The sequence below is a fragment of the Mus musculus genome, chromosome 14 (assembly GCF_000001635.26).
Source record: "Mus musculus strain C57BL/6J chromosome 14, GRCm38.p6 C57BL/6J".
In the NCBI taxonomy this organism is placed as follows: domain Eukaryota; kingdom Metazoa; phylum Chordata; class Mammalia; order Rodentia; family Muridae; genus Mus; species Mus musculus.
Genome location: NC_000080.6, coordinates 54,538,586 through 54,675,712, shown reverse-complemented (window position 1 = coordinate 54,675,712; position 137,127 = coordinate 54,538,586). Strand labels below are relative to the sequence as shown.

General features: G+C 48.3%; 7 protein-coding genes, 1 long non-coding RNA gene, 2 other non-coding genes and 1 pseudogene across 44 annotated transcripts in view; 8 read left to right on the top strand and 3 right to left on the bottom strand.

Moving 5' to 3' along the window:
• Acin1 (apoptotic chromatin condensation inducer 1) overlaps positions 1–33,552 on the top strand; it is a 44,805-nt gene extending 11,253 nt beyond the window's left edge. For 2 of the 26 annotated variants that reach the window (XR_003950875.1, XR_003950873.1), the window contains 16 exons: positions 8,552–8,640; positions 10,079–11,341; positions 11,908–12,126; positions 13,430–13,545; positions 23,855–23,996; positions 24,826–26,191; positions 27,583–27,625; positions 28,877–29,010; positions 29,110–29,262; positions 29,970–30,108; positions 30,357–30,502; positions 30,922–31,029; positions 31,158–31,265; positions 31,448–31,772; positions 31,889–31,989; positions 32,665–32,739. Coding sequence is in view for 16 of the 26 variants with exons in the window: in NM_001374770.1 (NP_001361699.1) it covers positions 8,552–8,640; positions 10,079–11,341; positions 11,908–12,126; positions 13,430–13,545; positions 23,855–23,996; positions 27,583–27,625; positions 28,877–29,010; positions 29,110–29,262; positions 29,970–30,108; positions 30,357–30,502; positions 30,922–31,029; positions 31,158–31,265; positions 31,448–31,772; positions 31,889–31,989; positions 32,665–32,985 (3,407 nt within the window). In the remaining 10 variants the exon portion in view is untranslated. Of the gene's footprint in view, positions 1–8,551; positions 8,641–10,078; positions 11,342–11,907; positions 12,127–13,429; positions 13,546–21,946; positions 22,179–22,395; positions 22,500–23,854; positions 26,192–27,582; positions 27,626–28,876; positions 29,011–29,109; positions 29,263–29,969; positions 30,109–30,356; positions 30,503–30,921; positions 31,030–31,157; positions 31,266–31,447; positions 31,773–31,888; positions 31,990–32,664 lie in introns of those variants that run through there. The other 24 variants (XR_003950876.1, XR_003950874.1, NM_001374770.1 and 21 more) reach the window with 20 other exon arrangements.
• 4930579G18Rik (RIKEN cDNA 4930579G18 gene) lies at positions 20,613–25,202 on the bottom strand. Its single transcript, NR_038053.1, has 6 exons — positions 25,165–25,202; positions 24,445–24,648; positions 23,899–23,973; positions 22,260–22,339; positions 21,767–21,882; positions 20,613–21,560 (listed from the first exon to the last, which is right to left on the bottom strand). It is a non-coding gene; the product is annotated as an RIKEN cDNA 4930579G18 gene (long non-coding RNA).
• Mir6948 (microRNA 6948) lies at positions 32,603–32,664 on the top strand. The gene has a single exon (NR_105913.1). It is a non-coding gene; the product is annotated as a microRNA 6948 (primary transcript).
• Positions 33,553–33,645: 93 nt separating the features above from the next.
• Positions 33,646–44,482, top strand: Cdh24 (cadherin-like 24). Of its 4 annotated transcripts, XM_030247793.1 has the most exons (13): positions 33,646–34,492; positions 36,052–36,369; positions 36,548–36,842; positions 37,026–37,145; positions 37,219–37,386; positions 37,522–37,709; positions 38,139–38,392; positions 39,244–39,380; positions 41,942–42,063; positions 42,143–42,254; positions 42,418–42,666; positions 43,101–44,089; positions 44,180–44,482. In XM_030247793.1, exons 2-12 carry the CDS (start codon positions 36,169–36,171, stop codon positions 43,598–43,600), a joined length of 2,346 nt encoding a protein of 781 aa, XP_030103653.1. In that variant the 5' UTR covers positions 33,646–34,492; positions 36,052–36,168; the 3' UTR covers positions 43,601–44,089; positions 44,180–44,482. The 4 variants fall into 4 exon arrangements, with proteins under 4 accessions (XP_030103653.1, XP_030103654.1, XP_006519038.1 ...); NM_199470.2 differs by lacking the exon at positions 44,180–44,482 and having other exon boundaries at positions 34,349–34,492; positions 43,101–43,721; XM_030247794.1 differs by lacking the exons at positions 43,101–44,089; positions 44,180–44,482 and having other exon boundaries at positions 39,244–39,818; positions 42,418–42,607.
• Positions 44,483–46,156: 1,674 nt separating this feature from the next.
• Psmb11 (proteasome (prosome, macropain) subunit, beta type, 11) lies at positions 46,157–50,403 on the bottom strand. Its single transcript, NM_175204.4, has one exon. The coding sequence runs from the start codon at positions 50,384–50,386 to the stop codon at positions 49,478–49,480; it is 909 nt and encodes a 302-aa protein (NP_780413.1). The 5' UTR covers positions 50,387–50,403; the 3' UTR covers positions 46,157–49,477.
• A 7,314-nt stretch (positions 50,404–57,717) lies between these two features.
• Positions 57,718–61,593, top strand: Psmb5 (proteasome (prosome, macropain) subunit, beta type 5). The gene is made up of 3 exons (NM_011186.1): positions 57,718–57,919; positions 58,892–59,198; positions 61,232–61,593. The coding sequence occupies exons 1-3, from the start codon at positions 57,722–57,724 to the stop codon at positions 61,519–61,521; spliced, it is 795 nt and encodes a 264-aa protein (NP_035316.1). The 5' UTR covers positions 57,718–57,721; the 3' UTR covers positions 61,522–61,593.
• On the top strand, positions 58,928–59,036 carry Mir686 (microRNA 686). The gene has a single exon (NR_030457.1). It is a non-coding gene; the product is annotated as a microRNA 686 (primary transcript).
• Positions 61,594–69,613: 8,020 nt separating the features above from the next.
• On the top strand, positions 69,614–92,051 carry 4931414P19Rik (RIKEN cDNA 4931414P19 gene). 5 transcript variants are annotated; one of them, XM_006519619.4, is made up of 7 exons: positions 69,614–69,637; positions 79,762–80,599; positions 84,274–84,591; positions 89,716–89,777; positions 89,958–90,061; positions 90,622–90,734; positions 91,007–92,051. In XM_006519619.4, exons 2-7 carry the CDS (start codon positions 79,997–79,999, stop codon positions 91,430–91,432), a joined length of 1,626 nt encoding a protein of 541 aa, XP_006519682.1. In that variant the 5' UTR covers positions 69,614–69,637; positions 79,762–79,996; the 3' UTR covers positions 91,433–92,051. The 5 variants fall into 5 exon arrangements, with proteins under 5 accessions (XP_006519682.1, XP_006519681.1, NP_083166.1 ...); XM_006519618.4 differs by lacking the exon at positions 69,614–69,637 and adding an exon at positions 69,780–69,863; NM_028890.2 differs by lacking the exon at positions 69,614–69,637 and adding an exon at positions 69,805–69,910 and having other exon boundaries at positions 91,007–92,050.
• On the bottom strand, positions 94,332–94,637 carry Rnu6-ps1 (U6 small nuclear RNA, pseudogene 1; annotated as a pseudogene).
• Positions 98,052–108,244, top strand: Ajuba (ajuba LIM protein). The gene is made up of 8 exons (NM_010590.5): positions 98,052–99,481; positions 102,220–102,321; positions 103,880–103,947; positions 104,050–104,112; positions 105,206–105,336; positions 105,417–105,468; positions 106,169–106,237; positions 106,657–108,244. The coding sequence occupies exons 1-8, from the start codon at positions 98,449–98,451 to the stop codon at positions 106,780–106,782; spliced, it is 1,644 nt and encodes a 547-aa protein (NP_034720.2). The 5' UTR covers positions 98,052–98,448; the 3' UTR covers positions 106,783–108,244.
• Positions 108,245–120,723: 12,479 nt separating this feature from the next.
• On the top strand, positions 120,724–133,928 carry Haus4 (HAUS augmin-like complex, subunit 4). Of its 3 annotated transcripts, XM_030247756.1 has the most exons (11): positions 120,724–121,538; positions 123,503–123,576; positions 124,959–125,071; positions 125,677–125,819; positions 125,913–126,044; positions 126,713–126,847; positions 129,891–129,987; positions 131,363–131,508; positions 131,804–131,934; positions 133,262–133,330; positions 133,456–133,928. In XM_030247756.1, the coding sequence occupies exons 6-11, from the start codon at positions 126,833–126,835 to the stop codon at positions 133,637–133,639; spliced, it is 642 nt and encodes a 213-aa protein (XP_030103616.1). In that variant the 5' UTR covers positions 120,724–121,538; positions 123,503–123,576; positions 124,959–125,071; positions 125,677–125,819; positions 125,913–126,044; positions 126,713–126,832; the 3' UTR covers positions 133,640–133,928. The 3 variants fall into 3 exon arrangements, with proteins under 3 accessions (XP_030103616.1, NP_663437.2, XP_006518908.1); NM_145462.2 differs by lacking the exon at positions 124,959–125,071 and having other exon boundaries at positions 121,352–121,538; XM_006518845.4 differs by lacking the exons at positions 120,724–121,538; positions 124,959–125,071 and adding an exon at positions 121,574–121,843.
• Positions 133,929–137,127: the final 3,199 nt, after the last annotated feature.

The window sequence follows — 137,127 nt, the reverse complement described above, 5'->3', positions numbered from 1 at the left end:
CATGGGATTATTTTTTTTTTCATTGCATTTGTTTAGTGTGTGTGTGTGTGTGTGTGTGTGTGTGTGTGTGTGTGTGTGTGTGTGTGTGTGTGTGTACCAATGCCAAGACCCATATATGGAGATCAGACAGCAACTTAAGTTTGCTCTCATATCAGCTGGGTCCCAGGGATTGAATTCAGCTTGACAAGTTGGTGTCTTTACCCACTGAGCAATATTGTCTGCCCTTTGTGGTTTTCTGCGACAGGTTCTCTCTGTTTTCCTAGAACTTGCTGTGTACCAGATTGGCTTCAGACTCACAAAGAGCCATCTGCCTCTGCCTTCTGAGTGCTAAGATGAAAGGCATTCACCACCATGCCAGGCTGCTTTGCTATTTAGCCCAGGTTAACCTCAGTCTTGAGGTCTGTCTTTTTTGCTTCCCAAGTGCTAGTGTTTTAGTTATACACTACTATATCATCAGAGTGAGAAACCTGGACTGCTCTTCCAGGGAATCTGGCTTTATTCCCAACATTCACAAGACAACTAACAGCCATTTGTATCTCTAGTTCCAAAGCATCTGATACCCTCTTCAGGCCTCCATAGGCATCAGGCACAGAAATAGTACATAGACATATATGCAGGCAAAAATATTTATGTACATAGTTAATTTTTTTAAAAAGTGAGCTATCTCACAACTGTAGTCATTAGAGAAAGCTTCATGGCAGAGGTATAGATTCAAGATGATCATAAGAGATCAGTAGAAGCCAGAAGCAGGAGTCATTCTGAAGGTATGCCAGCCTCCCAGCGTGCATGCTGCGAGCCAAACTCGGGTCCTCTGGAAAAGCAGCAAGTACTCTCAACAGCTGAGCTGTGTCTCCAGCCCCTGGACTATTTTTAAAGGAGGCACAGACTTAGACTAATATCACCAGAGTAGTTATTAATTTTCATACACAACAATTTAAAAGTTAGATTGAAGTAATATTAGAGAAAGCTTCAAGTGCCAAACTAGTAAATATGAATTTTAAACATTTTGTAGGTAAGTAGGGAACCCTTGAAGGTTCTCATAGGGTAAAGACTTGTGGTTTTTGAGGAAGTTTTTCTGGGGACTAGGAGGCAGCAGTCGGTCAATAAAGTGCTTTTGAGAACCCGAGTGTGGGCCCCAGAACTCATGCCAAAAAAAAAAAAAGCTGAATGTAGTGGTGTACTTGTGATCCCAGCACTGTGGTCTGGTATCCCTGAGGCCTGCTGGCCAACCAGACAAGCCTGCTTAGCAAGCTCCTGGCTAGTTTTCTTGAAACTCAAGGTGGATGGCAAGCAAACACTCAAAAGTTTGTCCTCTGGTGCATAGATGCATGCACACAAACACATGGCTTCTCCATTCTAAATGTAATTTGAAATGAAAATGAGCAGTGTGTCCTTAAATAGAATAAGGTTCAGAAGCAAAAGTTTTGAAACACTAGCCAGTCTGGTGTTTTAGCTCCTAAGCAGGATTTTACCTGTGATTGTGACTGATAGAAGAAGAGGTAGGAGGTGATTCGTAGAGTGCAACACATGTCCAACCCCAGCTACTCAGGAGAGTGAGGCAGGGGGATTCTGAGTTATGGACAGCTTGGCATTAAAAAAAAAAAAAAAAGAGAGTGTGATGGTTCACACCTTTAATCCCAGTACTTAGGAGGCAGAGAGGGGGTGGTTTAAGGCCAGCATGATCTATATTTTGAGTTCCAGAACATCCAGGACCTGTAGAGAAACCATGTCTCGATGATGAGGTGAGGGGTAGGTGGGCTCAGTGGGTAAAGATGGATGTTGCCAGACTTGAAGGAAAGAACTTTCAAAGGTTGTCCTCTGATCTCCACACATGTAGTGGCATGTGCATGCCCACATACTTAAAACAAACATACACACGATAAATAAAACATGATTTCTAGCTGACCTGGAACTTAGTCTCTAGATCAGGCTGGCCATAAAAAGCTAATTTTAATAATTAAAAAAAAAAAAAGATGGGGGCTGGAGAGATGATGGCTCAGTGGTTAAGAGCACTGACTGCTTTTCCAAAGGTCCTGAGTTCAAATCCCAGCAACCACATGGTGGCTAACAACCATCTGTAACGAAATCTGACACTCTCTTCTGAAGTGTCTGAAGACAGCTACAGTGTACTTACATATAATAAATAAATGTTAAAAAAGAAAAGATGAAGAGGTGGTACAGGGCTGGTGATGTAGCTCAGTGCAGAGCACTTGCCTAATATCATGAGGTCCTGGGTTTAGTCACAAATACTGTTTAAAAAAAAATAAAATAAAGGTGTGAGAGTGAGGGGGAGAGACATAAGATAAGCTCAGTGAGGAAGAACACTTGCTGCCAAGCCTGACAACTTCAGGTGGTGGAAGGAGAGTCAACTACAAGATGTCCTCTGACCTCTATACACTGGCAGTATAGACATGCTCACCTATACACAATTAAATGCTTGTGAGTAAGTGAATAAGAAGCCAACATATGGTGAAGCTGTGTGCACCCAGGCTAGGAAGGCTGGCAGAGGGAAGCCACAAGCCCCAGGCCAGCCTGCACTGTTCAGTAGCAGGACAGCAAGGTCTGCTTGGCAAGACTCGGAAAACGAAAAGGAAAACCCCAAGCAGTAAGCTGTCATTGTCCCAGTTTACTGGCCTGTGACAGATGCCCTTCTCCATCCCTGTAGCAGAGTGATCAGGGCTGATGGAGCTCAACCCTGCTAGAACTCCACACCACCCCTCCATTTAGGTGTCAGAAGAATGCCACATTGCCTTTTACGTCTGCTTTAGTCTTTAGTAGTAAGGTTCTGGTTGAAGTAACTTTTCTAGTAACATATTTGCTAATCACTAATGACACCTAAGGTGTTTTTGTTTTTGTAGAATGCTTAACCATGAGTTCCTGGGTCCTCTGTGAATCTTGGGGGTGTGAGTCCTGAGATTCCACATTTTATTCTGCCAGCTAGTTTTCTCAAATAATTTGATGTATGAATGACTAACTACAGAACAGTTTTTCATGGTTGTTTTTTTGTTTTGTTTTTTGTTTTTTTTTTTTTTCGAGACAGGGTTTCTCTGTGTAGCCCTGGCTGTCCTGGAACTCACTCTGTAGACCAGGCTGGCCTAGAACTCAGAAATCTGCCTGCCTCTGCCTCCCGAGTGCTGGGATTAAAGGCGTGTGCCATCACTGCCCGGCTCATGGTTATATTTTATTAGGATATTTTTGCTTACCTCATAGCAAAACTCCTACAAGAAGATAGTTGTTTTTTTTAAGATTTTATGAGGGTGTTTTTGACTGCATGTATGTATTTATTTGTACATGGGTTTGGTGCCTGCAGAACTGGAGTTATGGCTAGTTGTGAGGCACCATGTGGAAGCAGGGAACTGAACCTAGCTAGGTCCTCTGCAAGAATGAAGTTTTCTTCACCAATAAGCCAGCCATCTCTCCGGCCCAGTAGGTGCTTGTTTTTAAGAACTCAATCTAGGAAAAACAGACAAACATTTTGAAAAGTGTATGCTGAGGGTATTGGATTTTTCCCTTCTCTTCCCATCATACATCTGAAGAGCCCATGGTGGCCTTACTCAGTTCTAATCCTCTGTGTGTGTGTGTGTGTGTGTGTGTTCTCTCTCACACACACACATATACACAGTTAGGTTGCTGAGAATCTAAGGAAGTAAGAGTAACAGACTCACTCATTCCTTAGAAGGCTGAGTAGTTATGGTTGGCATCATTCATTCCTAGGTCTATTTATTTTTGCTGCTTGTGTATATATAAGGGTACCTTGTTAGTAGTCTTTGTTGTGATTCATATTTGCCTAATTTAGGTCCTATAAATCCTGTCCACAAATTTGTCTTCTGAGATAAACAAACTACTTTGCAGCTGATAGTGGTGGCACATTCCCATAACCCCAGCACTCAGCGACTAAAATGAGAGTATGGAGAGTTTGGAGTTAGCCTGAACTATATGGCCATTCCCTGTCTCTGACAGCAATCCTAAACCACTCTCAAATGCCCTTCACATTCTCCATGTTAATGTGCCCTTCACTCTCCAGCAGCCACCTTTCCTTTCTCCTCTGGCTTTGGGCTTTTTAGAAATAAAGCTTGACCAGATTTATCTTGTTTATTATTAGCCCATTGCTAGCATTGGGTTCACCGTAGGTGAGGTGGTCAATGTTCAAACATTCATGTGGTCGTGTGCTATCCCAAGCCTGGCTCCCATGATATCACCTAGTGAAAAAGCTAGCCTACACCTCATGTTTTGTATTGTTAGTGATTCTGTGCTTCGTTCTGAGAATCCCATCCCGTTTTTCATAGCTTTTACAAAACAGTGATGGTCAAAATCTGAACAGCTCACCTGTTTTCCCAGATCTTTTTGATGATCTTTTACTTAGTGCTTCCAAAGAAATAATCAGAAACCTACTGAGGTTTTATGGTATGATATCCAAAATAATGTACAGTAGACCAACCTACAGTTTGAATCTGTTAAACTTGGGTATATGTAATTTTTAAATCACAAGTTAATGAAACTTGCCTTTGGCCTAATATTTATCTCTGGCCAACTTCATATACAATTTTTTTATTGCTGTATTTTTTGTTATTTTTTTGTTAGTGTTTTGCTTTGCTCTGTTTTGTATTTTGACAGTGGTAGGGGTTGAACCATTTTTTGTGAGTGCTGTGTTGGTGTTTTTTGAGGCATTCACTAGGAAGGCCAGAGTGGCCTTGAATTCTTTTTTTTTTTTTTTTTTTTTTTTTGGTTTTTCGAGTCAGGGTTTCTCTGTGTAGTTCCTGGCTGTCCTGGAACTCACTTTGTAGACCAGGCTGGCCTCGAACTCAGATATCCGCCTGCCTCTGCCATCACGCCCACCCCTCCGATCCCCCGGCTGAATTCTTTATCCTATTTTTCACAGACTGGGCTAATAAGCCTGTGCTACCATACCTGGCTTTGGTTTTGCGTGTTTGTTTGTTTGTTTGCTAGCTATGAGGCAGGGTCTCTTTATTAAGTGACTCTGGCTGTCCTGGAACTCATTACATAGACTGGCCTCAAATTCACAGAAATGTGCCTGTCACTGCCTTGTTGCTGGGATTGAAGGCATGGCTGTCACACCCAGCCAGTGCTCTGCTTTTGTATTTATGGAGAATAGCATCTCTGCATTTAGCTTTAAGCTTTATTTACTTCGTAATTTAACCTAATTCAGGTCAGTGAATTATGACATTGATGAGATTGTGTCATTTAGCCCATAGTATTGTTTAGGGCTGGGGGCACGGCGGGGGTGGGGGCAGTGTTTTTGTTTTTTAAGATAGGGTTTCCTGGATCCTAGAACTCAATTAGTAGTCCATGCTGGCCTCGAACTCACATCCTCCTGCCTCTGCCTTCTGAGTGCTGGATTAAAGGTGTGTGCCACTGCCATCCATCCAGCTAGTAGTGTCTTAGGATGCCTCCTATGTTGGTGAAAGTGTGGATTGTCACTGTATATCACATAGATCCTGTATAAACAATCTTAATGCAAGTGATATAAATATTTATTTACTCAGATATGAAATTATATCATTTAAGAGATTTCGTTAACCAAGTGGTCATGGAATTAAACATTTATAAAACATTTGTAATCTTGCTAGTTGGTTTTATTAGTTTTAGTTTGGTTGTGTCTGTTACAAAAGCAAAGCCTAGTTCACTTTAAATTGCTGGTATATGGAAAACAACAGCAGATCCTGGGTCAGCTTAAACAACCAGGATTGTTCACACTGGCTTAAATACTGTTCATACATGTCATGATTTGTGTATGCTTTACACTTTCTTGGTGGTGCTCAGGACTGAAGCGAGGGCCTTGTGCCTGCTAAACATCTGAGCTCTAGCTCTAGCCTGAATTGACGCTTTCTGAGCTGTATTAAAGTTAAACCCATCTTAGCTAATTAAGCATTTGAAATAGAATTACTTTTCTTTCTCTCCTCCCCCTTGGACAGTGAACCCAAGCTTCATGCATTATTAGACAAGCCTTTTCCTCAGAAGACACCTACTCTTCTAATGAGTACCTCCTGTCCTTATGCCAGTTTTGAACTTTTATTTTGTTTGTATGGGTGTTCTCTCTACATATTTGTCTTCATACCACACTGCAGTGCCTGTGGAGGCCAGAAGAGGGCATCAGATCCCCTGGAACTGGAGGTACAGCCAGTTGTGAGCTATTATTTGATAGCTGGAAGTGGAGCCCAGGTCCTCGGGAAGAGTAGCCAGTGCTCTAAGCGCCTGAGCCATCAATCGATCTCTCCATCCCGTGCTGTTTACTAAACTAATCCTTATCCATGTATTGCCATTCTGTATCCCTTCTGCCCACATTGGAGGTTAAACCTCCCCATGCAGTGCCACATGTGTGTGAATAAGTTGTGCTCAGATCTTCTATATAGTATTGTAATGTTCTAGTGGAACTTCTAGACTTGAATGGTCTAGGCTGATACTTTTCAAGCTTTCTTTCCCTTGAAGGGAAGAAAAAAAACTTTCCATCTTGAATACCAATGTATAAAACATAAGAGGACGCAGTTCTAAAGCCCTGTTCGTTTAGCATGAATTAATTTGTCTGTGTCCTTTTTTGGTTTGGTTTGGTTTGGTTTGGTTGGTTTTGTTTTGTTTTGTTTGGTTTTGAGACAAGATTTCTCTACATATCCCTGGCTGTCCTGGAACTCAATCTGTAGTCTAGGATGGCCTCCAACAGAAATCTGCCTGCCTCTGCCTCCCAAGTGCTTGATTAAAGGCGTGCGCCACCGCCACCACCACCCAACCTTTTCCTTCTTTTATCCCTGGGAGTTTTGGCCTAGTCTTTGCCACTTTAAGTGTACACTGCATACTATTGAGCTGTATTCCTAACTTCATTTTAAAAACAGGGCTGGTGAGATGGCTCAGTGAGTAAGAGCACCCGACTGCTCTTCCAAAGGTCAGGAGTTCAAATCCCAGCAACCACATGGTGGCTCACAACCATCCGTAACGAGATCTGACTCCCTCTTCTGGAGTGTCTGAGGACAGCTACAGTGTACTTACATATAATTAATAAATAAATAAATAAATAAATAAATAAATAAATAAATAAATAAATCAAGGCCCCAAGCCAGGTCCAGTGTCTTTCTCTTTTTAAAAAACAAAAACAAAAACAAAAACAAAAACAAAAAAACCTTTTTTACTCATTTCTTGAGTTTATGATTGTACAGATTGACTGGTATATTTAATCATATTTTGGTCAGACCTAACCAGTAGAGCCAGCATGGCTCACACATATAAATTCTAGTGCTCGGGAATCAAAGGCAGGAGGATCCGGTACAGCAATTCCTCATCTCAAGCTAAGACAAAAGAGTGAGGGTATACTTTAATGGTAGGGTGGTTTTTGTTTAATTTTTTTTTTAATGTATGAATATTTTCCTACCTGTGTGCCTATGCACCTTGTACATGCCTGTACCCAGGAAGGCCAGAAGAAGATGTCAGACCTCCGGAAAGTGGAGTTACAGATGATTGTGAGCTACCATGTATGTGCAGGAAATCAAACCCAGGTCCTCTGAAAGAGCAGCCAATGCTCCTAACTGCTAAACCATCTCTCCAGCTCCCTAGAGTGCTTGTTGAGCATGCATAAGGCCCTGAGTTTTAATTTCCAGTATTGGGGTAAGAGGGACTAACAAATCATACTACTAGACACATTGTTCAGACGTGATACAGGACTAGAGAGGTGCCTTTACAATTGGGAGCACTGTCTGCTTTTCCAGAGGACCTGAGTTTGATTCCTAACACCCACATGGTGGGTTACAACTGTCTGTAACTCCAACTCCAGGGGATCTGATACCCTCTTACCTCCTCGGAAGGCACAAGGTAAAAATCATGCATACAGGCAAAAAACACCCATACTCATAAAGTAACTTTGGCAAGTGGGTACAAAGCAGTGACAGGCTCATATTGTAGTCCAGGCTGGCTTGGAACTCAACATAGAGCAACTCAGGCTGGCCTTGAATTCACGACAGTGCTCCTGCCTCAACCTCTGGAGGGCTGACATTGTCCGTGTGAGTGACCAACCATTCCTGCCTTCAGAATGGTGAAATGTGAAATTCTGCTTCAGAATATAAAAAGACATTATAGAACTAGGGATGCTTTGTATTTCTGTACCCTGCTGGGCGGTCTGGAGGTTACTTTACTTTTGAGTTGAGGTATTAAAATATTCTTCAGAATGCATAGCAAGAGGTTTCTTGGTTTTTGGTTTTTTGTTTTTTTTAATTTATTTTATGTATGTGGATATGCTGTAGCTGTCCTCAGACACCAGAAGAGGGCATCAGATCACATCACAGATGGTTGTGAGCCACCATGCAGTTGCTGTGAATTAAACTCAGGACCTCTAGGATAGTAGTCAGTGCCCTTAACTGCTGAGCCATCTCTTCAGCCTCATAGCAAGAGTTATTTAAAAAGAACCTTTGTGTAGCCTCAAGCATATATGTGAAAAAATGTAGAACTCTTTTACTCAACACCTCGTAGGCAATGATTGGTTGGATTTTAGAAAGTCGTGAATCAAGGCTTTCGTGTCACAAATATGACTTGATTTTCTTTCATTTGATAGGAAAGAGCTCCTCTTTTTCTGAAGAAAAAGGAGAATCTGATGATGAGAAGCCGAGGAAAGGGGAAAGACGATCATCCAGAGTTAGACAGGTAACCCACTCCCACTCCCACCCCCACCCCCACCCCCACCCCCAGCGTGCCTGCTGCTCTCTGCATCTTGGGCTGTGGCAGAGTCGGTGTCTCGGCCTGTGCGGCCATCCTCTAGTCTCAGCCACTGCTTTTGTTTTGTAGGTTAGATCTGCTCTGGCCTTCAGGCTTCTGATCAAATAATAGATTTTTAACTTACTTTCTTTCTTCTTCTTTTTTTGGGGGGGGGACAGTCTCACTGGATCCTGTTGTCTGGTTTCCTGTGTGCTGGAGTTACAGATCTGTGACGCCATAACCGTATACGTGGGTTTTAGAACCTAACTGAGGGCTGAATGACTAAAGGCACTTGATGGCCTGATTTCATCTCTGAGACCCTCACAGCAGAAGGGGAGCAATAGCTCCATCAAGCTGTCCTCTTGAGTCACACACACACACACACACACACACACACACACACACGCACACACACCCCGAATCTTTTAAATATGAAAGTCAGTAGGCTGAACTATATTAGCTGAATAATAAGACAAGATGTGACTTGATTATTCAATTAAGACTATCTGAGCCAGTGTTAAGGAAGAACAATGTAGACGTTTAGCCTCAGGATAATTGACCGCAAAGTTGTGACAGCACTGGGTAAGAGCACTTGATTCTCAGCACCTGGGAACAGAGACATTAGCTCACTGCATTTGAGGCCACCCTGGCCTACATGAGACCCTGTTTCAAAGAGAGAGAAGGAGAAGGAAGATGAGAAACAGGGTGTGGTATTGCATCTCAAAGAGAAAAGGGGAAAAAAGCCAAAGTGATAAAGAAATGCTAAGTAACAATAGGTTAGATCTCTCTTCTACTTTGTAGATATTCTGTTAAAAGTTTAAAATTAAGTCAGGGTCTGTAGAGAAGTGGCTCAGTGGTGAAGATCTCTTCTGACCTCAGGTACTTCCTAGGCACATTCATGATACACCTGTATACATGTGAGCAAAATATTCATCTACATGAAATAAACCTTAAAAACATTTATAACCAGGGCTGGAGAAATGGCTTAGCAGGTCCCAACACTGGCTGCTCTTTCAGAAGAGTCAAGTTGTAGCCCCAGCACCCACATGGCACGCAGCTCACAGCCATCCATAACTTCAGTTCCCAGGAATCAGGTGCCCTCTTCTGCCTCTGATGGCACTTGTGCTCACAAGGATAACACATGTACATAAATAAATAATAAAATACATCTTTTTAAGAACATAGGAGATTGGAAGCTAAAGCACAAATGAGAAGCAGCTTCCTTACCGTGCTCCTGGTTCCTCAGCTTTGATTTGTTGAGGAGCCCGGCTCAGCAGAGGTTACTCTCTCACCCACTGCCGAGTTGCTGAAGTTCTCCTTCCCAAGAGTGCCTTGAGAGATACTTTTCCTCTGTTCACTTCAAACAGATGTATATCTTTTCTTTCAGGCAAAATCTAAACTCCCTGAGTACAGTCAGACTGCTGAGGAGGAAGAGGATCAAGAGACACCATCTAGAAACCTGAGGGTCAGAGCAGATCGAAATTTAAAAATAGAGGAGGAGGAAGAAGAAGAGGAAGAAGAAGAAGATGACGATGATGAAGAGGAAGAGGAGGTAGATGAGGCACAGAAATCTAGAGAGGCTGAGGCACCAACCCTGAAGCAGTTTGAGGATGAAGAAGGGGAAGAGAGGACCAGAGCAAAACCAGAAAAGGTGGTGGATGAGAAACCCCTAAACATCAGATCCCAGGAAAAGGGTGAGTTAGAGAAAGGAGGGCGAGTTACTAGATCCCAAGAAGAAGCTAGAAGAAGTCATCTGGCCAGACAGCAACAAGAGAAAGAGACACAAATTGTTTCTCTCCCTCAAGAAGAAAATGAGGTAAAGTCTTCACAAAGTTTGGAGGAAAAATCCCAGTCTCCCTCCCCACCTCCGCTTCCTGAAGACCTAGAGAAGGCCCCTGTTGTGCTGCAGCCAGAACAGATAGTCAGTGAAGAGGAAACACCCCCACCTTTACTTACCAAGGAAGCGTCATCTCCACCAACTCATATACAACTCCAGGAAGAGATGGAGCCAGTGGAAGGCCCAGCACCCCCTGTCCTCATTCAGTTGTCTCCTCCTAACACAGATGCTGGAGCCAGGGAGCCACTAGCGTCTCCTCACCCTGCGCAGCTGCTAAGAAGCCTGTCTCCTTTGTCAGGTACTACAGACACCAAAGCAGAGTCTCCAGCAGGGAGAGTGTCAGATGAGAGTGTCCTGCCTCTGGCTCAGAAAAGCTCACTGCCTGAATGCTCCACCCAGAAGGGTGTTGAAAGTGAGCGTGAAAAGTCTGCTCCCCTCCCTCTAACAGTGGAGGAGTTCGCACCTGCCAAAGGCATCACTGAGGAACCTATGAAGAAACAGTCTTTGGAACAGAAGGAGGGCAGAAGAGCCTCCCATGCTCTCTTCCCAGAGCACAGTGGGAAGCAGTCAGCCGACTCATCCTCTAGCAGGTCCTCCTCCCCTTCATCCTCCAGCTCTCCATCCAGATCTCCATCTCCTGACAGTGTGGCTTCCCGCCCACAGTCGTCTCCAGGATCTAAGCAGAGAGATGGAGCCCAAGCACGAGTTCATGCCAACCCTCACGAGAGACCCAAGATGGGCTCCAGGTCAACTTCAGAGTCCAGGTCACGTTCCCGATCTCGTTCCCGTTCCGCGTCAAGCAGCAGCAGAAAAGTGAGTATGGAGAATCCTGTCTCTGGTCATTTTGAAACTCAGAATAACCTGTAATGATTTCTAACAGGAATAGAAGAGTCCTGCAGACTCCACTGTTACTTTTCCTTCATTACAGAGTCAGGGCAGTGGTCACTGGGGTCCCTGCCCGTTCTGAACCCCTTTGATTGCAAAGCATACTGAATACATCTTTCATCAGTACAAGCTTCTTGAGAGTGTAAGCCTCTGGATGAAACTTAGTAAAGTTGTTGAATATGTAGTTGGAGATTATTCACTTAAATGGCAGTACACACACGAGACAAAGAGATCTAGAGGAAGACCAGCTATTCCTAATCAGCTTGTACTTGCAGCGTTTGGGAGGTAGAGGCTATAGATCAAGTCCAATACCTGTTTGTGCTACTTAAATCTCTTTATCAAGAAGATAAAAAAAGACCCAGACTGGACTGGGTCACCAAAACTGGAAAAAATCTAGTGGTCTCCTGTATATACAGGATCTACTCATACTAATCTTTCCGAAATATTTGGAGTATAAAATAATTTCCCTTTTGTGTTTCCTTTTGTGTTTTTAGTCTCTGAGCCCTGGAGTCTCCAGAGATAGCAACACCAGCTACACTGAAACCAAAGATCCCTCTTGTGGTCAGGAGGCTGCAGCTCCATCTGGGCCACAGCTGCAGGTCCTTGAACCAAAGGAGAAGGCTCCCACGTTCTCAGCATCTGTCCGGGGGAGGCATCTGAGCCATCCTGAGCCAGAGCAACAGCACGTGATCCAGAGGTTGCAGCCGGAGCAGGTAGGCCGGAGTTTCCCATTGTTCAGTGTTTTTGAGACAGCATCTTACAGGCCAGCGTCAGACTAATGGTTCTGCCTTCGCCTCGCACTTGCTAGGATTACAGGTGTGTGAGTGTCTTCACCATCAAATTCAGAGATCTGTCTGGACGACAGTCAAGAAATGCAGACGGTTGAGAATACTTAATTGTTTGTTTGTTGGAGGATTGGCGAGTGTACATGAGGTCAGAGGCCAAGTCTTGGTTCTTCCGCCATGTAGTTGTCAGGGCTAGAACTCAGGTCATCAGCTACTGAATTCCAAGCTGGATGTGGTGGCATATACCTTTAATCCCAGCACTGAGAAGCAGGCAGATTTCTGAGATTCAAGGACAGTCTGGTCTACAATAGTGAGTTCCAGGACAGCCAGGGCTGTATAATAGAGAGACTCTGTTTCTTGTGGCTTTATTTAGTTTGGTTTGGTTGTTTTGAGAAAGGGTTTCTCTTTGTAGCTCTGGCTATCCTGGAACTGAAGACCAGGCTGACCGCAAACTCAGAGATCTGTCTGCTCTGCCTCCCTAGTGCTGGGATTTAAGGCATGTACCACCTTACTCCCCAAATTCAAGAGCCAGGCACAATAGCACAGGCTTATATCTTAGTATTAAGGAGGATTACTTTGTGTTCAGGGCCAGTCTGGCCTACATAGCAAGACCCTGTCTCAAAAAAGGTTATGGGAGCTGGTAGTGATGGCTCACACCTTCAGTCTTATCACTTGGGAGGCAGAGGCAGGCAGGTCTCTGAGTTCAAGGCCAGCTTGATCTACAGAGTGATTTTCTGGATGGCCAAGAGCCACTGAGAGAATCCTTATCTTGAGAAAAACAAAAACAAAACCAGGGTCTTGTTCATCCCTTGCCCGTCCTCACGGCGTAGCCTCCAGAGTGCTGAGATTATAGGCCTCAGCCTAGCGAGTCTCAAGTAGCTACCTTTAGCCAGGCATTATGGCTTACAGCTTCAATCCCAGCATGTAGGAGGCAGAAGTATTTGGGTGAGTATCAGTAAGTTGCAAGGCTATCCTGATCTGCATAGTGAGTTCCAAGCCAGCCAGAAGTACAAAATGAGAACCTGAAAGGAAAAAAAAAAAACAGAACTAATTTATATAGGAACAATCTTAAGCCACATTCCATTCCACATTCTAAAATAACAAAGACAGCCTTATGTGAAACTGCTACTATGTATGTCGTGTACTGTCTTTTACTAGCTTCAAGTTAAAGAAAATTAATCAAACAGGGTTAAATCCTTTGTTTTGTTTGGTTTTTGCTCTCTATTAACAGGGGAGCCCAAAGAAGTGTGAAGCTGAAGAGGCAGAGCCACCAGCTGCCACACAGCCTCAAACCTCAGAGACTCAGATCTCTCATCTGCTAGAATCAGAAAGGACTCATCACACTGTGTAAGTAAGGAGATAACAAGGAGCGGCAAGTGTGGGACCAGGCTTTGCTCCATAGGGTTTCTTTTACTCAGCAGTCCTGACTTCCTTTTAAAACATGAAGGAAGTGTTTCATGGATAGAGAGAGGCCAGACTTTAATGTCACTATGGTAGGCCTCAACTTCCAGAACTTTAAGGTGGTTTGGAAAGTAATGATCCGGGTAAGAAAAAAACATGTGGAATCTTTGAGCTGAAATAGGTAACCGCTTTAAACAGTAAGCACCTGAGTGTAACCCTGCTGCTTAAAACAGGATCCTAACTCAGTGTTCTAATCATATCTGAGTCCAAGAACTCGGTTTAATAAAGAGTGGTGGTCTACAAGCTAGACATTTGTGAGGGAGGTGCAAGAGGATTAAATGACAGCAGGCACACGGCAGATTGACAGCAGCTAGATGAAAACCTATTGCAAAATCAATCAATAGGCGAGTCACCTAAGAATGCTCAGGAAGACAAGACGAGACTAGAGAATTGCCACAGATTTGAAGTCAGCCCTGTTGGCGAGTTCCACACCAGTGCTGCATATCAAGTCCTTTAGGCTAGGCTTAATGGCATCTGCCTTTAATCTTAGCACTTGGGAGGCAGAGATAGGCAGATCACTTAGTTGGAGGCTAGTCTGTCTGTATAACAAATTATAGGACAACTAGGGCTACAGAGAAAGACACTGTCTCTTGGGGGGCGGGGGGCTGGGGCTGGAGAGATGGCTCAGTGGTTAAGAGCACTGACTGCTCTTCCAAAGGTCCTGAGTTCAAATCCCAGCAACCATATGGTAGCTTACAACCATCCATAATGAGATCTGATGCCCTCTTCTGGTGCATCTGTAGTCAGCTACAGTGTACTTATGTATAATAAATAAATAAATAAATCTTTTAAAAAGAGAGAGAGAGAGAGAGAGAGAGAGAGAGAACCTGACCGTGGTGGCACTGCATTGGAGCCTAGGGCAGGCAGAGTGTGAGTTTAGGGCCAGCCTGGACTACATAGCAATACCCTGACTCAGAACAAAACAAGCAAAAGCAAAGACTAATTGTAATGCCTAGAAGCTTGCCTTTCCCTGGTTGCTGGCTGTCGCCTCACTGAGCAGTTTGTACCAGTTGAGAGCAAGTAGTGTACGGCAGGTAGGGGGCCCTGGCATCAGAAGTGATTTCTTAAGACACCGCTCTTACGGTTAATGTGAGCTTTTTAGTACTTAATTTGTAAAAGGAATATTCATGTCTACTTAATTTTGTAGTTAGATACTCGTTATTTTGAGCTTTGTATTATAAACTAAGTTACTGGAATAATACAGGGTCATGCACACACCCAGAGGCCCAGTATTCTCCTCCAACCCCAGTATTATGGAGGCTGAGGCAGAACCATTGAAAGCTCAAGGCTAGCCTGGGATAGATATTACAGAGATGCACTCTGCCTCCCAAAAGAAAAGAAAAAGGGCATGGGGTGCACACTCGGTGGAGGCAGGAGGATTGAATGTCATCCTTGGATTCTGACCTGCTATGGTGAGAAACCCTGTCTGTAAACATTTATTTACTTACTCTGAATCCCAACTTCAAAGTCTGAAACTCACGAAAAATGAAAAAAAAATTAAGTATTGAAAGAGTGAGATTGCTTACCTTTTTAAAAGATCAGGAGCCGGGTGTGGTGGCACAGGCCTTTAATCCCAGCACTTGGGAGGCAGAGGCAGGCGGATTTCTGAGTTCGACAGGAATTGTGGCTTACTGTGGAAAGTGCTCTGTTGCTCTGTATTTACTTGTATGTTTTTAAATTCTGCTGCCAGTACTACCTCCTTCTGAGTAACAGTCTGGTCACTTACACTCTTACGAGAGGTTGGTCCCAGCTGTCTTTTAAGTCTAGTTTGGGTGTGGTGAGCAAATGGCATGGTCTCATTTTCTAGTTGTGGCTAGTTATGGTTTAGTGCTCTACTGTGGTAGTTCTAGTGGTCTTCTCATATTCTTGCCTCTGCTGTCATCTTGTGGCCATTATATTTTTTGATTCACAAACCAGAAGCTTGCTCACTTTGAAAAAGTTTATTTAGTTTTCTCCCATTGTAAGACAAGTTTGTTATCGTTTGAGGAAGGTATTTTTCTTCTAGGACCATGAGGTGAAACTTCAGGGACTCTTGAGAATCCCCAGCTCACACCATCCATGGTGAAGGGTGAAAGCTCCTTTGTATGGCATTCAAAATAATGTGTCCATCCCTGGTCCATGACGGTCCATGGCCTTGCACACTGGCAGTTTTAAAGTGGTTTTTCATGCCTGGTGTTGTGGGGCATACTTTTAATCCCAGCACTCTGGGCACAGAGAGAGGGGGATCTTTTGAGTTTGAGGACAGCCAGGGCTACAGAGAGAAACCCTGTCTCAGCAACCAGAAAAAGAAAGGAACAGAAATAAAGTTGTTGACACCTTTGGAGAACTGTTCCTGCCAGCCTTTCAGTGGTTGGTCTGTAAAACCATAGCAAGAGAGGGCCTTAGCTTGTTGTCTGAAAAGGCCTTTATTTCTGGATTTTTCCCATTCATTCTGGGATATATGAAGCTTAGGGTTATATACAGAGGGTTTCTTTATTTATTTATTTATTTTTTTACTGCTAAAGGTGATTTTGACCTTCACTTTATGGCTAAGATAATCCAGTCATATTGATTCTGACAAGGTAAAAGCTTGGGCAAATACTGAAATTGTCCATCGTCTTCCTTGATCTATGGTAGACAGTCTGTTCAGCAACCTAACAAAAAGATGTGTTCAAAGCCTAAGCCCATATATCTGTTCTCACAAAGAATTTAGTAAATAAGTCTTTGTGGTTTTCCTATATTTCAACTGATTGATTGACAGCGCTCCCAATCTTAGCAGCCTGGCAGCCCTCTAGAACTTTTAAAAAGTAAGCTCGTTTTAAAATACTAGATAAGCAGAACATTGGTGGCTTAAATCTTGTTTTCCCTACCTATCTCAATATCACATAGCTACAAAACACAGCAGTAAAATGGTAACAGGAAAAAGTTAGAATTTGCTTCAAGGATCACTTCCAAATCATTTTAAATAGGTTGGTTAAACCTGTTTTGATTCTGGTTGTATCTGAGGTGCTCTAAATGGTTAATAATAATAGATAGGCTGGTTATGGCTTACCCCTCGGGTCCCAGCACACAGGCAGAGGTGGTGGTAGCCGTGAGGGTTCTGTGAGTGTGAAGATGGCCTGGTCTACATAGAGAGTTCCAGGACAGGCAGGGCAGTATAATGAGGCTGTTTCCAAAAAAACAATAGTAGCAGTGAAAAGTTTGGGTGTTTTGTTTTGTTGTTTGTTTTAGTTTTTTGGGTTTTTTGGTTTTTTGAGACAGGGTTTCTCTGTGCAGCCCTGGCTGTCCTGGAACTCACTCTGTAGACCAGGCTGGCCTCAAACTCAGAAATCCACCTGCCTCTGCCTCCCAAGTGCTGACATGCGCCACAACGGCCTGGTTTGTTTTAGGTTTTTTTTTGTTTTTTGTTTTTTTGGGTTTTTTGTAGGTGCATTTGTTCATGGGCAGCAGTTTATTCTTACACCCAGCCTTTCCTAAGCACAGCCTTTTGTATGCACAGCCTAGTAGCCAATAGCAACGTGAGGCTCGCGATCCTGTGCTTAGCTGTCTCTGTGCCTTGAGAAGAGGAATGGGATACTTGTGTAAATCAGTACAGCAGGCTGCTGCTCCTCAGGAGACGAATGCCAGTATCCCAAATGGTACATTATTTTACACAAACAAACAAACAAAAGCCTAGTTTATTATCAGAGTTTGCTTACTCAGTAATTTGTATGTAAGGATAAAGTGATAAACTGCCCTTGTTTGTCTTGTGATTGAGCTCCTGGGTGTCAGTGCTTCTTACTGAGTTTCATGGGGGTCCTCAGCATCTTAGGCTTCCAGCACTAACTAGGGTTAAACTTATACGCCTATAGAAATTGCCTTCCCATTAGTGTCTCTCAAATCATTCATACTGTAATATAATGTTAATATCTAAGTAATTCTCTCCTTCCCTTCTAAGTGATGCTGCTCTGTGTTAGAAGGGGGCTTGTGTGGGGGTCCCTAGCTCTTGTTCCCAGAGAACAAGGGGGTCCCTAGCTCTGGTCTTGTCTTGTTGCAACTTGACAGGTCAGAGATACTTGTTCAAGAGCTCATGACATGGAGAAATGTGCCTTTGTCTAAAAAAGATGGGATAGTTTTAAGGATTCTTTATTGTCTTCTGAAAATAGCATCTTAGGAATTCTTGGGTCCTGTAAAATTCCATCAAAGGGAGAAGGGAGGGGCCAGAGAGACACTCAGAGGTTAGGAGTGCTGGCTGCTTGTGCAGAGGACCTGGGTCTAGTTCCCAGCATTCACATGGTGACTCCAGCTCCAGGGATGTTAGTGCCATCTTTTGACCTCTGGACGCCAGGCACACATTGTGCATATACATATAAAATAATGTATCTATTTTTCTTTTCTTTTTTTTTTTGAGATAATTACATCATTTTCCCCTTCCCTTTTCCCCCTGTGAAACCTCCCACATACCTTTCCTTGTTCTCTTTCAAATTCGTAGCCTCTCTTTTTCATAAATTGTCTTTATATGCATTGTGTATATGTGTGTGCGTGTATGTGTGTGTGTGTATGCACATGTATAGGAAAGTAGAAGGACAAATCTATGAAAAGGTTATGAAAGTCAAGGAGAAAATGGGATTGTTCATTTTATTTTCAGAGCCAGAGCTAGGTAGTTGTGGCACACACTGTTAATCCCAGCAGTAGGAAGAGGCAAGAAGGTCTCTATGAGCTCAAGGCCTACATTACCAGTTCCAGGACAACCAGGGATAAGCCCCTTTCTCAACAGAAAGAAAAAGGAAAATGCAAAAGCCTGACGGGAGGATCTTGGGTCATCTCAGCAGGAGGAAGGCTCTAACTTAGTGGCCCACGCTCCAAGTGATCGCAGCAGGCGTTCTTTACTTAGTGAGACTGGGGAAAGTCCATAGGAACAAAATTCCGTAACCAAAAAAGCTTCCTACAAATACTTGTAGAGGCCTTTTAACAGCAGGAAGTACTTTAGAACAGTAGATGTACATTCTGAGGGACGATGATGTGGGAAAGCTGTGCAGGGATCAGCTGAGGTGGTGCACACTTTTGATCCCAGTGCCTGGGAGGGAGGCTGAGACAGGCTCATCTCGGAGATCAAGGCAGTCTGCTCTACCCAGCAAGCTCCAGGACAGCTGGGGCTGCATAGTGAGACCATCTCAAAAAACAACAAAATACGTGGTGGCTCACGCCTTAATCCTAGCACTTGGGAGGCAGAGGCAGAGGCAGGCAGATTTCAGAGTTTGAGGCCAGCCTGGTCTACAGAATGAGTTCCAGGACAGCCGGGGCTATACAGAGAAACCCTGTCTCGAAAACCCCCAAAAAAAATGCTCTTCCAGAAACGGCTTCTTGGCTGAGAGGCTCTGTGGTTAAAGTGCTTGTCAACAAGTGTAAGGACTAGAGATGCCCAGAACCATGGGCACACACATGTGGTAGGCATGCTGCACCTGCACCATCCTCCCCAAGTCAGGGATTACCAGCTAGCCAGAAAAACTGGCAGAATCATCCAGTTCCAGATCTCAGAGAGACCCTGTTACTCATTTTCATTTTTCAAGATAGGGTTTTTCTGTATCCATGGCTGTCCTGGAACTAACTGATTGTGTAGACCTGGCTTGTAGGCTGGCTTCAAACTCACCAAGATCTGCCTGCCTCTGTTTCCCGGGTGCTGGGATTACAGTTTGTACCTTCATCTGTTTGAATCATGTGGGAAGAAGAGTGATTCCTAACCTTAGCTTCTTGCCTCCACAGTGTAGGCTCACACAGGTACGACATCCCATACATGCATGCGGTCCACTGCTCGTACATACATGAAGAAACAGAGAAAACAATCTTTTAGATGAACAAATGTTTAAGTATCCACTTGTTACCCACCATTATATCGTAATTAAGAAGTGCATACGTAGTTACTTGTCTTAAAGTCTGAGCTAGGGACCAAGGCACAAGTCTCTACCCCTGAGGAACATTGCAGAGTGGAGGTAGGTGGCAAGTAACCTAATGATTATTATTCAGAGTGATAAGGGCATTGTCAAAACCTGTCATCCCCATCACTGAATATTTTACCAGCAGAGAAAAAGTGTCTACCCATTGAATTAAAAAAAACTGCAGTGACTGCTGCCTGTGCCTGCGTTTCCTGCACACGCTGGTCTCTGTGTGCATCAGCATCCAGACTACACAGAGCTAGCACTGTCCCTGAGGTGGGTATTATTGTTAGCAACACTTACAGAGTATAGGAGAGGAGCCGAAATGTCGTCACTATCACACAGTTTGTAAAAGGTAGGACCAGTCTCATTCCTGGATTCACTTCTTTTTTAACCCCCATACCGGATCTTGCCTTACCTTTGAGCAGACATCACTATGTAAAAGGAAACTTTTAATGTATAAACACCACTGTAGCATACACTTTTTGGCATGTAAGTTTAGGATTTTAAGCAGCACAGAGAAAATTTGATTCTTGTCTAAAAGCTTTGATCAAAATGAGGTTGGGTAAATCCTGGCACTCTGAAGGCACAGGCAGGAGGATCTGAGTTCAAGGCTGGCCTAACCCACACCGACCTGTTCTCAAAAGTTCTTACAAGCTTTTTCACCTCCCCCTCCCCCTGTTCCCCCGCCCATGTGTCTCTGTGTCTGTCTTTCTCTGCCCCTCCCTCCCTCCCACCCCCACCCCCTAGGGAGGTTTTCTGACCTGTGTGTCAAACTGCCTGGTAGAAATGCTGAATTTTCAGGTACTAGTTCCTGACTTGGAGAGGCTTGGTTTCCCTTTTCCGTCACTTGTACCCCTGATCATCCTGACCTTTTTTTTTTTAAAGATTTATTTATTTTGCCGGGCGTGGTAGCGCATGCCTTTAATCCCAGCACTCGGGAGGCAGAGGCTGGCGGATTTTTTTAGTTCAAGGCCAGCTTGGTCTACAGAGTGAGTTCCAGGACAGCCAGAGCTACCCAGAGAAACCCTGTCTCCAAAAAAACAAAAATACAAAAAAAAATAAACAAAGATTTATTTTATTTATATGAGTACACTGTAACTGTCAGACATATCAGAAGAAGGCATCAGATCCCATTACAGATGGTTGCTGGGAACTGAACTCAGGACCTCTGGAGTCAGTGGTCTTAACCGTTGAGCCACCCCTCCAGCCCCCTGATTTTTTTTTTTAAATCTAGCATTTGGGGAGTGGGTGTCAGGATTAGAAGTTAGGGATGGCCAGGCGTGGTGGTGTACGCCTTTAATCCCAGCACTTGGGAGGCAGAGGCAGGCGGATTTCTGAGTTTGAGGACAGCCAGAGCTACACAGAGAAACCCTGTCTCGAAAAACCAAAAAAAAAAAAAAGAAGAAGAAGTTAGGGATAGTGGCAGAAAGGTAGGAAGATAGTTTATCTGATGGAGTCTCCGGATTTCTGTCTGAAGAGGGTTCGTTCTGCTGTTAGGAAAAGGAACTGAGGCCATTTCAGTCCGCAGATTAGCTTGTTGAGTCTTCAGCAGTTCTTTGTTGCTATTACTGGTGGTGGTGGTGGTTGTTGGAGGGGTTGGTTTGAGTTGTTGTTGTATTTTGTAACACAACATGCCCTAGTCTCTCGTGTACTAGGGTTGTAGTAGGACTGAATCTTTTGTTAAGGTCTGTTTCACACTCACATCTGCTTGTGTGGAAGATGGCCGAGATGCCTGGTCTTTGTTGTCTCCCAGCCTCACTGTTGGGCTTACCTCACCTACCCTGACCCCAAGGAACACCTTTCACCTGCAGCATCCTGTCGACCTGGATGCCTTCAGGCCTTAGCTGTGCATGTCCACTTGTCTTCTCCTCATTGGTGTAGGCAGGCACCCTGAGGCTGAGTGGGCTTGTTAACGACTGGGAACTCTGGCTCTCTTCAGAGACATCCACCTTTCCTCTGATTTGGAAAAGAAACTCTCCCAGACTTATCCACTTCCCTCCAACTTTTCTAGAAAACAGAGAGAGAGGTTCCACGTGATCATTGGCAGAGGTGAGCAGCGAGTTAGTTATCCTGGGTGGGACAGTGATGGGCACATAAGAAAATGCTGTCTTGATGTTCTGAGGGTAGATAGAAGCTTTGGTCATCTTTAAAAATGTTCCTGCTTTGGCTTTAATCGTTTCTCATTCCCAACTCTGCCATTTGCCATTACTTACTTTGGGTCCTCGGTCAGGCAGCTGTCTGTTCTCCCCACCTGGCCCCTTCTTTGCCCTTTGGAAGACTGGGAGCAAGCACCCTGGCCTGTACCAGTAGACCTCTTAGCTGCTGTAACCTGAGAAAAGAAGGGAAAGGCCTGGCCTCTGAAGCCACTTGACTCCCTGTGGCCTGCCAGAGGATAAGAACCTTGCTCACTCAGCGCCCTCCCTCTTTCCCCTCCCCTGCTGCATCAGGGCCCTCCCCCATCCGCACACACGGGCTGCTGGGTAAGTGGCAAGATGGCTCCCCTGCATGTCTCCGGCTGATCGCTGCCGCTTTACCAATACAATAGAGTCTGCTTACTACCAGCAACCTGGCCCTCTTCCTCCTCTTCCTCCAGAGAGACCAGTCCAGCCGAACTCGGGGTTTGCCGTGAGGACTTAAACGCTTATCTCTTAAACGCCCGATCTATTTTAGCCTCCCCGCTCCACCACCACCTCCCCTTCCATTTACCATTTTTTTTTTGGATTCCCCAGTTGCTGCATCTTGATTTTCTCTCTCTGGATCGGGTGGCTGGGAGGAGGTGGTGGGAGCTGCGGACAAGGAAGGGGGTTTGTCTGATTCGGGATTTTTGTTTTAATTTTTTTAGGATTTTTTTGTTTGGTTTTTGTTATTTCTTCCATTCCAGAAAGGGATAAACAGCACTTCCAGGGGGAGAAAAAAAATAATGATGTTCTCAGACAGCAGAGCAGGGTGAGAGGCTCGCATCCCCATGTGTCCTGCCCCCCCCTCCCCCCCGCCCCGCCGCCTCATCCTCCCCAGCTTCCTCATGCCTCGCACTGTCTTTCATTTTGATCTGTTTTCAGGCATTCCGCTTTCTCCCTTTGTCCTTTCTGCTCGGTTTCTAATTGGCCCCAGTTGCCCTCTCTGAGCAGTAGGTTGTTTGTTTTGGTTTGGGTTTTTGATAAGCCTTTCTTCAAGATTTAAGCAAAAAATCACGTGTTCTATGGGGTCCTGTTAGCTGGGGGCCCAGTCCTGGTTTCCCCCTCCCCCTCAGCTTTGCATCTCTCCCTGCCTACACTGGGGAGGCTTTTCTGACCTCTTGTGTGTCACACAGCCTGGTGAGAATGAGTGCTGTATTTTCTGGTACTAGTTCCTGGTCTGGAGAGGCTTGGTTTCCCTTTTCTGTCACTTGTACCCCTGATCATCCTGATTTTGATTATTTTTAATCTAGTTTTAGGGAGTGTCAGGGTTAGAAGTTAGGGATGGTGGCAGAAAGGTAGGAAGATAGTTTATTTGATGGAGTCTCTGGATTTCTTTGTCTGAAGTGAGTGCTAACTTGTGAGCGAGTGGGTTCCATGTTTTGGGGGAGTTGTCTGGTGTGGAGGAGGGTATTACTGACTTGGGAGGCCTGCTCTCTTTATCTCTTGGAAGTTGGAATGAGCAATGGGAGTGACTGGGTAAGAGTCAAATGTAAGAACAGTCTCTGCTCTGAGCAGGTGACAGCCATTCCTCAGGTTTTCCTAGGGTGAGAGAGAAGTGGGCACCCTTACCAGCCCCATCCTCACTCTTACTGGTCCTGGTGTCTGGAGGCCCTGTGGATCACCGGGCACTTACTAATTAACAGTTGATTGGACACAAGGTCGGGGTCATTGGCTACACCTATGCCCTTTCCAAAGTCTTGGGTTTTTTAGCTTTTTTGTTTTTTTATAAAGGAAGTGGGCTTCCTTTAGGTTCTTGGTAAATTAAAGATGCCTTAACTAGTGAGTAGAGAGGCTATAGCCTTCTAGACAAATTGAGGTCACTTTTGAAGGACTTTTCAGAGGAGACTGTTGGTTTCGTGCAAGAGAGCTGTGAAGTGAGTGTCTAAGAACTCTGAGTGCTGGGAACCCCACATAAAGGCCCCATCTGGTACTGAGTGGCCATGACCACTGTAATTTGTGCTTTTTCCCTAAAGAAAGCATTCCCACTTTCCCATGGGAAAGTTCTAGTCTGATCCCGCCCAAGTAAGGAGCCATTGGGATTTTATGTCCACAAAGCTAACATCTTGCTCTCTCTTCCCCTTCACTCTCTCCTACCCTTTCCTTCAATCTCTTCCATCCTGTCAGTGAAGAGAAGGAGGAAGTGACCATGGACACCAGTGAAAACAGACCTGAAAATGAGGTGCCTGAGCCTCCTCTGCCTGTTGCAGACCAAGTCAGCAATGATGAGCGCCCAGAGGGTGGTGCTGAAGAAGAGGAAAAGAAAGAGGTAACTAGCCAAGCCACCTGTTGGGGAGGGTGGGCCGAGCGTGGGCCTAGGGAGAATAGACCATCTCAGCCATCCCTCTTACACAGTGGGATGACCTAAAGGGGATAAGGCTATCCTTGGATCAGGATAGGGCAAGGGAGAATTCGCTGGTTTAGCAAGGGATGCCCCTTGTGATAACAGACAAGGTCTTTGATTTCCTTTCCCTACATGAAGCAGTGATATAGACCAGGCTCCTAATTTGGAAGTCTGTTAATGGCCCTTTTTTTTAGAGAGAGAGGGGGGAGAGGGAGGCGAGGGAGAGAGAGAGGAGAGAGAGAGAAAAACCAAAAAACCCAAGTGCAGCTTTCTTGCTGCTGAAGCTTCTGTGAAGCTAACTCCTTGAGCTTTCCCTCCTTTTTAAAAGCTTAATGGCACTTGTCGCCACCTAGTGGGGCTTTGGGTCTCTTACCGAGTCAGCCATGCTGAGGAATTTTTGTTGCTCTTCTGCCCCCCAGTGGTCTAATTACGGAAGTGTAGCTTCTTAGAAATCCAAGGGGTGAACCACAAGGCCCTCTTAGGTTTTGTTTTGTTTTGTTGGCACAAATATTACCACTTTTTCCTATACCCAGTTCAAGAGGCTTCCCCCATTGGAGCCAGCGAGGTCTTCTTGACCCTTAAAGAAATAGAATTAGCTGGGTTTGGGAGTGGTATTATTACAGGGTGGGAGGGGCTGTTGTGTGTGTAGCCTTTCTCTGGTGTGTGTTGCGGGGGTGGGGGCCGGTGAAAGTGATTTGATGTGCAGAATATTATTTATTACAAGGTCCTTCTTCCCCGTAAAACTTTGTCCAAGTACCTCATGTACGGTAATCCGCCCGTAAAATATAACCCTGCCCAACTGGCCAATCGCTGATGCCGCCTCTACCTCTGGACCCACCCGCTGCTACCGAGCCGCCCAATCAGAGCCGAGTGTGCTCCCGGTGTCTTGGCCAGAGGGGCGTGTCTGTGGGCGTCTGTGATGGGCCCCGCCTCCCTTCTTGCTTACATCGGGGCTGAGACGAGCACTGTTCTGGAGAGACTTGTACTGAGAACAAGAAGCATTTGGAAAGGGGTGGACTTGAATCATCGCCCTACTCGGGACACCCCAAGAAGAGTTGTGCCAGTGCTGGGGTGCCTGCCCACATGCCCTTACCTGTCAGAGACTGTGGGTTGCCTTGTTTGCTACAGACTGTTGGGATCCCCATCTAGGGACCAAGAAACCTAAGAGAGTCAGATGTTTATGACGACAGTGCCGAGCTGTAAACACTTGAGTGGGGCCGGTGGCCTAAGCTTTGTTGACTAGAAACCCTGCAGAGAAGTCTGGGGGTCTGTACCCAGGGGCTTAAAGCTGATGGCAGCCCAGCCCGCGTGTCACCACTTGCTCTTCAGATGGACTTTCCTTTGGTCCCTGCTGTCCATGGTGAAGGGCAGCATCGTGTCGGTCGCTTCAGCTTCTCCTCCATCCCTGGAGGCAGGGACTCACTCACCCACCCAACCGGAACCACTGTCTCAGCTGCAGTCCCTGAGGAGGTGCCAACGACAAACCGGAAGACATACTCTGAGCTTGCTGCTGAATGTGTACCAGGTCCTGGGGAAATTGACTACTGCCACCCCCGGGCTACCTTCATCAGAGGCTCCATGATCCTGCTCGGTGACAGGACCTCTCCCCAGTTACACTCAGAGGAGGAAGGGACTTTGGAGTTGTCACCTGGATCCCAAGTGTTGGCTAGTGGCACTGCTGCAGCTTGTCACTGGTGGACATAGGGTCCTGCCTGCCTCATGAAAGAAAGGCAAGGAGCATTCCTGCCGCTCACAGGCCGCTTGCTCATTCATCAGGGACTGCAAGATGATGCCCTACAGGGCCAGGACTGATGCTCTGCCCCCATTCCCCCCTCTGCCCCTCGCTGAGGCTGGCCATCGCCAGTGAACTGTTTTGACATCTTGGAAACTGGGCAGCGTCCCCCCACACGATTCCCTCCCGCCCCCCCTGCGCCCCTGGGAGGACTCTGGCAGTGCCACGCTGACTACCACGCCGTGCGCCCACCTTTTTTGCCAACCCAACCCCCCACCAATTGCACAGCGCCTAGCAGGGAGGGCTCATTCTGATTGGACGGCGGTTGACTAGATACAGTACACAGTGAGGTGCGATTGGCTGAACTGAAGATCCCAGGTGTGAGATGGTACCTGGAACATTTGTCATATTCCTAGTTTATTCTTTTATTTTCTACCTCTTCTTTAATCTTTTATTTTTATAATTTATTTTTTTATTTCTTTGTTGGGTTTATTTATTTGGTTCGTGTTTTTCTTGTTTTAATTAAGTTATTTTGTTTAATTGGTTTTTTGGGTTCTTTTATTTTCTTTCTTTTTTGTTTTTTTTTGTTTGTTTGTTTGTTTTTTTGGTTTTTATTTATTTCCTTTTCTCACTAACTTACCCATCGTGAGCAACCTAGCTAGGGGTCAGGCTGGCTCTTAACACAGACCAAGGAGACTTGGTTAGATGACACAGGTGGGGCTGGGGGTGGGAGGGGAAAGGAGATTAAGGGGGTCCTGCCCTACCCGTTAGAAGGGTGGTAGGGTGGTCTTAGTTTTTCCAGAAATAAGCACCTATAAAAGTGCCCCTGCTCTGTCTGTAGTGTCACTCCACTGTGTGTCTGGAAAGAGGCTTGCCCAAATCTGTCTTGTGGGATTTGTTTTGGTTTTGGTCCTTAGCCAGAGCCCCTGCATTTGAGCCCTGTTTGAAGGGGGAGCGTTAAGGCTCTGCTGGAGTAAGGGTGGTGGTTGGGGAGGCCGAGGCTTTCCCTGGAGCAGCTGGCCTTTACCAGAGCCTCCTTAGACAAGAGATCCTTGTAAATTCTCTCTGCTACCTGCCCTTCATCTGCAGTGAACCTTGTATAATTCTTTTCCTTGGTGTTGCTCTGAGTGGTCTTCAAGTGTCCCACCTCCTGTCAAGATGTCAGGCTGGGAGCTGAGTACAGGAAGCTTGTTGAAGTTGCCATCTCAAGAGTGGGTTTTTCTCGTATCTTTCAAATTGGCAAGGAAGGACTTAGGAGGACCCAGTTACCTGGGTCTGGGCATAGCTCGCTGGGTTTCGTGTCCTCATCCCTTAGATACAGTTGAGAGCATGATCAGCAACTTAAAAGGGCTGACGGAGCCGGACATGGTGGCTCATGTCTGTAATCCCAGTGCTTGGGAGGCTGAGGCAGGAGGATCACCAAAAGTTTGATGATGTAGCCTAAGCTACAAAGTGAGACCCTGTTTCAAAAAACCCAAAAACTACTTAAGTAGCTGGAGGTTATTAAGCCCCTCCCCATCTTATTTCTGGTAAAGCTAATACACTGGTGTGAGGTGACATAGATGACCTTCCCCGTGACGTTTGGTTTAATTTTCCTCTAACTTGCATTGATTCTGCTTCGTTTTTTGCCGTTTGCTGCTTCTGTTTTGGTCTCTATCTGTCAGTGTCTCTCTCTCTCTGTCTCTGTGTGTCTTTGGCATTTATGCTAAGATTGCCTGATTTAACCTCCTCCCCCTCTCTGTGGGGTGTCTCTCTCTCTTCCTTATCTTCTCCATACAGAGTTCGATGCCCAAGTCATTCAAGAGGAAAATCTCCGTTGTCTGTAAGTCTAGCCCCAAATCCCTGGTAGAAGTCATAAAAACTGCACAGATGATTAGCATTCATTTCCTCCCAGTATCAGTCTTAGGGTGCAGTTCTCCCTCCACCTAGTGAGACTCTGCTCTCCCTACACATGGAGAATCTGGGTGGTTTTCATTTTAACCAGTCCTGTTTCTCCAGCTCTGTGTGTGTGTGTGTGTGTGTGTGTGTGTGTGTGTGTGTGTGTGTGTGTGTGTGTGTGTGTGTGTGCGCGCGCGCACGCGCGTGTGCTTGCGCGCGTTACTGAGGATTGGACCTACAGCCTTGCACATGCTAGGCACACAATGCCACATCAGTTTCCCCAACTCCAAAGTACCTTTTAAGGAGAGCATTGTACCTCAGACCATTTTCAATCTATTCTCTTGTTATTACTTATTTTTGAGACAAGGTTTCTGCTGTGTAGACCAGGCTGACTAAAAACTGAATCCTGCTACATCCTCTCAAGTAGCTGGGATTACAGGCGTGTGCTACACGCCCAACTTAGAGGAATGCATCCTTTCTGGTATCTGACCTTGAATTTGAAGTTAGAGAGATGCCTGTGTGATGCTTTCCATTTTTAAGATTTATTTATTATATATACAGCGTTCTGCCTGCATGAATGCCTGCAGGCCAGAAGAGGGCACCAGATCACATTATAAATGGTTGTGAGCTACCATGTGGTTGTTAGGAATTGAACTCAGGACCTCTGGAAGAACATTCAGTGCTCTTAATCTGTAAGCCCTCCTGACAGTAAACATGCAATTGTTGCCCACTGAGGAACTTGGGCAGTGGTAGTTTGGTGGTAGATTTGTTTTCTGGCTGCTCTGAAATTTGTTGTGTAGGCCAGGCTGGTCTTGAATTCAGAGATTTCCCCCTCATTTTCAAGTGCTGGGATTAAAGGTGTGTACCACCATGTGCAGACACCCAGTAAGGAGCACATGGTCTTACAGTGTAGTCACGTGTTCGTCTGGCTCTCCTGCACTTAAGTCTGAAGTGCTCCTCCAACTGCTTACCCGCCTTCTCCTTTCTGTGCGCAAATAGTTCCCAGCCATAATAAAGATACAACATCAGTTTTGTTCACTCTTTAAGCCTTAGTTTCCCAATCTCCACTCCCCCAATCTTTTCTTACGTTAACCTTTTACTTAAACTGCAGCCAAAAGCAACATATGAGTGTTACGGTGTGAGCTAGTTAGGAACCTAGACCATCTAACTGTTGGGTCCTATTTTTTGGGGACAGCAGCTACCAAGGGGGTGCAAGCTGGAAACAGTGACACAGAGGGGGGCCAGCCTGGCCGAAAACGCCGTTGGGGAGCCAGCACTGCCGCGACACAGAAGAAACCGTCCATCAGTATCACCACTGAGTCACTCAAGGTGAGGTGGGCGGAGCCAGGGAAGGGAGGGTAAGAAATGTTCAGGTGGGAGTAGACATGGGCCCAGTGTAACGGGGTAGCGGGGGTGTCTGTGTCCCAGAGCCTCATCCCCGACATCAAACCCCTGGCGGGGCAGGAGGCTGTTGTGGATCTTCATGCCGATGACTCCCGAATCTCTGAGGATGAGACAGAGCGTAATGGCGACGATGGGACCCATGACAAGGGACTGAAGATATGCCGGACAGTCACTCAGGTAACCCCGTGTGCTGTGCCCAGCATCGGGTGAGGCAGTGGGCAACGGCGGACAGCGGAGGAGCTGAGGTAATGTTCTGGAAGGGAACTCTTATGCCAAGGGCCGGATTACGTCAAACACTGCTAGTTGCAAAAGAGGTTTTATTAGAACCAAGCTATAGCAATTTGTGTGCTCTTGTTTCAGCAGCTTGTACCACAGAACCAGAATTGAAAACTAAAGTTGATAAAGCCTCATATAACATCTTGCCTCATGCAGAAAAATAGTTCAGGCCAGCAAGATGGCTCCATGTGTAAAGGGCCCTGCTGCAGAGCATGCTGCCCATCCTCACGGCCCGTGTGAGGGAGAGAGCCAGCTCCCAAAGCTGCCCACACAGAGGTCACTGCATATGCTCATGGCGCATAAGAGCACACAAATAAGTAAATGCTTGGTTTGTTCTCAATTTAAAAAAATGTTTAGCCAGGCGTGGTAGCACATGCCTTTAATCCCAAGGAAGCACAGGCAAGAGGATCTCTGTGAGGTCAAGGCCAACCAGGACTACGTAGATGATGTCTCGAAAAACCATAAAACAAAAGGTGCAGGGTATGGAGAATAACCCCCACCAGTGGGGAGGTTAATGTGATCGCCGTCTCTCTGGGATCCAGTCAGAGGAGAAGAAGAAGGTGCCAGTGTGGGGAGAGAGCACCACCTCTGTCTTCTATGTCTTATAGGTAGTACCCGCAGAGGGCCAGGAGAATGGGCAGAGGGAAGAGGAAGAAGAGAAAGAGCCTGAAGCCGAGCTGCCGGCGCCACCCCAGGTGTCAGTGGAGGTTGCCTTGCCCCCACCTGTGGAGCACGAAGTAAAGAAAGGTGGGTGAGGTGCAGCAGCCGTCAGCATTCTCTGAGTGAGGCCCACGTTTGGACCCATTTCCAACCCCCCTGGGTTTGAATCTCACAAATGTCCGAGTCTCGCAGTGAGGTTCTACGCTTGCCCTTTACCACATTATGGATGCTTGGCATGTGTGGATAGAGGGGAGTGGCTGGCTGCTCGGCAGAGAGTAAAAGGAAGGGAGCCAGCAGTGCTGCGACTGAAAGCTGTTCTTCCGCTCTCTTTTTAGTAACATTAGGAGATACCTTAACCCGGAGGTCCATCAGCCAACAGAAGTCTGGAGTTTCCATTACAATTGATGACCCAGTCCGGACCGCCCAGGTGCCCTCCCCACCCAGGGGCAAGATCAGTAACATTGTCCACATCTCCAACCTGGTAAGTCATCATCCCTGTACCGCAAGCTCCTTTACTTGGGGGCTGGGGAGATGCCTCAGTGATGAGAGCCTCACTGCTGTTGAAGAGGACTTAAGTCAGTTCCCAGCATCCACTTAGTAGTGCTGGACTCAAGCCTGGATCCCCTGGAAAAATAAGCCAGGGTTGATAACCACTGAGCCCTCTCTCCAGCCCCACATGGAGATCATTCCCACCCCAGAACCCCACATGGGGTTTCTCAGTGTAGACCAGACTGGCTTCAAACTCAGGCTACCCACCTGCCACCCTCTCAAGTGCTGGGAATAAAGACATGCACCATCATCCCCCCACACACACACACCTCACACATAGGAGACTTCATGCTAGATGTATAGGTGTTCTTAACTTCTTTAAGACCTTGAAAAGTTGATTTTCGTTGGCAGGTTCGTCCCTTCACTTTAGGCCAGCTGAAGGAATTATTGGGGCGTACAGGAACTTTGGTGGAAGAGGCCTTCTGGATAGACAAGATCAAATCTCATTGCTTTGTGACGGTGAGGCGGGGGGGCTGACTCTGGTTTCAGGCACATACTTTGTCCTGTGAGCAGTGTGGGCAGATGGAGGGCATTGCAGCAGCAGGGAGACTAAAGGTGCACCATGCCTCTCTGCCTCTTCCTACCAGTACTCTACAGTAGAGGAAGCCGTTGCCACCCGCACAGCTCTGCACGGGGTCAAGTGGCCCCAGTCCAACCCCAAATTCCTTTGTGCTGACTATGCTGAGCAAGATGAGGTGAGACACCTCAGAAAAGGAGGGAATGGGCCGAGGCGGTCAATTCTGGGACGACCTTCACCAAACCTGCAGTTGCTAAGAGTTTGGGTTTTCCTCTCTCTACCGCTGGTACCTGGGCTCCCTTGTTGGGAATGATGTAATCTTAATCTCTAGTTTAACTGTCCTTGTCCCTCTGCCCACAGCTGGACTATCACCGGGGACTCTTGGTAGATCGGCCATCTGAAACTAAGGCAGAGGAACAGGGAGCACCAAGGCCCCTGCATCCCCCACCCCCACCCCCAGTCCAGCCACCGCCCCACCCCCGGGCTGAGCAGCGGGAGCAGGAAAGGGCTGTTCGAGAGCAATGGGCAGAACGGGAACGGGAAATGGAGCGCCGGGAGAGGACTCGGTCTGAGAGAGAATGGGATCGGGACAAAGTTCGAGAGGGACCCCGCTCCCGATCACGGTCCCGTGACCGCCGCCGGAAAGAGCGAGCAAAATCTAAAGAAAAGAAGAGTGAAAAGAAAGGTACTTAGCTGGGAGGAAGGCAGGATGTGCCTGTCTCTGGGCTGGAGGGTCAGGGACCCAGGTGGGTTGGGTCAGGATTTTATGTTTCAGATCTGGTTCTCTTCCTCCCGCCTCAGAAAAAGCCCAGGAGGAGCCACCTGCCAAGCTGCTGGATGACCTCTTCCGTAAGACTAAGGCAGCTCCCTGCATCTATTGGCTCCCTCTGACTGAGAGCCAAGTGAGTACTCTCCCATTGTCAGCAGCTGGAGCTGTCTTTGCACCCAGGAGATGAGCATGACCCACAGTGTAGGCCCTGGCATTGGCTTAGGAGAGGAAGAGAGGAGGGAGCTGTGGAGAGGGTGAAAGTGGCCGCCAGGCAGGAACTAGAGCTTGTGGGTTTGAGAAACTGTTAGCCAAGCTTCTTGGAGCTTGATTCGTTAGCCAAGCAATGCGTGTCTTATAAAGCTTTGTTATAAACGTCTTGTACGTTGGCATTTCTATGAGAATCTTGCGTGTGGTGTTGGTGTGTATGTTGGGGACAGGAAAGGATGCGCTTGCCATGTTGCTCATGTGGAGGTCAGGTCTGTGGGTGTGGTTCTGCTTCCACCTCTCCATGGACTCCAGGGCTGAACTAAGTTGTCTGGCTTTTGTGGCAAGGGCTTTCTGGGAGAAATTCAGGCTTAATGCTACTCAGCTTTGTGTGTGTGTAGCATGATGAAAGCTAGAGACATATCAGAGACTGGTGCCAGCAGCCCTACCATGCATTAAGGATGTTGGTGGTGCACCTCATCCTGCATGTCTGCCCTTTTCCTGTTAATAGAAACTGACAGTGACCCCAGAAGCACAGCCTGGGATCAGTTCAGACAGGACTGTGACACACTTCTCTGCCTCTGTCCTTCCTGTCTGACCACAGATTGTTCAGAAGGAGGCAGAGCAAGCTGAACGGGCCAAGGAGCGGGAGAAGCGGCGAAAAGAACGAGAAGAAGAAGAACAAAAGGAACGGGAGAAGGAAGCTGAGCGGGAACGGAACCGGCAGCTAGAACGGGAGAAGAGGAGGGAGCACAGCAGGGAGAGAGAGAGGGACAGGGAGAGAGAGCGGGACAGGGGTGACCGAGAGCGGGAGAGGGAGCGAGACCGAGACCGAGGCAGGGAGAGGGATCGCAGAGACACCAAGCGCCACAGCAGAAGCCGGAGTCGAAGCACACCTGTACGGGACCGGGGTGGGCGCCGCTAGCCAAGAAAACACTAGAGAGCTGCAGGTACCTGCCACTTGGTCCTGGGAGGTCAAAGGCCACAGAGGGATAGGTACAGTCACCACCACCCTGGAACCAAGGGTCTCACACCATTGCTCAGTGCTGAACTATAACTGCCACACGTCCCCTCATATCAAATGGAGCAGTGGCAATCTCCCTGTTCCCCAACCTAACTCTTGGAACTTGGCCCTCTCCTTTCTTCCTGTTAAGTCTGAGAGGGAAGAGCTAGGCTATGAAGGGAAGATGTGGCCGTACGTGGGAATAACCAGTGTCCCACGCTCATTTTCCCTCCATCCTGCGTTCCGCCTCCCTTGGTACTCAGCCTTTTGGGGACAGCTGGGGCCAGGACTGGGTCACCTATGAGCTGAATCAGCCTCTCCTGAGTCCCAGGCCCCTGCAGTCCCCTGTTCTCTGGCCTGCAGTCTCTTGCCCGCTGGTTCCACTTTATAGCCACCTTTTCCTTTTGTTCAATTTTTATTTTTATTTTTTTTATTATTAAATGATGTGGTCTATGGAAAAATAAAAATCTGACTTAGTTTTGACTAGCATTTGAGTGCCTTTCCTTGGGAAGAGTTTGGGTGAAAGGGGAAGGTGAATGGCTGTGACGGTGGGCATCTGCGTTCTTCTGGGGCAGCGGCCTTCCTCGGGAACCTTCATCCCCACTTTGTCTCTAATCAGTCCAAAGCTGTATGTCTTTTTACTCTGGGAAATAGGGTGGCCTGTTTCTTTTGCAGTACCCCAACAGCCGGCAGGGTCGGCCTCCCGGTCCCCCTGCACAATTAGGCATTTGGTCGCCCTTCAAGGTGCTTCCCACAACTGCCACCAGGGGGTGCACACACTCTTTAGATCTTGCAAAGAGCTTCCCCAAAAAAGGTTCTCACTGCCCACCGTTATCTTTCCCCTGTCCCTGGCGAGCTCCCTAGACTCCTGCTTCCCCTGCCATCCTGAAGTTCACCCTAGCTGACTGAACTCGCCGTCGTGACCCGCACAAGGTCCTGAGTCGGTAGCCTCGCAGCCGCACCCGAATCCAGAACGTGAAGCCGGGTCTCCCGCAGTGCTCTCCCAGCGCCCCGCCTCACGGTGTGCCTCCGCAGGTGCTGTGCTGGCCGATCGTGTTGAGTCTCCTCCGCCAGGCCCTGGGAATAATAGCCTAGCCGTGCTACCCCTGTACCTTGCCGTGCTGCGGGCTGGCCCGGGAGGGGCCCCGCATCTGTATGCGCCCAGCAGCCCGGGAGCCGCGGGGGCGGGGACTGGCTGGGGAGGGTCGGAGGCAGGGCTCTCCTCTCCCGCGCGAGCCGCCTCTCCTCGGCAGGCGGAGCCTCCTTCCCCCGCCCCCTCCGTCTCGCTCCCTTGTTCTCGCCGGGGCCGCTCAGACCTGCAGCGGAGCCGCGGCGCCGGCTTGGATCGGCTTGGGGCTGTGCCCCCGGGAGCCAGCGACGGAGGCGGGCGGGGCGCTGTTCGCGGTCCCGGGCCCCTCGGTAGTGCCAGGTAAGGGCGCCTGCCCGGGTCGGGAATCCTCGCGGGGGCAGCGGGGGGTCCGCAGCTTGCGGTGCGCTCTGGCTGAGAGCCGTGCCGGCTCGGTTCTCCCGCGCTCTGCTCTCTCCCATCTCACACACCTCTCTCCCTTTGCCTCCCGATTTTTCTTCACCCTTCCGCCTCTCTGCCCCTTCTCTCTCCCTCTTGCCCTGTCTCTTCCCACCTCTTCTGCCTTTTTCTTCCTTTACCTTTCTCCTCTTTTCCCGCTCTCCTTTCCTCTCTCTCATTACCTCCCTCTCCTTTCCTCTCCTCTCCTCGTTCCCTCCTGCTATCCTGTTTCCCCACTCCTCCGTTTCCTTCCTTCTCTCCTCTTCGTCCCGCCTACCTCTCTGGTCCCCTGCTGCCCTCTGGCTTCTTTTCTCTGGGGAGCAAACGGCCTGTCAGGTGTGTGTCTGCTCTGGGGAAGGAGGAGGGGCACAGCTACCTGACCATGGGCCCCTTCAGGAGGAGGGAGAGAAATGGGAAGGGTCCTCTCTCTCCACCTCCTTTCCCGCAGCCCCTCCCTACCTCTACTGCTCCTAGTAGCTTACTCTACCAGAATGAAGTTCCGAGGCCTGATCTCACACACACACACACATACACACACACACAGAGAGAGAGAGAGAGAGAGAGAGAGAGAGAGAGAGAGAGAGAGAGAGAGAGAGAGAGAGAGAGAGAGAGAGAGAGAGAGAGAGAGAGAGAAAGGTTCACCTGCCCCTACCAGTTCCCAAGCCTGGTACCCAGGACTCCTCTCTGCCTTTCAGACACTCAGGCTGCTTCCCTGATGTCTTTGCTTTTCTCTCTTGCTGCCCTTCTCTCTCCGTGGTCTGTCTGTTTCTCATCTGGTCTTCCCCATCTGCCAGACCCTCCCAGATTCTTGGCCCCAAGCCTTCAATCACGCTGTCTCTGGCCCCTGGGTCAGCCTCCACTTCACCTCTCTTGGTCCCCCTGCACTGCCTGCAGCCCTGTTCCCAATTCTTCCAGATGTAGCCCCACTCTGTTCCCTTAGACCAATTCCCCTTAAAGACCGAGACTGGCAGAATGGGCTGGAGACAGTCTGGAGACGTGGGGTTCCTCAGGGGCAGGGGAGGCTTTCCTGAGTCCAGCCCGACTCAAGCTGCACTCACTCCTTGTCTTTGAGCCTGACCCTCTGGATAAGGAAGGCTGTGTGTTGATGAATACCAACCTCTCAGTTTTAAGCCCTTTCTGTCGGTCCATCTACCTTTTCTAGTCCCCTAGCTGTGTGCCCAGGCTAGAAAAGGAACAAGATTTGAAATTCCAAGTCCCTTCAGCATTCTCCTCTCCTTTTCCCTGACAGCTTTCCAGAGTTGGCCGACCTGAGATTTATGGGCTTGGAGGGGCTGGAGGTGGATCCAGGCAGAGCCTGGGAGGAAGGCTCAGGCTGTCTGTCTTGGACTGGGTTCTGGGCAGTGGGGTGTCTGGTTTCTTAGAGAGCTGGGCTTCGGTATCTAATTCGGGAGAAGAGTACGATTCAGGCTTTCCTTGATCCTGAGCAGCTACCTGTCCTACAGGTGTGGATCCATGGGGTAGCCTCAACGCGTCTTCCCCAGCCAGCTCATGGGCCACCTGGCCCTGCCCAGCCTCGGCACCTGGGGCCAGTGAACAAGAGCCCTGGCTGGATTACAAACATGTGGGGCCTTGTGAGGCTCCTGCTGGCCTGGCTGGGTGGCTGGGGCTGCATGGGGCGCCTGGCAGCTCCAGTCCCAGCCTGGGCAGGGTCCAGGGGACACTCGGGTCCTACACTGCTGCGGACCCGAAGGAGCTGGGTCTGGAACCAGTTCTTTGTCATTGAGGAATATTCTGGTCCAGAGCCTGTCCTTATTGGCAAGGTAAGGATCAACCCTCTCCGTGACGAGTCTGTCAGACCCTTAGGCCCTGCCCCAGAAACTTCATCAGTCTGCAATGACCTTGGTCCCCTGGCATTCCTCACGTACCACCCAAACCTAGGCTCTAACCCCGTGTGCTCTGCACTTGGAGCTTTCTGCCGCTTTCTCTTGACTCTTGCAGCTGCACTCAGATGTTGACCGGGGTGAGGGCCGCACCAAGTACCTGCTGACCGGGGAGGGGGCAGGCACTGTGTTTGTGATTGATGAGGCCACAGGCAATATCCATGTGACCAAGAGCCTGGATCGGGAAGAGAAGGCACAATATGTGCTGCTGGCCCAAGCTGTGGACCGTGCCTCTAACCGGCCCCTGGAACCCCCATCGGAGTTCATCATCAAAGTGCAAGACATCAATGACAATCCGCCTGTGTTTCCCCTCGGGCCCTACCATGCCACCGTGCCTGAGATGTCCAATGTTGGTGAGCACCCCAGTTCTGGGTGCCCTAGCTTACCTGGGGTTCTTTTACTCCTCCATCTGCTTTGGTTGTCTACCCTGGAATTCATCTCCTTTAACTCAGCCTCCTTCACATGCGGGGTCCCTCAGTCTACTCTTCTTTTCCTGGCCTTGCTGCTGCTGAGTGGGTTATGGGGCTCTCCCGCAGGGACGTCTGTAATCCAAGTGACTGCTCACGATGCCGACGATCCCAGCTATGGAAACAGTGCCAAACTTGTGTACACGGTGCTGGATGGGCTGCCTTTCTTCTCTGTGGACCCCCAGACTGGTAAGAATGAACTTGAGAGTCTCACAGGGCAGCCATGAGAACAAGCACCCCTGACCCAGTGTCTCTCCCTTAGGAGTGGTTCGTACAGCCATCCCCAACATGGACCGGGAGACCCAAGAGGAGTTCTTGGTGGTGATTCAAGCCAAGGATATGGGTGGCCACATGGGGGGGCTGTCAGGCAGCACTACAGTGACAGTCACCCTCAGCGATGTCAACGACAACCCCCCCAAGTTCCCTCAGAGTAAGGGGGGCAGTTCTGTGCCCAAACAATCCTTTAATGTCCTACCTACAGACCCCGGGGAAAGGAAGTACTGGGGTAGGGAGGAGGACTGGAGACTTCTCTTAAGAACCCATCTTCCCTCCTCCTTCCCCTGAGGTCTATACCAGTTCTCAGTGGTGGAGACAGCTGGACCTGGAACCCTGGTGGGCCGGCTTAAGGCCCAGGACCCAGACCTAGGGGATAATGCTCTCGTGGCATACAGCATCCTGAATGGGGAAGGATCAGAGGTCTTCAGCATCAGCACAGACTCCCAGGGCCAGGACGGGCTCCTTACTGTCCGCAAGGTTAGCTTTCTGCCTGCTACCTGCAGATGCAGCTGTGGGTACGAAGCTCATTGGTAGGGAGCTTGCTTACTATGCACCAAGATTTCATTCCCAGCACCAGAAAAAAAAAAACAAAAACAGAGGACTCCCTCCCCCCTGCACTGCAGCTCGCTTAACCCCTGGCTCTGCCCCACCACTGCCAATGCTTTTAACTAATTTCCTACAACCACGCTTAGATCCCCTGTGTTGGAGCTGGGGGGAAATCATAACAATCTTACCTTTTAGAATTACCAGCTACGCCATGTGCCACTCACCATGACCACTGAGGCCATGCCTCTCCAGGGCCACCTCTCCTGAGCACGGGGTGCACATGCAAAGAGACTTTACTCCTGTGAGCTGGGCCCACCCCGGTTTCCCAGTACCTCAATTCTCTGTCTCCCCTCCTCACAGCCCCTGGACTTCGAGACTCGTCGCTCTTACACCTTCCGTGTAGAAGCCACCAACACACTCATCGACCCAGCCTATCTGCGGCGAGGTCCCTTCAAGGATGTGGCCTCGGTACGAGTGACTGTGCAGGATGCTCCAGAGCCGCCTGCCTTCACCCAGGCCACCTACCACCTGGCAGTACCTGAAAACAAGGCCCCTGGAACCCTGGTGGGCCAGATCTCAGCCAGTGACCTGGACTCCCCCGCCAGCCCCATCAGGTTAGCTGGGCTGTGAGCTGGGACAAGGCTTCCTTGTATACACGGTGTGCTGTCTACATGACAAGCCATATCACTTAGCAAAGTTCTCTCTTCTTATGCCAGCTTGCTGGTTGGCAGGCCTAAGTGCCGGAGGAACTCTGGAGGCCTAACTACAGTCCCTCTCTCCACCTATTTCTTTGGCTAGACGGGAGTGGCGCCTCCTAGTGGCAGGCCAAGCAAATGCATTCTCATCTGATAAATGGATCTCTATTGATCATGCCCTAAGTGCTTCACATTTTACCCACTCGATAACATTTAATTGTCATAATGTCCCTATGAAGTAGGTATCATCATTGCCAGTTGTTCTGCGTGCCAACCGTGAATGGCTAAGTTGTTTGCCCACTGTGGGGCAACAGAGCTGATGTTCAGATTTGGCGTGGTCCACCCTGTTAATCTCCACTCTTCCAACTTCCTGGCCAGCATCCCTGACACAGCTCTGTGAGGGGGTGCTGGTGTCCCTCCCATTTTGCAGTTGATTAAACAAGGTCAAAAGAGTTCTCCCAAGGTCACACAGGTAGTCTGAGGCAGAGCAGGGATGAAACAGGGTCCTTAGGTTCCCAGAACAGAGCCTGCGAGTCTGAAACACAGGGCGTGTCTCTTCCACTCCTGTGGAATCCGGTCCCCCTATGTCAACAGGGCTTCTCAGGGAGTCCAGCCTGACTGCAGGGACAGCTCTGAGTGGCTGGTAAGGCTCTCCTCAAAACATTTGGACACTCTAGCAAGATGAGCCTTGAGGCCCAGCAAGATGAACAGAGAGGAGAGTAGGGAAGGCAGGAGAGGGGGCGCCTCCCAGATCAGTCCATCTTCCCTAGATACTCCATCCTCCCCCACTCGGATCCAGAACGTTGCTTCTCCATTGAGCCCGAAGACGGCACTATCCGTACAGCAGTGCGCCTGGACCGCGAGGCTCGTGTCTGGCACAACCTCACCATTCTGGCCACAGAGTTGGGTGAGAAGCCCTGGGCCCTAAGGAGCACCATACAGAGAGCTATCCCTGGATGTGGGCGGGGAAGGGGTAGCAACAGCCACAACCTCATCTGTGTTGGGCTCCTGACCCTCAGCTCATGAAGCAGGCATCCTCGGGCTGGTGGGGGAGCCTGCGTGAGCAGGCACTTATGCCTCGTCTGCCTTGCTCAAACCCAGAGCCATACCTTCCGACCCAAGTGTTAACAAACTGCCAGGGCCAAAAAAGGACTTTGCAAGAGTGTGTCAGCAGCCCTCAAAAAAAGGAGCTCTTCTAGAAGCCTTGCAGGGACTTGTCCCCACACACTGAAGTAGGCAAGAGTGCCGGTTCCTTGTGTGGAGCCCATCTTGTGCCCCCACCACCATCAGCAGCACCCGGTTCAGTTCTCTGCCCTGGCGAGACAGGGAAGCCCCTCGCCCTTCTGTAAGTAGCACCTTATGCCCTGTTCATGTCCCTGCTGTTTTGTATACTGTACATTAGCATTATGGCTGTATATATATAGATATCAGTACACGTCAGCAAAGAGCTGTATGTATACATTCATATGGGCATGTACTCAGGAATGGTTATAGTTCATGTGTGACGTGTACAGCCGCATGGCACACACTATAATCTCAGCACTAGGGATACTAAGGCAGGAGAATCAGGAGTTCAAGGACAACTTGAGGTACATAAGAATCCTATATATAAAGAAAAAATATAATGTATATATACACACATATAGTTATGACTTAGATATGATACATGTTTGCATAGAATTATATTTGTGGTATTTGTGTGTGTACAGTGGTGTATACAAGTAGCTATAGGTGATACTTTGTGTGTGTGTTTGTGGACAGATGAGTTTTGGTTTGTTTTTTTTGTTGTTGGTTTTTTGGTTTTTTTGGGGGGTTTTTTTCTTTTTTTTTGGTTGTTTTGGTTTTGGTTTTGGTTTTTTTTTTCGAGACAGAGTTTCTCTGTGTAGCTCTGGCTGTCCTGGAACTCACTTTGTAGACCAGGCTGGCCTCGAACTCAGAGAGATCCACCTGCCTCTGCCTCCCAAGTGCTGGGATTAAAGGCGTGCGCCACCATGCCTGGCTGACAGATGAGTTATTGCTTATTGTGTATTAGGTATCGTTTTAAGTACCAAAAGTGGTTTGGCTCGTTCAGTCATCACAACCGTTTAGGGACATGTGATTAGTTCTCTGTTTTCCAGTGAGGAAACTCACAAGGAGAAGCTAAGTAACTCCTCAAAGTCACACAGAAAATAAATGGCAGAGGTGTCTGACCCAGTCAGTCAGTCAGCAGCATGAGCTGTTTTCTCTCTACCTTCCTTCTTCTGTTAAATGTGTGTGTGTCTGTCTGTCTGTGCAGCTATATCCTCTCTGGCAGTACTGTGTATTTGTAGATGCAAGCATATCTGTAGAGATGATTCTGCGTGTGGTGTATGTCACATGCATTGTTACCTTGGGTCTGGTTGCTGTTTGTTTGTTTGTTTGTTTGTTTGTTTGTTTGTTTGTTTTTCCAGAGGGTTTCTCTGTATAGCCCTGGATGTCCTGGAACTCACTCTGTAGACCAGGCTGGCCTCGAACTCAGAAATCTACCTGCCTCTGCCTCCCGAATGCTGGGATTAAAGGCGTGTGCCACCGCGCCCGGCTGGTTGCTTTTTATATGTGGCTCTGCGTACATGTGTGGCCCCTACTCGTGCTCTTGCCAAATCCTGTTCTTGTCCCCGCCCTGACTTTGGCGAGTGGCTCATGGCCCATGGCCCTTACTGCAGTGAAAGACTGGGTTCATGTTATTCTGTCTCTAGTTACCTTAGGGCCAAGCAGCCCACTCAGCCTGCCCTGCCCCGGGCTGTGAACTCAGCCCATGTCACTAGGGCCAGCTGGCTGGCCTAAACCCAGACAAAAGATGACCTGGCAATGAGAAATAAAGCAAGATCCTGGTAGGGAGCCACCTAGGGTGGGGCCTGGGCTCTGCACCCTGTAGACCATGAAGACGCTCTTCTCCCTACAAGGTCAACTCTCAGTGATACAAATTGTGGTTATTATGGCTTCCCAGACCTTTGATGGTACTCGAGTGTGTGTGTGTGTGTGTGTGTGTGTGTGTGTGTGTGTGCGCATGCAAAAATGTGTCTGTGGGCCAGGGTAGGATGGAGGATATGCCACACTCACTGTGCATACCTGCTTCATATATGTTTGATTTGTTTTCAACACCCACATGCTATGGTATGACTATGTGTTTCATGGTTTCTGTTCACACACCTTGTATGTCCCTTCTACCTACCCTTCATGTATGCATGTGCTGTGCTTATCTTGCATGAGTTGCTGTGTGTGTGAATCATTGGTTTTGTATTTGCATGTGTATTGTATAATATTCATATCTTCTCTGTGAACACATATGTTCTTGGTATATTTCCACCCATTTAAAACATGGTTTGCTGCTCGTGTATCACACATGCTATTTCATGTTGTTCTATGCACATGCCATGCAGCATCTATGCCTCTGACCAGGTATGGCGCATGTGCGTGTATGGTGTACATATGTTGTTATTTTGGCTTCAGATAGCTCTGCACAATCATCCCGCGTGCAAGTGGCCATCCAGACCCTGGATGAAAATGACAATGCTCCCCAGCTGGCTGAGCCCTATGACATCTTTGTATGTGACTCTGCAGCCCCTGGCCAGGTAAGCAGTGGAGACAGACAGGTTGGAATCTCAAGGCCACCAGCAGCCATTCCTCTGAAAGCTTCCATCTTCTTTCCAGTTGATTAAGGTCATCCGGGCTCTGGACAGAGATGAAGTTGGCAACAGTAGCCAAGTCTCCCTTCAAGGTCCTGTGGGCCCTGATGCCAACTTTACAGTCCGGGACAACCGAGGTGGGTAGCCTCTGCATCAACACCCATGCCTGTCTTCCCTCCTCTCCTTCCCACCCCTGACCCAGCCCCATTGCCCCTGCCCGACCTGAGGACCCATCAGAGGGGTAGGTGTATGGTTACACTTGTTTTTGTGTGCGATGTTCGTTCCTTCCTTTTTCCACAGATGGCTCTGCCAGCCTGCTGCTGCCTTCCCGTCCTGCTCCGCCGCGCCAGGCCCCCTACCTGATTCCTATCGAACTCTGGGATTGGGGGCAGCCAGCCCTGAGCAGCACTGCCACGGTGACTGTGAGTGTGTGTCGCTGCCGGCCTGATGGCTCCATGGCATCCTGCTGGCCTGAGGCTCAGCTATCGCCCACCGGTCTCAGCACTGGAGCCCTGCTTGCCATCGTCACATGTATGGGCACCCTTCTTGGTGAGTCGGGCTACAGTGGGGACGAGATGTGGTATCTGGGCCTGTTTTCTGGAGGGAAAGCAGTGTCTATTGGACATGAATGACCTACTAAGGTCCAAGAGAAAAACGTCTGTCCTCATAATTACTGGACCTGCAAATCCATGAAAGTAACTAGCCATAAAAATTGATTAAACCCTTATTCTGTGCCAAGTGTGGTGCTGGGCATGACACAGATGTTTCATTTTCATCTTTCAAACACCTAAAGAGATAAAAGTTTTTTTTTTTTCAACGTAAATTTCTCACACATAGCAAATAAAGGGCAAAGGCAGGATTCAAACAAAGGATTACCAAATGTCAGACCTAGAGCTTGCAAACTCTGGCCACACTGCCCTGGCTTTCTCATCTGGCCCTGCATGGGAACAAGCTGGCTCCTTGGCCTGTGTGCTCTTGTGCAGCCCTGGTGGTTCTCTTCGTGGCCCTGAGGCGGCAGAAGCAGGAAGCCTTGATGGTACTGGAGGAGGAGGACGTCCGCGAGAACATCATCACCTATGATGACGAGGGTGGCGGAGAGGAGGACACGGAGGCCTTCGACATCACAGCCTTGCAGAACCCGGATGGAGCCGCTCCTCCAGCAGCCGGCCCGCCGGTACGCCGCGACGTGCTGCCGCGGACCCGAGCGCCACGCCAGCCCAGGCCACCCGGCCCCGCCGATGTGGTGCAGTTGCTGGCGTTGCGGCTGCGCGAGGCGGACGAGGACCCCAGCGTGCCCCCGTATGACTCGGTGCAGGTGTACGGCTATGAAGGCCGGGGCTCCTCCTGCGGCTCGCTCAGCTCCCTGGGCTCGGGCAGTGAGGCTGGCGGTGTCCCCGGCCCCGCCGAGCCACTGGACGACTGGGGTCCACTCTTCCGCACTCTGGCAGAGCTGTATGGGGCCAAGGAGCCCCCGGCCCCCTGAGGCCGGCCCTGGCCCTGCCGCTGCGCTGCGGTGGGGTAGCGCACACGGGCCCTCTGAGTGAGCCCCACAGGGTCCAGGCAGGCGGCGGCAGCCCAGGGGCCCAATATGACCCTCCTTTCCCCCTCCCTCTTACCTCCCACTCCTTGGTCTGTGTGTTTCTCCAGGGATCCCTGTCTGTGACTCTCCGCTGTCGGGGGGGTTGGGTTTTATAACTGCCCCCGACCTCTGTTCTCACTGTGACTCTGTGGCTGTTTTTGTCTCGTAATTCCGATCGCTCAGATTCTGCCCCCCTTGCCCACACACAAGCTCTGTCTGTCTCCTGCCCACATGTCCCTCCCTTCTCTTTGAGTCCCTGTGACTGGCTTTTTGGGTTTGTCTGTTGTGGTTTGTTTGTTTGTTTGTTTGTTTGTTTCTGTTATCCATCCCAAAAGAAAGAGAATCTTCCGGCCACTGCTGCCCCACCCTACTGCAGGAGATGCTCTGCTCCAGGTCAGTGGCCAGGACTGACTACAGAGGAGTCTGGTGGACTGAAGCCACTCTCCCAATTCTGCTCCTAAACCAACTCTCTCTTCCTTACAGACCTGCCCGCATGGTTCCATCCATCACTCATGGCCTCATCCTGGCTTCATCGGCTTCTAGTAGAAGGAAGGAGGGAGCCAGCCCACCTCCTAGGGAAGAGCTTCAGCCCCACGGCCGTCTCTGCCCAGCTGTCAGCCTGCCCTGGGCATCCCAGCTCTGGGCATTGTCTTGTGTGCTTCTCAGGCCCCAGAAGGGAAAGGGATTGGGGGGGTGGGGGGGGGAGAAAGGGGAGGCAGCTGGGGAAGAGGAGGAAGGGGAGGGGCCTCCATCTCTAATTTCATAATAAACACTTTATTTTGTAAAGTTGGAGCCCGCTTCTGTATCTGCACTCAGGTTTCTGGACAGAGCTTCCTTTGTGCTGAGGGTAGAAAAAGGCCTAAGCCCCCCTTCCCGGCTCATTCCTTCTCCTTGGAGGTACCCACTTTAAGACTCTCTCAGAGGGAGGAGGGTGAGGACTGTTCCATTTGAGGAGGAGAAGGATAATGACTGTCGCCATGCCCACCACGGGCTCTTCAGTGCCACTTCCGTTTGTCTCAGACAGTCTGTGGGATTGGCAAGAGAGGCGTGAACAATGGGAATTCAGGGCAGGAGCCCCTGTGAAGGCATGAGACCAAGAAGAGGGAAAGAGGAGGCTCCACAGCAGCTGTAACGGCAGCAACACAAATGGGGTTGGTAGAGGGCTAAAGACAGCCAGCCGGGCCTGGGTGTGGAGCACTAATAAAGGGTGGCTGTGGTAGAATCAGTGCTATCAGCCAGGACCTGCCACTTCCTCTTTTATACACACACTCCCCGGCACACAGGGTGTCTTCATGGAGCACAGAAGAGTCAGGATGTCAAGGGTGAAGGGGTGGAATACATCAGGTACGGTGCCAGCTAGACGGGACTGCCAGCATCCCCAGTGCCTACTTCACAAGGCAAAGGAGACTTGTGCTTTGGGATTAGCACAAGCCTCGAGCCTCTTCTCCAGGAAGGTCTATGGCTACCCAACAGTAGGTGGGTCCTAGCCAGTCTTTGTGACCCTCCATACTCAGTGTGTGATGCTGGCAGTCGGAGAAAACTGCTTTGATGGGAGAGACAGGGTCTCACTGTGTAGCTCAGGCTGAACTGGACCTCACTGTAGAGCCCCCACTAGCCTTGAACTCACAATGGGCCTCCTGCCTGCATCTCCTGAGGGCTGAAATTGAAGGAACACAGCTGGAAGCAAACCCCATGCTGATTTAGAACAGACCGAGCAGGTGGTAGGAGATATAGTGGGGTGATCAGATGCTGCTTGTATTTAAACGCTAAATTCTGTACCCCAAGACCTGGTTGCTCTGAGGAGAGAGGATCCTCATCTATACCAGCTTTTGTTGTATAAACCTTGCCCTCCAAGTTATCCATGATTGGTTAATAAAGATGCCTACAGCCTGTAGCTGGGTAGAAGAAAGGTAGGTGGGGCTTTGGTTCTCAGGCTTGAAGGCTGAAGCAGGGACCACAGGATGAAAGAGGAAGAGAAGGAAAAAGCCACCATGGGATAGGCTGATCATGAGTACAGCCTTGAGGGCTAGTCTGGTAGAGTAGGCATGTCCCAGGCAGGACGTGGCAAGTGATATCTCCGGGATATTGACAGAAATGTAGACAATAGCTTAGAGGGTTGATATCTGCTCAGCTCTAGTGTTTTTAAGGCTTGTTATAAAGATTTATGTCTATAATTTGGGAAATAAATTCTCTAAAGTGGGGTAAGAGCCCCCCAGGTACTTACAGGGAGGCAGAGCCATGTCTCCATTGCTGGCTCTTTTCTCTGCTGAAGTTGCATTAAGAGTCCTGCATAAGAGCAGGTGTGTGTCCATCCCTCCAGGGTCTTAAGAAACTGAAGATGCAGCAGCCAAAGCAGGACACCAGAGAGATCAGGGTCCTGCGGTCAAGGCAAGGAGGCCCTTTGGTCTCACCCTGATACCTGCGTCAACCTTTAAAAATCATTGGAACAGAGCCGGGCGTGGTAACACACACCTTTAATCCCAGCACTCGGGAGGCAGAGGCAGGTGAATTTCTGAGATCGAGGCCAACCTGGTCTACAAAGTGAGTTCCAGGACAGCCAGGGCTATACAGAGAAACCCTGTCTCGAAAAACAAAACAAAACAAAACAAAAGTACAGCATAAATTAGAAATAGAAAAACTAAGAAGTTGTTATGTGGATAGAGGCTGATTGGCTATAAACTCACAACAAACAGCACCCACATGATGGCTCACAAGCATCTCTGACTCCAGGGGATTTGATATCCTCTTCTGACCTGCAGGCAGCAGGCAAGTATGTGGAACAATACATACATGGAGCAAAATACCCATCCATGCACATGAGTCTAAAAAAAGCATTAAAGCAAAAACACTGAGAGGAACCTGGGGCTGGAGAGGTGACTTAGCATTGACTCTTCCAGAAGGTCCTCCTGTTTGATTCCCTGCCCCCACGTGGTGGATCACAATCATCCAGAACTCTGCTTCCAGGAGACCTGATACCCTCTTCTAACCTCTGTGGGCACCAGGCATGCATGTGACATGCATACATACATACATGCATACATGCATACACTCATATTTAAAGTCAACAACAACAACAAGACAAACATTTCCTCAAACACTGTTTAAATGTTTTCCTGGTTCATGTATTTACACAGTGTATCTTTTTCCTATCCTTTTCCACATGTCAGTCCTGGGGACTAAACTCGTATGTCATCGGGTTTGGTGGCAAGTACCTTTACCTGCAGAGCCATCTCTCAGCCCCTCGAAATTCTTACAGGGTTTGGGGATACAAGCTCATCAGCAAAACCTGTAAGCTTACATATCTCATCACCTGCCAAGAAGAATGAAGATCAAGAATAAGAATAAGATCATGAATAAGACCAAGAATAAGATCATGGAAGGAAGAGAGAGGAGAGAGGAGGAGACGGATGTAGATGCAAGTTCTGCTCTTTCAGGGTTCTAGCCTCCTTGTCCAGTCTGAGAAGAGAGGCACAGAGCATCTCAGGGGATTGAGATGCACAGCAGCCTTTGGCTGGTCCCAGATGTTCATCCCAGGTCCCAGACCATCCCTCTGCCCCTGCCTCTGTTCACTGCCTGAAAGCCTCAGAGTAGACCAGGGTGAGGAGCAGCCATAGGCTCCTATACAGCCCCGCCCCAACCTCCTCTTTTTTGTGGCTCTCCACTGTGCATGATGGCTAGCGCTGGGCTACACAGGCTGCAGCGGCTGCTCTGAGTCAAGTGCTGCTCCTCTCTCTTCCACAGAACAACACCACATGCCTCGCCCACCACACTGAAGTGCAGATGCCTATCTTAACTCATTCCCCGACAGCTGGACATAAGACCCTCATCAATGGCCATGAATCTGAACCCACTTATGCCTGTGCAAAAGTTACCTCTCAGGCTGGAGAGGTGGCTCAGAGGTTAAGAGCACTGCCTGCTCTTCCAGAGGTCCTGAGTTCAAATCCCAGCAACCACACGGTGGCTCACAATCATCTGTAATGGGATCTGATGCCCTCTTCTGGTGTGTTTGAAAACAGGACATTAAAAGAAATAAATCTTAAAAAAAAAAAAAATGACCTCTCCTCATTTGCTTCTTCAGTATCCCTAACCTTTGGATGTCACTCCTGGAGGATCATATCTCTTCCCCAAGGCTAGGAAGTTTGCAGGGGATGAAGGATGCTTTGAAGGCCAATAGCCAGATTTCTACCCTGGCTTGCAAGCCAGACCCCATGTATTGGGAACCTTTCTGTAGCACTCTGGGTTTGGGAGTTTGTTTGTTTCTTGTTTTTTGTAGGGTTGTTTGTTTGTTTGTTTGTTTGTTTGTTTGGCTTGGTTTGGCTTGGCTTGGTTTGGTTTGGTTTGGTTTGGTTTGGTTTGGTTTGGTTTGGTTTGGTTTGGTTTGGTTTGGTTTGGTTTGGTTTTTCAAGACAGGGTTTCTCTGTGTAGCCCTGGCTGTCCTGGAACTCACTCTGTAGACCAGGCTGGCCTCCAACTCAGAAATCCGCCTGCTGCTGCCTACTGAGTGCTGGGATTAAAGTTGTGCATCACCACTGCCCATCCTCCATTTTCTCTGGGCTCCCCAGCTTGCCTTTTGACTCTCCAGAGTTTGGAGAGTCTGGGTAAGAATCTGTAAGTCTAAGTCTGATTTCAAAGAATTCTTAATTCGAAGTGCACACTGTCAAGGAAGGAGAAGCAGTTGTCAGTCTTAGGACTGGAGGCTTCAGGTGAGAGGAAAGTTCTTTGGGTTCCCTTTCTCTGGATGCCCAGCCCTGAGGAGGAGGCAGTGGTGTTCCTGAAGCTGAAATCCTGGACGTCCAGAGCAGGCCAGGAAGGCCAGATGTGCTAGCTGGCACCAGAGGCACAGCACCCTGCCTCTGGTCTTCATTCTCCAGCAGGAGCAACCAGGAGAGGCCGGAGCGAAGAAGCAGGGAGAGATCTGCAGGGTAGAGAGCAGGGATGTGTGTGCTACAGGGCATGGCTCAAACCCTGACCAACACAGCAAGATGAGACCGGGAATGGGCAGCTTCTCTGAGCTCTTCCCTCCAAGCCCATGAGTTCCTTGGAGTTCATTCATCTCCAGACAACAGGCAGGGGTTTGGCCCATTCCCCAGAAGCCTGCAATGCAGGCAGAAAAACAAGGCAAGACAGTGGAGGCTGGGAGGGAAAGATGCAGAGAGCTGGGGAAGGATTAAGAGTGTCTTAAGCCCCACAACATTGTCACCTACTGTAACCTGCGTAAGTCCTGTAACTCTCTAAACCTGACCCAGCTTCAATAAACAATCATGCTTGCAAAAGCTGTCATGGGAACTGCACTCAGTATAGGTGGAATCATTATAGCCATTACAGTCATGGTGGGGGTCAGGGTGTGGAGGGCCAGCAGAGACAAGCCCATCACTAAACTAGGCTCTCTCCTGGCCATTCAGCCTGACCAAGTTGAAAAGGTGACCAGCTGAAAGAGAAAACAAACCAGATAAGGACCAAAATGAGAATACCAACTGGGGTAGAATGACAAAAGAGGGCCCAGCACATAGCATGACAGTTGGCACAAAGTAGGCATGCAATGAGTGTTTGTTTAGTCACTTTAGAGGCAGAAGGAGGCAATACCATCCATCAGGTATCATCAGAACATGTTGGACAGAGACATCAGTAGCTCTGGGAAGCAGAGAGGATGGGAACTTAAACAAAGCAGGAAACCCAAAAGGGCCAGAGCCAGATGCCCGGGGCTGCTCCCAGAACTAACCCTGCCAAGGCAGCTTCATCCCCTAGTCCCTTGTCCTGGCAGTCCCCAAGTTCTGTCCTTTCTTACATTGTTTCAGTCTTCATTATTATCGCGCAGTCTTCTGGCGTCACCTCCTCTTGCTCCACAAAGAGTTCTTTACATTCTCGAGCACCTTGCGGCGTGGCAGGCTCAGGATAGATTCCACAAGCTTTTGCCTCCAGCTCCTGCTCCAAGCTCCGGGCTTTCTGCAGCTCCCTATACAGCACGCAAGCATCACTGCGGGATACATACTCCCATCCGCTCTCCCGAACGTGGAAGAGGTCCACTGAGCCCCCTGAATAAGCATCACGGTGGGTGGCATGGGCCACAGCACAGCGGGCCAGGGTGTAGGCTTCCTGGATGGTCATGTCATAGTGGTAGCCACGATCAAGCACACCATAGGCGTAGGGAGACCCAGAGCCTACTGAGAAGATATCTCCCTGCAGACAAGTGCCATCGCTGTAGACATAGAAGAGAGCAGGGCCAGAGTGGTCCCAGCCACAGAGGGCAGTGGCCACACACAGATCCAGACCGCGGTAGCAGGACATCATAGCTGCCAAGAGTTTGGCCGTGCCTGCCACACTGGGCAGCTGGCCTTCCCTCAGTTCCCGAAGCCGCAGCTCCCGCCGTAGCACCCGGTACCATGTGGCACAGTCAGCAGAGGTCCCAGAGGTGGTACCCAGGAGACGCTGGTGCACAGGAATGACCTTCCGTGAGGCTGGACATGCCACATAGCTGCCACAGGAGGACCGAGTATCAGCCGCAGCGATGACACCGTGACGAAAGCGAAAAGCCAGGGTAGTGGTGCCATGAGCCAGCCTGGGGCCATGGATCTGCAGGAAGGTTTGAGGGTCACAGCCCCGGGGTACAGCCCAGCCACCGGCCTGAGGCAAGTGAATGGATGGTCTGGGAGTGTCGGGAGTCTGCCACTTGCACACATCCTGAAGAGCCATCCCTGAGGCTGAGTGAGAATCGGAAGGAGCAGGGCTGCATTTGAGGCCTGGGTCAGCATGGGGAGGAGGAGGAGGACGCTGTGGAGAAGCTGGGCTGCAGCCAGAACCAGGGAGTGAGACATGTGAGCTAAGCTTCATTTCTCCTTGGTCTCAGATCAGGCTTTGGAATTGGCTGGTGAGGGATCTCCACCCACCTCAGAGAACTGCCAAGGGGAGACAGAGCAAGCCTGCTGCGGTTCCTACACTCTGAAGACGCCACCTGTCAGCGTGACCTTCCACTGTTGTGATGCGCGCAAGAGTCACCGATGGAGTCTCCTGTCTGTCATCCGGCATCTACCCAAAGGGGGGTAGAGGCAGGGGATCGAGGCGATCCCATAGAAGAATGATTGCAAGCAGAGGAGATCTGGGCCCTCCGTAGTTTGGCTGTGTGGGACGTTAGGCAGGCAAAGATTTCCAACATAACATGGACTGTGTTGGAACACAGAAAAGGACAAGCGAGTTTCTGTAAGAGGGAGAAGGAGAAAGACACTCAAACTCCTTCCAGAAAAGCAGGTTACTTAGGGGAAAGAGCGCCAGAACGCAGAGTCCCTCTTCTGCTTTGAGGACAAAGAGGTCTTTCTATCTGTACACAGATGGTAACCCTAGGCTGGGAAGGTCACTCAGTGGGTCAGAGCACTTGCTCCACATGCCTGGCAACCAGAGCTTGATCTCAGAACCCACATTGAAAGGCAGAGACAGTGACACACATCTGTAAGCAGCATTCCAGTGGGAGCCCAGGAGAGTCAGGTCCAAATCCACTCACCACGGCCTCTTCTCTTTCTCTGTCCCTAGCATGGTTTCCACTTCTATGCCTCCTATCCTCAGCATTTAAATCCTATCCCTCAATGTCTGGCTTAAGAATACCACATATTCTGAAATCCTTCCCCAGTATGGGCTTAAAAGGTAAGGTTGTGGCTTGGGACCATTATCTCCCTCCTTCTCCTCCTCACCATCCTCCTCACCGTCCTCCTCATCATCATTATTATTTCCGTGTTTTGTTTATTTGGTTGGTTTTTATTTTTGAGACAAGGTAATTCTGTGTAGCCCAGGCTAGCATGAAATACCACATATAGTTAGTTCAGGTTGACCTTGAACTCTCCTTCCAAGTCCTGAGACTACAGGTGTGTGCCATCACACCCAGTGCTTTTTGTTGTTATTGTTGTTTGGTTTTGGGGGGGGGCATTTTGTTTCTTTGGGTTTTTTAGATGTTTATTTATTGTTATACATAAGTACACTGTAGCTGTCTTCAGATACCAGAAGAAGGTGTCAGATCTCATTACGGGTGGTTGTGAGCCACCATGTGGTTGCTGGGATTTGAACTCAGGACCTTTGGAAGAGCAGTCAGTGCTTTTATCCACTGAGCCATCTCTCCAGCCCTGTTCCTTTGTTTTTGAGACAGTGTCTCACTATGTAGACCAGGCTGGCCTTGAACTCATAGAGATCTGCTTGCCTCTGCTTCAAGAGTCTTGGAACACTGCCTTGTTTTTTTTTTTTGAGGTAGGATCTTGTTTTGTAGCTTAAGCTGGCCTTCAACTCCCTCTGTAGCTTAGGTTTGGTCCAAAATCACTATCCTCCTGCTTCAGCTTCTTAAGTGCTGGTATTACAGGCATGTGTCATGCTGTGGAACTCTGTCTCTTGGGCAGGACAGAGCCATTGCCTTCTTGAAATCAGAGCAGATGTGATCATGCACACAGGGTCCGCCCCAGACCTCCCCACTAACGTCCCTTTAGGAAAGGGGAACACACCCATGAGGTGGCACACCCCAGGCCCCACCCCTGCCCAAGGATAGATAAGCACTTAAGGGTTGTGTGGGTTTTTAGTTAATTGATTCATTTTATTTTCTGTGTATTTGGCCTGCGTTAGTATGTACACCACGTGCATGCTTGGTATCCCTGAAAGACAGATGAAGGCATAGAATTTTCTGAAACCAGTGTTATAAACGGTTCTGAACCGTCATGGAGATGCTGAGAAATGAACTCAGGTCCTCTGAAAGAAGTCAGTGCTCTTACCTGCTGAGCCATGTCTCCACCCCACCCACCCCCAGTTGTAGGGCATGTGGCTGTACCACCAGATGGGCATGAAACTGGTGAGGTGGGGCACACTCAAACCCCAGGCATCTCAGAGAACTCAGTCGGCATAAATGAGGCTGTTCCCTCCCTGCCTCCATGTCTGCTCTGGAACCCTTCATCAGGACCCTCAAGGTGCCCACGGGTGGTCATGTAGCACCTGACACGACTCTCTGTGCAGAAGAGGCATCTCAATGGCCTTGGCCGTCAGCCAATGGCCTTCTCTTCCTGGATATTCTCACACTCCTTTCCAAAATTATATAATCCCTGGTTCGCCTGAATAAAGCGTAAGCATTCACATCCACCCCCAATAAAGAAATATGAACAAGCCAAGATCATCTCAGAGAGCTGCTTTATTAAAGCCATGGGGAAGGCTGTAACACTGAGACTCCCACAGAAGGCCTACTCTTTTCTCCCACTCCTCTGGCACTCGATCCAAACCAGACTAGATCCTGCTTATCCATAGCCTCACCATCCCCTTCCAGCCGGGTGTCCACAGGTGCTCGGACACCCCAGAGGGGAGAACTGAAGTCTCCCCATCCCAGACTCTGTCCTGCCCTCCCCAGCTGTGTGTCCGCGGTGCCCAGACACCGCCTGAGGAGAGGCAGAACACTGGACAACATCAGGAAAGAGACTACTTTTCAGTGGAATAGTTTCCATAAGCTGCCCAGGTCCCTTTAAGTAACCACTCAGTCATGCACCTGTAACTTACTTTTTTAAAAACAAAATCCCAAACATGTGATATACCAAATGAAGACTAGGGAGCCAGATGCTGCAGTGGAAGCCTGCTAGGTCAGAGAGGCAGAAAAAGCACCCAGCTGACCTTCCTCCTCCATCAACAACCCAGAAGGCAAAAACTACTCCTCCTTCTCCACATTGTCTTAAATACCCTTTAACTCAAAGGCCCTCCTTTCTCTTTCCTGGGTTTCTTTTCTCTCTTTCTTCCTTTCTTTCTTTCTTTCTTTCTTTCTCTCTTTCTCTCTTTCTCTCTTTCTCTCTTTCTTTCTTTCTTTCTTTCTTTCTTTCTTTCTTTCTTTCTTTCTTTCTTTCTTTCTTTCTTTCTTTTTTTTTCTTTTCGAAACAGGGTTTCTCTGTATAGCCCTGGCTGTCCTGGATTTCCTGGGTTTTCTTAAGCTCACTCCCTGTCAGCTGGTTGCTCGCTCCACCTCATGACCTAGGGTTGACTTTAGCTCCTGTTTACAGAGAGCTCTTGGGGTTAAGGATGTGTGCTCAGGCTGAGCTGCACCACAACTACTTGTTTACAGTAAATTTATAGAAAGTATTTAATCTCGCAGGGCGTTGGTGGCACACGCCTTTAATCCCAGCCCAGCTCAGGAGGCAGAGGCAGACGAATTTCTGGGTTCCAGGCCAGCCTGGTCTACAGAGTGAGTTCCAGGACAGCCAGGGCTACACAGAGAAACCCTGTCTCGAAAAACCAAAAAACTAAAAAATAAAAAAAAATAAAAAATAAAAAAAGAAAGTATTTAATCTCAATTGGGGGTTTCTACCCTGCCTTTAATCATTCAGTTCCCAGATAAAAGACACAAAACTTTTATATTTATTATATATATTTTTAACCTTAAAGCACTAGAGCTGGGCAGATATCTACCCTCTATGCTACTATGCCTACCTCCCTGCCAATACGCCTGAGATATGACTTTCCATGTCCCACCTGGGCTGCTCTTACTCTAAGTGGCCAGCCCTCATGGCCAGTTCTCACAGTCACTTACCCCATGGTGTCTTCTCCTCTCTTGACCTTTTCTCTCTTCTCCTCATCCTGTCCTGCCTCAGACCTCAAGGCCAGGAACTGAAACTCCACCTACCTCTCCTCTGTCCAGGTGCAAGCTGTAGGCATTTTTAATCAACCAGTAGTTTGAAATTAAGGAGCAAGGTTACATAGCATATGCACCTGGTATACATGAGACTCTCTTCATCCCTGGGGGCAACCGGACTTTGGGGGGCAGTACTTAGCATTATAATATATAGGAACAGGCCAAACCTCAACAGTAATCAGAAAGCTCTCCTCTTGGGTTAAAGGTATGTGCAAAGGCTGAGCCACACCACAAGAAACAGGTTTTTTTCCTGTTCACAATCTTAGGGTTCATAATGTGATAAAATATCCTGCAACAGTGGTAACCTCACATAAACTCACTGGGTCACCTGGGTGGAATAGTTCTTTGGCCTGTCCTTGGTGTCCCATCTCCAGGAAAAGTCAGGCAACCTGCAAACATACTCGTAAGGCTCTAGTTTTGAGGGGCAGTGCACCCCAGTGGACCCCAGATCTCTCTGATAAACCCACCGCTGACGACTTGTGTCAGCTGACCTATATCTATGCTGACCTCCACACCTCTGAACTGTATCACAGCTGGTGTAGGAAAACCAGTCTTATTGTCCAGCTGGTGATTTAGAGCGTGACAACCTTTGGGACCAGAAAACTAGCTTAGGAGAGCATTTCAGGATGGAGGGATAAGAAACAGAAGGACTGCCAAGATGGCTGAGCAGGTAGGGGCTCCTGACACCACACCTGAAGTGACACCACGCCTGAAGAGACACCATGTTTGATCCTCAGGACCCACATGGTAGATGACAGAAATGTTCCCTGCAAATTGTCTTCTGACCTCCAACCCCATTTTGGTATATAAACACAGACTTACACACACACACACACACACACACACACACACACACACACACACACACACACACACACACGGTGGGAGGGGAGAACATAATTGAAAAATTTGTTTGTTTTTCAGACTGGGTTTCACTTTGTAGTCCTAACTGGTCTTGAATTTGCTAAGTAGACAAGGCTGGCCTTGAACTCACAGAACTCCAAACTGTGGTGATCCAAAATGAAGTAAGATCAGGCACTCATACTCACCGTGCCATCTCCCAAGTCCTATCTTGCATTTTCCACACTATCAAAGTGTGAGACACAGATGAAAACTTCCTAACTCTGGTGGTTAGACTTGGAAAAGTTGCCAGATTTCAGCATGAAAAATACTGCACATAAAAAGTCTGCTATAGGAGGAGAGGGACTGAGCTGAGCATCCAGAGAAAGGAGAATTTAGAACTGAGAGGTGAATACAACAAGCTAGACACAGACCCCATAGACAGAGCAGGAAGCAACACTGTGTATGTATGCCTAGTTCCTGATTTGCCGTCCATCCTAAAGTGTTTCGAGGTAATGGTGGGGGAGGAAGAAGAGGCCATCAAGGACACCCACTCACAGTGAAGTGCCTAAGCCCGATAGGTGACAGCTAAGGTCTCTTCATAGATCTTTACGGAACCTCTCCTGCAGGTCCTCAGCTGTCAATTTCTACTGACTTAAATATGCAGGTGCTAAACCGGGGGTGGTGGCGCTCGCCTTTAATCCCAGCTCTTAGGAGGCAGAAGCAGGCAGATCTCTGACTTGGAGGCCAGACTGGTCAACAGAGAAAGTTCCAGGACAGTCAGGGCTACACAGCAAAACCCTGTCTTGAAAACAAATAAACTACAACAACAACAACAACAAAACAAAAACAAAAAAGCAGGTGCTGAACTGAAATTTTACTTTTTTTTTTTTTTTTTGACTTTTCCAGACAGGGTTTCTCTGTATAGCCCTGGCTGTCCTGGAACTCTCACTCTGTAGACCAGACTGGCCTCAAACTCAGAAATCTGCCTGCCTCTGTCTCCCAAGTGCTGGGATTAAAGGGAAAATCTACTTTTTCATTAACCAATTCTTTGTGGCTTTTTTCTTCTTTATTTTATTTGCCTTTCAGGCAATTTATTACTTAAAATTCTCACTAAAGGGTGGAAGAGAATCTTAAAAATTGGTTACTATTAGCAGGGTGTGGTATGTAGCCACATGCTTTTCCACCTAGAAATAACAACTCTGAGACAATACTTCTGAACAATTGCTTAGGCCAGTAGCTTTGGCCTGTCCCCTGACTCATAACTCAGTTATCCTTGTAAAGTAGTCTGAGTCCAGCCGTGCAGTTGCTTACCTCTCCTCAGGCTCATGCAACCATCTCTTCCAGAGCTCAGGGCGAATCTCCCATCTCTTGTGCCTGTATTTTCCACCCACCTTCTAATCCTGCCTCAGCTCACTGGCCATAGACTTTTTGTTGACAGGTGAATGCTTTTCTAAGAGATTATCTTTACAATGGTGAAGCACCTTTAATCCCAGTGCTCTGGAGCCAGAGGACGTGTGAGGGTCCCAGTTTGAGGCCAGCCTGGTCTACAAAGCAAATTCCAGCTCAAGGCATGACTATGTCTCAAAAAACAAACAAACAAGGAGGTTCGAGAGATGGCTCAGTGCTCTTCCAAAGATCCTGAGCTAAATTCCCAGCAACCGTAGCTTACAACCATCTATAAAGAGTTCTGATTTCCTCTTCTGGCATGCAGGAGTACATGTAGATAGAGCATTCATGTACAAACAATAAATAAATATCAAGAAGAAACAACAAAACAAAAACCTTTAAGGGGCAGTGAGCCTGGTGTGTGGCTCAGGCCTGCCTTTCATTAGTCTGAAACAAGGCAGGAAAACCTGGCCAGTTAAGAGGGGGTAGCCTGGCCTACCTACCTAGTAAATTTAAGAACAATCCGGATAGTAGAGCATGAAACAAAAACAAAAAAAACAAACTAAAAAACCAACAACAAACAAAAAACCCAAAAAGCCACAACAAAACCCTAGCTAGGGTATGTATATAAATGCTATCAAAAACAGGCGGTGGAGTTTTTGTTGTTGACAACCAACTATTGCGGCTGAATTAATACCATGGGAAAATGGTCTGAAAACAATTATTTGAACCAGGATTAGGATAGGTGGCCTTAAAGAAAATGGCCACTTCAGTCTCTCCTTAACGGGGTTTTGAAAAATAAAGAAACAGCTTGCAATCTGAACCTGGGCCTGGGCAGTGACCAAACACCCTAGTCCAGTTAGGAGTCTTAAGCAGTTACGCCCTTCTCAAAGATGGCCGAATTCGCTTCCCTCACTCGAGAAGAACATTCCAACCACTCTCTAGAAATTAGAAGTTAATCTTATCCGTACTACTTCGATGCCAAAATAAAAATGGCAATCTTAACCACTCAGCCATCCTTCCTAGGTGAACACAGACCGGCGCTGGTATTTAGAGGTGTGGTTGCCCGGAGTAAAAATGGCGCCGCCTCCGTCTAGACTTAGCTGGACGTGAAGTTGTGACGTCGCGGCGTTGCCAGTCGGAGGCAGTTCCTGTTGCCCTTGCTAAACATGGCGCTGGCTAGCGTGTTGCAGCGGCCGATGCCGGTGAATCAGCACGGGTTTTTTGGGCTCGGAGGTGGTGCAGATCTGCTGGACTTGGGTCCGGGGAGTCCTGGTGATGGGCTGAGCCTAGCCGCGCCGAGCTGGGGCGTCCCGGAGGAGCCGCGAATCGAAATGCTTCACGGAACCACCACCCTGGCCTTCAAGGTGCTCAGACAGCTCGCGCTTCTCCGGCATCCCAGCCGGAACCGGGTCGGGCGGAGGTTCGGTCCCCTCCTCCCGACCCTTGGCGGGTTCACTGTCTCGTAGCCTTAAGAAAGGAGAGGTGGGCGGAGATAGGGGGCGGTGAGGGAAGGAGACGGACAGCGTGGGTTGGCTCCTAGGCGACCCCAGTTTGCCCCTTTTCAGGAGCCCTACCTGGGAACAGCGGACCGTGGCGGAGGGTGCGGGGGGGAAGCCATTGTCGCCGTTCACCAAAGTTTGTATAAACTGAGCTTGATGAAGTCCAGGGGCTACTGAAGTGGGTACCGAACAGTTAGGGTCCCTGTTCCAGCCCTACAATAACTAGCTCTGGATCTTAGGCTAGTCTTTAAAGATTTATTCTTATTTTTTGTATATACACCACGTGTGTAGTGCTCGCAGGCGCCAAAAGAGGGCGTCGTGTTCCTTGGGACTGGAGTTACAGACCTTTGTGAGCACTGGGAACCGAACCTCTGAAGAGCAGCCAGTGCTCTTAACCACTGAGCTCTCTCTCCAGTCCCCTTAGGGTGTCTTTATCTCATTAAACTTGCTACTTCATATTTAAAGTGAGTAAAAGGGCTATTCATAAATCAGGAACTGCTGTTAAACCCGAATGACATTTAACATAAGAAGTCGATTACGCCGGGTGGTGGTGGCTCACGCCTTTAGTCCCAGCACATGGGAGGCAGAGGCAGGTGGATTTCTGAGTTCGAGGCCAGCCTGGTCTACAAAGTGAGTTCCAGGACAGCCAGGACTATACAGAGAAACCCTGTCTCGAAAAACAAAAACAAACCCCAAACCCCCCAAAAAAGAAGTCGATTCCAAAATCCCAAAAGATGCAAAGCCAGGTTATCTTTCTGTATTTATACAAAAATAAAGTATGGGGAGTATTTGTGGTCTTACGGGGCCTCTCTTTTTGTTTTCTCTGACCTTAACTAGTTTCTCCATGGAGTCATTGTTGCAGCGGATTCCCGGGCCACAGCAGGTGCTTATATTGCTTCCCAGACGGTGAAGAAAGTAATAGAGATCAACCCGTACCTTCTGGGCACCATGGCTGGGGGTGCAGCGGATTGCAGCTTCTGGGAGCGGTTGTTGGCTCGGCAGTGTCGAATCTATGAGCTTCGCAATAAGGAACGCATCTCGGTCGCAGCAGCCTCCAAACTGCTCGCTAACATGGTGTATCAGTACAAAGGCATGGGGCTGTCTATGGGCACCATGATCTGTGGCTGGGATAAGAGAGGCCCTGGTGAGTTGTGTCCTGTGAGCCATGGTGGGAAGGGGTTAAATGGGTGGGAGAATTGAGGGCTTTTAACAGGTGCTGGGAATGGATGCGATATTAGGTTCTCAGCTCTTCCTTCCCTTTCCAAGGAAGGCCTTGTACGGAATAGGAAAGAGCATAGAGTTAGACTTGCTGTGTCACTCACTGCTTAGTCATTTGACCTTAGCCTATTTCTTCATCTGGGAACTGGTTAAGTGAACCATTGAAGCGGTTAAGTGTGGTGCACATAGAGCAATTGGTACAATGTCTGGCACAACAGCTCTCCTTCTTTCCCATGCAATAATGACTAGAAAACATTTGTACTGGGGAATTGTAAACTTTAAAAATTGTGTTCTATTCTAGCCAGGTGTGGTGGCACATGCCTTTAATCCCAACACTTGGGAGGCAGAGGCAGGCGGATTTCTGAGTTCGAGGCCAGCCTGGTCTACAAAGTGAGTTCCAGGACAGCCAGGGCTATACAGAGAAACCCTGTCTCAAAAAACCAAAAGAAAAAAAATTGTGTTCTTTTCTATGCTTGGGTGTTTTGTCTGCATGTATGACTGTGCACCACAGTGCATTCATGGTGCCTGAAGAGGCCAGAGAGGGGATTGGATCCTCTAGAATGCAGTTACTGATGGTTGTGAGCCACATGTGGGTGCTCAGAGCTAAACCCAGGTCCTTGGCAAGAGTGGCCCGTCCTTCTTCCCCCTGCCCTGGGGGCCATCTCCCCAGCCCCCCCCCCACTTTTAAATTTTAAGTTAAATTATTTATTTGTGTGTGTATGTGTGAACAAACACATCCTACAGCATATCTGCAGTTCAGAGGATAACTTGTTCAAGTTGGTTCTCTTGTTCTGTGGGCCGGGCTCAGGACATCAGGCCTGGTGGTAAGCAACAGTTATATGCTGACTCACCTCACTGGCCCTCATTGTAAAAAATAAATAAGCCAAGTGATACACAGCTGTGACCCTAGAGCACTAGGGAGGGTCAAGAGTTCGAGGCCAGCCTAAGCTGTATGGCAGAAGGACAGCCTGGAGCACACAGAAACATTGTATCTCAGAAGTCAGTAAAACTAGTGGAGTTGGTGTATAGTTAATTTTATATAAAATGCCCAAATTATTTCTCAGTACCTGGCGGTAGTACCATTTCAAGTGTTGAAGTCAGTTTCATGCAGTCTCTAGCCACTGTGTTGCATGACAACGATAGGCTACAGAGTTGTCATTTAAGCGTTATCTCCCACCATTCCTGAGTCCTGTGCTTGACTTGGCCAGCATGCTTGCCTTTTGGAGTTGCCGAGAGAGCAGGAGGGATGGTTAACATACTGTGAGGAGAGATGGGTGGTATGGTGCTCTGGAATCTGGAAATCTCAAGATAAATTTGACTCTGTCTTTCTCTGATTTCTTGAAAATTTGTTTCTTTATGAGTTTCTGTATGGGTATGTGAGTGTTTGCATGTGTATATGTGTGTATACCACTTGCATGCCTGGTGCCCACAGAGGACAGAAGAAGGTATTGCATCCCCAGAGACTGGAGTTACAGACAGTTGCGAGCCACCCCGTGTATATTGGGAACTGAACCTGGGTCCTAGACAAGAGCAACAAGCACTCTTAACTGCCGAGGAAGCTTTCTAGCCCGTTTTGTTTTGAGACAGGGTTTTATGTAGCCCAGGCTGACCTCAAACTTAATACATAGTCAAGCCTAGCCTTTAACTCCTGATCCTCCTGCCTTCACCTCCCAAGTGTGCTGAGATTTGTTTTTGTTTTGTTTGTTTGTTTGTTTGGTTGGTTGGTTGGTTGGTTTTTTGTTTTTTCGAGACAGGGTTTCTCTGTGTAGCCCTGGCTGTCCTGGACCTCACTTTGTAGACCAGGCTGGCCTCGTACTCAGAAATCCTCCTGTCTCTGCCTCCCAAGGAGATCCTATTTTTGTCGGGGTGGGGCGGGGTGGTGTGTGTGAGAGAGAGAGAGAGGGAGGGGTGTTAAAATGACGTCTTTTTTCTCGTTCCCTGCTCACCTCATCCCCTCAGGCCTCTACTACGTAGACAGCGAGGGGAACAGGATCTCTGGGACCGCCTTCTCAGTGGGCTCTGGCTCCGTGTATGCTTACGGCGTTATGGATCGAGGCTACTCCTATGACCTGAAAGTGGAGGAGGCCTATGATCTGGCCCGCCGAGCCATCTACCAAGCCACCTACAGAGATGCCTACTCCGGAGGGGCAGTCAACCTCTACCACGTGCGGGAGGATGGCTGGATCCGGGTGTCCAGTGACAATGTAGCTGACTTACATGACAAGTACAGTAGTGTATCTGTCCCCTGAGGGAAGGTGGATGCGGTTGTCTGCATCTCTAGGTGGGTCTCCATGGCTATAATAAATAATAGTACCTCTTTCAGAGTGGAGTCCACAGTTATTTCAGTGCCTTTGTGTCGCGCCCGCTCTCGACCAGCAAGAACGACGCGACCACCAGTCCTTCTAACAGCAGTTTATTCAGTCCTGATTCTTCTTGTTTATATCTCCCCCGAACCCTGGGCCTCTCACTCCTTTTATACTCTCTCATCCACGCACCGCAGGCCACGCCCCCTCGCCAGTCACGAGGCTTCAGCTAATCAGGGCAGCAGGGGCAAATCTCCACCAAATTGGATTCACCTGTATCCTGGTACACCTGCGCAGCACTCAAGATGTTTGTGTCTTATATGAGGAAGTCAGGTGCAAGTCATATGACTTAGCTGCAGTCCCTGGCGCCTTTGGGACTGCCGCCACACCCGCTCCCCACACCTTTGTGAGGCTCTGAATCATGGGTAAGAATGTTACCGGGTGGGGTGGTGGGCTCTGATGCACTCGCTGCTTGTGCTGTTTCTTGGGTGCTAAAATTGTACCATTTCTCAGCCTCTTGTCCACACTGCCCCTCCTTTCAGGCCAGGACAGTGAGAGAGAAGGCACTGTAATTACAGGAAATGGTGGTCTGAGGACAAAGTCTGGTGAATACATTAATGTCCCCAGTCCTGAAGCTGACAGCAAAGCAGGAGAGAAAGGTGGGGAGGAGGGGAGACTTCTTGCTTCAGTTTGAAGAGGTGAAAAGTTGAGGTGGAAAGATGCACAGGGATGTTGTGGGCGGGGCTGCAGAGGGAAGGTCTTGTGTTTGGGGTAGGAGGAGACTATGCAATGTAGAATGATAAACAGGATAAATCTGGGAATTTCTTTTCTTCATTTGAGCCCTGGCTATCCTGGAACTCACTCTGTAGGACAGGCTGGCCTTGAACTCACAGGGACCCACCTGCCTTTGCCTCCTGAGACCCGGGAGTCAAGGTATGTGCTAACACACTGGGCCAGATCTGGAGTCTTGAGTGAGATGGGAAGGGAAGGCCTGAGCCCTGAGAAAGTGGAAGCCTGTGTAGTCCTCTTCTGTTCTCTCAGGGCACGGATGCGCCTGCCACTGAGGAGGAGAGGCTGGCTTCTGGCCTCTGGGGCAGGAAGCAGCCCAAATGCTGCTAGAATGTGTGGCTGGGAAGGTCCCTGCTGAGCACTCACACTGTTGGCTTCACACCCCACCCCGAGGTGGTCTGTGAGCAGAGGTGGGGTTGTCAGGAGGATGGACCATAGACTGCGAGTGAGTAGAAGTCAGGTGGGTCTGGCTCCCTGGACTGCAGCTCCCTTCTCAGCGCCATGCAGTTTGTGTTCTGATCAATGATGCTGTCCATGGGAACTGATCGAGGCTTGTTAATTGCATTTGTCAAGTGCAGGGAAATTGTGGATTAGTGAGCCTGGAGGACAGAGTTTGGAAAACAAATGACTCCTTTGCCTCAGCAGATTCATTTTGTTGTACAGCTCTGGAGCCAGAGGACCATTAGCGAGAACCCAAACAGACTGTACATTTTAAAAATTAGAATATTTTGGCTGGAATGTAGCACAAATGGTAGAGTGCATATCTAGCATTTAGGAAGCCCTAAGTTCAAACCCTAGCCATTCTAAGCTACATAATAAATTGGAAGTAAGGGTGAGGTTTTTTTTTTTTTTTTGTATTGTTTTTGTTTGTTTGTTTTAATTCTCTTAAAAGCTGAGCCATCTCTCCAGTCTTAAAAAATATATTTAGAATGTTTAAAAATAAATCAACTTGACTGGGCAGTGGTAACACAGGCTTTTAATCCCAGCACTTGGGAGCCAGAGGTAGGCGAATTTCTGAGTTCGAGGCCAGCCTGGTCTACAAAGTGAGTTCCAAGACAGCCAGAGCTACAAAGAGAAACACTGTCTTGAAAAAAAAAAAAAAAGAAAAGAAAAAAAAAAAGGCTGAAGTGGAGTCTCAGAGTGCATAGCCCCCATCATTGTACTTTTACAGCCTCTGTAACATTCCCTGGGACCCCAAAGAACACTGTTTGAAAACTGTGCCTTGAAGAGGGAACATGCTGAAGACAGATTCCAGTTCATTACTCCAGAGGGCAGGACACACAGACACTGGATGGGCTTCTCGCCCCAGGTCTCCTCACACTGCTTTGGCAGTGGTCTCTGTTTCCACCCCTGATCTGCAGAGTCCTGTAGGAGAGAGGATGTGAAACCTGAAGACCTAGAATTTCCTGGCATATTCCTATTCTAACCTGGGTCGGTGGTACAAAAGTCGTTTAATAGGAGTCAGTGTGTGATAGGTCAGTACCCAGTACCCACAGTAGGCAGCTCACAGCTTACTCTAGTGAGTCCAGTGCCTCTGGCCTTGAGGGTACCTAAACTTCCACACACACACACAGACACAAAAAATATTAGCCAGTTATGGTCATTCACCCATTTTATCAAAGCACTTGGGAGGCTGAGACAGGTGGACCTCTGCGAGTTTGAGGCCAGCCTGGTCTACAGAGTGAGTTCCAGGGGGGATACACAGAACAACCCTGTTTTCAAAATAAAACAAAACCAACCAAACAAAAAAAGAATAAAAATGAATATATAATTTTTTTTTAGTCATTAGTTTCTGAGCTGGAGAGACGGCTCAGTAGTAAAGAGTCCTGGTTGCTCTTGCTGAGGACCCGGGTTCAAATCTCAGCACCCAAATGGTGGTTCACAAGCATCTACAATACCAGTTCCAAGGGACCCAGCTCCTGACCCCTGCCAGCACCAGGCACACACCTGCACATAACATCTATGTAGGCAAAACAGTCATACACATAGAATAAATTAAAAAAAAAAAAAACGGCTATTTTGTAGGCCATCAGTAGCTGCCCTGTGTATTTGTAAATTCTCACTGGTGGGAGGTGACTGTGCAGCAGCAAGCTAGCTATCATGAAGATGATGGATGCCAGGTGGCGGTGATGCAGCTACTGAGTGGCATGTACTCGTTCAGGGACCCTCTCCAGATTCATTCCTAATACAGTGGTCTTGACAAAGGATGATGGAAAAGAAATTGCCTTAAATAGCTGAAAGATTGATTTCTCGTGGCAGTTGCTGTTTCCAAGAGACAAGGCTCTTGAAGGCTAGGCTGACATTTTCCCTCCCTCCCTCCATGTACAGCTCAGTATCACCAGAACCTGACTCCTCTGGGTTAGTGGGGACTAATAGGGATCAAAAAGAAAGCAAGCACTCCCAGAGGCCGGCGAGTTCTCTTGCCAGCAGAGAACATGGTGGGGGTAAAGGCTGGATGCCTTATGGCATCTCTGTATCTGGCAAGGGCGGGCTGTGGGGGTAGAAAGTGCTGCAGGGTGAGCAGAATGTTTGTGAAGAGATGGAAGAGGTAGGTGGGGCACGGAGGAGGGGAGAGGACAGCTAAGCACATCAGAGGCTGAAGCATAATAGTTACTGAGTGTTCCCTCTTAGGCAAGACCAGAAGGTCCGCGTCTCTTCAGTATCCTCTTCAGCTAGCAAATGAGAAAACTGTCAAAGCCATTTGGGGTAAAGGAAGGTCACATCCTTTGAGGGGAAATGAAACGACCGATTTATTCTGGCCTACAGAATCCATGTGGCATGTTGGGGAAAAAAGTAAGAGGTGAGATGAAGCCTGGAACCACTGTATACCCCTGCAATCCACCCGAGGTCGTGGCACAGGCCCTCAGTCTCATCACTATGGTAGATCTCTGTGAGTCCCAGGCCAGCCTGATCTATAGAGCTAGGTCCAGGACAGCCAGGACTATACAGAGAAAACCTGTCTGGAAAAAACAAATAGGTAGAAGAGGTAGTGGTAGGATTAGGAGTTCAAAGCCATTCTTGTCTCTCTAGCAAGGATGAGGCCAGCCTGGGTACAAGTCAAAACAGAAAACAACAAAAATAAGGGCTGGAGTGATGGCTCAGAGGTTAAGAGCACTGTCTGCTCTTCCAGAGACCCTGAGTTCAATTCCCAGCCAACCATAAAGTGACTCATAAGCATCTTTAATGAGGTCTGGTGCCCTCTTCTGGCCTGCAGGCATACATGCAGGCTGAGTGCTGTATACATAATAAATGAATGAATATTTAAAAACAAAACAAAACAAGACAAAAACCCAGCAGCAGTTGGGCGTGGTGGCACACACCTTTAATCCCAGCACTCGGGAGGCAGAGGCAGGCGGATTTCTGAGTTCGAGGCCAGCCTGATCTACAGAGTGAGTTCCAGGACAGCCAGGGCTACACAAAGAAACCCTGTCTCGAAAAAACAAACAAACAAAAAACCCCAAAACCAGCAGCAAAAGAGGTAGGATAATGAGTAAGTCTGAGGGGTACAGATGGGGAGTATCTAAGGGGAGTGCTCCCCTCTTACCCAGAGTAATAGAGGATCTATCTTAGTGTGCACTCTTGGGGTCTTTTCTTTTTCCTCTTATGTTACTGTTTTCTTAGAAGATCGCCTTCTGCCAGGGCCATAACACAAGAATAAAAGTGACCAGCAAGCACTGGCCTTAAGACACAAGGGCTTTATGCTTTAAAATAAACTTCTCTTGTAACCGAGCATCACCAATGTTTTATGTTTATTTCTTGTATGTTTTAATAAATTCTACTTTCCTCGGGAAGCCAGAATCATATTGGGAAAGCTTTAATTACAGTGGGCAAGAAGAAATCGCAGACACAGCAACCAGAACCGCCCCCAGGAGCAGCTGCTGCCTCCTCTCTGACCCAGGCTGCCTCTCCTCTCCCTTAGCCTGCTGACTGTCCTCATCCCTCAGGGCTCCACCAGGCCTGGCCTCAAAGCCAAGCTCTGGTTTCCAGAGGCTATGCCCAACTGAAGCTTAAAAAAAAAAAAAAAAAAAAATCCTAAAATATCTGCTTTGCATTTGTTAATGGGTCAGGCAGAAGGAATTCTACTCATGTCAGCTTCTTGAGGTTATTTAACTCAACTCACTTCTCCCAGAAGCCTTTGCCTTTGAGTTAGGTGCTTAACACAACTCAGTACTTAACCCTTCATAGTTCAGGTTCAGCTGTCACTAGAGACGAATTGCTGACCTGGCTTATTTAAAAGAAAGAAGATACCATGGGTTCAGGGGCAAAAAGTTAAAAACACTTGTTCTTTTTTTTATTTATTTATTGCCAGGCGTGGTAGCACATGCCTTTAATCCCAGCACTTGGGAGGCAGAGGCAGGTGGATCTCTGAGTTTGAGGCCAGCCTGGTCTACAGAGTGAGTTCCAGGACAGCCAGGGCTACACAGAGAAACCCTGTCTCAAAAAACAAAAACAAAAAAGATGTATTTATTTATGTTATTTATATGAGTATACTGTAGCTGTCAGATACAGCAGAAAAGGGCATCAGATCCCATTACAGATGGTTGTGAGCCACCATGTGGTTGCCTGGAATTGAACTCAGAACCTCTGAAAGAGCAGTCAGTGCTCTTAACCACTGAGCCATCTCTCCAGGCCCCAAGAGCACTTGTCCTTATATAGGATCCAGGTTTCATTCCCTAGATGATGGTGGCTTACAAACATGCATGTCTGGAGTTCCAGGGGATCTGATGCCCTCTACTGCCCCCCCTCCCACATAAAAATAATTTTACCTCCATATCAACTCTCTGACATGCATACAATAAATAAACAAGAATAAATTAAAAAGTATCTGTTTAGTATTTATTTAGTGTGTGTGTTCAGGTCAGAGGGAGGGCAACTTGCAGGCCTTTGTGTGTGTGTGTGTGGGGGGGGAGATACTAGAACCATAGTGTACATGTGGAGGTCAGAAAACAATTTGGTTAGAGGACAGCTGTTGGGAGGGGGGAGTGGAGTGGCGGGGGGGGGGGGGAGAATTGGTTCACTCCTTCAGCATCTGGGTCCTGAGGATAGAACATGGATCATCAGGCTTACTGGCAGCTTCCTTTACCTGCTAAGCAATCACTACACACTACCCCCCACCCCTAACTGAACAGAAAATCCACTTTGTGCCCTGGGAGGGTGTAGCCCAGTTGGAGAATATGTGCGTACTTAGCATGAGCAAGGCCATGAGAATGGAAAAAAAAAGTTTCCTTTAGTTCACACAATGTTTGGTCAACATCAGCTGCTATCCCTCAGGAGCTGGCCACTTTGGTGTTTTGTTGTTATTTTATTTTATTTTTTTTTTTGAGACTGACTCTCCCTCACTAGTATCTCAGAGATTAGGTCCCTGGGGCTGGCCAGCAACCCTAAGATCCCAGTGCCTCCTCCTCCACAGAGCTGGGGTTATACATACATGGCCATATGCAGCTCTGTGCGGGCGCCAAGGATGCAGCTCGGGTCCTCTCGTTTAAGCACCAAGCTCTTTACTGAGTGAGGTCCTTTCCCAGTCCCACTTCACAAACGTTAAATAATAATAATAATAATAATAATAATAATAATAATAATAATAATAATAAAAGCAATCAATAAACCAGGCACTGCTTACGGATTTTCATGTAACAAGGAGAAGTTATCACTCCCTCTGAGGTACCCAGAAAGCTGGAATCACAGAGGCAATAAGTGTGAGAAAGGAAGCTACAAGGACTGAGACCAGAGAGAGGAACAGGAAAGTAATGGAGGGAAACCGGGAGACTGTTACTGGATGCAGCAGGGAAAGATGGATAGAGACACTGACAGGCAGAGCTGGACCAGGAGGCTTTGGCGAGGAGGCATACGGAGACTGAGGACGGTGACTGGGAGTAGAAGCTAATGCCCAGTGAAGCCTGTTCCCCTGGAGACAGAGCCATCCTCCGGCCACACATAATGACACATGCCTCTGTGTGTTGTGCCCCTGTACTGTCACAGTCGCTTACCCTCTGTAAGAAGCCATGTCAACATTGCTGTGCAAAGCTGGAGACGTCTGCAGTCTCCTCTTCAACACAGCCAGGCCACAGCCAGAAGCATAGAAACTGCTTCCAGAACAAGAGGGAAAAAGAAACGGGAACACATCTTTTTCTTTTAATGTGGTTAAAGCATGCATCACCATTTTTAGAGTTCTTTTCATTTTCTTTTATAAACTCATAGGTCAGGGGTTCGAGTGAGGAGGAAAAGGCAGGAAGTCCTAGAAAGAAGACTTGAGAAGGGTCATGGGTTTCAGATATTAAAACATAAATAAATAGGTGAGAGAGAGAGAGACGGAGAGGGAGAGGGAGAGGGGGGGGGGAGAAAGAGAACTTAGTGTCCAGCAGAGACACTGGTGAAGGCTGCCAAACCCCTGTGGACTTGAGTTTGATCCTTCAGACCCTCTAGGTGGAGAGAATTCCTGCAAGTTGTCCCCTATTCTTTTTTTTTTTTTTTTTTTTTTTTTTCTTTTTTCTGAGACAGGGTTTCTCTGTATAGCCCTGGCTGTCCTGGAACTCACTTTATAGACCAGGCTGGCCTCGAACTCAGAAATCCGCCTGTCTCTGCCTCCCGAGTGCTGGGATTAAAGGCATGCGCCACCACACCTGGCACAAGTTGTCCCCTAATTGCCACACTTTGCATTGCGGCACGCGAGTGCCCCCACCAAAAGAAAAAATACACACACACACACACACACACACACACACACACACACACACGTATGTATGTATGTATGTTAGTGTGTGTGTGTGTGTGTGTTCGCGCAAACGTTTTATAATAAAAAGGTGCAGTGAGACCGGTTTATGGACTGCTTAAAATCGAGGTTTAAGCAATGGTCTACATGCAGGGTGTGTGAGGGAGACATTTTGGTTTCTTCAGAATGTGGTTTTAGCCTAGTAGGGGAGCCTGGCTCAGGCTGTGCAAAAACAAGCCCCAAGTGTAAGGCTACTTAGCCTCTCACTTGAACAACGTTACACTCATAGATGTTCATGTAAAGGTGGGCTGCTAGACAACTTGTGTGACCCAGAGACACTGGCCTGGGAAACCAAGGGTTGGAGGGCCTCGCCCCCCAAACCTGACGCTCAATCAGCCTAAGAGGTCCCAAGTTCGCTAGTTCTCCCAGCTTAGCAATGTCAGAGGGCGCTCACTCACAGGGTGGTTCTTCTGAGCCTGGCTTGGGGGGCGGGGAGGGAGAACGAGACGGGAAAGATGAGCGGACAGCGAGGAGAAAGGGAAGGGCAGTGGGCGCATCGGCCAGGTCCGGGAGCTCGCGGCCCTCGGGGGCCCCCCGGACGGGCGCCTCGGGTGCGGCGCGTGTGCTTGCGGGCGGGGCGGGCGGCGGCCAATCCGGGCGGGCGGCCGGGAAGGGGCGGGGCTTGTGAGCTCCGGCTCCGCGAGTCCTCCTTTTTTGCACACACACGAATACAAAGAGCCATACGACCTTCGAGTATCCTTTTTCCATTTTTTTTCCTCCTTCATCTTGTGTGCGTTTTCCAAATTTTTAAAAATAGAGATCTGTGGCAGTGCTGGGGTGAGGAAACTGTTGCTAAGGGGAATTTGCTCTTTTCCCCATTTCTTTTCCTGTCTCTCTTTCTCTTTCTTTTTCCTGGTCGAGGTTTAAAAATATACCAAGTTGAGAAGCCGTGTGCAACTGTTCCCAGACCAATTTACAGATTTTTTTTTTCTTTTTGGATCACATTTTAAGAATTGGTAAATTTTGTGGTTGAAGGATTTAAATTTTAGTCGCTTGGGGAAGTATAGATTTGTTTTTAATCGGGTTAAAGCGATAATGTGAATTTCTACCACAGGCAACAGAGAGATTTGAGGTGCCCTCACAAAGCCTTTGGCATGTATTTTAGACACACTCACTCAGAACCAAAACCAAGTGCTGTAGCAGCAATGTAGCAGCGAGTGTGACAGGCCAATAGATTAAATATACTGGGTTATTTTAATTGGGACACTCATTTCCCAGGAGAGAAGGGAAAGCTCTCTCACAGTGTTTTGCACACACAATTTCATGAGGACATTTGTGTGTATGTACACTTAAAACATACCATTTCGTATGGATTCATCTTGTGGTTTATTCTTTGTATTTATGTAAAGTATGTGTATATGTGCTGTTATCGGATTTTATTTTTAAAGTGTTTTCATTTGATTTTATGTGTGTAAAATAGACCTTAGGATGTTTTTTCCCCTCTGTGTTCCCAAATGTGATCAAAACAGGATTTCAAATGCAAAGTAAAGCGTAGAGGAAATCCTGCACTTAGCATACTTAAGAACTTTCATCCTATTGGAATTTACCTTCTTTTCTGCTTCTTTTTATATCAGATTAGTGAATAATTAAATAATTGCCCCAAAGCCTGCAGTCAGTGTGTTTGGCAAACGAAGTGGGGGGGACGGGGACTGAGTGTGTAGTCCAGAGCCTTTTAGTGACTTTTTAAATGCTTTTGGTTTTTTATTGGTTTTCCTTCCTAAACATGCAACTGTGTATATTTTAGCCTTTATGAGTAGTTTTGGGGGGAGGTACCAGAAGGGAATCTCCTGGCATTTTGACAAAGTGACCTTTTATTGGTTGGGATTTGTTTGGAAAACTCCACATCTGGGAAAGTGTGTGAGACAATATTCTAGTCCAGTTACTGAACGGGGGTGGGGGTGGGGTCCTGGGAGGGGTACTTGGGGTAGGGGCAAGAGGAGGCAAACGCAAAACCCAGGAGGGATAAGAAATACAATGTGATTGTTATTTTGCTTTCTGTGAATGCAAAGCTTCCCCCATATCGTCACATTTTTGGAAAAGTGTGTGTGCATTGAAGGACTGTTGCCTGGGGCAGAGGCCCCCCTTCCCTTGGGAGTTCTATGCTGAGACAGGCTTATTAAGAGTTAGACAGGATTTGCCCAAATCCAGTCTGTGTTTAAAGACTTGAGTGAAAACATTATAGTGTATGTGGATGGCAATCAGGGTCGGTTACAATGTTGTAACCGGGAGATTAAAGTGCAAGTTTTCACTACAACCAAACCCCCGTGCTTCTTAGTTCAGTGTTGTGTAGAGACAGCATTTAAAGACACCTAAACAATACCTGCAGTATAATTTATACTAATAAGGAGAATGCCCTGGCTCAGGTTGACTAGACTTATTTACAGTGACTTTTTATTTCCCAGCAATACAAACCAGATTGGGACACAATGATTACTGGTCCCAGGGTGGACCTTCCGCAAGTTTAGACAATGCATATCTTTGAAATGTAGTTATATTCTAGCGAACTTAGTGACCCCAGGAGTGATGGTAACTTTTGTTATCCTTTTGAAGGCTCAGGCACCACAGTAGGCATCACATGTTAACTAACATGACTTCTAAGTCCTAAGACAATAGTTGCCAGCCAGTTTAGCTTAGACTACGTCTTGCGATCTAGGCTCGTCGCCAAGGTCGGTTTTGTTTTGTCTTGTTTTGTTTTGTTTGTGAGAGAGGAATCCATCCCATGGATTGGCTTGGTTAGTTTGACAGTTTTACCAAAGAAGAGCAAATCTATAATACTGAGTGGATTTTGCTGAGAATCCAAAAGCAAACCGAATTAAGGAGGAACTGCTACTTGGCAACTAGAACCCGAAAGCTCAGTAACTGAGGGAGGCATGGAACCCAAAAATCAGCCCAACCAAATTCATTTGCAGCCTCTGTACTTACAGTCGTGTACACACAACTGTAGAGCACCAAGGCACAAAGGCGAGTAAACAGTAAACCAAAATGGCGCCCGGCGTCCTTGAAAAAGCCTCTCTTGGTCGTGTCCCTCCCTGAGGAGGCCCCTCCCTTCCCTCCGCCTCGTTGAGTGACTGGGAGCGCACGCCAATAGCGTCCCTGGCCCTGCATCCTTTTGGTTCAACCGCCTATCAGCGCGAGCCAGAGGGCAAGCGGGGCGGTGCCGCACCCCTTGCGCGCGCCGCCGGGTACACGGGCTCCGCGTTCTCGCGCGGCTGCGGCACACGGGTGCGGCAGTCTCGGAAACGAGGAGTTGGGGCCCCGGGGAGTGGGCTCTAGAGGCTGCCCTTGAGGTCCACTCGTGAGGACCCGGGGCCCTTCTTGCTCGATGGGACGCGGCCTCGAGGGCGGGCAGAGGCCAGCCTGCAGCTCCACTGCCTGTAGACCGAGCACCCATCTCTCTGGGATTGCGATGCAATTGCAGGCGCCCATCTGAGTCACGTTAAAGTAATAATCAGCATTGACTGGAGGCGCTGTGCACATGTGATAAAAGCCCTGGGATTTAGTTTTACATGTTCCCATGTCTTCATAAATGCAGTATATCAGGTATAGTCTAGGGCAACTGAAAACTTACATCTTGCCAAGTTAATTTTTAAAATTATACTGCCAAATAGACCTGAAAACCTGTTACAAATAGAGCATAGTGGTGTACACCAGTAATTCTGGCTCTCCAAGGCTAATGCAGGAGGCTTGCCACGGTTTTGAGGCCAGCTTGTTCTACATAGTTCGAGGTCTGGGAGGGCTGGAGAGTTTGCTCAGTAGTAGAGGACCCTGGTTCAGTTCCCAGGTGGCTCATAGAACTCCAGCGTCCCATGGGAACCACTTCTGACTTCCTTGGGCACCAGGCACGGCAACTGCTCACTTGCCTGTGGTGTAACTAACATGCACTCAAGGAAATACCCAGATATGTAAGAAAGAAATCTTCAAAAAATTTTAAATTAAAAAAAAAAATAAAAGAATTACATGCTGATAACAGGAGGAGGGGAGAGGCACACACTCCCATTCCTGGGAGAGAAGAAAGGAAGGGAGAGTGTAATTTTCTGATTACAGGGAAGGCACTTGTTTCCAAGCCCATTCAGCCCAGTGTCTGGGCAGTTCTGTTTTGTACCTGATAATGAGGTCTTAGATGTTCTGCAGATCGCTAGGTCACTGTTTTTGATTTTTGAGACAGGCTATCGTTGTGTAGCCCTGGCTGTCCTGGAATTAGCCCTGTAGACCATGTTGGTCTTGAACTGGCAGAGATCCTGGGGCCTCTGCCTTCAGAATGCTGGGATTAAAAGCATTCGCCATCACTGCCCACCCTAGACTGGTCCACTCTTAAAATATAGGGAAAGCAGATTTTATGGTAACTGCTCACTTGCTGTAGTGTGATAACTCCTTTCTGATAGAAATAGGTTTTAAGAAGACTTTCTAACAAGTGAGTCATTTTGTACCTTGAAATGGAGGAAACGGGGCTGACTGAGTGGGAGCTTTAAGGAACTATTTCCTTTTTATTTCCAGGGAAGATAGGAATTGCCTATCATAGGAAAGAAAGTCCATTTCTATCCTGACCCGAAAGAGTCAAAGGCCCATTGAGAGAACATAGATCTGAGGAACACCCTATCACATCCATCTGTTAAACTATAAGAAAACTGATTTTTCATACTTTGGAGGTAAACTCAGCCATGTAGAAAATTCACTCAGAATGCTTGAAAGCAAGCAAAGAAACGGCCAAGAATATGATGTATTTAGTCTTGAAGTAAAAAAAAAAGAAGTGTGACTCGGGAGGAAAGGGGTAGTTCAGATTACAGATGGCCTCACCCTGAACTGTTATGTTTAAAGATGAAGCTTTCTTTTTTTTTTTTTTTTTTTTTTTTGTGTGTGTGTGTGTGTGGGTTTTGGCTTTGGTGGTGGTGGTTGGTGGTGGTGTGTTTATGTGTGTGTCATTTTTTATTCTGTCTGGACTTCACCTTACTGTGTAATGGAGGATGACTTTTGAACTTCTGATTCTTTTGCCTCCACCCCTAGGTTCTGGGATAACTGGGGGCTAATACCATGAGGCTCTTATGTAGTGCTGGAGATTGGGCCCAGGGATCTTAGACAAGTACTGTAGTAACTGAGCCACATGACCAGCCCCATCCACTGCATTTTGTCTTGTTTTGGTATTTATTTCTTTGTGTTGGAGTTTTGCTATGTACTTCAGTCCAGCCTCAAACAGCTAAAGCTGTTCTCCAACCAACAGCAGTTGCACTGCCTCAAACTCTGGAGTGCTGGGATTACAGGTGTGAGTCCCTACACCTCGCTGAAAAATACAGTTTCCAAATTAATTTCACATGTATTAAAATTAGACTATCAGGTATGGGGGCAAATGCTTGTAATCTCAATGTTGGAAGAATGGAGGAAGGAAGATCAGGTATTCAAGTCAGTACTAAGTCACATAGCAAGTTCAAAGCCAGCCTGAGCTTCATGACATCTTGTCTCATAAAAGAACAAAACGCATAAGATCAGACAATAGTGAAATTACTCCTAAATGTGTTTAGTAAGCCTCATTTTGACATTTGTCATTCATGTTGTTGACTGTTCATTAGGTTGGGGGTTTTGTTGGTTAGATGGTCATAAGATTTCTCACTGTGACTGCACTTAGTGGTGCACAACTTTAATTACAGCACACTAGAGGCATAGGCGAATCTCTGTGCGTTCAAGGCTAGCCTGGTCTAAATAGCTAGAGCTTTGTAGCCAGAGTTCCGGGATAGCCAGAGCTACATAGAGAGACCCTGTCTGCACCCCCTCCTAAAAAAGAAATTCAAGTTGGGCATGATGACAATAGGTCATTGATCCCAGTAGAGGTAGAGGCAGCAGATCTCCATGACTTCAAGGCCAGCCTAGTCTATATAGCTACACAAATATCTATATATCTATATTTATATCTGTCGATATCTATCTCTCTATATATATGGGGGGAGGGGGAGAAGGAGACTTAAGAACAACCCCAACAAACAAACAAACAAAAAAACCTACATTAGCTGGGCGGTGGTGGTGCACGCCTTTAATACTAGCACTTGGGAGGCAGAGGCAGGCGGATTTCTGAGTTCGAGGCCAGCCTGGTCTACAGAGTGAGTTCAAGGACAGCCAGAGCTATATAGAGAAACCCTATCTCGCAAAAACAAACAAAGAACAACCCCGAAACAAGCAAATAAGAGTCAGGGTTGGTGTTCATTGTGGGCCTACAAAACTTAGTAATAATTATAATAAATAGTAATCCAGCTGCTATTTGTGGAGCACTGAGCTGGTGTCAGTATTTTATAGTTCTCTATTGACGGACAATCTTTTTTTTTTTTTTTTTTTTTTTTTTTTTTTAAAGATTTATTTATTTATTATATGTAAGTACACTGTAGCTGTCTTCAGACACTCCAGAAGAGGGCATCAGATCTTGTTACAGATGGTTGTGAGCCACCATGTGGTTGCTGGGATTTGAACTTCAGACCTTTGGAAGAGCAGTCGGGTGCTCTTACCCACTGAGCCATCTCACCAGCCCGACAATCTTTTTAAAACTTCTTATTTTTATGTGTGTGTGTGTGTGCTCGCGCATACGTGTGTGCATGTGCGCATGTGTTGGAAGCCAGAAGAGAGCAGTGGAACCCTTGGAGCTGAAGTTAGTTGTGAACTGCCTGACTGGGTGCTGGGATGTGAACTTAGGCCCTCTGGAAGAGAGCAAGTGCTTCACCTCTGAGCCACCTCTTCAGTCACCTTAATAGATAATCTGTATACAAATAAAGCAGGCAGAGATGAGAAAACCAGGACTTGGAGCTTTTCAGTTAGTTTGGTGGAGCACACGTGCAGTCTCACCACTGGGGAGACTACGGCAGGACCATAGAGTGGGTCTGAAATTAGCCTGGGAGTGCAGAGTGAGACTCTGACTTCAAAACACCCCTATTAAACAACACTACACAAATTCAGACATGCTGCTGTATGCCTATAACCCTAGCCCTGAGAAGGCTGAGGCAGGAGAATTGCTGTAAGTAAAGGCTTAAGTGGTAAGTTAAGCCCAGCCAGGGCTTTGCAGTAAGACCGAGAACCTCTCAAACATAAACCCCTATAACTTTCTTTTTCTCACAAGATCCATGTTTAACATCTTTGCATCATGTTGGCTTTAAAAAAACATCTCATAGGGCCTGGTGGCACATGCCTTTGATCCCAGCACTCTGGAGGCAGAAGCAGGAGGGATTTCTATGAGTTCAAGCAAGGCCAGTCAGGTCTACAAAAGGAATTCCAACTTCCAGAACAGCCAGTGCTGTACACAGAGAAACCCTGTCTCAAACAACAAACCAAACCAAATAAGCAAACCCCTCAGGAGTGGAGAGACAGCAGACTGAGGGAGACTCGCTGTGTAACCATGAGAACCTGATTTCAGACCAGAGCACCCTTGTAACAAGCGGGCTGAGCCTGTAACACCGGCACTGTAGAAAGCAGAGGTGGCAGAGACAGGAAGATTGCCGGTAATTGCTATCTGACATCCTAGCTGGAAAAAACCTGAGAGTGCTAGTTTCAGGGAGAGACTCTGCCTCAAAAATACATACATACATACATACATACATACATACATACATACATACATACATACATACATACAAGATGGAGAATGTTGGAGGCAGGCTTCCTCTGGTCCCTAGAACACCCACAATAAACCACACTCGTGAATGCACACCCAGTATAGATCCTAAAAGAGAATACATTGTATAAATGATCCATCCACAAGTTGCTGTGGATTTGCCTTTTAATTTCCTTTGACCTTGAGCTTCGATTTGATTTAACCTTTAGTTCCAACTTCAGCTGGGCTTCCAGTGACTCTAATGGCAGGGAAGCTGCAAATGGATTTAGATGTACTATTTATGTATATGGATGTTTTGTCAGCATGCATGTCCGAACACCAGGAGAGGCCATTGCATCCCTTGGGAGGACAGTTATAGACAGTTGTGAGAGCCATGTGGGTGCTGGGAATTGAACTCAGGACCTTTGGAGCAGCCGCCCATGCTCTTAACTGATATGCAATCTTTCTAGCCCCTGAAGTTTTTATAGTGAATGTGTAGTCAAGGAAAGCTACTTTTTCAATATAAAGGGAGAAAGAACAAACTTAAAACTTTTTAATTATTATTTTGTTTGTTTAAGACAGGGTCTCATTACATAGCCCCGGATGTCCTGGAACTAACTCACTATATAGGCCAGGCTGGCCTAGAACTCACAGAGATCTGCCTGCTTCACCACATCTGGCCTAGACATGGCCTATTTAGTAACTAAATATAATTAAAATGCACTGTCAGTCTGTGTTTTAGTATCTCAGAGGCACTGCCAGCATAGTTCTTGTTTCTTAAGTGGCACTTGCTGCCTGACCTATAATCCCAGGACTCAAAGGCTAGGATGAGCTGATGCCCGAGCTGGGCAAGTGAATTCAGGACATCCATGGCTCCATAGCAAGACCCAGTCTTAGAAACAAAAGCGTGCTGTGGCAGTGGCTCGCTGGCTAAAACACTTGCTGTTCTTGCAGAGGACCCAGGCTTGATTCCTAGCACCCACAGGGAGGCTCACCACCTTCTGTAACTCCAGGTCCAGACCCTCCCAAGACACAGACCTACACGCAGGCAAAACACCCATACACACAGAAGAAAATAATAAGAAGGAAAATTAGAACTAATAAACTTAAAGTGAGCAGGCTGATTAAAAAAGAACCAAGAATTCAATATATAGCAAATTCATTTTAATTATGATGCTATGGTAAATTACAGTGTAAAATGGAAATGTATTTGTCAGGGAATTTGTAAATACACTTTCGATTTTGTCATTTACAGAGCTTCAGGCTGAAACATTCTTTTCCTGTAATCAAACATCATTTAGAAAATACCAATATTTAAGTTCCTTGGTGCGTTCTCAGTGACTCGGTACCTCCTAGCCCCCAGCCCTCCGCTCCTGTAGTAGTTTAGGTACTTAAATAGGGTATTCCAGAGAGAGGCAGTGTGGTTTATTGCTGCCATCCCTGTTTCTCTCTGTTAGGCGGGTCCCCTTGGCTATCTAGACTAGATATTCCTGTCGGATACCGCCTCTTCCTTTAAGGATCCCAAGAAATGGAGATGAGAGATGGCAGAAGTGACTTTAGGGGTTGCTGAATGGTGAACTCAAGACATCTGGCTCCCTTTGTCAGGGGCTTGAGACCCAGCAATGTCGTTCTGAGAGTGCTCCAGGACAGCCCAGCCCCAGTTCCTAGACCTAGACTGAAGTTCATTTCCCTATCCCACCCCTCAGCATTGAAGATGCAGTACTGCGAGGTTGACTGAAGGTGGCGCCATTTTCATGTGATTCCAACACACTCGGGAGACTGAGGCAGGAGGGTTGGCTTCCTGATGAATACAGGCTAACCAGGACCACATCGCAAGACGGAAAGAGACCAGCATTGTGGCCCGGCCTATAATCTCAGTTCAGGAGGCAGAGGCAGGTAGATCTCTATAAGACTGAGGCCAGCCTGGTCTATTGTAGTGAGACCTTATCTCAAACTACTAATAAATAAATAGGGTAGGAGCATGGTGGCAAATGTCTATAGTCCCAGCGTGTGGGAGGTGGAGGCAGGAGTTATCCTATGTTTAAGGTCAGCTTCTGCTACACTGATTTTTTTGTTTGTTTGTTTTGAGGTAGGGTTTCTCTGCGTAGTCTTGGCTGCCCTGCAACTCACTCGGTAGACCAGGCTGGTCTTGAACCTAGATTCCAGTAGCAATCAAGGGCTAGATTCCAGTAGGGCTGGCTGGAATTTAGACGCCCCCCCCCCCTTTAGTACATACCTTTGATTCCTAAAGATGAAGGTAAGGTTAGTTCGTAGAAGAAAGTGACGTCTAACTGAGGGGCAGGCAACGTCAAATCAGAGAAAGATTTGACAAAATGAGTCAGAACTAGGGTATGTCCAACTCTCATGGGAAGAGCACAGGAAAGAGGCTGTTGTTAAAGAAAAAGGAGAGAAAAGGTATGCGGGATGATGAGGTCAGGCAGAGCAGTGGGGTCAGGAGCTGTGAGAAACTGGGTGATTAGTCAGCCTGGAAGATTAGATTGTACAGAGGCTAGAAGCTTGCAGCCTAGGCCCAGGGATAATTAGAACAGAGAAGGAAACACTCTGGGCCCAGACCAAGCTGTGTATCCACACCGCTTGGGTACGGCTCTCTTCTCATCACTTCATCAGAGGAAACACAAGGGACATTTACAGGTATCCGCTTAAATATATATGCGGCTGAATAGCAATAACCAGGTTCTGCTTTCTTCTTTGACCATAAAAAAAAGGCACACAAGTTCCCTGCGCTTCTCTTCTCTGGCCCTGGCTACTATTTGTTTCCTAGCGTTGTGTTGATGAGACCACTCATACGAAGTGCTCTGAGCACTCTAAAGAACGGTGTCAATTAGTAAGATGCAATATTGTTATTAGAGAAATGACGGGGATCAGAGAGAAAAGAGGAAATAGACCTTCATTTTTCTAATCTTTTCATCTTTCCTGGTGTCCCTTTTCTGTTCCCTGGGCTGCAGTGGGCTTTGGGAGTGTCCTTGCTTGATCGCAAGGAGAGTGCCTTGAATCCCCTCCCACTACACATCAGGAAGACCTTTGGCTTTGTTTTTCACTCTTTCAGTGAAGGCCGTGGGACACCATTGTGCTGCGTACTTAGGGAGTACAGGACCTGCTAATGGAAAGCTGAGGAGAAGCAACCATGGACCTGCTAGGCTACTCCTCCACAGAACCCACAGCCCGGAGCCCCATCTCTTCTGACCACCGTCTATGAAGCGCATCCCTGGCGAAGGCCAGTTACTTGGAGCACTTGTGAAGCGACCTATTAGAGTGTGCACAGTTACCTGCGTCTATCAACTATGTCCTTTAGTGCCACCATTCTTTTCTCCCCTCCCAGTGGCAGTGAAGCCAGATGCTGCTGCTGTGCCTGTAAGAGCGAGACTAGCCAGGGCAGCACGGGTTCTCAGGGCGGGAATCCTCCCGCCAGTACCCCCATCACAGTGACTGGACATGGCCTGGCGGTCCAAAGCTCTGAACAGCTCCTGCACATTATCTACCAGCGGGTGGACAAGGCAGTGGGTCTGGCTGAGGCCGCCCTGGGGCTTGCGCGGGCCAACAATGAGTTGTTAAAACAGCTCCAGGAAGAAGTGGGTGAGCTACGGCAGGGGAAAGTGTGCACCGCTGATGAAGATAGGGAGAGCCGGGCCCGCACCCCACCACCCGAAGAGCCTGGAGTGCTCAAGGGAAGTCCAGGAGAAGCCAGCAACTCTCTGCCTGCCATGGAGGAGGAGTGTGATAGCGTGGGCAGTGGCGTGCAGGTGGTGATCGAGGAGCTGCGGCAACTGGGGGCTGCCTCCACCGTTGGGCAGGGGCCCTTGGGCTTCTTCGCAGCCCCCCAGAGAGATGCGCGCCTTCCAGGGTGCACTCTGGCTGCGGTAGAGGGAGCTCCGCTGCTCAACCCGGTGAGTAACCCACAGTGTGGTTGGTCTACCCGAGCTGCTGGGAATGCAGATCATATGCCTCTTTCTCTTTCCCTCTTTAAACCATTCTTTTATTTGTATCTGTGATAAGATAGAAGTGAATCAAATTTCCTCCATTTTCAGGGGTAGCTAGCACTCGTTTCCACCCTGAGCCTTTTTGCAGGAGGTCATTTTTGGTGCGTGTGGCTTCCCGTTTTCTTAACAGCTCTGCCTGGCATCTCCCCCCCCCCCCCCCCCGCAGCTGTCTCGGCTGTTCCACCAACTCCCGACTTTCCTGGCGAGAATGCCTGCCATGCACAGACAGCTCATTCATATTTTATCACGGCCTTTGCTTGCCAAAAAGGGCTTCAGTACAGAGATGAAAGTGTGGAGGGGAAGCGAGGCAAAGGTGGAGAGAGGGAAAAGACAAGGATGCTAGACCGCAGGTGCAGGGAAGACGTGGAAATGAGCGGTCTGGGGAAGGTGCCGAGAAGCAAGGTGGATCTATGAAGGAGGTTGTTTATTTGGTGGTGATGATTGACAGGACCTCACTCTCTTGCCCAAGCTGGCCTGGAACTCAGTACCCCTGCTGGCCTCAAACTTGCAGCCATCCTTCCACTTCAGACTCCCAAGTGCGGCATTTCAGGCATAAACCACCATTCCTGGTTTCAAGAGAATCTATTTGGAAAAAGATAAAGTGGAGGGCAGGGGGTTGAGGGAAAGAAATTAAAATGTGAGCATTGTACCGAGCGTGGTGGCTCTTGCCTTTAATTGCTTTTGAAGACTTAGTTTTAATTTTTAACTACGTGTGTATGGGGGATGGGAGGCATGTGCACATGGGTGCAGTTGCAGGGGGAGGCCAGGAGAGGGAGTCAAGATCTCCTAGAGCTATAATTAATAGGCTGCTATCAGCCATTCAATGTGGGTGTTGAGACACAAACTCAGGTCCTCTGGAAGAACAGTGTATACTCTTAACCACTAAGCCATCTCTCCAGCCTCCTTCAGTCTCCTCCCCTTTTACTCTTTCTTTCTTCCTTCCTTCCTTCCTTCCTTCCTTCCTTCCTTCCTTCCTTCCTTCCTTCCTTCTTTTCTTTCTTTCTTTCTTTCTTTCTTTCTTTCTTTCTTTCTTTCTTTCTTTTTTGAGCAGGGTTTCTCTGTAATCCTGGCTGTTCCTGAACTCTTTGTAGATCAGGCTGGCCTTGAGCTCACCAGAGTTCTGCCTCCTGAGCACTGGAATTAAAGGCATGTGTCACCACCACCCAGCCAATTACTTGCTTTTAATACCAGCACCCAGGAGGCAGAGGCAGATGAATCTCTGTGAGCTGAAGGGCATCATGGTGTACATGGTGAGTTCTAGGCCAGCCAGGACCATGTACTGATATTCTGTCTCAAAAAGGGGGTTTGGGGGGGACAGACATAGAGGGCGTCACAGGAGGATCATCATGACTTTGAGGCCAGCCTGGGCTTCAGCATAGGGAGTTCCAGGCCTGTCTGAACTAAATATAGAAATCCTATCTAAAACAGGGAAGGGAGAGACTAGAATGATGATGGCTCAGCGGTTAAGAGTGCTTACAGCTTTTCCAAAGGATCTAAGTTCAGTTCCCAGCTCCCGTGTTGGATGGCTCCTAACACTAGCTGCAAAGGGATCTGATGCCTTTGGCCTCCTGGGAGCTATCCTCACATGTTCATACTCACACACGCACACACACACACACACATACACACACACACACACACACACACACACGTAATTTAAAAGGATAAAGAGTACCTCAGAGAGCAGAGGAGGAAGGGAAGCAAGCGTATTATGGGCAGGAAAAGACATAGACATACATTGTGATATTTCAGTTTTTCACTGTTCAAGGGTCATATGAAGAAGAAAAGCCTGGCCAAATAGAATCAGAACCACAGAAAGGCACGCAGGGAAGAGAAGGAGATGGAAGGATGACAGAGATCACAGAGACAGCGAGTAACAGATGTACTGCCCTCAATGGCCGCAGCAAAGTTTTCAGCTCTCCCTTTCCCTCCATCTGCCGGCTTTCTTCCCTCCTGACCCCAGCTAGGTCACCATACCCGGTAAACGGTAAAGGTCACAGCACATGGGGTGAATGAAAGTGTGGGAACTCCCAGCCCATCTGCTGAACGTGAGGAAGGTGAGCACCTAGACCTATCCCCTCCATGCTAGCCTCTCATCAACCACAATTGGCTGTTGCTGTCCTAAAGGCTTCCATTTGTAGTCCTGGTTATTGTTCCTCAGCCTCTCTGCCTGGCCTGAGCAGCTGGGGACAGTGGAGACCCAGGCCAGGTGGTGCTCTCCGCACTAGGCTTCTTTCAGTCAGGGAAGGAAGGCTTCCAGGCTGACAGGATGGAATTAGCTTTCAGATTTCACAGCACAGAAAGCAAGCAGCTCACAGGTCTATAAATCTCAGCCGCCTCCTCCGCTTCTTTCTGTACGTGTGTGGTTCCCCCCAGTTTCACCGTTTTGTTTTCTTGGCTGCAAAAATCCACACTCCCTTCCTTCCTTCCCCCTCCCGCTCCCTCCTTCCCTGCCCTGCATGCCCTTGACTGCACAGTCAGCTGGGTGTTAGGGCTGTGACTGTGGGCTGTGGTCCAGCCCAGATTGGCCCTGCCAGGGGACTAGAAGGCCGGTGAGGTTTTGATCTGTCTTTCCTCTCGTTCCCCTTGTGTTACTGTTGTTACTGTTTTCTTGTCTTGTTTCCGGTGCTGCTTGGTCTCCCTTGTTATCAATTCCTCCCCTGCTTCCTTTCTGACAAAGGCTAATCTAGACACGTTTCTTGTTTTGACTGTTTTTTTGTTTTTTTGTTTGTTTTCTGAGACAGGGTTTCTCTGTGTAACAGCCCTGGCTGTTCTGGAACTCACTCTGTAGATCAGGCTGTCCTGGAACTCACAGAGGTCCAGCTGCCTCGGCCTCCCGAGCACCACCCCTACTTGGTGACACATATACTCAAGAATATACCATAAGTAACTGTTCACGTAGACGGTCGTAGCATGCCCAATTCATGTAAGATGTTCTGTGATAAAAACCCAACACTCGGGGCTGGTGAGATGGCTCAGTGGGTAAAAGCACCTGACTGCTCTTCTGAAGGTCCGAAGTTCAAATCCCAGCAACCACATGGTGGCTCACAACCACCTGTAATGAGATCTGATGCCCTCTTCTGGTGTGTCTGAAGACAGCTACGGTGTACTTACATTAAATAAATAAATAAATCTTAAAAAAACAAAAACAAAACCAAAAAAACCCAACACTCCAGATCATGTTCTCAGAAGAACAATTTCCCCAGAGCTGGGGAGACAGCTCAGTGGCCAAGAGCACTGGCTGCTCTTCCAGAGGACCCAGGTTCAATTCCTTAGCACCCACTTGGTGACACACAGCCATCTGTAACCCCAGTTCTAGGGGATCTGACACCACCTTCTGGCTTCTACAAGCATTGGATGCATGTGGTCCACACACATACATCAGACAAAATACTCGTACACCTATGAGAAAGAAAAAAAGAATGATCTGCCTGATGTTCTCATAGACGAAACAAACCATTGACACGGAAGTCTGCTGTCCTGGCTCCACCTCTTGCTTTTTTCACTATTCTTGGCCAAGAATGGTGGTGAACCAGGTCCTCTTCCGCCTAGCTGGTAACAGACTGTTCTTATGTCCTTAGATGGCAGACGACTATGTGGCCTCTGAGGGTTCAATACAACGAGTGCTGGTCCCCGCTTATGCCAAACAGCTTTCGCCAGCCACACAATTGGCTATCCAGAGGGCATCCTCAGAGACAGGCCCAGAAAGTGGAACCAAGCTGCCCGCAACGCGCCCTGAGGGTGTGCTCGGCTCTGCAGCTCTGGACAGTGCCTTGGACGAGTCAGGCGCTGGAGGCGCTGGGGAATTGAGCCGCTCTCTTGGATTTGTTGGCTCCCCATGCAGGATCCGAGGGACTGGCCAGAAAAACTCCAGGCGGAAGCGAGATCTGGTGCTCTCCGTAAGTGAACTCAGTTTCAATCATTTTTTTTTCTCTTCAGTTTGAAGAGAGGAAATAAAGAGTGGGTTGACTTGAAGCCTCCAGATAGAATGAATAGTGTCCTAAATCCTACAGGAATGGGAAGGATAAAGAGAGGCCTTACTGCATAACCTGGAGCATTGGCAAGGCCTTTCCATTGCCTTGTCTTTCAGGCTTGTCTAGGTAGAATGGTGTCGTTCTTCTAGAGAGAGGAAAATTGCATCTCTCAAAACCCTGATGGGAAGATTTTTAGGGTTAAGCACGCTGATCACCAAAGGGTGATGTTTTGTCCAGTGTTCAGGCTAAGTATCTAGGAGCATCTTGAGTGTCTAGGAAAGCTAGATTGTCACGAAAGTAGTCTCAAGTCTCAAGTGCAGACTGCCCCGTCAGTCGAAGCTCTGGAGAACCCACTCACCCTGAGAGCTCACAGCAGGACTGGCTAGCAAGACTGCCTAACACTCTCTTGGAGAGGATGGGAGCCCGGGGGACACACTGCTGAGCTGGGAGCCCCAGCACAGCAGCCAGCTGGAACCTGAAGAACTTGTAAAGCAGTGATTCTCAGCCTGGAGTAACTGCCCTCCAGGGCCACGTGCAATGACTTTTCAGACTCTCGTCACTGGTGGGTGGGAAGAGGGGAAATGGTGCTTACTTCCAGTGAGTAGAAGCCAGACACTCTACCGAGTGACCCAAGGTCTACATTCCAGCTCAACACGTCGATAGTGCAGAGCTTGAGAGATTTTCTTCTGGTTGAGTGTAGTCTCTTGGATCAACTCTGAGCTCAAGGGCTTTGTGAGGATTTGGGGCTTTTTTTGTTTGTTTGTTTGTTTGCTTGTTTGTTTGAAACAGGGCCTCATGAAACTTTGAGTAGCCTCATTCCCTACCGAGCTGAGGCTGCCCTTGACCTCCTGGTCCTCTCGATTTTGCCTCACAAGTGCTGGCTAAAATTATAAGCATATGCATATCGCCATACCCAGCTTCCTATGAATTCTGTTTACTTACGTATTTAGAAGCAGTTGGAGTTAATTAAATATAAAAGAGATAAGGGCTCCTTACAGAAGCTCTGGTTGGCTGTAACTTGTTATATAGATCAAGCTGGACTCAAACTCACAGAGATACTCCTGCCTTTGCCTTCTGAATTCTGGGATAAAGGGCATGTGCCAGCATTACTGGACTTTCATATAGATTTTAAATATTTTTATTTTTATTTTTTTTTATTTATATTTTTTTGGTTTTTTGAGACAGGGTTTCTCTGTGTAGCCCTGGCTGTCCTGGAACTCACTCTGTAAACCAGGCTGGCCTCGAACTCAGAAATCCGCCTGCCTCTGCCTCCCAAGTGCTGGGATCAAAGGTGTGCGCCACCACCGCCCAGCTTAAATATTTTTAAATTTATTTATATGTGTGTGTATACCAGATGTGTTCAGGAGTCTTTAGTGGCCAGAAGGTGTTCTGTTCCCTGGAGCCAGAATTACATGCAGTTATGAGTATCTCAGTGTGAGTGATAGCCATCAAATTTGGGTGGGTCCTCTGGAAGAGCAGCCAGGGCTCTTTTCTTTCTTTTTTTTTTTTTTTAAGATTTATTTTATTTATGAGTACACTGTAGCTGTCTTCAGACACAGCAGAAGAGGGTATCAGATCCCATTACAGATGGTTGTGAGCCACCATGTGGTTGCTGGGAATTGTTCTAGAAGAGCATTTAGTGCTCTTTTAACTGCTGAGTCATCTCCAGCCCTTCTTAATGAATTAAAAAACTTTTTTCTTAAATTTGTGTGTGTGTTTGTGTGTGTACATGTGTGTGTTTGTGTGTGTACATGTGTGTGTGTATGTGTGAGTGTGTGTGTGTATGTTTGTGTGTGAGTGTGTCTGTGTGTGTGTGTATGTATGAGTGTTCCACATAAGTTTATGTACCCCCAGAGGCCAAAACAGGATGTCAGATCCCTTGTAGCCACAGTCTGAGGCAGTGTGAGTCACCTGACATGGATGCTGGGAACTGAACTTGGGTTCTCTGGAAGATCAGCAAGCCAGCCCTTTAATTTAGATTTTAAGTACTAGTGTTAAGAGAAAGGAAGTTACTCAGGAGGGGAGGGAAAGAAAAACCATTTGGAAAATATATGGAAAGCCAAGGTAGGAGAATATTGAGTCTGAGGCTAGCCTAGGCTACAAGGTAAGTTTTGATTGAGGCCAGCCCTGGCAATATAGCAAGACTATTTCAAAAAAATAAAGGGAAAAAAAGTATTGAGGAAGACTGTTGACTTGCAGGGAAAGAATGGTTGCAAGGCCTTACTTAGTGTGTGCCAGTGTTTAGTTCTGGAAAGAGCCCAGGAGCTCCTCTCCAGTCTGCTGGGACGCCTGTGGATTGCTGCAAGGGACCCTGTGTACAAAAGGACTCTCCTCGGTGTTTAAGCCTTTGGAATGGTGCAGATGCCGGCCACCCTTGGGCAAGCGTATTTATTTTTAGCTCACTCGGGAGGTAGATGAGCCGGCAGCTTTTTCTGCTTTAACACTGTCTAGAGGATTTCCCTTTGCACTTCCAAACTACTTGACTTGGAAGACAGGCAGTCGCTTTTCCTTTTCTGAGAACTCACACTTCTTACAAAACCCATTTGCCTTCTCCTTTGTGATCCCTAACATTTGGACTTTAATTTCTAGATTTTTGTTTGTTTGTTTGTTTTCTTTTGGTTCGGTTTTAATTTCTCAAGGGAAGGTCTCTGTGTAGCCCTGGCTGTCCTAGAACTCACTTTGTAGACCAGGCTGGCCTCAAACTCAAATAGATCCTCCTGCTTCTCCCTCCAGAGTGCTAGAACTAAAGGTCTATATAGTTTTTTGTTTAGTTTTTGTTTTTGTTTTTGTTTTTGTTTTTTTTTTGTATCAGCCGCCCAAATGCTGAGATTACAGTCTTGAGCCACCATACCTGACTTCTAAGTGGTAAAATAAAACTGTGTGGTATTTGGGGCTAAGACAGCACCGGTGCACTTTGAAGAGTGGAGGCTGGAACCACTAAAAGCTGGAACAGACGTTCCTATTTTGTATGATCACTTAATAGAGATGGGGGAATAGGTTGGGGATTTCTAAATAGGGCGATATCCATTTGGGATTGTGTATCCCACTGGCTGTAGGGGCTTGGGATGGAAATATAATTAGAAAAAAAAAACAAAGCTAAATGTAACAGAAGTAAATACCTTGAATTAAAGCTCAAAATGTCAGCCTGGTATGGTGGCACACGCCTTTAATCCCAGCAATTGGGAGGCAGAGGCAGGCAGATTTCTGAGTTCGAGGCCAGCCTGGTCTACAGAGTGAGTTCCAGGACAGCCAGGGTTACACAGAGAAACCCACCCACCCTCCCCCAAAAAAGAAAAAAAATCTATTTATGTATTTTTATACTTATGGGTGTTTTGTCCACATATGTCTGTGCATCATGTGCCCTTGGAGGACAGAAAGGGTATCAGAACTTGTGGAATTGGAGTTGCTGGTGGTTGTGAGCTGTCACATGGGTACTGGGAATCAAACTCAGGTCCTCTGGAAGAACACCCAGTGTTCTAACCATTGGGCCATCTCTCCAGCCTCCAACAAAACTTTTTACTAAAAATGTCCATTTGGGGGGCCAAGCATGATGCACACCTTTAATCCCAGCACTCGGGAGGCAGAGGCAGGCAGATTTCTAGGAGTTCAAAACCTACATAGTAAGTTCCAGGACAGCTAGGGCTATGTAGAGAGATCCTGTCTCAAAAACAAAACAAAACAAAAACAAAAGAAAGCAAAGATGTTCAGTAGGTCCCATCTGTGGCAGTGCTAGGGAGGCAGAGGTAAGCAGACGTCTTGGGTTCGAGGCCAGCCAGGGCTACATAGACCCTGTCTCCAAAACAACAAAACAACAAAAAAGGAAAATGTTCAGTAGAATAAACTGACTTAGGAGAATAGATGGCTGGAAAAATGGCTCAGGGTTAAGAATGCTTACTGCTAGTCCCCTATACTGGGGCATAGAACCTTCACAGAACGGGCTGGCGAGATGGCTCAGTGGTTAAGAGCACCAACTGTTCTTCCGAAGGTCCCAAGTTCAAATCCTAGCAACCACATGGTGGCTCACAACCATCCGTAATGAAATCTGATGCCCTCTTCTGGAGTATCTGAGGATAGCTACAGTGTACTTACATATAATAAATAAATGTTTAAAAAAAAAAAAAGAATGCTTACTGCTTTTGCAAAGGACATGGGTTAGATTCCTAACACCCACATAACTCACAGCCATCTATAATACCAGTTCCAGATCTGTTGCCTCTTCTGACCTCTGTGGGTTCCTGCACACATATCTTGGGTGTACATGCATATACTCAGGCATATGTGTGCGCAAGCACACGTGCGCGCATGCACACACACACACACACACACAATTAAGTAAATACTTTTTTTTTTAAAAGAAGAGACGTGTATGAGTAAACTTGACAGCTTGGTGCCATGAAAGAGAGCGCTCCAGCCTCCAGGGCTCTTTCCAGTTTCCATTTCTGTTGTTGTAAATTTGTGGGTTTCAAGTCTTCTAGGTGTACTTCTCAGACTTGTAATAACTTTTTTCATTTTCTTCCCAGGCTGTCCGGAAACTTGCTCTGTAGACCAGGCTGGCCACTTGCCTCTCTGTGGCACTCAGAGGCCTCCTGAGTGCTGGGGTTAAAGGCCTGTGCCACCACACCAAAGTAGTGGGTCATCAATTAATAGATAGTATCGGAATACACCTATACCAAAGAAATATAGAAAGCTGGGCGTGGTGGCACCTCCCTGTAATCCCAGCACGCATGCGGGTACTAAAGGCATGAAGAGCGGGTGTGTGTGTGTGTGTGTGTGTGTGTGTGTGTGTGTGTTCAGGACCAGCCTGGCCACATGAGAAGTTTGCAGCCATCCTGGGCTACAAGAAATTTTGGCTTAAAAAAGAAAAGCAAAACTGTAAATGCTAACAGATAGCTCTTTAGTTAAGAAAGGACATAGTAAAAGATGGTGCCTAGGAAGCAGAAGTGACTCAGCCAGAGAACCCACACTCATGGAGACAATGCTTCTTCACCTTGGGACCAGAGGAATGTTTGCTTGTCTGTTCCTGACCTGACTCTTTCTCCCCTCCCCTAGAAACTGGTCCACAATGTGCATAACCACATCACCAATGACAAGAGATTCAATGGGTCAGAAAGGTACGGTTTCTTGGGGGGAAGAAGTTTACGGGGTGCTTTGCTGAGAGGGAAGTGGGACAGGGGAGATGCTTGTATGGTACCAAGGACTTTACTACAAAGCTAACTCATTCTAAGTGTGTCTCTTTCCTCTGGTGCTTCAAAAGTCGTCAGCCTTACTCTTTTTTCCCTCCTCCGTGACAGCATTAAGTCGTCTTGGAATATTTCAGTAGTGAAGTTCCTTCTGGAAAAGCTCAAGCAGGAGCTGATGGTGAGCCCCCACAATTACACAGACAAGGAGCTGAAGGGTAAGGACGCTGACCCCCTCTGCTTTGGCTTCTGCTTGCCCCTTCTACTCCCTGTCCTTGGTCGGGAGGGAGGAAGCATGGGGATGATTTAGGTGGCATTAAAATAATGCACTATGAGGGCCAGAGAGGTAGCTTAGTGGTTAAGAGCATTGACTGCTCTTCCAAAGGTCCTGAGTTCAAATCCCAGCAACCACATGGTGGCTCACAACCATCTATACTGGGATCTGATGCCCTCTTATGTAATTCAGGTGTACATGCAGATAGAGCATATAGTATATATATATTTTAAATAGCTCATGACAACTCTGTATGTTACCTCATACCTGTGATTCCAAGGCTAGCGCCTCAGGCAAGAGGCTCTCTTCAAACCATAAGCCTTCTTTCCAAACCAGAAGCCAGCCCTTTTGACCCTGAATACTATGTCCTAGGGCCAAAAAAAATGACTCATGGGAAAGCCCAGGCTGCTGAGCGGTGGTTCTAACTGTCCATTCAGCAAGCACTGTACGGGCTGGGGACCCTTGTTCAAGAAGATTCTGTTTCTTGCTGTCTCCCTTCCCTAGGAGCCTGTGTGGCCTACTTCCTTACCAAGAGGCGAGAGTACCGCAATTCTCTCAACCCTTTCAAAGGCCTAAAGGAGAAAGAGGAGAAGAAACTTCGAAGTCGCCGATACCGGGTAGGCCTTCCTTTCAAGATCTGAAACCCTAGTTCCCAATGAGCTGTAATGTGAGGGACAGGCCAAAGGGTACAGTAGCTGAGAACAGGGTTGGCAGACTGGAGGTTAGACAGGCAGGTGGAGGGTGAGCCCACTCCAACCAGGACCTGACTTGAACACTGGTCTCCTTCAGGCACAGAATTGTTTACGTTTCCTTTATCCCGACATAAACCGTTTCTACAAACCAATGGTCTAATTCTCCCAATCCCTGCCCTGGGTCCTACCTTACTTAGCTTTTCGCCAATCGATCCAGTATCATGAGGCACTTCGGACCCGAGGACCAGCACCTGTGGAAGGACGTGACAGAAGAGCTGATGTCCGACGAGGAGGACAGTCTTAATGAGCCAGGTGTGTGGGTGGCCCGCTCGCCCCGATTCAGGGCCCAGCGCCTCACAGAGCTCTGCTACCACCTGGATGCTAACTCTAAGCACGGCACCAAAGCCAACCGCGTCTACGGGCCTCCCTCAGACAGACTGCCTTCTGTGGAGGCCCAACTCCTTCCTCCCGAGCTGTACAACCCCAATTTCCAAGAAGACGAAGGAGGGGGCAATGAGAAAGGACCTGTCTCCCCATCTTATGACCAGCCCCACAAGACATCCTGTCCTGACTTGAACTCGTTTATTGAAATCAAGGTGGAAAAGGATGAATACACTCTATAACAAGGCTAACTGGCTCCTCCCACTCTCCACATCCTGGAAAGGATGGCTCGGATTGGTAAAAGAAAATCTGCTTTTCTTAACATAGTTTCCACTTGAAGTGGAATAGCAGAACTTATGTAGAAGGCAGGGGAGGTCTTTCTCCCTGTGAATGGCAGCCCAGAAAATGTTTATCCCTAAGTATAAACAGTGCCTCAGAGGAGCCTGGGATGCAAAGGAGGATGGGCCAAAGAAACATGAGGCCTTGATCCATGTCGTGAGGCCTTGATCCATGTCGTGAGGCCTTGATCCATGTCCCCTCTCTGATTTGGTTTGCCCCCCACTCTCCCACCCCACCCCACCCCACTGTACCCCACAGCTCAGGAGAAACATTGCTGGTCTTGTGCTGCCCCGGAGGCTGAAGAGAGCAGTCCAGGGTCATACTGCCCCCTGGTGGGAAGTTTCAGTCATGGGCTTTCTAGTCTGAGCAGGGAATTATGGGCTTACCGCTATTTGGAATTAGGATGTAGATATGATAGTTATTGTTTGGATTTTTTAAATGATAGTTATTGTTTGTTGGATTATATGAGAAAAGTTTATTATTTCCATATTACACGTGAGGAAATTAAAGCTTAAACATTTTTCCTGTTGTTGGGCTTAGTGGCACACGCTTAGGATTCCAGCATTTCAGAGCTGAAACTGGAAGGCTGCTGTGGCTCCAAGGACAACCGGAGCTATCTAGTGAGTTCCTGGGTCGCCTGGGCTATACAGTGAAATCCTGCCTCAAAAAACAAAAGCAAAACCAGTCAGGCATGGTGGCACATGCCTTTAATCCCAGCACTCAGGAGATAGAAGCAGGTGGGTTTCTATGAATTCCACACCAACCCAGTCTACAAAGTGAGACCTTGTCTCAAAACAAACAATGGAAACAAACAGCACAAACAAAACCACTCCTGTGCCTCACTGACAGCTTCTCTTCCATTCTTATGATCAAGAAACACAGCTTTGTAGGCATCTCTTAGTCCTGCCAGCCAATCTGTAGTCAGAGGAAGGTGTATGTATATGCACACACAAACATTCCAAATGGATTATGAAGTAAAACAGCTCTAAACTCAGTTTGTCATTCAACAAACATTAAGACTGAGTGTGGTGGGCTTGTAATTCTGGCAATAGGGAGGCTGAGGCAGGAGGATCAGAAGTTTGAGGACACCCTGTCTCAGGGAAACCAAACCAAACCAAAACTAAACAAACAAACAAAAACCCAAACAGTAATGGGCCCTGAGGGTAAAGGCAATAGTATCAGGAGAGTAAGGTCTTCCTCGGTCACTCAACAAATTTGAGGCCAGCATGGGCTACATGAGACCCTGTCTGCAAACAGCAATCAACTGATTCCTCCGGTGCCGTGCACTGTGTTAGGGGCTGTGCGCACAAAGTTGGTAAGCTGAGACCATCAGGTTTCATTGAACAGTCAGGAAGCATGGTGACAGCGTAGGCAAATGACCTGCGATAAGGGCGATCACTGGGGTCACTAACATGCTTGTGTAGCTGGGTGTGGCCTATCAGAGACAGTGAGGTTTAAAGTAATACCTGGAAGAGGGGGAGGCATTAACCAGGAGAGGGGCAAAGGCCAGGAGGACGAGCCAAACAGACCAGGCACAGAAGTCCAGAGGCAAGAGTGAGTGCAGGCAAGGGTTGCTTCTTCTGTAGATGGTTAGAGGAGGACATGACGCCAAGGAAAGAGCCAGGAGACCATAAGTCACATAGCGACATACAGTCGTTGGCTGAGGGGCAGCAAGAAATTACAGAGAGGAATTAATTTGGTTTGGAAATGTGGGGGAGGGGTGTTTCCTGTAGCCCAGGCTCACTCTTGAAATCATCATGTAACCAAGGATAACCTCCAGTCCCCAATCCTTGTGCTTCTTCCTCTCATGTCACCCTGCTGGTTTTTCGTGGTGCTGGAAGTTAAACCCAGGGCCTCCAGTGTAATGGGCAAATATTTTACCAAATGAGCTACACCACAGCCCTCACTGAAACGCTTGAGATGACGAGACGATCATTTTTGTGTATGGTATGACTCTCTTGACCTCAGGATAGAAGAGGGCTGGGAAGCAAGCCTGACTGTGTCCTGCCATTGGGGTAGTGAGGGTGGGGGATGGGGAAGGGCGGGCAAGCAACCGAGGTGTCTAGGAAGCAGAATTGATACAACGAGGCTTGCAGGATTTGGGTAGGCTTGAAGATGAGAAGGAAAATGGTCTGGAGAGATGACTCAACAGTTAGCTCTGGCTGCTCTTCCAGACAACCCAGGTTCATTTCCCAGCCCCCACATGGCAGCTCGTAACCACCTGTAACTCCAAGTCCAAAGGCCCCTCCGCTGGTCTCCTTGGGCACCAGACATGCTTATGGGGTACAGACGTACACACAGGCAAAACACCCATTAAGTAAAATCACAGTGAGAGACAGAGAGGGGAGGAGAGAGAGAGAGCGCTATGGTTCTTTCTCAGCAAAGAGTGGTTGTAGGCATGCGTGGGGAGAGGGGCTCAAGTTAACACAAATATTGGGTGTTTCCGAGGCTATCAAGAGACGTGTTAGCATTAGCATGGGGTGGTTATCATTGGCTTATTTCTTGTGGCACTAGAGACTGACTTTTGAACCAAATACAGAGTCAGCAGTAACCCCCACTGAGCTATACCCTCAGCCCTCTCTTTACTTTTATTTTGAGACAAGACAAGGTGTTATTATCTTGAACTTAAGAGCAAATCTTGAATTTATGATCTTCCTGCCTCCAGCTTCCTCATAGTAGGACTACAAGTACCCATTGTCACACCTGGCCAGTCATTTGAGGTGTTTTTGTTTTGCTTTTCTGGTGTTTCAATACAGGATGTCCTGGAACTTGCTCTGTAGACCAGGCTGGCGTCAAGCTTAGATCCACCTGCCACTGTCTCCTGAGTGCTGGGATTAAAGGTGCTGCCACCACCAGGTTGTCATTTGAGGGTTCTTTTATTTTTATTTATTTATTTATTTTTAAATATGTAAGGCTTCACGAATTTGTATGTCATCCTTGCGCAGAGGCCATGCTAATCTTCTCTGTATCGTTCCAATTTTAGTATATGTGCTGCGGAAGCGAGCACTTTTATTTTTTATTTTTATTTATATGAATACACTGTAGCTGCCTTCCAACACACACCAGAAGAGTGCATCAGATCCCATTACAGATGGTTGTGAGCCACCATGTGGATGCTGGGAATTGAACTCAGGACCTCTGGAAGAGCAGTCAGTGCTCTTAACCACTGAGCCATCTCTCCAGCCTCCGGGGGAGGATTGTTTATTTATTTTTTTAAATAATTATTTATGTATATGGGTACACTGTAGCTGTCTTCATACACTAGAAGAGGGCATCAGGATCCCATTACAGATGGTTGTGAGCCACCATCTGGATGCTGGAAATTGAGCTGAAGACCTATGGAAGAGCAGTCAGTGCTCTTAACCACTGAGCCATCTCTCTGGCCCCTGTCATTTGAGTTTTTAACTGCAAAAAAGTCTGGGTTAAGAAGTCAGATATGGGGCTGGTGAGATGGCTTAGTGGGTAAGAGCACCCGACTGCTCTTCCAAAGGTCCTAAGTTCAAATCCCAGCAACCATATGGTGGCTCACAACCACCCGTACTGAGATCTGATGCCCTCTTCTGGTGCATCTGAAGACAGCTACAGAGTACTTACATATAATAAATAAATAAATAAACAAATAAATAAACAAATAAATCTCAAATGACAGCATGCTGGGGGTTTAAAAAAAAAAAAAGAAGAAGAAGTCAGATATGTCAGCTGGTCAGTGGTGGCTGGCACACACCTTTAATCCCAGCACTCAGGAGGCAGAGGTAGGCAGATTTCTGGATTCCAGGCCAGCCTGGTCTACAGAGCAAGTTCCAGGACAGCTAGGGCTACACAGAGAAACCATGTCTCAAAAGACCAAAAACCCCAAAACCAAAACAAACAAAAACAAACCAAAACAAAAAAGAAGCCAGCTGTGTATATAGAGTATTATTACAGTTTTTGGTGATGAAGAAGGCTTGCTAAAGTCAGGCCTGGTAGCATGTGCCCGAAGCTCTAGCATTCAGGAGGCAGAGGCAGGAGGATTTGATTTTGAGGACAGCTCTCACAACAGTCAAATTCTGTATCAAAACAAAGGGCATGGTGACTTAGTGGCTCTGCTGGCAAGCATGACAACCCAAAGACCTTCATGGTAGCAAGAGAAATGTAAGTGGTCCTCTGGCTTCCACATGAGCATCAAGGGGTGTGCTTGCATAAGTGCACGTGCACGTGCTCACACACTCATACACACACACACACAGATACACACAAACAAATATAAATATGATCAAAAATAAATAAAAGAGGGCTGCTTCTGGAGCTCCAGCCCCAGGCTGGACTTCCCCTGAGGGCATGAGCCTACTGGGTGGGGCGTGCTCCATCAGGGCGCCTCTTTGTCCTCTAACAGGAAGTTTCTGCTTCCTATTACCCCAGCTGTTCGTCCCAGCTATGCCCACTGTAGCCAAGCCAGACTTTGGGTAGGCCTTTTTAGGAGCTTCAAAACTTTTCTTACGTTTTCCTCTTCTCTTTCATCTAGGGTGGTGGTACACAGCTTTAATCAGCACTTGCGAGACAGAGACAGGAGAATCTCTGAATTCAGGGCCAGCCTGCTCTACATACCATTCTAGGATAACACAGAGAGACCCCATCTCAAAAAACTAAATAACAGGGTCACTTTCCTCTTCACCCCCAAAGTCAAAACTTCTAAATATTAGAGGTGTGCTGAGACCTCAGACATCCCTGGAAGACCCTCAATCATCCTTGCATCAGGGGGTAGGGGTGGGGGTTGGGCAGGACCCTCATGCTAGTTGTGAAAAAGCTGCCCACAATGGGTTGCAACCTGACAGGTTACTTCGTTACTGATGTTTTTAGCCTCAGAGGAAAATTTAGAGATCAGAGAAAAGCTGTAGTCTTGACCAGGGACAGACTGGCTATCTAGAGAAATCAATTCTGAGTTAAAATACAACTTAGACAAAGAGGTCAGTTTCCTTGTCCTTTTGGTGTGGTTTGGGGACGCCCCGTAGCCCTGACTGACACTGAACTCACAGATCATCTTGCCTGTGCCTCCCTGAGTGCCTGGGTTAATTGCAGTGTCAGAATCCCTGGCCTTTTTGTTTTGAGAGAAAGGTTTATGTAGCACAGGCTGTCCTAGAACTCACTACATAACCCAGACCGACCTCAAACCATCTGTTCTCCTGGCTTCAGACTTCTCAGTGCTGTGAATAGGTACGCAATGCCTGCCTTCTCCTCCCCACTCCCTAGGGATATAAAATTATAAAAGATTCTCAAAATATACAAATGAAAATAATATGCATGAGTTGTGTGCGTGTCATTTTCATAGACCCTAAATACAAAAAGGAAGCCAGATGTGGTGGCCCAGACCTTTAATTCCAGCACGTGAGAGGCAGAGGCAGGCAGGTCTCTGAGTTATAGGCCAGTCTGGTCTACAGAGTGAGTTCCAGGACAGCCAGGACTACCCAGAGGAACCCCACCCCCACCCCCACCCCCACCCCGTTTGGGGGTGGGTGGAAAGAAAGTAATTTCCCACCATTTCCTATCTCTCACCATCTGAGGTGTTATTTTTGGATAGAAAACAAAAGCTGCCTGGTTCTGGTTTTAGTCAAGCGTGTCTTTCCTTGATCATTGGTCATTATTACGTCTTACCCCTTTCCACCCTCAACATTTATCTAGTCCACTCCCCTTAAGAATGGCTGTCCACTCTGCCATCAGCCTCTTATGAGGAAGCCATGAGAGGGTCGGAGTTGGGAGAGTGTAACCTTGCCTGAAAAAATCACACTTTTTGATCTCTAGCCACCTAAAATGCTCGCTAAAAGTTTCACTTCTCAACACCAGGGGGTGTCTCTTCCCGTGTCTCGCTCTATTGCCCTTAGGGTTGCCTTAGTCCAAAACCTTTCTCCGTGTTTTTATGTACACACTAAATCTTCCTCTTGTCCCTCTAGCGACAGGGATCAGCCTGTTATTTTCCTCGCTTCTTTTCATATAAGCACATAAACCTCGTATCCTCCCACTCCACCATCAGAGAATCATGGGGCTAGAAAGTGCTTTTTTTATTGCAGCTTATCTGTTTGTCTCTCAAGTCTCCGGACCAACTTGTCCTTTCCCTGCTTTATGCATTCGTTGGTCTTGCAGCTCCCACACTTCTTGCCTGCGCCTCCTTGCCTCTCAGAGCTATCTTTACACACGGGTCTCTGGACCTCCTACATATCCACCTTTCATCTTCCTCTTACGGTTGGCCCCCTGTCTTATCACTTCTGTGACATCTCTCACCGTCTCCCCCGCAGTCCTCACTCTAGGAACAGTATCACGATATTTCTGTAGAACAAGCCCTTTTCTTCCCAACGTTGATGGATACATTCCACAGTGCCCCTCCGCGCATTCCAACTGTAAACAAAGAGTTCCTTTTCACTCCCCCTCCCCCAGTCTAAACTCTTGAATTTTGTGGACGCAGCTGCCCAATCTGCCCCTTGACCTTTTACGTCCTGTCTGCAGCTCTCCACCTCGGAGGCAGCTTCCACAGTTCCCTGCTTGTGATGCCCAGGAAATCCTTGCGCGGACACCTCAACCCGGGGTGCACACCGCGCTCCGCCCTTCCCGGAAAGTAGATCCGGCCAGGCAGACAAAAGTTTGGAGAAGTTGGGTCCGTGCAAGTGAGAGCCAGGGGGGCGGGCCGGGCCGGCGGGCGGTGGCGCGAGCGGACGCGTGGACAGACCTGCGGAGGACAGCCGCTACCGTGGGCCCTGCCAGCCGCGCGCGGACCCTCTCGCTGGGGCATGCTTCGGGATCGCGGGCACCCGGCACCTGGGCCGCTCGCTGAGCCCCCGTGAGTGACTTGCATCCCAGGAATCCGAGCCCCGGGGAACTCGAGCCCGGCCTCTGGCCGAAACACTGCAGCGTGCCGGGCGAGGAGGGGGCTGCAGGCCCCAGATCCGTGGGCATGGAACGGTTAGGGGAGAAAGCCAGTCGTCTGCTAGAAAAGTTGAGACTCTCGGACTCCGGCAGCGCCAAGTTCGGCCGCAGAAAGGGCGAAGCGAGCCGGTCTGGGTCTGATGGGACCCCCGGAGCAGGCAAGGGACGCTTAAGCGGGTTGGGGGGACCTAGGAAGTCAGGACACCGTGGAGCGAATGGGGGGCCTGGAGATGAACCTTTGGAACCGGCCAGGGAGCAAGGGCCCCTGGACGCCGAGCGGAACGCACGCGGCTCCTTTGAAGCGCAGCGCTTCGAAGGGTCCTTTCCCGGGGGGCCGCCGCCCACTCGAGCCCTGCCTCTGCCTCTGTCGTCGCCTCCTGATTTTCGGCTGGAGACCACGGCTCCAGCCCTTAGCCCTCGCTCCAGCTTCGCCAGTAGCTCGGCCAGCGATGCGAGCAAGCCATCTAGCCCCCGGGGCAGCCTGCTGCTGGACGGAGCCGGGGCCAGCGGAGCCGGAGGTAGCCGGCCGTGCAGCAATCGGACCAGCGGCATCAGCATGGGCTACGACCAGCGCCACGGGAGCCCGCTGCCCGCGGGGCCGTGCCTATTCGGCCTCCCGCTGACCACTGCTCCTGCGGGCTACCCTGGAGGGGCTCCGTCCGCCTACCCGGAGCTCCACGCTGCCCTGGACCGACTATGTGCCCATCGGTCCGTGGGATTCGGCTGCCAGGAGAGCCGTCACTCGTACCCCCCGGCCCTGGGCAGCCCCGGAGCTCTAACCGGAGCCGTGGTGGGAACAGCGGGTCCTTTGGAGAGACGTGGGGCGCAACCCGGACGACACTCGGTTACAGGCTACGGGGACTGCGCCGCGGGGGCCCGTTACCAGGACGAGCTAACAGCATTGCTGCGTTTGACCGTGGCTACCGGTGGGCGAGAAGCGGGTGCTCGCGGGGAACCCTCGGGGATTGAGCCGTCGGGTCTGGAGGAGTCTCCTGGTCCCTTCGTTCCAGAGGCCTCCCGATCACGGATACGGGAGCCAGAGGCCAGAGAAGATTACTTTGGTAAGTAGGAAAGAAGAAGCTAGGGAACCGAGAGACCGGTCAATGTGTGCGGTTACCCATCGCCCCGACAGCACAAATTGCTGGGGCCGGGAGTTGCAGGTGGAGACCCCAGATTTTTCTAATATGGAAAAGGGCGGACCCTAGAGCACTTGCTCAGTCCAGCCAGGTTTCTAATGGAACCAGGCTGATGATCCCTGACAAATTCAACTCTTGATTTTTCTCGGGAGTCCCATTTTTCTCAAGCATCGTGGCACGACGGCCTGTCGCAGTAGGAGGCCTCGGAAGGAGGAGGAGGCGCTGCGGGGCCAGGAGAGCATCCTCTCGCGCCCCCCTCGCGGCTGGGCTCCTGCAAGCTCCGGCGTGCCGCGCCCCCACCCGCTCCTTGCTCCACCCGTAGGAATTCGGGGAATGCGCGGGGGGCGGGGCGGGCGGCCGCGTGCGTGCCGACTCCTGCCCTGGCGCTCCAGGTGCCGTGGGCGACGCCCGCCAGGCGGAGGGGTGGGGAGCGTGTGCTTGCGTTGGGGGATGTTTGCTAGCTCCCGCGCAGTCTTGCCTGCTGTCGGGGAAATGGAGCCTGATAGGGAAGCCTGATAGGAAAGCAAGGATTCAAGTCCTGCCCGGTCCCGCCCCAGTCCTGATGGTGAGGTGTGTGCTGGTGGCCTTTTAAAATAGGCCAGTACCTATCCGCCTGTTTTCACCAGTTTCCGGAAATCAGGGCAAAACCAGTGACCCCGCTTGAGACCATTACACCTATTCCGTATGACTACCAAGTTTTACCTGTCTGAGTCCCTCCATAACTTGACCAGCATCCAGAAGGAAGTAGCCCTGCCTCCCTGCTCCTGTTGAGGAAACCTGGCCATGGTCTCTCTCCAATACTCGAAATTTTAAAGAAGTGTCGATCGCTTGTTAGAGCTGGGCGGTGGGGTGTTATCAAAACTCACAGACATTACTTAATTATAAAAAGTAGTCAGGATTTAAATGTGTACTCCCACTCGCCCCTGGACTCTGGGGGGTCTCCAGTTTTCCAAGTAACCTCGATTTTTTTCCCCTAGCATTCAAGTTCCTTTGCCCCTCCCCCCACGGCTAGTCGTCCCCCCTCCCCCCCAGAGAAGGATAACTGGAAGTTCAAAGGTAGCAGCAGAACCTTAGTAGGCTAGAATTCAATACACACACACCTTTTTTTTCACCTTCTAGGGAAGGGGGGACGCAGGGCAGACGATATAAATCACTTTGATCAAGGGAGACAGTAGCAGGGCCCATTTAGGAATTTCCTTTTGAGGCCCAAGAGTGAGCTGGGAAAAGAAGCCTCACTGGCTAAGCCATCAGAGCCCAAAGTAAGAAAGGCTCAGAAAGTGCTGTAAAGTGGCAGGAAGAAGCTAGGTGTGGATGCTCTGTGAGTGGAGGTGAGGCAGACGTGCCTGAGCATCGTCCTCTTTCCACAGTATCTGTGGCTTCCCACAGAAAGGCTCTGCCAGGACCCCCTGGCATGGCAGTCTTGGGCAAATTTCCCTGATCCTGAGAGAGAACACACACCTTTTGAACTCAGAAATGAGGCCAGGTTGCCTCCTTTGATAGCCCCTTACAAGCAGCTCTGTGTCCTAGTGCTAGCCTGATGCTAACCCTTTTCCTGCTGCCTCTGGTTAGGGGCCCTCTTCCTTGGCTTCGGCTCTGCCCAGCTGCCAGAGGGTGGGAGCAGAACAGGCCTGGGCCCATCAGTTGCTGCAGCTGCTGCACCAGCTCCCAGAGCCCCTGGGCAAAGACTGGGATGGGCCCCAACAGGCAGAGAGTGTGGCACTGTGCCGAGGGGGAGAGGTGGGGCAGGCCCGTTGGGATCTGCTCCCCAAAGACAGGTCTTAGCCCTCAGTCATGGGCCTGGAATTGGGGAGTGGAGGGAAGGAAGAACACGCCCAGGAAAGGCTGGTTCCAGAACCAGGTGTATGTATGCAGCTTAGTGGAGAGTGCCAGGGAAGAGCAGCTAAGCCCTGTTTTCACGGGGCAGGAAGGAGGTAGGGTCTGCTACCGACCCCTCCCCTCAAGTCCTATACAGTCCTCGTCCCTGAAGACCCAACTATGTTCTTAGCAGTAAGTACAGGAGTGTTCACGTGGCCCATCTACATAAAAAACCCATTGCTAGGCCAGATCAAGTTTTATGAATGGTAAAACTGAACTCCCAGAAAGACTTAAGGGGGCCTGGGTTGCTTCCTTTAGGAAGTTTTTCACGCCCCCCAGGTGCTGCAGAGCCCCTGTGTGAAACAAAGCGTCTTTAACTTAGCCGTTTTTTAAATAAATTAGGTAGTATGCTAAGCACCAAAGACGTGTTTGAAGAGTATCCGGTAATTGATAAGAATGGATCTGCCTAGTCAAGAGCGTGCCGCATCCTACTTCTCTCTTTAGGTTTTGAGACAGGGTCTTAGCTTGATCTCAGGCTTCACCTGCTGGGTAGCCAAGGTGAGCTCCCTTTGTCCTGCCTCTATATCCTGAGCGCCGGCCACTCTCACACCCATATTATTTGGTGCCAGGGATGGAATCCAGGGCTTCCTCCATGGTAGGCAAGCATTCTACAGGTTGAGCTTACAGCTCCAAACCCCCTCCCCCTGCACCCCGTTTCTAGTTACCCTATCTTCTCCAAAGGAGACTGTGCCCCTTGGCACATCAGGCAAGAAAGCTTGGGGATGATTGCTTGGGTTTGGGCTGGGGAGATAAGAGTGTGACTGTCCCCCCGACTCTTCTTATCTCAGGCACCTGTATCAAGTGCAACAAAGGTATCTATGGGCAGAGCAATGCCTGCCAGGCCCTGGACAGCCTCTACCACACCCAGTGCTTTGTCTGCTGCTCCTGTGGTGAGTGTACCTGCAGCTTAAGCCCCCCACCCCCACCGGCCAAACCCTGATGCAAAGGAGCACCTGCCAGGACCCATGGCTGTCCCATTCCCTTGTCTGAGCACTAGCTACCTGCCTTGTCCTCCCCCGGGGCTGTCTCTCAGCCTCCCTGCTCCGTCCTCTGAACCTCTCTTTCTCCTGTGCCTCCCTGCCGGCCCAGCTTTGGGCTCCAGCCCCACCTCTTCTTTGGTGAGGTTTGGTCTTGGGCAGCAGAGTTGCCTGGGGCGACGGTGAAAGACTGGAATGTGGGAAGGGCGGGGTGTGGGCTGGGGGAATGGGGAGCTTTGGGGGGTGCGGGAGGGGGTTTTTCTCTTGGCTGGTCAGAGTTCAGCCACCTCACTAGAGTGGAGGCCATCGGGCCATGCCAAGCTGATGACATCACACCGGAGGAATGTCTGCTGCTGCTGTTAGCTCAGGAGGCCCTCGGTGGGGGTGCTCCCCCCCCCACACCCTCCCTCACCTCTCATTATCCCTTCCACACTGCTTACCCGGTCTGATTCCTGCTAACCCTCTAATCTCCTATCTCTGCCTGTCTGACTCTACCACTCAGCTTTTCCCTTCCTCCCCCCACTTCTGCCTGCATCTCTCTGGGCTGATCTGGCTGCCCTTTCCTTTAGGCCTCTTCCTGGTGTGCCCCCTCTTTTCCTCTCCCATGTCAGAAAGTGAGCCTTTCTCGACGACCCCCCCCAGCAGAACTGGAACTGGGGAGCCTTCTCCTTCTGCACTCTGTTCTTCTTGCTGTCTTTGACCGCTCAGATCTGATGGAGTAGCTTCAGATCCGTTGGAGTAGCTTCAGATCCGATGGAGTAGCTTCATGGGTGTCAGGCTAAAATGGTCTGCCATGTAGAGTTGGGGAAAAAAAATCCCAGGAGCCTCTGACCCCAAAGACTTGTGTTCCTTGAAGCCCTCAAACAAAGCAGTAGCTTCCAAAGATGCCCTGACCACCACAGAGGCTAGACAGACGCGTGAGAATAGGATGGCTACAGTGAAATGAAGAATCCTGGGCTAAAACATCCCAGAGGCTAAGGCCTGGAACCAGTGTTCCATGCAAATCAAATAATACCTAGTCTAGTCAGAGCTTCTTAGCAGGTACACCAGCCTGGCCTGACCTTGGCTCTCTCTTAGGTGGCTCCCCATGCCTTGAGCCCTGAGGAGGTGTGGGTGGCAGACAGCTATTGAAGACACAGGAGCTAGAGGAGGAAGGAGCAGAAACGTTGTTCCGCTGGAATGAAGCCAAAGCCAATTGGAATTGTATCGTACTGGATTTTTTTTTTTCCTTTGAGGCAGGCTTTACTGTGTGTAGGCCATGCTGACCTTAAACTCTTGGTCTTTCTGTCTCTGTCACATGGATATGGGGTTTTTGTTTAGGAAGGGAAAATAGACCACACTTAGGAGGAAAGCTTTAAATAAAGTCCAGGTCCAAATGTCCTGTCAGGATTGGGGAGCAGGGGCCAGAAGAGGAAGAGCCCTGTGTGGGGGCTCCAGCGTTAACCTCCAGCGCCTCCTCTGCTGCTTCTAGGACGAACTTTGCGGTGCAAGGCTTTCTACAGCGTCAATGGCTCTGTCTACTGTGAGGAAGACTATCTGGTGAGTGAAGGGCCGAGGCTTGGCTTTCACAGTGGGACCCCGGCGGCCGGCGGGTTCCATCACAGTTTTCAGCGTGGTAACTCTGTCCTGTCTCCTCTCTAGTTTTCAGGGTTTCAGGAGGCAGCTGAGAAGTGCTGTGTCTGCGGCCACTTGATTCTAGAGAAGGTAAGGAACGCCCCTTCAGCTGGGTTTTGGGGGCCACCGGCCTGAAGGGCAAGAACTAGTGGCATTGCAAATAGAGAGCCTTTTGCTAGATGGTCATTTTCTTACCCGTCCTCCCCAAAGCTGCCTCACGGTGATCCCCTGTGAGAGCCAGTCCGTAGTCTCAGCCTCCAAGGGCGTCTGTGATCTGTCCCTTCCCTGATTCTGGACACAGCTGCCCTCCAGCCTGAGCTACGTGAATCGGCTCCCTTTTCTGCTACTGGTCGGAAACAGCTGGAACTCAGCTTTCTTTTCTGTATAAGAAGAAGGAATTGGGTTAAGGTTTACAGGATCCATGATCCTTGACTGTTGCTGTCTAGTAGCTACCTGGGAAGAACTGACAAAAGGAATTCATTCTGGCACCCACCTCAAATTGTAATAAAAAAGAGGGGTGGTCTGTTAGTTGAGCGAATGCCACAAGACAGCCTGGGCTCCATCCTCAACCCTGCGCAAACCAGCCGTAGTGCGGCAGAGGGTGTCGGGGTCAAAGCCATCCTCAGCTATGCGGTGATGAGGTTTGGGTTTTCTCTCTATTTTTTCTTCTTGGTTTTGGGTTTTCAGGTAGTCCTGGCTGTCCTGGAACTCACAGAGATCAGCCTGCCTCTGCCTCCCAAGTGCTAGCACTAAAGGTCTGTCCTGCTGCTGCCAGGCTCCATAGAGGTTTTTTTTGTTTGTTTGTTTTGTTTTTGTTTTTGTGGGTTTTTTTTTTTTTTTTTTTTTCCCGAGACAGGGTTTCTCTGTATAGCCCTGGCTGTCTTGGAACTCACTCTGTAGACCAGGCTGGCCTTGAACTCAGAAATCCGCCTGCCTCTGCCTTCTGAGTGCTGGGATTAAAGGCGTGCGCCACCACGCCCGGCTTCCATAGAGTTTTTAAGGCCAGTCTTAAGATACTTTTGACCCTGTCTCCAAGAAAGACTCCTTGGTCCCCTCAAATTAGGTAGCATTCTTCTAGGAGGACTGGGGGTGGGGTGGGGTTGGTGGTGGAAAGGAACGTGATGGGTAGCTGGAGAGAGGCTGTGGGGACACTGATCCTTCTCCCGCCCGCCCTGTGAGCTAGATCCTCCAGGCCATGGGGAAGTCCTATCACCCGGGCTGCTTCCGATGCATCGTATGTAACAAGTGCCTGGACGGCGTCCCCTTCACTGTGGACTTCTCCAACCAGGTGTACTGTGTTACCGACTACCACAAGTGAGTCTGACCCCTGGGAGGAAATGTGGGCCTGGGCCCAGGGAGTCCTCAGCCTCACTTATCACTGTCTTCTTTTTTAGAAATTACGCCCCGAAATGTGCAGCCTGCGGACAACCCATCCTCCCCTCAGAGGTCAGTGTATCCAGAGTTCCTCGGGGCGGCCAGCGCTGCCGCCTCTGGGGAGGAGATGGGGACATGCAGCCTGGCCCTTGGGAAGTGGCACTTCGAAGGAATGTGCATTCTGTGAAAGATTCCCGTGTGACTCTGCTCTTGGGGTCACCACCCTGACCTAAACATCCGGACCTAGACTAGCTGGGCCCAGGCTCCATATCTTCTGTCCCCCGTACAGAGAACAAGGCTTTCTTTGGAAGTCAAGGTCACCAGATACAGGGACTGAAAAGGGGTGAAACTGTCCTTAAACTGGTAAAAAAAAAAGGGACAGGGATTATTTGAGCTGTGTGTGGAGAGGGTATGTCTAGAGGAAAAGCTACAGCCTCTTCCTTATATTGGCTTGTGCTCAGCCTTTGCCTTCCCCTGCCCCTCCCCCTCCCCCCTGCTTCTCAGCAGGAGGAAGCTAGCAAGTAAGGCTGAGCCCCTGTGTGTGGAGGGGAGCTAGAGGCCTGGAGGCATGGACAGTGCCAGGGTAGTGGGTAGCATTCTGGTAGGAGTTGCTTAAAAGATCTCAAAGCTACATGTTAGCTACGTGGAATCTAACTGCGGGAAGAGGCCTTTATAAACCCTCTTGATGGAGCAGGAGGGTTTCTGTGGTATGGGATGGGGATTTGGGGACACCATGCTCTGCTTATCCCCCATGGGACTCTACGTGTTTCAGGGCTGTGAGGACATTGTGAGGGTGATATCCATGGACCGTGATTATCACTTTGAGTGCTACCACTGTGAGGTAAGTGTTGGGGTTCGGGGATGATGTGGGGAAATCGGAATTTGGAAGGGGGATTCTTGGAATGACTGGGCATCTGTGGGAGGGATTTAGGATACAGAAAACCAGGACACTGCAGTGACCTATGTCCAGTCTCTCTTGTCCTCTAGCTTTTCTTTCTAATCCTAGTTCTTTTTAAATCTGGAATCTGGCTTCCCCAGCCTCTGAACTGCTGGAATGGGGCTTGTCTCATGATTTCTGCTGCTGCAGCGACCCCTGGTGTCCAGAAGAAGTATTTCTCGGGTTTTCACTTCAAGTCCACCCTTTCACCCTTCACCCTCCCTGGGGCCTTACCACTCACTTGTCCAGTCACCCGGAGTCTCCCAGGATGGCCTCAGGGTAGGGAGCCTGGGTGGAAGTGAACCAGTTGCCTTCTTCCCTAGGACTGCCGCATGCAGCTGAGTGACGAGGAAGGTTGCTGCTGTTTCCCTCTTGATGGACATTTGCTCTGCCACGGCTGTCACATGCAGCGCCTCAGTGCCCGGCAGCCCTCTACCAACTATATCTGAGCTGACGTTACTGCTGCCACCACCACTGTGGAGAAACTCTCTGGCCAGCGGAGGCAAGGAGTGTATTCTGCAATCCTTGTGAAGAGGTCTCTGGGGAGGCCCCGAAGGCCAGAGACCCAAAGATCCTAACATTCCAAATGGGCTGCGGAGGAGGAACCTTCTGGTTGCCGGGAGAGTTGACTGGTGTTCATTGCGTGCAGCCTGTGCTACAGTAGATGGGATGTAGCACACGCAGGCGGGTTTCAGTACTTCCTGAACGCCAGATTATAATGTATTTTTCCAGTGTATGTTTCTATATACGTCACACAATGTTCTGGTGCTGGATCACATGAGGGCATCACAGAAACCACCCCCAGTCTGTTGTACCCTATGCATGGAGTCAGTGGAACCTTTCCCACGGGATCCTATCTTTGTCTGCGCTAAGGGCTGGAAGCCCTGGACTTTGTGATGAGCCATTTCTTGGCTCTCTCCCTAAGGACTAGAGAGCTCCCCGTGTCTGTCTGCTGGGACTGGGACCAGCTCTGGGGGACCTTGCTGCCTGTGTTGCCTGTTTCTCAGGGACCTGGGGAGGCTAACTGGGGCCTGTCCCTGGTTGCTGTTTTGCTCTTCTGGGGGAAGAAATGAGCAGGTTTCTGGATGTGAAACTTGCCGGTGAGTAGGATGTCCCTGAAGCATCAGGCTAGCCCCACTCCCCCTGTTTAAGTGCACTGAGCCTGTAGCCCAGCATATGTGGATACATTGTAGCCACGTGTGCCTGTGCACCTCCCTCCCTACTCCTCTTTTCTCAGGTGACTTACGCTTAGTTCCCTAGCAGTAGCCTATCTTTTGAGACCCCTTTTTAAAAGGGATCCTGCATTGGATCTGACCTGTTACAACCCCACCACTCAAGGCATTGGGGAAGCTGGAGAGAAGAAAAATAGGTTGACTTGGTTCTAGCCGCTTGGCTGAAACTTGAATTCCCCTTAAGCAGGATGTCTTAAAGCCAGGTCACTTGCTGGCTGGAACTCAAGTTCATTTGATGACCAGGTTGCCAAGAGTCCTGTCCCCTACTGAGTGTTCTTATAGCTGCCTACATGTTTTGTTCTTTTCATTGCACTGAGCATTCAGTGATTCCTGCCTGTTCATCAAGAGTATGTCAGAGGTTTGTTTGGTTTTTGGTTTTTCGAGACAGGGTTTCTCTGTATAGCTCTGGCTGTCCTGGAACTCACTCTGTAGACCAGGCTGGCCTTGAACTCAGAAATCCGCCTGCCTCTGCCTCCCAAGCGTGGGATTAAAGGCGTGCGCCACCACGCCTGGCTTACTTCAGAGTTATTAGCAACCTACATTTATCAACTTTGTGGCACTTTGTGATACAAATGTTCCCTGCCTCCTTGGGTGTCTTCCTACTATGCCATTATTTCTCTGACACTTAAGAAAGAAAAAGTTGAAATTCTAGCAGTAAATACAGTTGATGCAGACACTTTGTGAGTGTATTGTGGTTCTTCTTTGCTGTTCACTATGGCTTCAATCCTTGAAGCCTTATGCCTTGAAGATGTAAAGGGGCTCTATGGATTCGCCTTGGTCTGGCTTCTCCATTCACATTGTTAAAATGTGATTGTGTCATAAACAAGTGAGTCTGGAAATGACTGACCTGAGGACAGAAGACCCACCCTTGAGGGTTATTCTAAAACTGTGCCAGCCATTCTGGGAATTACATGGGCAGGGTCTCTTGAGTGCAGAAGCACACCTTTGATCCCAGCACTCAAGAGGCAGAGACAGGAGAACTTCTGTGGGTTCAAGGCCAGCCTGGCCTACAGAATGAGCTCCAGAACAACCCAGGCTACACAGAGAAACCCTGTCTCAAAAACCCAAATCAACAGCAACAACCCCCAAAGCAGAAAACAAACAAACAGAAAACAAAGGAAAAGAAAAGAAGCTGGGCAGTGGTGGCACACACCTTTAAGCCCAGCACTTGGGAGACAGAGGCAAGTGGGTCTCTGGATTAGAAGCTAGCCTGTTCTACTAGCAAATTATGTGGCAGCCTGAGCTACAAAACAAACCAAGCCAGCAAGCAAGGAAGCAGAAGGATCAAAGGCAGATGATGGGGAGAATAAACATTGATCAAACATTTTGTTTAAAACTCAAAAAGTGGTTTGAGAATATTTTTAAAAAAATTTTTTTTTTTTAAATTTTGTGAATGTTTTGCCTTTAAGTGCATCATGTGCCCATGGAGCTCTCTGAACAAGAGGTTCTCAGATCATCTGGTACTGGAGCTACAGACTCCTTCCTGTGAGCTGCCATAGATGCTGAGAATGCAACCTGGGTCCCCTGAAAACTCAACTAGTGCTCTTCGCTGCTGAGCCATCTTTCTAGCCCTTGTTTTAAATCAATCTCTCTCTTTCTGTGTTTGTGTGTGTATGTGTGTCAGTGTCATGTGTATGCATAGTTGTCCAAGTAGACTAAAGGAGGCTATCTGTCAGGCCCTCCGTCCAGGAGCTGGAGTTACGTGCAGTGGGAGGTAACCTTGTGTGAGTGCTAGGAGCTGAACTCATCCTCTGCAGAAGTAGTGAGAATTCTAACCTACTGAGCCATCTCTCCAGTACCATCAAGCATTTGATTTATTAATTATTTATTTTATATGAGTGCTGTGTCTTCACACATACCAAAAGAGAGAATCAGGTGGTTGTGAGCCACCATGTGGGTACTGGGAATTGAACTCAGGACCTCTGGAAGACCAGTCAGTGTTCTTAACCTCGAGCCCCTTATTTTTTTATTTTTATTTTTGGTTTTTCAAGACATTTTCTTTGTGTAGCCTGGCTGTCCTAGAACTTGTTCTGTAGACCAGGCTGGCCTCAAACTCACAGAGATCTGCTTGCCTCTGCCTCCTGAGTGCTGGGACTAAAGGAGGGTGCCACCACCACCCATTGCCAGGTAGTTTGGTTTTGTTTGGTTTGGTTTCTTTTGTTTGTTTGTTTTTTTGTCATCCCCCCCCCCCCCCCCAAGACAGAGTTTCTCTGTATCACCCTGGCTGTCCTGGAACTCACTCTGTAGACCAGGCTGGCCTCGAACTCAAAAATCCACCTGCCTCTGCCTTCCAAGTGCTGGGATTAAAGGTGTGCGCCACCACACCCGGCTTGCCTGGTTCTATTTTAAATTTTCTTTTTACAATTATTTATTTATGGGGCAGGGGAATTTACCTACCGCCACCTGCATCTAGAGGTCAGAGGTATACCCTCTTGAATTCTGGTCAAATGCCTTTACCCATGGAGCCATTTTGCTGGCCCAGCAAATTCTTTTTTTTTTTTTTTTCCTTTTTCCGGAGCTGAGGACCGAACCCAGGGCCTTGGGCTTGCTAGGCAAGCGCTCTACCACTGAGCTAAATCCCCAACCCCAGCAAATTCTTTTTACTGTGTGTTGAATATTATTTTGCTTCCCGTTTGACTTGGAAAGGATGGGGTTGGCTGTGTGACATGAACAAATCAGGAAGAAGGGCGGTGGTTAGCTTTAGTGGGGGAAAGCCAAATAGGGCATGGTTTTAGATAATCCTGTCTCCTTCCTTCTTGAATGAAGACAGAGCGGCCTGGGGAGACATGCAGTGGGAAGGAGCACCTGCCCTACCAATGCACATCTGAGCTCCAATCCCAGCCTCCAAGTAAATGCCAGGCATGGCTGTGTGCACTGTAACCCAAGCACGGTGGAGACAGACTATTGCATCTTTTTAGATAGCTGACCAGTCAGCGTATGCCAAACAGCAAGTTTCTGCTTCAGTGAGAGACCCTGCTTGCAGGCAGTAAGACAGGGAGTAATAGAAGAAGACGCCCTGTGTCCTAGCACCTGTGAAACCTACTCATGCATATGTACCACACACAGGCCACACGTACACATCACAAACAAAACACCATGCATACATATATACACATATCACACACATAATATACAACACACATAGGTACACAAACACAAAAACACACAAACACACACATCATACACACCAGAAACAAAAATAGCATCTCTTGGCGATGCAACCCTTCCAGGGCCACACAGCTGAAAGATGCTGCAGACTCCTGGAGGTGAAGTGCCTTTCACCTCTTCCTATTTCTTTTACCGCAGTGACATCATAGGTAAATGACACAGGTGAAATTGTCATTGCGAGAAAAGCACTTTGCTAGGATGGTTAGGGACTTGGGCAACAAATTAAAACTCTGCGTTGGCTTTCGGTTGCTGTGTTGTTAGGACCCTTGGAAGCACCTTAGAACAGAACAGAGGAAGGGCACTGCAAAACACTTCTGACCTTGAAGAGGCATGGTCTACCAGGGGCAGATACACACATAAATGACTTGAGAGTCTAAGCAACTTGTCAACGAGAGTGTAAAGTAATTGATTGTTATGAATAAAAGACCTAATATCCCAGGGTACAGAGTGCTGATGAGCAAGGCTACGCAGCTTGACTGCAGATCAGAGGGTGCAGCCCACAGTATAAATTCTGTTACCAAGTGAGGAGTTTGCATGGAGGGAGTTTTACCGTTATTACTGATATGCTGGGAATTGAACTCAAGGCTTTGCGCATGGTAGTACAAACTCTACTGCTGAGTTACACAGCCATACTATCTGCATGTTTGGGGGACAGGGGTTCAGGAAACCCAAAAGCTAATGCATCTTAAATGTACAATCTACCAGTTAAACTCACCTCTCTCTGTCTCTCTGTCTCTGTCTCTCTGTTTCTCTGTCTCTCTGTCTCTGTCTCTCTCTGTGTGTGTGTGTGTGTGTGTGTGTGTGTGTGTGTGTGTGTGTGTGTGTGTGTGTGTGTGTGTGTGTGTGTTAGTAGGAATCCAACCTCAGTCATCACACATGCTAGGCAGGTACTCTATCATTAGCTATATCACCAGACCTTTCTTTTAACATTTTCTTTTTTTTTGAGACAGGGTGTCTCTGAGTAGCCCTGGCTGTCCTGGAACTCACTCTGTAGACCAGGCTGGCCTCAAACTCAGAAATCCGCCTGCCTCTGCCTCCCAAGTGTGGGATTAAAGGCGTGCGCCACCACGCCTGGCTTCTTTTTAACTTTTTTTATTTTGAGACAGGGTCTCAGTAAATTGCCTAGTAGGTCTTCAACTTATATCTATCTATCTATCTATCTATCTATCTATCTATCTATCTATCTATCTATCTATCTATCTATCTATCTATCTATCTATCTATCTTCTCAAGACAGGGATTCTCTATATAGCCCAGGATGTCCTAGAACTCATTTTGTAGACCAGGTTGGCCTCGAACACAGACATCTGCCTGCCTCTCCCTCTGAATAGCTGAGACCTCAGGATGGCACCACCAGGCCAGTGTGTTCTCATTCTCTCTCTCAATCTTTTCTCCTAAGTTTTATTATTTTAAGTTATTATTTAAGTGTGTACATGCACAGAGGCCAGAGGTGTTTGAGTCCCTGGAGCTGAAGTTACAGGCAATTGTGAGCCACCCAACGTGAGAGCTGAGAGCAGAACTCAAGTCCTCTGCAAGAGCAGGATACACGCTTAATCACCAGGTCATCTTGTCAGCCCTCTCCTTTCTTAAATATTTTCAGGGTTTTTTTGTTTGTTTGTTTTTGTTTTTGTTTTTTGTTGTTGTTTTGAGACAGGGTTTCTCTGTATAGCCCTGACTGTCCTGGAACTTACTTTGTAGACCAGGCTGGCCTCGAACTCAGAAATCTGCCTGCCTCTGCCTCCCAAGTGCTGGGATTAAAGGCATGTGCCAACACGCCGGGCAATATTTTCAGTTTTTGTTGTTGTTTCTGTTTATTTTAAGACAGTATCTCACTATGGAGTCCCAGCTGGCCTGGAACTCACTATGTAGATCTGGCTATCTTCAAACTCACAGAGATTTGTGTGCGTCTGCCCCCTCCCCCACCACAGGCTGGGATCAAAGGTGTATGTTACTATGGCTGGTTACTTATTTATAATTTATGTGTATGTGTCTGGATGGGTATATGCTGTGTGTGTGTGTGTGTGTGTGTGTGTGTGTGTGTGTGTGTGTGTGTGTGTGTGTGTGTGTGTATGTGCATCTGCTCCACTGGAGCAAGAGCTACAGGTCACAGTGACCCTGGAAGAAGTAACAGGATTAATCCAGGCCACAAAGGATTCTAAACAGTGCTCTTGAGGAATGCAGTGGGCAAGTTTCAGAGATGACTGGGTGTGGTGGTGTGTAACCCATCCTGACACTAGAGAAGTTGGCAGCAGGATCAGGAATTCAAGGTTGTCTTTGGCTACACAGTGAGTTCATGGCCAGCCTGAGCTACATAGAACCCACATCTTAAAAAAAAAATCCCCCAAGGCAAACAAAAAAGCAAAAATCATTAATAATAAACATGTACTGAAATTGTAGGTACAGAATATAATATTTGTTTTTTTAAAGTCTGTGTATTACCTGGGAGAGGGTGGCACATGCTTTTAGTCCCAGCACTCAGGAGGCAGAGGCAGGTGGATCTGAGTTTGAAGCTAGCCTGGTTTACAGAGTGAGTTCCAGGACATCCAGGGCAGAGACAGAGAAACGCTATCTCAAAAAACAAAAAACAAAACAAAACAAAACAACAACATCTGTGCATTTATGAAATAAAAATACAGGAAAGGGCCAGGTTGGCACACACTTTTAATCCCAGCACTCGGGAGGCAGAGGCAGGCAGATTTCTGAGTTCTAGGCCAGCCTGGTCTACAGAGTGAGTTCCAGGACAGCCAGGGCTACACAGAGAAACGCTGTCTCAAAAAACAAAAAACAAAAAAAAAAAAAACCCAAACAAACAAAAAGCAGAGTACTCAGCTTATTAACCACTCAAAGGAACCAATAAATTCATCCAAAAACTCACTCCAGGACCCTCTGGGTCTGAGTACTTTTAAGAAGGGGAGTCACTCCCTGGGGAACTTAAATGTGGTACCCTCCTTAGCTATTGTGGGTGAGTACTGTACATTAGATGGCGGAAGGCTCTTGCTGGTAACTAGACTATGGAAAGTCCACTTCAGTTGCTAGCTCCCCCTTGCTTTTGCTTTTCCTACCAGAGGCTTTAATGTCAGGAGGTGTGAATTCTTCCCAAGTGTGAAACTGCTACTGCCCCTGGGGTGACCCACTTCTCCCAGTAGTTAGTGTATGAATTTTAAGGTAGAAACCCTCTTTCATCAGCAACTTAGCTTGGTTTCTATCTAAATAGATACCATCTGTCTGTTTGTCTGTCTATCTATCAATCACCTATCTCTCCATCATCTACTTATCTATCTAATGTATATGGGTGTTTTGTCTGCATATGTTCCTGTATACTACATATATGCACTGACTGCCATCAAGTCCAGAAGAGGGTGTTGGATCCCCTGACCCTTGAGTGATAGATGTCTTCTGAGTCACCAAGTTGGGAATTGATCTGGGGACCTCTGGAAGAGCTATAAGTGCTCTTAACCGCTGCACCATCTCTCTAGGCCCCAGGGAAATACTTTCATGGGCACGGCACATGCTTTCAATCCGGCCATGAGAGGAAGAGAGAGAGAGAGAGAGAGAGACAGAGAGAGAGAGGGAGAGAGAGAGAGAGATTGATTTAAAACAAGGGCTAGAAAGATGGCTCAGCACTCGCGTGCGCGCGCGCGCGCGCACACACACACACACACACACACGTGCGCGCGCGCACACACACACACACACACACACAGATACAACAGGAATGGGGTGCCCTCTACTTCATGCCTGGCTTTTCAAAAGGTTCCCAGTTCTCCTCTCCCGAATCATTTCCCTTCACGGCCTCATAGTCCTTTGGCAAAAAATGTTCCAATCTGTCCTATTTTGGAGCCAAATTTCTTTGCTTTTCTTTGAGATCTGAAATTTCTATCAGGGCTAGTTTATATTCCAGCTCTCAGTCGTGTCTCAGAGTAAAACCCTGGCTCATTGCAATCTGTGTAACAAGTTTCCATGAAGAGCCAGCCTGCCTGAGAGGTTTTAAGGGCCATGGCTTACAATCCCCTTAGAAGCACGCTAAGTTCTTACAAAAATGGTACATTATAAACATTTGTCTTGAAATTTCCATTCGATGTCATAGGTTGATTACATATTTTCTTTTATCTTCTTGTTTTCTTCTCAAATCATGTACTTACAAAGGACCATGACATTTTCCAGCTTAATCATGAATCTTTGTCACTCTGAATACTCTCATTTCCAGTGAATGCCTTGAAGCCAGTCCCAAAGCCGACCACGCTGTAATGTTGTCATCCTGGAAACTTGTTCCTCTGTCCATCACGAATGCAGGTACTCTTAGCGTGGAACGACTCATGCTTTGAACGGTCTCTGAACAATTGATTTAATAAGCCATCCTGAAGGCAGCTTGTTCTTGTTATCAGTTGTTATTGTAATCTGCTTTGTTGGCGATTTAGTTTATTGGGAGTCACTAAGTCTGGCCGGTCTTCGTGGGTGCTGTAGAACATCTGGGTTTTGTTGTTATTGTTGTTGTTGTTGTTTTGTTTTGTTTGTTCTTTGATTTTTTTTTTGTTTGTTTGTTTTGTTTTCTTGAGACAGAGTTTCGCCCGTCCATGTTGGCCTGGAATTCTCAGCCATCTTTGACTTTCTCCTCCTGGGTTCCAGGATGGCGGGTAAGAGCAACCATGCTAGCCCAATGGCTATCTCCATGTCTCAGCTTTGCAACCAGCCATTTAAAGCCCATACTTTTAGTGTCAGAGCACACTGAATGTAAAAGCACCTGTACGGGCTGGTTCTGTGTGTTAACATGACACAAGCTGGAGTTATCACAGAGAAAGGAGCCTCCCTTGAGGAAATGCCTCCACGATATCCTGATGTAAGGTATTTTCTCAATTAGTGATCAAGGAGGAGGGCCCATGGTGGGTGGTGCCATCCCTGGGCTGGTAGTCCTGGGTTCTATAAGAAAGCAAGTTGAGCAAACCAGGGGAAGCAAGCCAGTAAGTCACATCCCTCCATGGCCTCTGCATCAGCCCCTGCTTCCTGCTCTGTGTGAGTTCCAGTCCTGACTTCCTTTGGTGATGAACAGCAGTATGGAAGTGTAAGCTGAATAAACCCTTTCCTCCACAACTTGCTTCTTGGTCATGATGTTTGTGCGGGACTAGAAACCCTGACTAAGACAGCACCCGTTAGTGTCGTTAATAGAATACTGAATACTGGTTGAGCAGTGGTGGCCTTTAATCTCAGCAGAGGCAGGTGGATCTCTGAGTTTGAGGCCAGCCTGATTTACAAGGTGAGTCCCACGACAGCTATGGCTACACAGAAAATCTGTCTTGAAAAACAAAATAAAAACAAAAACAAACAAACAAACGACTACTAAATACTGGCTGGACCTCTCTTTTTAGTGTACTATTTTGTTTCCTGACTACAGTGTGGGAGGCAGATTGCCTGCAAGAATCCTGTAAATTTCCACTCTTCTCTGCAATGTTAAACAGTGCAGCAAAGGAGTATCCAAGTCTGAAAGGTTAAGTAGTCTTTTCTTGGATTCCCATTTACACGTATCACCCAGCTAAAATGCACGGAGCGTCTCAGAAGCCTGGGCTCAGCACAATGTCCTGAAAAGACTAACCGAGAGTAGATGCTCTGCCTAACTGTCTGCCCAGTACTCCCCCACGGCCTGACAGGAATCTAGCTCAGGTGTACTGGGGCGTACTGGCTTCAACATGAAAGAGCAGTTAAGAACTGAATGGTTCTGCTTTGCGTGTGGAGGGAGTGTGGCAGAGCAGAACGTGAGACAAACAGCAAATGGAAGACAGGCCCTATAAAGACCCAACGTTGCATGGACCAGTAAAGCGGGTAGGAGAATCATTGCTGAGGGAGTGTTCACAGTCCAATCAGTCAACCAGTTATTGCCACCATGTCCTGCCTAAGGAGGTGGGGATCTTGGGAGAAAGGAGGAAGCACTTCCTTGAATATAAATCCAAACAAACTAAGGCTTTTAGAGATTTCATGTTACCCCTCAGCAACAAAACGTTGTGAGCAGGCTGGTCCTGGTGGTGCACACCCTTGATCTCAGTAGCCAAGGCTATACCTGGGGCAGTGGGTGGGGGTAGCGTTTGGGGGTGGATGGAAGATTGCAGGTAGGAGTGGGGGGCTGGGGTGGGGATGGGGGAAGTAGAGAGGGAGACTTGAACTAAAAAAAAGTGGATTACATTACTGATATTAGTAATGATACATATGAGATACAAAACAATTATGGTGAGCAAAAGATCTGATCCCCAAGGAGAGAGCCTCTTTAAAAAAATTTTATTCATTTTTTTGTATGTGAGTACACTGTCTCTGACTTCAGACACACCAGAAGAGAACATCAGATCCCATTACAGATGGTTGTAAGCTACCATGTGGTTGCTGGGAATTGAACTCAGGACCTCTGGAAGAGCAGCCAGTGCTCTTAACCGCTGAACCAACTCTCCAGCCCAGAAGAGCACCTCTTAATTTTATTCCACTTTCGTATGATTCTAGAAAATTTTATTCCGTAGACCACTCCAGCCTCAACTCGGAGAGATCTGCCTGCCTCTGCCTCTCAAGTGTTGGGATTGAAAGTGTGCACCACGCCCAGCATCTAGCCTTTTCAATTTATGTGCATATACACATAACTTATGTGTACCTGTGTGCATGTACACACACATGTGGATACTCACAGAGGGCAGAGGGTGCTGTTGAATCTCCTGGAACTGGAGTTACAAATAGTTGTGAGCTGCTCAAAGTGGATGCTTAGAATCAAACTTAAGGGGCTGGAGAGATGGCTCGGTGGATAAGAGCACTGATTGCTCTTCCAGAAGACCTGGCTTCAATTCTCAGCACCCACACAACAGCTCACAACGGTCTGTAACTCCTGTTCCAGGGGATCTGACACCCTCACACAGATACACATGCAGGCAAAACACCAATATACATAAAAGAAATTGAAAGGAAGGAAGGAAGGAAGGAAGGAAGGAAGGAAGGAAGGAAGGAAGGAAGGAAGGAAGAAAGAAGGAAGAACCAAACTTAGGTCCTCTGAAGGGTATCAAGTGTTCTTAACTGTTGAGCCATCTTTCCAGTCCTAACTATTTATCAACAGGGTCTCTCTATGTATCCCTGGCTGTCCTGGAACTCATTACAGTAAACTTGAACTCACAGAGATTCCCCCTGCTTCTGTGTCTCCAGTGATAGGATTAAGGTATGCACCCCTGTGTTCACTAGTTTTATATTTTTATTTTCAAATGTGATTATTTACTTGGATAGTGAATTCAGGGGAATCAGGAGTTCAAAGCTAGCCGTGGGCTACATTTGTAAGTTTGAGGCCTGTCTCAAAAAATTAAAACAATCAAAAATGTGTGTTTGCGTGTATGTATTTATGATACTTGAGACTGAGTTCAGGATGCTAGACTTCCGTCGTAAGCTCGCTCTCACTTGGCAATGCCCCAGTTTCTTTTCTGTTTGCTTTCGAGACAGAGTTACATGGAGCTGCCCAGGCTGTCCTCCAGTTTGGGATCCTTTGTATTTCAGCCTCCTGAATTCTGGGAGCGGTGGGGGTGGCTGCAACTTTGGACGGTGAGTAATTTTGGAGGGTGCTCACTAGCTGACTTGTGGTAATGCACAGTTACAGCAAAACCCTTTGAACATTTTATGCTAAAACACCCCAATGAGGCTGTTTTTTTTTTTTTTCTTTACAAAGTAACCTGAGGAAAAGGAGTTTGGTGGGGTGCAGCTCTGGCTCAGGACGGTGGGTGCTCTGATTTGAACATTCTTTTTGCAATCCTTTGCCATATTTTCTTATGTTTTCGTTGAGACAGGGTCTCTCTACATAGCTTTGGCTGTCCTGGAACTCACTATGTAGACTACTCTAGTCTTGAAATCACAGAGGTTTGCTTGTCTCCAGAGTGCTGGGATTAAAGTCATGTACCTCTGCTGCATTTCTGGTTGCTAGAATGACCTACACTCTCTGTACTAGAGAGCATTAACTCTCTTGTCTCAAAGAGAGCTCACCTAATGAATTCTCCCCTTCCCTCTACTTTTAGCCGGCTCCGCGCCCTGGTACCTCCAATGCAGCCGGACCTCCTGTTTCTGTTTCATTTTTCTGGACTCTCATTCAAAGTGGTTTTTTTTAAAATGTCTTTTTATCGGGCATAGTGAAAATAAGACTTCAGCCTTTCCTATTTATTTCTGCAGAGAAATGCCTGTCCCCTCTTTAAGTTTCTTTGGTATTTATAATCTAGACTGCCTTTTCGGCACCTATTTACTGCCTTGGGTTATTTTCTTCTCATGTGTGTCTCCTCAACAGAGTGTGAATTTCCTCGGGATAGGAATTAGGTCACATTCATCTCTGTGTCTCCCCAGGCACTTAATAAAACACCTCACTTTCATAGTCTTTCCAAGGCGCTTTCTCAGCCGTTATCTCATTTGATCGTTATGCCAATGCTAAGAGATTGGAGTAACAAGAAATATGTTGTCTCCCCCCCCACACCTCCCACAGGAAGGAGAGCTGTAGCCCAAGGTCTCATGGCTTGGAAGGGACAAAGAGGGAAGAGATAATTGCACACGGAGCTCTGTCCGCAAGGTGTCTGTCCACTGCTATCTTCCCCATCTTCCTCTGGAAGGCAGCCTTCTGAGCCTTCCCTGCTCAGGGCCTCGCGTGCTTTCGAGCCTCTTAGCCAGAGCTTTGTAGTTCAGTATTTAAGAACCTGAAGACTTGGGAGATGAAATTTCAGTAAATCTCTGATCAGCTGAAAATCACCAAAGCATGCTTGCTATTTTGTTCTGAGCACGGTTCGTGCGTAAGCCTGGCATTTAATGAGGCTGCATTGAAGAATTGAGGAAGCATAAGTGATTTTTAAAAGCTTTGAAAAGTGACTGCACTCTAGCATTAAACATGGAACATGGCAGCTGATGCCCTGACCAAGGGCATAAAAGCTTTCTGCCCTAGAATCATTTCTCTGTGTATTCAAATACAAGTCTCCTCCTCCTCCTTCCTTTTCTTTTTTCTTTCTTTCTTTCTTTTTTTTTTTCTTTCTCTCTTCTCCTTCTCCTTCTTCTCCTCCTCCTCCTCTTCCTCCTTTCTCTTCTCTTCTCTCTCTCTCTCTCTCTCTCTCTCTCTCTCTCTCTCTCTCTCTCTCTCACTGATCTTTCTATACAACCCTGGCCTTCCTGGAACACTCTGTGTAGATCAGGCTGTCCTCATCTGCTTACCCCCTACCTCCCAATCACTGGGGTTAAAGGCATGAGCCACTACCCTTGGCCCTAGAATGTTCTAAAGCTGTGACCCTTTAATACAGATTCTCATGTTGTGGTGACCCCCAACCATAAATGATTTCCATTACTTACTTCATAACTGTAATTTTGCTGTTACGAATTGTAAACACCTGTGTTCTCCAGTGGCCTTAGGTGACCCCTGTAGGGTCGTTCAACCAACCAAAGGGGTCTCGACCACAGGTTGAGAACTGCTGTTCTAAGGAAAAGCCAAACAGCTCCATTTCCTAGCACTTTTGCTCCATCCTATCAGTTTGTTCTCTGATGCAAGCGATCTAATCACTGGGCTAGGGAGATGGCTCAACCATCCCTCTTCAAGTAAACCTGGGTTGGATTCTCCACACTTATATGGTGGTAACTGTAACCGGTTCCAGAGGATCCCACAGCAGTAAGCATACAAGTGGTTCACAGACATATGTGCCAGTCAAACACCCACACACGTAAACAACAGTAAAATAAATAAAAACGTATAAAGAGCTCTAATAACCTTGAAGCAGTTTATTTAAGACTTTTATTTTTTTAGATGGGCAACTTCAGCATAGTGCCCGGGCCTAGCTTTGAACTCTCGATCTTCCTAACTCAACCTCCTGAGTAGGTGTGGTGAAGGATTAACAGTACAGCTAAACATCTTATTTTCCAAAAGAAGTCACTTCCTGATTGGGTACCCTTAGTTTTACAAAACCAGTGTAGGCATAAGTAGGAGTGAAGGAAGGATGATGGGAAATAAGGGATGTGGGAATGGGGCAGGGCAGTTAACGCGGCTCAATGGGTAAAGGAGCTTGCTACCAAGCCTATGATGTCTCACTCCCAGAATGTCTTCTGACCTCCACAGCACACGTAGGACACACAGTAAATAAAACGTGACTTTAAAAAAAAACAGAGGGAGCGCGGAGGAGGCGAGGTAGGTTAAGAAATTCAAGAGGTGAGGCTGGAGCAACGTAGTAAAAGGATCTGAGTTCAAGTCCCAGAACCCAAAATCTGGCAGCTCACAAGCACCTGTAACATCGGCTCAAAGGGCTCTGGCTCCCTCTTCCGGCCTCCGTGGACACCGCCCACATATGGCGCATGCGCTCGCCCACATCGATAAATAAAAACAAACCAGTGGGGGTGTAGTGGCGTGCACCTTTCCTCTCATCAATCGGGAGGCCGAGACAGGACGATCTCTGATACCAACAACACATTGGCTCGACCTCCGAGCACCACAGTGGCAGGCCTAAGCTTCCGAGCTGGGCCGCCACCTCTATATAACCTTCCGTGCCTAGTCTTCCCCTTTGTTAAATGGGTGAAGTTCCGACTTCCAGGATCCGAGCCGCTACCGCGACAGTTGCGCTGAGCGCGCGCTCCCGGGGCGGGGCTGCGCCAGGCGGGAACGGAGGCCCCGCCCCGTCCTGTGCCCGGCTGATTTAAGACCCAGTTGTTTCTACGCTGGCGGCAGCGCCTTTCCCGGGCAGGCCCCGGCCTTAGCGCTCCGGCGGCGAGCCGTGCAGGTTAGCGCTCGACGACCGCGAGCTTGCGGCGAGGCCGCGCTCGCCCTTTAGGACTCCTTGGCGACCCAGACGGTAGGTCGGCGCCGGAGAGCGCGTCTGCATCTTGATTATCTCCGGCCTTGTAAGGGTCACCTCTTGTGAAAACAGTCAGGACGATCAATCTGCGTCCAGCACAGCGTGCAGGGGAACGGCTGGAGGGCTCGAAGCACGCCTGCGTCAGAGTTCGGCGCTCTGCGCTCCTGCGCGTGGGACCCCGGCTGCCTGCGCAGGGTGGGGGTGAAGCCTAAGGTCACGTCCTGTGGGCGGCTCCGCTGAGGACCCCTGGGCGGTTGAAACCCTCGTGGCTGGGTGCCTAACTGGCCTGCAAAACTTTATTTGTAGGTGTAGTTCAACAACATTCTGAGTTGGTAAAACGGAACTTACTGGTAAAACATAACTAAATAGCTTTTGTTGACAAGTCGATTGTTATTAATTCTTGATGCTTCATGCAAGGCAAGAACCGTTATCGCGGCTTTGCAGGTGGAACACTGTTGGCACCTGAAAAAGGAGCATTTCACATAAACTCACACAGAAAACATGGGGGGCGGGGCGGAGCCACAAATTAATGTCTCGAATTGCGCCTCCTCAGCTGATTCCTCTAGACCACGCTACAAAACAAACGGCTAGTTGCTTTCATGTGACTCATAAAAGGAGCGAATAAACCAATGTTCTGTGGACGTGAAGCGTTAAGTACTAATAAGCTTCAGACTCGGGGCTGCCTCGGGCTCAGCTGCCATTTGGAGGAGTGGGTAAAGCAATAAGGGAAAGAATGGGCAGGCAATGTTTGTGTTGCTGTTGAGTTTCTCATTGCTCTCTGTTGATGACATTCTTTTCAAGGTGCTCCAGGTTCTGGCAAAACACCTATCTGTATAGCTATGTCCCCACACTAACCACTGCAGTGCATTGTTACTGGAAAAGCTGTTGTAGTTCAAGTGTCTGTCGCTCTTGCTCCCAGACAGATAGCTCTTTCATGAGATGACACTGACAGAGAAGCACCAGAAAGAAACTGTGATATTCCACAGTTGAGCTATAAAGGGGGCAAAAGGTATACTGGGACCCACACCCCTTAGTTTACTGGGAACACGACAGACAGCAACAGTTTGTAGCTCCAGCAAAATGGTAACGGTAGGAAGACGCCTTCCATTAGAACTTAGTGGATTTGGGTGGTGTACTGGCTGGTTTTGTGTCAACCTGACAGCTGGAGTTATCACAGAGAAAGGAGCTTCAGTTGAGGAAATGCCTCTATGAGATCCAACTGCAAGGCATTTTCTCAATTAGTGATCAAGGGGGAAAGGCCCCTTGTGGGTGGGACCATCTCTGGGCTGGTAATCTTGATTCTATAAGAGAGCAGGCTGAGCAAGCCAGGGAAAGCAAGCCAGTAAAGAACATCCCTCCATGGCCTCTGCATCAGCTTTCTGACCTGCTTGAGTTCCAGTCCTGACTTCCTTTAGTGATGAACAGCAGTTTGGAAGTGTAAGCTGAATAAACCCTTTCCTCCCCAACTTGCTGCTTGAGTTCCAGTCCTGACTTCCTTTAGTGATGAACAGCAATGTGGAAGTGTAAGCTGAATAAACCCTTTCCTCCACAACTTGCTTCTTGGTCATGATGTTTGCGCAGGAATAGAAACCCTAAGACAGGCGGGTAGGGGTGAAGTAGGAGTGGTTCTGTTTAGAGTCATACTTTGGACAGCTTGGGAGAGATTTTGTTCTTGGAATGGAAGGTATTCTGGTATTTATTTGTAAGTTTTCCATAAAATGCTAAAGAATTTGGGGACCCTGATGTCTGATATAGCCCTGCTCTATAAGAAACATCTCTGAGCCAGATGTGATGGCATGAACTTTTAATCCTGGCACCCAGGAGGAAGAGGGTCAAGGTTCTAGGCTTGACTCTGGCACAGAATTTGAGCCCAGAGTTGGCTTGTGAGACTGCCTAAGGTAGCTTGAGCAGCAGCCAGGGGTTTGTTCAACTTGCATTTTCTCCCATTTGTTTCCATACAGATAATACCAAGAAAACGAGATGGCGTCTGGAGATTTCTGTGCACCTGGAGAAGGTGTAGAAATGCTGCTGCAAGGTAAGGGGAGTGTCCTGGTTAGGGTCTCATTGCTGTGAAGAGACACCATGACCAAGGCAACTCTTATAAAGAAAAACATTTAACCGGAGTGGCTTACAGTTTCAGTCCATTATCATCATGGTGGGAAGCATGGCAGCATGCAGGCAGACATGGGGCGGGAGTTGGGAGTTGCTCAGAGTTCTACCTCTTGATCTGCAGGCGGCAGCAGGAGACTGTGTCTCACACTGGACATAGCTTGAGTATATATAAGACCTCAAAGTCCGCCTCCACAGTGACACACTTCCGTAAGGCCACACCTCCTAATGGTGCCACTCCCTATGGCCAAGCATTCAAACACATGAGCCTATGGGGGCCATACCTATTCACCCCCACCACCTGCAAAAAAAAAAAAAAAGGCCTGGTGACTTTCCCAGAGGTCTCGTCCAGATCCTTGCTTCCTGAGATGACAGAGGTTCACAAGGCCCACTAGAACGGTTTCACTCACAGCACCCGGTTCTGAGGAAAGTAGAATCTAGGAGTTTTTGGGGCACTCTAATAAGAAGCAGGTTGGACCAACTCTTCATACTGATTCAGTACCTGTTACTGCAATAGATGCATCGTGGCAGTCTGTTGCCAAGGTAAGGGTGGCTAGCTTGTCCCTTTTGTGTTTGTTTGTTTTTGTTTTTCGAGACAGGGTTTCTCTGTGTAGCCCTGTCTGTCCTGGAACTCACTCTGTAACCAGGCTGGCCTCGAACTCAGAAATCCGCCTGCCTCTGCCTCCTGAGTGCTGGGATTAAAGGTGTTCACCCCCATACCCGGCCAAAAAGATTTATATCTTATTCTGTAAAATGACTTTAGACATAATAATCCAAAGCATAAATGTGTATGAGTGTGTGTGTGTGTGTGTGTATGAGTGTGTGTGTGTGTGTGTGTGTGTGTGTGTGTGGTAGATAATGGTAAAAGATGTCAGCAGAGCCCCCTGGGAGAGAGATGGGGTAACCAAAGGACACCGACCTCTCCATGATCTTTCTCTCATACCTGTGCTGCCGGCAAGGGTTACCCTGCTCTGCTTCTCAACAGTCCGTTAATCTCTCTTACCTTTCTCAGCCTTGCTTGAGTGAATGAGCGAGGCCTTCTCCACAGTCGGAACTTGCATATCTGTTCCCCACTTCCTCAAGAACTCTAATGATATTGGCCAGGCTTGGTGTTGCATGCCTGTAATCCCAGGGCTTAGGTGCCTGAAGCAGGAGGATTACAGATTCAAAGCCAGCCTGGGGCTACATAGAAAAAAACGTAAAAAAAGCAAAGTTTCTAATAAGTGTCTGAATGAGGGATTTTGATTACTGTGGTGAACCATACTAAACGGTCTCTCTCTCTCTCTCTCTCTTTTTTTTCTCTTGGAGCTGGGGAGCCAACCAGGTCCACAGCAAGCCTGTTCTCCCAGTGCCCTACACCCCCCAGGCCCGACATTCCCATTTACCAAGACCTTACATTGGAGCTCGGACTGTAGCTCATGGTAAAGCCTTTGCTTGATGCGCTCGAGTCCCTGGCAGCACACACCCATAGTTACTCCTCACACACAGAGTGAATGCTTGCTAATCTGAGGGCCAATTCTGGTTTATTTGTGATTTATGTTTTGAGGCAGGGTCTCACAGTGTAACGCAGGCCCCTCTGCAGGTCATGTAGCCCAAGCTGGCCTTGAACTCCCAACTCTTCTGCTTCCTTCTCCCTAACACTGCGATTCCAAGTGTGTGGTACCACATCCAAATACTTGTTTTATTTATTTGTTTGTTTGGTTATGGGAGCACTGGGGCGTAGGGACCAGAAGACATCCTTCAGGAGTTGGTGCCCTCATCCTGTCCTGTGGTTTCTGGGAAACAGATTCCGGTCATTAGGCTTGGCTGCAGGCATCCTTACCAGCTGAGCCGCTGTTAAACAGCCAGCAACTCTTTATTTTCGGCACCATCTCACTATGCTGTCGGCTGATGTCAGATTCCTGTGTTTGAAGGACCCTCCCACCTTGGTCTCCTGAGGAGCAGGGACTTGGGGTGAACGTCATCGTTCCTGGCTTCCAGGTCTGTGAGTTTGCTTTGTCGTTTTTTTTTTTTTTTTTTTTTTAAGTGTGCGGTAAGCAGTTTCCTCCGTGTGCCCTGACGGAAGAGGATCTCATACAGAATCCACGTTTCAGCAAGCTGTTGCTCAGTCTCTCCCAGCACGTGGATGAAAGTGGCTTGAGCCTCACGCTGGCCAAGGAGCAGGCTCAGGTAAGGCCCATCGATGGGAGGAGGGACTGCATGAGGAGGGGAGAGTCCTTGAGAGAGAAGCCGCCTCAGACAGGGGTTCCGTTTTGTTTTGAGGCGTGGAGTGAAGTTCGGCATCGTAAGACAGCATGGCTGAGGTATGAGATCTTACAGAGAGTTATCCAAGAGCTGCTCGTGGACTACTATGTGAAGGCCCAAGACACAAACCTAACCTCCGAAGACAAAAAGGTGAGGCCGGAGAAACAAGGTAGGTGTTAAGTCCAGAGATGAGAACAGCCAGGCTAGCCAGTTGTGGCAGCACATGACCGTTACCCAGGGCTTGTGAGGCTATGGAAAGAGCTAGAATGTAGAACTTTGGGGCTAACCTGGGCAACACAGTGAGCCCCTGTAGGAAGAGGGGAAGGGAGAGAGGGAAGGAGGAAAGAAAGGAAGACTGGACAGGGGGAGAGGGATGGAGGTGGTGGGAGCCTAGTAATTCAGTTTTCTGAGGTGGCCACTCGCTTGAGGACCATGGAATGTGTGAGAAGAAATGATTGGGGTGGAAGACATGGGGATGAAGTTCTTTTTTTGTTCTTTTGAGAGGGTGTAGCCCTGACTGGCCTGGAACTGGCTTTATAGACCAGGCTGTCTTCAACCTTACAGAGATCTGCCTGCCTCTGCCTTCTGGTCACTGAGATTAAAGGCCAAGTCAAAAATTTTTTGTTGTTTGTTTGTTTTTATTTCAAGACAGGGTTTCTCTGCGTGGCTGCCCTGGAATTCACTCTGTAGACCAGGCTAGCCTGGAACTCACAGAGATCCTCCTGCCTCTGAATCCCAAGTGCCAAGATTAAAGGCATGCGATACCACTTCCCAGTTAAGTCAAAAGTCTTATAGTCTTTTTTTTTTTTCTTTTTCAGTTTCATGAGACCCTTGAACAGCGGCTGCTCGTAACTGAGCTGACGCAGCTCTCAGGTCCCGGGCAGGAGACAGAGTTGCCCCCGCTGCTAGGTCTGGAGAGGACCGACCTTCTGGAGCTCATGCCGCCCTCCCAGGTTGGAAACAGACACTGGGTCAAGTGTCTGTCTGTCTGTCTGTCTGTCTGCCTGCCTATCTCTCTTTTCTTTTTCAATAGGACCTCATGTTTTTATTTCAGGTTGGCCTTGAATTTTGGATCTTCCTGCCTACACCTCCTGAGTGCTGGGATTACAAGTGTGCACCACTGTGCTTGATTTATGAGGTGCTAGGCCAAGACCTTTTTTTTTGTTTTGTTTTGAAATAGATTTATTTATTTATTATATGTAAGTCCACTGTAGCTATCTTCAGACACCAGAAGAGGGCATCAGATCTCATTACAGATGGTCTCGAGCCACCATGTGGTTGCTGGGATTTGAACTCAAGACCTCTGGAAGAGCAGTCAGTGCTCTTAACCGTTGAGCCATCTCTCTAGCCCCCAGACCCAAGGCCTCTTGTGAGCCAACATTTTCTCTGTTTTTTCCTTTTTAAAAAAATTATCCAGCACTCGGGAGGCAGAGGCAGGCGGATTTCTGAGTTCGAGGCCAGCCTGGTCTACAAAGTGAGTTCCAGGACAGCCAGGGCTACACAGAGAAACCCTGTCTCGGAAAAAACCACCCCCCCCCCAAAAAAAAAAACCAAAAACCAAAAATCATCATTACCACCATCATCATCAGTTTATGTGTTTTGCCTAATTGTGTGTCTATGCACTACACGTGTGGAGTGCACATGGAGGCCAGAAGAGGGCATCAGGTTTCCTGGAACTGGAGTTCCATGTAGGTACTGTACTAGGACTTGAACCAGAGACCTCTGGAAGAGCAGTTAGTGCTCTTAAGTGCTGAGCCATCTCTCCTGCCCCTGAAATGTTCTTATTAAGCTTTACTGTTTTTCTAAAAAATGCTACATATCATGTGCTGAGACTCAAGGAAAACATTACACAGAAGACAGAGGTCTGCAATACTACATCTCGAATCGCCTTTACATGATGACTGTGTCTGAGGTGGGGTTTCCATTGCTGTGAGCAGACACCGTGACCAAGGCAACTCTTATAAGGACAACATTTAATTGGGGCTGGCTTGCAGATTCAGAGGTTCCGTCCCTTATCAAGGCAGGGACATGGCAGCGTCCAGGCAGGCCTGGTGCAGGAGGAGCCGAGAGTTCTGCATTTTGTTCTGAAGACAGCCAGAAAACTGGCATCCTCAGGCAGCTAGGTGGAGGGTCTTAAAGCCTACCCTCCCCACAGTGACACACGTCCTCCAACAAGGTCACATCTCCAAATAGTGCCACTCCCTGGGCCAGGCACTTACAAACCACCACAGACTGGATTAGCCCGGTTCTGCATCGCTGCCCTTTTTGGTTTAGCTGGTGTTCCTTCACGGAGTCCATGTCTCAATCTGTGACAGACAATTTTAGGCGATTTGCCCAGCGGTGGTAGTGTTTCTGTCAGCTAAGGTGCTCCACTTAATTTGGGGTAGCCCTGTCTGCACCTGGTTGACTTCTAAAGGTGGCAGGTCTCAGCTACCCTGGCCACACAATGTGTGTGCCTTACTGAGATACTTCCAAACGCAGACAAAGTCCCCAGTGTCCTCTCGATCTGCCTCTCACTGGAGACTGAGAGTGTGAAATGCAGTGTTAAAAACAACGCATGCAGCCGGGCAGTGGTGGCGCACGCCTTTAATCCCAGCACTTGGGAGGCAGAGGCAGGTGGATTTCCGAGTTTGAGGCCAGCCTGGTCTACAGAGTGAGTTCCAGGACAGCCAGGGCTACACAGAGAAACCCTGTCTCGAAAAACAAACAAAAAAAACACAAAAAACCAAAATGCATGGTAGTGGTATTCTACTCTGTATTCAGTCTCATTTTTTAAATATACGTGAATGTTTTGCCTGTATGTCTGTCTGCACCACATACCTGCAGAACCATCTCTGCAGTCTTCCCCCTTTTAAAAACTCTTTGGGGGAGACAGGCCTAACTGTACTTGAGGCTGGATGAGCCCTTTGTGTAGATCAGACTGGCCTTGAACTCAGAGATCCACCTGCCTCTGCCTCCTGAGTGAGCACCATGAACAACGGCATGCTCTGCCACCCCGGGGCCCATCCCTTTGGTATTTCTTGGGGTATCACTCTGTAGGCCAGACCGGCCTCGGACTGCCACCAAACTCATGACCACAAGTTCAACGTCGTCATTGGCGACTAATTGAGTGAAGGGCAGCTTGGACTATGTGAGACTGCCTTTAAAAAAAGGGACTCAAATCAACAGAGGTAGTTGAAGAGCAGCGGCTAAGGCTACAGAGATGCTAGGTTGATGTGAGGACATACTGCTCTTGCACAGAACCTGAGTTAAGTTCCCAGCACCAACCTGGGGTAGAACATAACTGCTTATAATTCCAGCTCCAGGGTCCACCTACTTCTGGACTCCATGGGCACCTACAACTCACGTGTGAACATTCACCCAGACAGACATATAAGTGAATCTTTAACAAGATATCCTAACACTTAGAGGTAGAGGCAGGTGGATCTCTGTAAGTTTGAGACCAATCCGGTTTACATAGTGAGTTCCAGGACAGCCAGGACTCTGTAGAGAAACCCTGTCTCATGCAAGCAAACAAAAAACCATCACAAACAACTCCCCCAAAAGAAATGAAAATAAATATAAAGAAATAAAAGGACCTCCATGAGCACTCTGAACAGTGCGCATGCACTGGGTGATTGATAGCTTTATTGTATGAGCGTAAAGCACTCCCAGGGATGGGGAGCTAGTTCAGGGGTGGAGCCCCTGTACCTAGCAAGCTCAGGGTCCTGATTTCAATCTCCAGTATGACAAGAATAAACAACTCCTGGTAGGATTCCACTGTATGGCTAGAGCATAACTGGCTTGCTTAGTGTTTGTTCTTAGTTTGTGTTTTTGAGACAGAGTCTCATGTAGTCTCTGGCCTTGAATTCCCCATCCTGCCTCAGTCTCCCAAATGTTAGGATTAGTGTACCACCATTCCTGGCTCTCGTGATGCCAGTTGTTTGGTTATGAGGCTCTCTGTGTTCTCACACCACTGGCAGGTCTCCCTCGTGCTAACAGTCTGTGTGCCTCTAGGATTTCGTGTGGATGAAAGCCCGGCTCCAGCTGGAGGTGGAGGAGCAGCTCAAGAGGAAATGCTTCACGCTGCTGTGCTACCATGACCCCAGTTCAGGTGTGAGCCTCCCCGGCCTGCTCATGTGCCCTCAGTTCCTGGGCTAGCCAGCTTTTTCAGTTCGATGTGGGTGTGAGACAGGGTACTCTGTATTCCAGGGTGTCTAGCCAGGAACTCACTATGTTACCCAAGTTGGTCTCAAACCTGTGGCAAGCCTGCCTGGGTGCTCCAAGTGTTGAGATTATTGGCATGACCCACCATGCCAACTTTAGACTACTCTGAGACTTTAGAATCAGAAATGATGGTTTATTTCCTCAGGAGTGGGTTTAGAACAGACTCTTGTCAGGTCTCCTTTAGTCATGAAATCGATGAACCAGATGATTTCGTACTTGAGGAAAAGTTGAATTGCTTCCTCAGGAGGGTCAGAATGGCAGAGAGAGAAGTCCAGTGTATCCATGTCTCTTTTTATCTTTATTTTGTGGTTTAAGAATGTAGGACTGCAAACCAGGCATTGGTAGCGCACGCCTTTAATCCCAGCACTTGGGAGGCAGAGGCAGGTGGATTTCTGAGTTCGAGGCCAGCCTGGTCTACAGAGTGAGTTCCAGGATAGCCAGGCCTACACAGAGAAACCCTGTCTCAAAAAACCAAAAAAAAAAAAAAAAAGAATGTAGGAGGACTGCTGGCTGTAGAGGTACTCAGTGGCTAAGAGGCCCCTGCTCTTCCAGAGGACCCGAGTTTGGTTTTGGCTTCCTTGTCAGGATGCTCACAAGTGCCTGTAACTCCAGCTCCATGAGATCTGGAGCCCTCTTCTGAGCTCCCATGGACATGTTGCAATAGACACATGTGCACACGTAAAGCAAGAATCAAGGCTTAGGCTGGAGCTTTGGCTGACCACTTAAGAGGCTCTTGAGAAGACGTTTCCAGCACCCACACTGGCCTTTTCACCGCCTGTAGCTCCAGTTCTAGGAGGACTGGAGCCCTGTAACATCTGCATGTACTCATGTGCCTATGAGTGGCCTGTGTGCTCCCATGCACAGACCCTTCCCCTACAATTACGTAACTCAAATTCAGATAGGCTGGGTATGATGGCGTATAATCCTAGCACTCTGGGACACAGAAGCAGATGGACCTCTGAGTTTGAGGCCAATCTGGTCTGCATAGCAGGTTCCAGGCCAGCCAGGGATATACAGAGAGACCCTTTCCTAACAACACCAAAACAAAAACTGAAGGACTACCTACTACTCCAGGGCTGTAGCAGGCATATATTCCTTTGCATTCCTTGGACAGCCTGGACCACACAGTGAGAGCCTAACCATCTTAAGATGCAGATACCATTAGAGAAGCAGGGGAAGGGCGTGACTTGGATGTAGGATGGCAAAGGCCCCAGCAGAGCGGGGTCCATTGGGGGTTTCCCTGTCCTCTTATCTGTGCCCAGATACTGATGGAGACACACTGAAAGCAGCGAAGGTGTGGACGCTGACAGAGGTCCTGGTCAGGGAGAAGCAGCAGTGCCTGGAGGCCAAGAGCCAGCAGAAGGAGCAGCTGGTACTCCTGGAGAAGAAGAGGACCACCTACTCCCAGGTGTGTGGCCAGCGGCCTGCCCCCCTCCCAGGTGTGTGGCCAGCGGCCTGCCCCCCTCCCAGGTGTGTGGCCAGCGGCCTGCCCTCCTCCCAGGTGTGTGGCCAGCGGCCTGCCCTCCTCCCAGGTGTGTGGCCAGCGGCCTGCCCTCCTCCCAGGTGTGTGGCCAGCGGCCTGCCCTCCTCCCAGGTGTGTGGCCAGCGGCCTGCTCCCCTTTATTTGACCCCAGGGCTCCCCTTCAGCTAAGCCAGGGCTTGCTTCTCTTAGCACTTGCTTGTTCTTTGTCTTGGGGGTTCAGGTGCTGCTTCGCTGCCTCGCTTTGCTGCAGAGGCTTCTTCAGGAGCACCGGCTGCAGACCAAGTCCGAGCTAGACCGCATCAATGCCCAGTACCTGGAGCTGAAGTGCAGTGCTATGATTCTTAGGTTGAGGTGAGCTGTGAGCCTGGGGTGGGGGGGTCAAAGGGACTCTGTCCCTCGTGCCGCTTCTCCAGCCCTAGTTCTCATTGCTCTCTTCACCATGCCTAGTACCGGTGGGTCCCAGGAAGTGTCACACAGCAGTATAATTAGCCTTTCTTGATGTTACTCAAAAACTTGCAATACTGTTAAGAATTTATTTTGTAGCCTTGTGAAATAGGTGTTTTACTGTAAGGTCAGTTGCTTGGAGATTCACAGTGACTCTCTTATTCCTGTACTTTGTGTGTGTGTGTGTGTGTGTGTGTGTGTGTGTGTGTGTGAGTGTGTGTGTGTGTGTGAGTGAGTGTGTGTGTGTGTGTGTGTGTGTGTGTGTGTGTTTTCTCCAGCCATAGGGTCTTACTATGTAGACCTGGCTAACTGGTTGACCTGGAACTCCTTTTTTGTAGGCCAGGCTGACTTTGAACTGAGAGATCCACCTGCCTCTGCCAGTTGAGTGGTGGAGTTAAAGCTTTGTGTCTCTGTAACAGAGTTAGCTGTTCTTTTTTTTTTTCTTTTAAAAATCTGTTTTGATTATTATTTCATTGTTTTCTTCTCCTCCTCCTCCTTCTTCTTCTCCTTCTCCTCCTCCTCTTCCTCCTCCTCTTCTTCCTCCTTCTCTTCCTCCTCCTCCTCTTCCTCCTCCTCTTTTCTTCTCCTTGTCCTCCTTGTCCTTCTTCTCCTTCTTGAATTTCATGTATGACCTCTGGTGGCCACAGAGGTGGCTCTGTGATTAAGAGCACTGGCTGCTCTTCCAAACGACCCTGGTTCAATTCCCAGCACCCACATGGCAGCTCACAACTGTCTGTAACTCCAGTTCCAAGGGATCTAACACCTTCACACAGACATACTTGTAGGCAGAACACCAATGAGTATAAAAGTAAATAAATTATAAAAAGAAAAGGGTGTTGGATTCCTTGGAACTGCTGTCACAGGCAATTGTGAGCTGCCTTGTGGATGCTGGAAATTGAACCTGTATCTTCTGTAAGAGTGGTAAATGCTCCTAACCACTTAGCCATTTTTCTAGCACCCAACTTCTTAGGCATTATTAACTCTACTTTGAAAGAATACTGAGGGGTGTGTGTGTGTGTGTGTGTGTGTGTGTGTGTGTGTGTGTGTGTGTGTGTGTGTGTGCACTCGCGCGCGCGCGCATGTAGAGGTCAGAGGACAACTTTGTGGATCCGGGTCTCATCTTCCACCTTTATGTGGGTTCCAGGGATGGAACTCAGGTCATTAGGCTAGATCAGCAAGCCCGTTTCCCTCTGAGCCATCTTGCTGGCCCCTAAACTCTTTCTCCTGCTGTCAGGATGGAGGAGCTGAAGGTCTTGTCTGACACTTACAGCGCTGAGAAAGTGGAAATGCATCGCCTCATCAGGTAGGAACCCCCAGGAGCTGCACGCAGCTGCTCTTCAGACTTGTGCGAGCTGGCAGGTCTCTAGACCTGTCTGTTTCCTGAGGACTTACATCCTTCTATTGAACTTTCTCTGCCGGGGCTCTTAGGGACCGTTTGGAGGGAGCCATCCGCCTCCAAGAGCAGGACCTGGAGAAGTCAAGACTAGTCCTGCACACCTATGAGGCCCTGGGAGAAGACTTTGAGAGCTTGGTAAGGGAGTACACCCAGCTCAGACTGGCAGCCGACAACAAGCGCTGGGCCCTCCAGGAGTTAAGCAAGGCCCAGCGCTGAGCTGAGTGGAGGCAGAACCAGGAAGCGTGAATTCTCCATGGCCACCTTCTCTTCTTGCTCAGTGGACCACCACCACCACCACAAGGGAATATGGGGACACTTGCTTAAAACCCTGCAATCTTCACAACACCCTTCTGGGTTCTCTTTCTTGTTTACAATGACAACAAGAAGAGACCTTCTGGGTCTCTTCTGGAAATGTAGCTATCAGATTTATAAAATTCCGTACATATCTGTTTTGCATCAGGCGTGTGTAATAATTTCCTGAATAAAGTTGTAGTATTGTGCCTTAGAGTTTTAGTCATTTTTCCTTGGGTAAAGATGTAAAAAGAAGGGCTGGAGAGATGGCTCGGCCGTTAAGAGCACTGACTGCTCTACTGAAGGTCCTGAGTTCAAATCCCAGCAACCACATGGTGGCTCACAACCATCCCTAATGAGATCTGATGCCCTCTTCTGGTGTGTGTGAAGACAGCTACAGTGTACTTACATATAACAATAAATAAGTGTGTAGGTGTGGTGGTTTGAATAAGAATGACCCCCATCAGCCAATATATTTGAATCCTTTGTCATCAGGGAGTGGAACTCTTTGATAGGATTAGAAGGGTTAGGAGGCGTGGCGGTGGAAGCATCGAGTCACTGGGGCTTTGAAGTTTGAAAAACCCTACTCAGACCTGGGTTCTGCTTATGGAGCAGGGTGTAGCTCTCAGCTACTGCTCCAGTACCTGCCTGGCATGATGGTAATGGATTAGCTAGCCCTCTGGGACAAAGCAAGCCCCCAGTTAGACGCTTTCTCTGAGTTGCTGTGGACACTGTCTCTTCACAGCAGTAGACAGTGCTAGGTGCTCTGGCTGATTGGAAACCATTTTGTCACTGTGGCTAGCAGTGGAGATGCTCTAATAAGGCTGCCAGGCACGCAACTCGGCGCACAGCCACTTACGTCCCTGTGACATAAGGACCTAATGCCTCTCCAAAAGCAAAGAGTGGGATGCACCTGACAGCAAAATTCTACAGTCCGCTTAGCTGAAGCGAGGCAGGGGCTGGCTGGTGTCAGCTCGGGCGCAGAGCAGGCTTCTGCTCAGGAGCTACTCAGCCGTGGTCCAGAGAAACCAGCCAGCAGGAGCCCTCTGAGGTCAAAGGGAGGTCAGGACCGCATGGGAAGAACTAAGGTCTCTCACTTTACATTAAAGCCTTTCTGTAAATGGCACCAACCATTATCTGTATGCAAACGCTGGGTCACATGAAGCAATTTCCCAAATTATTTACAGAAAAGTTTATCTGTAAAAAATATTAAAAATAGCAGGATGAATAGCAATGTATTTTAAATCTACATTCGATAAGACAATGCTTTTGTTTTTTTTTTTTTTTTTTTTTTAAGATTTATTTATTATTAGCCAGGCATGGTGGCGCATGCCTTTAATCCCAGCACTCCGGAGGCGGAGGCAGGCGAATTTCTGAGTTCCAGGCCAGCCTGGTCTACAAAGTGAGTTCCAGGACAGCCAGGGTTATACAGAGAAACCCTGTCTCGAAAAACCAAAAAAAAAAAAAAAAAAAAAAGGGGGGGGGGGCTGCTTGGCCCCCTCCTCGAAAAAAAAAAGATTTATTTATTATTATATCTAAGTACACTGTAGCTGTCTTCAGAGGCACCAGAAGAGGATGTCAGATCTCATTATGGGTGGTTGTAAGCCACCATGTGATAACCTGGATTTGAACTCAGGACCTTTGGAAGGATAGTCAGTGCTCTTACCCACTGAGCCATCTTACCAGCCCTTGTTCTTTTTTTCTGTCTCTCCTTTCCTCCTCCTTTCCCTTTAAAACTATTCCTATTATCTTATATGTATGAGTGTTTTACCTGCATGTTTGTATGTATATCATGTGCATACCTGGTACCAGCAGAGGCCAGAAGAGACTGTTGGAACCCCTGGAACTAGACTCAGAGACAGCTGTGAGCAACCATGTAGGTGCTGGGAATTGAACCAAGGTCCTCTGGGATAGCAGCCAGTGTTCTTGACCACTTAGTCATCTCTCTAGCCCTCTTTCTTTTTATTTTTTTTAAATATTTATTTATTTATTATATGTAAGTACACTGTAGCTGTCTTCAGACATCCCAAAAGAGGGCATCAGATCTTATTACGGATGGTTGTGAGCCACCATGTGGTTGCTGGGATTTGAACTCTGGACCTTTGGAAGAGCAGTCGGGTGCTCTTACCCACTGAGCCATCTCACCAGCCCCTCTAGCCCTCTTTCTTAAAGAATCAGATATAACTATATACTGTAGGGATAATCTGTGTGGAAGCATCACCTGTCAGTTAATATCTGAGGGAGGATTAGAAGGTGGGACATTTGGGGGAGGGGGAGGGACTCTGGGACGGAGTCAGGTGCAGGAAGATTCGCCATGGAGACTGAAGAAGTCAGTCAGATGAAAGTGAGGAGAGGTAACCAACCACATGGCAGACATAGACTAGTATAAACAGGTTAGTATAAGTTAAGAGCTAGTTGGAGTGCAGGCCTAAGCTAAGGACAACATAAGCATAATATATAAATAAGTCTTTGTGTCTTTATCTGGGAGCTGGGGCATTCGTAGAAAAGCCAGAGTTACTTCTACAGCATACATTTCCCCCAAATCACTTCACAGTAAGTTACAGAGTCCAGGAGGCAGGACTTAAAACTTAGGGCATTCTTCTTTATAACTAATACAATTATTATTCATAAAAGTTAATAATTCTGTAATGACTATTATCCAGGTCATCAAATTTCTCAAACTTCTTTTCCTGATCTCAGGCCGAATAAAATCTAATGTCTTACCCTTAAATGTTAGGTTTCACTAATTTCTTTTTTCTTTTTTTAGTAGCATTGATAAGCGGCCAAGGCTGGTTTCAAACTCATGGTCTTCCTGCCTCAGACTCCTTGCGCTGGGTTGTGTGCATGTACACACATATATATATATTGTTCATATATTTCTTTAATGTAAGAAGGTCTTAACCCAAGCCATCCTTCAAGTCAGTCCTCCTGCCCCTGCTTGTATGTGCTGGAGTCACAAGTGTGGACTTCCTGGTTGGCTTTTTCCCCTTGGCTTTTCCTTACCTTTTTCTCCCACTCCTCCCCACTATGGAATGAACTCAAGAGTCTTGTGCATGCTACCACTGAGCTACAACCAGCTTTTTAACTGATTGTGTGTGTGTGTGTGTGTGTGTGTGTGTGTGTGTGTGTATTCTTTGGTGAGCGGCAGAGGCTTATTTTTATTTTGTTGGCGCATTTACCTGTAGAGGCCAGAAGAGGGCATCAGATTCCCTGGAACTTGAATTACAGATGGGTTTGAGCAGCCATGTGGTTGCTGGGAACAGAACCTGGCTCTTCTGGAAGACAATGGTCAGGCTGGCCTTGAACTTACAGCAATCCTGCCTCTGTTTCCTTTTGATTATGTAGACTTGGAACTCAGTACATAGACCAGGCTGAGCCAGGATGGCCTTGAACTCAAAGAGAGACTCCTTTTT

What these genes read in the sequence shown, in the direction of transcription:
- Cdh24 (XM_030247793.1), top strand. Translation starts at nt 36,169, where the DNA reads ATGTGGGGCCTTGTGAGGCTCCTGCTGGCCTGGCTGGGTGGCTGGGGC. An exon ending in GCCTGAGATGTCCAATGTTG is followed by an intron (nt 36,843 to 37,025) that starts GTGAGCACCCCA and finishes GCTCTCCCGCAG; the next exon opens with GGACGTCTGTAATCCAAGTG. An exon ending in CTCTGTGGACCCCCAGACTG is followed by an intron (nt 37,146 to 37,218) that starts GTAAGAATGAAC and finishes TCTCTCCCTTAG; the next exon opens with GAGTGGTTCGTACAGCCATC.
- Haus4 (NM_145462.2), top strand. Translation starts at nt 123,522, where the DNA reads ATGGCGTCTGGAGATTTCTGTGCACCTGGAGAAGGTGTAGAAATGCTG. An exon ending in TGGCCAAGGAGCAGGCTCAG is followed by an intron (nt 125,820 to 125,912) that starts GTAAGGCCCATC and finishes TTTTGTTTTGAG; the next exon opens with GCGTGGAGTGAAGTTCGGCA. An exon ending in GAAATGCATCGCCTCATCAG is followed by an intron (nt 133,331 to 133,455) that starts GTAGGAACCCCC and finishes CGGGGCTCTTAG; the next exon opens with GGACCGTTTGGAGGGAGCCA.
- Psmb5 (NM_011186.1), top strand. Translation starts at nt 57,722, where the DNA reads ATGGCGCTGGCTAGCGTGTTGCAGCGGCCGATGCCGGTGAATCAGCAC. An exon ending in CCACCACCCTGGCCTTCAAG is followed by an intron (nt 57,920 to 58,891) that starts GTGCTCAGACAG and finishes GACCTTAACTAG; the next exon opens with TTTCTCCATGGAGTCATTGT. An exon ending in CTGGGATAAGAGAGGCCCTG is followed by an intron (nt 59,199 to 61,231) that starts GTGAGTTGTGTC and finishes TCATCCCCTCAG; the next exon opens with GCCTCTACTACGTAGACAGC.
- Psmb11 (NM_175204.4), bottom strand. Translation starts at nt 50,386, where the DNA reads ATGGCTCTTCAGGATGTGTGCAAGTGGCAGACTCCCGACACTCCCAGA.
- 4931414P19Rik (XM_006519619.4), top strand. Translation starts at nt 79,997, where the DNA reads ATGTCCTTTAGTGCCACCATTCTTTTCTCCCCTCCCAGTGGCAGTGAA. An exon ending in AGCGAGATCTGGTGCTCTCC is followed by an intron (nt 84,592 to 89,715) that starts GTAAGTGAACTC and finishes CCCCTCCCCTAG; the next exon opens with AAACTGGTCCACAATGTGCA. An exon ending in CACAGACAAGGAGCTGAAGG is followed by an intron (nt 90,062 to 90,621) that starts GTAAGGACGCTG and finishes TCCCTTCCCTAG; the next exon opens with GAGCCTGTGTGGCCTACTTC.
- Ajuba (NM_010590.5), top strand. Translation starts at nt 98,449, where the DNA reads ATGGAACGGTTAGGGGAGAAAGCCAGTCGTCTGCTAGAAAAGTTGAGA. An exon ending in CTTTGTCTGCTGCTCCTGTG is followed by an intron (nt 102,322 to 103,879) that starts GTGAGTGTACCT and finishes TGCTGCTTCTAG; the next exon opens with GACGAACTTTGCGGTGCAAG. An exon ending in GCCACTTGATTCTAGAGAAG is followed by an intron (nt 104,113 to 105,205) that starts GTAAGGAACGCC and finishes CCTGTGAGCTAG; the next exon opens with ATCCTCCAGGCCATGGGGAA.